At 41.3% G+C, this 144,179-nt stretch overlaps 1 protein-coding gene across 8 annotated transcripts; it reads right to left on the minus strand.

The window, feature by feature from the left end:
- Positions 1–12,864: 12,864 nt before the first annotated feature.
- Positions 12,865–116,565, minus strand: KIF21A (kinesin family member 21A). Of its 8 annotated transcripts, XM_072147112.1 has the most exons (37): positions 116,224–116,564; positions 79,573–79,795; positions 78,223–78,405; positions 76,573–76,722; positions 75,746–75,880; positions 68,949–69,116; positions 66,134–66,249; positions 65,341–65,536; positions 64,951–65,140; positions 62,481–62,544; positions 61,700–61,897; positions 58,780–58,818; positions 55,792–55,873; positions 54,420–54,537; positions 53,925–54,113; positions 53,563–53,762; positions 52,321–52,428; positions 50,771–50,839; positions 50,477–50,679; positions 48,448–48,595; positions 47,326–47,520; positions 46,683–46,784; positions 43,222–43,387; positions 41,502–41,522; positions 37,063–37,123; positions 35,981–36,035; positions 34,646–34,848; positions 32,235–32,348; positions 31,685–31,813; positions 28,580–28,618; positions 26,815–26,951; positions 25,867–26,047; positions 21,175–21,339; positions 20,062–20,179; positions 15,750–15,920; positions 15,458–15,657; positions 12,865–13,372 (listed from the first exon to the last, which is right to left on the minus strand). In XM_072147112.1, the coding sequence occupies exons 1-37, from the start codon at positions 116,265–116,267 to the stop codon at positions 13,279–13,281; spliced, it is 4,974 nt and encodes a 1,657-aa protein (XP_072003213.1). In that variant the 5' UTR covers positions 116,268–116,564; the 3' UTR covers positions 12,865–13,278. The 8 variants fall into 8 exon arrangements, with proteins under 8 accessions (XP_072003213.1, XP_072003218.1, XP_072003214.1 ...); XM_072147117.1 differs by lacking the exon at positions 31,685–31,813 and having other exon boundaries at positions 116,224–116,565; XM_072147113.1 differs by lacking the exon at positions 41,502–41,522.
- Positions 116,566–144,179: the final 27,614 nt, after the last annotated feature.

The following is a 144,179-nucleotide window of genomic DNA, read 5'->3' on the forward strand; positions in this document are numbered from 1 at the left end:
TTGCCTAGCAATGTTTGTGGTACTCCTGGCATTTCTCAATCTTTTTATGAGCATTAGTCAAAGGAGAATGGTGTGATACATACATAGTGGATTTGGTTTTCCCTAGCAACTGATATATATGGTTATGTAGATGACTGTAGATCAATGTATCCGGCTGAATCCCATCCTTTCAAGGCCCGGCTTTATACCCATGTTTTATTCCGAGCCGCAGCTGAGGCTGAAAGTGACTCCTTTATTTGCAGTGGTATATTTGCAGAGCAGCAACCTAAGCCCTTTGACTTTTATCTAGCACCATAAGGTTGAATTCTGGGATACTTTTCTGCTAGCTTTCAAGTGTAGTGTCCTTTCAATAGCAATCCTCTTCTCCCAACCTTCTTTGGCTTTAGTATAGTTCTGCTGCCTTTACATAAAGGAAAATGTGAAAGTTACCTAGCCCCCAGTCTGAGCAACTGCTGAATTCTCTCTTTTTTAAAAACTTTAGTGCTGAATTGGCCTATTTATAGTACATTATTTAGTTAACTTTTTTGCAGAGGTGGAATCTAGTCCCAACCGTTCTTCTGCTTACACTAGAGAGCCTTTTAGATTTCCATATCTCTCGTCGTTAGCCAGCTCTGTATGAATAGCCTATAATATCTAAACACTAGGTTACTGTGTCATGTGACCAGAGGTAAACCACCCATTAGGCGATCTGAAAAATTGCCACAACTGCAACCCCTGCTGGGTGATAGGGGTGGCATCGTGGGCAGCGCTGCTCTAGCCACCTTCGATTACATCACGCTTTTGCTGCAAATCACAGAAAAAATCCAATGAAAAGTGGCCATTAAGCACAATTCTTTTTCCCTGCAGATTGTGAAATCATTCAGGCTCTGCCGCCCCCAGGAGAACATAACTTCCTGTAGGCTAAAGGACCTGCGATGTGATGTCACATGAGGTGCAGGAGAAGGCAGTGTGCACTGGACAGAATATTACAGGGCTGCTAAAAGATGAGTAGGATGGTAATTGAGTGAGGAGAGGGAAGGCCAATAGGGGGTAACTGAATGAGGAGGGGATAAACATGATGGAGCTATCTTAGTGAGGTGGAGAACATGAGAAGAGGTTGAGAAAGGGGGGGGGGGTATATGAGGGGGTAACTGAGTGATGAGGGGAAAGAACTGAATGAAGAGGGGTGAGAAAATGAGTAGTTAACTGAATGAGGAGTGGCTAGCATGAGGGGGTAACTGAGTGAGGAGGGTGGAGAAAATGAGAGACCTAATTGAGTGAGGTTGGATGAGAACATGAAGGGGTAACAGTGAGGAGGGGGAGAATATTAGGGTAAATGAGTGCGGAGCGGGGAGAACTGAATAGGGGGGAGAAAATGAGGGGTTAGCTGAGCAGGGAGGGATTGAGCATGAGGGGGTTACTGAGTGAGGAGGGTGGAGAATAAAGGGAGCTAACTGAGTGAAAAGGGATGAGAACATGAAGGGGTAACTGAGTGAGAAGGGGGAGAACATGAGTGGGGTGGTAACTGAATGAGGAGGGGGAGAACTTGAGGGGAGGCTAACTGAGTTGGGGGGAGAACAAGTGGAAGGGTAACTAAATGAGGAGGGAGGGCAACATGAGAGGGTAACTGATTAAGGAGTGTGGAGGGGGAGGACATGAGGGAGCTGAGTGAGGTGGGATGAGAACATGACGGGTTAACTGAGCAAGAGGGGGGAAACATAAGAGGAAGTTGAGTAGGGGGTAGAACATGAGGGGATAACTGAGTGAGGAGAGGAGAGAACACAGGGGTCATACATAGAAGAGATGCCCCTGCAATCCAAAGGATGTCAGGTATCTCTTTGTCCCAATGGCAGATCTATTGAAATAACTATCCCATACGGTGAACATCGTAAAAGAAAAATATGTCCAAATGTAGGAATCCAAAACCAATTTTGCCACATAAAAATATACAATGAAAATAAATTAAAGGGCCGAACAGATGACATCTCACACAGTTCTATATACAAAAATATGAAAAAGTTATGGATGGCGGAACTATTTTTTTCAGAAGATTTTAATTTTATTTTAAAGAAAATAAATATTTTAAAATGTCAGCAGATAACAAGCATCACACAGCTCCGGAAATGCAGAAATAAAAAAGCTCTAGCTTTTGGAAGGTGAGGGGCAAAAAACAGTAAAGGTATACTGCAGTTGAGGGGTTTCGAGTCATAACAAGTTCTTCCCCATCCATAGTATAAGGAATAGCTTGCCAATCAGTGCTGGTCCTAGTGGTTGAACTGGATCGTGGGAATGAGATCAGTTGTACCCCAATGAATGGAGTGGCAGGTTTAACATGTGTGCTGACACTGCATTCATTGTCTGTCATTGATGGAGAAATCTGAAAACATCGCTTACTGCGATAGAGTTAAGAAGAGCAGCAGGGAGCATGTGCCACTGGCTTCTCTGTCAATTTGCGATACAATGGACCCAATGGCAAATCTTCATATAGACGGCATGGGTGGGCATGCGGGGCCTTTGGCTTGCAAGGGGCCCACATCTGACCATACGAGGGCTGTATATAAAGATCCGCTGTTGCTGTCAGTCTAATAATAAAATCTTTGCTCACCTTCCGGCTTCTTCTCCTCAGCCCTGCTGCTCCGTCTTCTCCTCTCCCGGCCCATCACTATGACGCGGTGGAAGAGGAATAGACAGAGCCCATCTTCTCCGTCTTCTCCTCTCCTGGCCCGTCACTATGATGCCGTGAAAGAGAAATAGACAGAGCCACAAGGAGAAGACAGAGCTGCGGGCTGGGAAGAAAAAGCCGAAGGTAAGTATAGATTTGTTTTTCAGGACTCTGCTGGAGGACGTTTTTTGTAAAGGAGGACTCTGCCGGTGGACATTTCTGTAAAGGGGTCCTTTGCTGGAGGACATTTCTGTACAGGGGGAATCTGCTGGTGATCCCCTAGTGATCTATAGATACCCCAATTGATCAGAGATCAGACAGGCTAGGTTCACCCCTTCACAGCTCTAATAGATCTCGTGATGTCACCGCAAACAGAAATACAAAACGGATTGACCGTTTTTTTTACCTGCGGCATTCATGTAAATATTTCAATAAGGAACAGATGTGAATATAAAGTTCAATGAAAAAAAAAATCGGTTTGAAGCCAAAGCCTTAGTGCTACATTTAGAAAACCTAGCTGCTAACTGCATAGGCACAGTTTTACCAGGGTGTACATACCTTCAGTGTCTACTGTAACTGGGTTGATGTATGATTCGGAAAATTAGACAAAAATGAACTAAATTTGACAAACACAGATTAAGTAATCCCACTTTGTTCAAAAGAAAAAAAAAGTTAGGTCATTAGAAAATGTGAAATCCCAAGTCCATGGAAGAAATCCACATAATAATTAGGAATGCACTGCAAGACTGATCTATCTTTCTGTCCATTACACAACAGCCAACCTCTCCATTAACCATTGAATATCAGTTGCTTAGCAACATCAAATCGTCTTCTGCCATGATCCCACTTATTTCTCTTTTTAATAAGTCCAATCTTCTCGGGATTCTTTCATGTTTACTCTATATATCCCACACATACACATATAAATCAGCAAGGCTTTGGTATATGAGATAACTATCTGAAGATTCCACCATTACAGCACAAGATGTATTATTTATCAGTGAGAAGCAATTTGTAGAGTATTTAATGTGTTTTCATACATGTTATACACTACTAATTATTTCTCAGATATGACAAAAATGGGCTCGTGGTTAGTTACTTACCAGACAATGCTGACATCATCTTCTCAGAAGCATTCTTGGCTGTTTACTTGAAAAACAATGAAATAATTGACACTTGCAGAAAACAACTTTACAATGGCCTTTTTTTTATTTCTCTAAGTGCAAAGCGCCTTCTAGTGGACACATAATAAATTACACTGAAATATATTTGGAAGCCAGCAGTTGTCTACAAAATCATTATTCTATATATTTTATCCAAAGTTTAGTTATATGATCTGAGACTTCTCAGTGAGGTTGAAGCAGAAGTGCAGTTTATAAGAAAGCCCACAGAGCCCGCAGTAGTGAGTCTATGCCCTCTGCAGAGGTCATTTCATTATACATGTAAATCCGGAGGTACAGCAGAAATCACAAACCATGGCTAATAGGGTAAGTACAGAAGACCCCTGGTTGGCTCCTGGATATTCTCCTTCTATCTGGTGGTTTGGAATGACGTTTTTGTGCTTCTGGGGAGGCTAGAGATAGCCTGCCGCTTCTTTGAGGGCACAATGCAAGGCATTAATTCTTTAACACCACTACAAGAGTCACTTATTTTAGGGGCACTATATGGATTACTAATGTTTTTAAAGGTGTCATGCAGGATGAAGGTCATTTTCTACTACGTGGAACACATTACCAGTAAGGCTCAGTTCACACTACCATTCAAACCTCCATTGCTTACCTCCAATAAAAAAATTAAAGAATGGAGGTTTAACGTATCAATTAAAAATCCCATTGACATCAATTTAAATTTTATGTCATCCCTTATGTTCAGTTAGACAGTCATCCATTATGCATGCGTTTTTTTTTTTTTTGGGGGGGGGGGGTTACAGAAAAGATGATGGTGGCTGCAGTAGTTTTTCTCCATTTGAAAAAAAAATACTGGATGACTCCCTGACTGACCAAAACAGATGATTAATGGGATTTTTAATTGACTTGTTAAACCTCTGTTCTTTACTTTTTTTTATTGGAGGTAAAAAACGGAGGTTTGAATGATAGTGTGATAATAAAAATAATAATCTTTATATAGCGCCATCATATTCCATAGCGCTTTACAAATCATAGGGGACATACACTCACCGGCCACTTTATTAGGTACACCTGTCCAACTGCTTGTTAACACTTAATTTCTAATCAGCCAATCACATGGCGGCAACTCAGTGCATTTAGGCATGTAGACATGGTCAAGACAATCTCCTGCAGTTCAAACCGAGCATCAGTATGGGGAAGAAAGGTGATTTGAGTGCCTTTGAACGTGGCATGGTTGTTGGTGCCAGAAGGGCTGGTCTGAGTATTTCAGAAACTGCTGATCTACTGGGATTTTCACGCACAACCATCTCTAGGGTTTACAGAGAATGGTCCGAAGAAGAAAAAACATCCAGTGAGCGGCAGTTCTGTGGGCGGAAATGCCTGGTTGATGCCAGAGGTCAGAGGAGAATGGGCAGACTGGTTCGAGCTGATAGAACGGCAACAGTGACTCAAATCGCCACCCGTTACAACCAAGGTAGGCAGAAGAGCATCTCTGAACGCACAGTACGTCGAACTTTGAGGCAGATGGGCTAGAGCAGCAGGAGACCACACCGGGTGCCACTCCTTTCAGCTAAGAACAGGAAACTGAGGCTACAATTTGCACAAGCTCATCGAAATTGGACAGTAGAAGATTGGAAAAACGTTGCCTGGTCTGATGAGTCTTGATTTCTGCTGCAACATTCGGATGGTAGGGTTAGAATTTGGCGTCAACAACATGAAAGAATGGATCCATCCTGCCTTGTATCAACGGTTCAGGCTGGTGGTGGTGTCATGGTGTGGGGAATATTTTCTTGGCACTCTTTGGGCCCCTTGGTACCAATTGAGCATCGTTGCAACGCCACAGCCTACCTGAGTATTGTTGCTGACCATGTCCATCCCTTTATGACCACAATGTACCCAACATCTGATGGCTACTTTCAGCAGGATAATGCGCCATGTCATAAAGCTGGAATCATCTCAGACTGGTTTCTTGAACATGACAATGAGTTCACTGTACTCAAATGGCCTCCACAGTCACCAGATCTCAATCCAATAGAGCATCTTTGGGATGTGGTGGAACGGGAGATTCGCATCATGAATGTGCAGACGACAAATCTGCGGCAACTGTGTGATACCATCATGTCAATATGGACCAAAATCTCTGAGGAATGCTTCCAGCACCTTGTTGAATCTAGGTCATTTAGAATTGAGGCAGTTCTGAAGACAAAAGGGGGTCCAACCTGTTACTAGTATGGTGTACCTAATAAAGTGGCCGGTGAGTGTATACAAATATAATAATACTTTACACAGTACAAACCGTCATATGGAACAATATAAGTGCAGGCCCTGCTTGCAAGAGTTTGCAGTCTATGAGGATGAGGGGGTGACACAAGAGGTATAAGAGCTTGTATAATGGTCCAGGCATTCTATATAAGGGATAGCACCTATCAAATATTCAACAAACAAATGCGTAAGGCCATATTGGGAACATAGTAAATCTTTATTATATCCAATACACAATTCATATGGATAAAAATCAGTAATCCCCCAGAAGAAGCCACTTTAGGTGGCAAAACACGTGTCGGGGGTTTCTCCTCTACCCGTGGTCTGTATAATATTTTATCTGGTGCTTCCCCCTTATGAGTGTCTTTCTAATATACCATGCTTTTTGTATTTGACAATTATTGTTTAGATTTCATATGGGAATATGCTCTTTAGCACTTTATATGGATGCTGTATAAGGGTTACTCCACAGTAATATGCTGGTTACACCCGGGTATGTGCAATAAGTGTTTTGTCTGTTTGTTGTTTCCTCTGTCGGATTACTGATTTTTATCCATATGAATTGTGTATTGGATATGATAAAGATTTACTATGTTCCCAAAATGGCCTTATGCATTTCTTTGTTGAATGTTTGATAGGTGCTATATGTTTTGTAGAGTTGTGGGTATTCGCCCCCTTTTTCTCCCCAGCTCTATTTTTCTATGTAAGGGAACGGAATAAAATTTTTTAATAAATAATAATAATGCTGCTTAAACCAGTCAGCAGCAGCCATCTTATATGGATTACCATGGTTACCTTGGTATATATCTGGTATTTGCAGACGGGAGGAGAACACAGAATGGGTTAGTAAAGAGAGAATTAATTGTAATTTCATGTAGACAGGGAGTGTGATAGGCTTTCATAAAGAGATAGATTTGAAGACCACATTCGAAACTTTGGAGGATTGATACGAGTCTGATAGTCCTGGGTAGGGCATTCCAGGGAACTGGTGCAGCTCGGAAGAAGCCCTGGAGACGTGAGAGGTTTAAATTAGGTAAAGATCAGTCTAAGATTATTGGCAAATCGAAGAGCAAGGGTTGGGCCGGGATAAGAGAGGAGAGGTAGGTTGTATGTAGTGCAGTATGGTGCTGAGCTTTGTGTACTGAGTGTGATTATTTTAAACTGTATTTGGAAGTAGACGGGCAACCAGTGCAGTGACTGGCCCAAACTGGAGGCATCTGTGTAGCGCTTGGTCTGAAACAAAAGCCTGGCTGCTGCATTAAGAATAGATTGTGCAGGAGAAAGTGTAATGAATGGAAGATCGACTAGTAGTCTAGTTGAGAGTGAATCAGAGAGACAATTAGCATTTAAGAGATTGTAAGAAATGGGCGGATTCTGGAGATGTTTCTGAGATGCATGCAGCAAGAGTGAGCAAGAGATTGAATATGCAGTGCAAAGTCAAAGTCCAGCACAACCCCAAGACAGCAGGCCTGCTGCCTCGGTGCTATAGTGATCCCACAGACCCAGATGGAGTGGTCAGAGTCCCGCACAATCCCAAGACAGCGGGCCTGCTGCCTCGGTGCTATTGTGATCCCATAGACCCAGATGGAGTGGTCAGAGTCCAGCACAATCCCAAGACAGCGGGCCTGCTGCCTTGGCTAATCCCACAGACCCAGATGGAGAGGTCAGGGTTGGGTCAATTAGTGGATTGTGGAAAGAGAAGAAGTTCAGTATTAGAAAATTAAGTTTCAAAAGAGACACGAGTCCAAAGAGGACATGATGTTAGAACTGCATTACTTCAGAACACCAGTGTCTAAAGTAGGGCAGCGTTAGCATAATGTGATATTATGTTCAGAAGTATATGCTTTGGCATCATCAGCATAAAGATGATACTGGAAACCAAATCTGCAGATGATTTCTCTGATAGAGGAAAAAGAAAATAGGACCTAGCACTGAAATCCCAACAGCAAGAGGAAGAGGAGAATGGGGTAGCAATGGGGTAACAAAAGGCACGCTTGAAAAAAGATGAAACGAGCGAGGAGGGGTTGAAAATTTTAGTGAGATGAGAAGTGACTGCTGGGGAGAGAGACTGTACGAGATGTGAGGGGACGGGGTCACTGATGCAGGAAGTGGGGCAAGCAGAGGAAAGGAGCCTGGACACTTCTTCCTCTGAGTGAACAGGGTGAAGAACATGTGGGATGGGGATTAATAGAGTGAGTGGATTAAGAAATTATTTCCTAGTGACTACAAACATTTTTGTCATAAAAGTAGGTGGCCAGATCTTCTGCTCCAAGGCCTGTGACAGTTAGCTTCACCTTAGGTGTTAGTAAGGAGGGAAGAGTATTGAAGAGAGATCGTTGGAGAGAGAGGATATTAGATAAGTAAAGCAGACCCGTTGAGCATGGTAAAGGGCAGAACGGTGGGTTTTGAGCATAAATTTGAAGTGTAGAAAGTCTGCTCTGCACATCAAGTCTGTGTGCCAAGGTTGTCTGTGTCTTTGTTGAAAATTTTGGATAGAGTGTGCGGCCATTTCATTTAGGGCACTCCTGACAGTATGATTAGAATGTTTAGTAGCCAGGTACGGACAGGTGATGGAGGAAATGAGGGACAGTGAAGACTGCGAGGTTCCTGTGAGTATCAATGGCACGTAGTAACATGTACAATGGGTGGATGGATTCTGAGAAGTTGAAAGATTATTGACAGTAAAATAAAGAAGGTTATTGTCTGAAATTGAAAAGGAAGAATTGTTAAAATTAGATATTGAAGAAAGTCGGGAGAACACCAACTCAAGGATGTTTACCTCATTATGAGTGGGAGAACCAGAGTTGTAAATGATCTAAACAGTTAGTTCATGATAAGAGCTGAGAGTCAGGAGGGGAGATGGGAATGTTAATAGGTATGTTAAAGTCTCCCATAATGATGGTTGGAATCTCCCAGGATAGAAAGTGAGGGAGCCAAGATTCCAAGTGGTCAAAAAGGACAGTATACTACAGTCACATGGATAGAGAAAAGGCAGAAAAGTCTAAAGGGTTTGGACCTCAAAATAGGTGAGAGAGGGTGCCGGAGGATTGACCTGGAAAGTGCATCGTGGAGAGAGTAGCATGCCTGCCCCTCCTCCCTGCCTATTCTCAGGAGGCCTTGAATTACTAAGCTTGAACAAAATTCTACTAGGTGTTATTTTCGGGGGATGTCTTACATTTTAGGGGAAACAGGGTACCAGGGGTGGTTCTGTAGGTGGTGACCAAATATTATCATCAGCATTATGTCAATGCTGTCACCCCTAGAAGTAGTATGAGGTGTTGTATACAATGCACAGAAGTTGCTCAGATAGTGCAGTTCATAAAGGATGGCACATCAATGAAAGCTGTGGCAAGAAGGGCAGCTTTGTCTAGAGTGCATCCAGAGCATGGAACAGATAATAGGAGACACACCAGTACATCAGGAGATGTGGATGGGGCTATAGGAGGGCAACAACCCAGCAGTAGAACAGCTACCTTCTTTTTTGTGCATGGAGGAACAGTGCGAAAGTTTTGCAATATTACCTCCATGTGTCTGCTCAAACTGCTTATAGCCAAAAAGAATGCAGGGATATTGGCCAATTCCACATTTGTGCCTTGGACTCTTCAAGGATTAGAACAGACTTCCACTCAGCACATGTGACAGACAAGTCTGGTGACCTTGGAGAACTTTCTGCTGCCTGCAGCATCCTCCAATGTGATAAGCAGTGGGTGAGTAATGGTGACGGGAGGCATTTCTTTAGTGTAAGGCACAGCCGTTCATGTGCTAGCCAGAGGCAATATGACTGCCAGTAGCTACCAAGATCCTCAAACCCAAGACAATATGCAGTGCAATGGGCGCTGGGTGCCACCTCATGCATGACAATTCTAGGGACACATTGGGGCACATTTACTAAGCTCCTTGCACCAGTTTTCTGTAGGACTTTGCACGTTTGCATGTGCAAAGTGCATGCACAGGTATTTAAGATGCAAAGTCCAACAAAAGTATGTCACACTCCCCATGTTAAAGGTGCAGCAAAAGTAAAAGTAAACATGTTGCAACACAGACTGTTCAGGAGTTTACTGATGCTTTAATCCAGGTCTTGGAAAAGATCCCTCAGGAGAACATCGATTACTTTATCAGAAAAAAATCACAGACATTTAGGGAAGTCATACAGGCATGTGGATGCCACACACTACTCAGGCTTTATGTTTTATTGTTCTCAATGCATTATGGAATGTCTTACTTTTACTGAAGTAGGTAATTTGGATATATATGTTCGAGGTCCCAGAACCAGGGTTTACACTATGACTGCACCTTTTAAAAATAGATTTTGAGATACGGTAGTACAGCTAATTTTTTTTTAATATATTATAGAATGAAGCTACCAGATTTTATGTAACCATGGCCACCCACACTGCCATGGGTGGGGTCATTGTCCTAACGTTAAAGGGAACCGTTCTTCACTTTTTCATGAATACAGCTAGGTTACCACAGAGCCCTAGTAGCTGGCATCCTTGTTTTAGCTAATAATTGTTCCCCTCAGATTCCTACATCCGACTTTCTTATTTTACCTGGAATCCAAGGAGGTCTATAGCGAGTCAAGATGGCTGTGGCCTGCTCAGGCTTTCTCTTGATGCAGCAGTAATGTCATGCAACCAGGATGACATCAATACAGGTTCTTTAACCTCTTAACATTACCAAACTATACACCAAGCATATATCTCATGAAATCACAGCAGCCTACATGGAGAAGAGTAGAAGTCCATGCAGGCATGCTGTGATTTGTATGTGGTCAGATATGTGCATGGGTTACAGTTTGCTAATGTTAAGAGGCTTAAGGACCTGTGATGATGTCCCTCTTGTCACATGGCATAAGACCACACCCCTCCCCCAACTCACTCTATAGATCCCTAGATATCAGACAAGTACTGATCTAGAACAATGAGTTTTCAGACCTGCAGATATGGGCAGACTTGCTCACCAATTAACATAACCAACCGGGAGCTGTGCATCTCCTGAAAGGAATCATATGGAAGGCTGTCCTAACAAACCTAAACAGGGGTTTGTCAAAAAGGGAACCAAGTGATGAAATCTGCATTTTTAGTGTGGCAGGCTTCAGACCTTTGTCTAAGCCACTCTGCGGAAAGCCCAGTATCTCAGCATTATTATTAAGATATTCCAAGACATGTTCGGATTTTGACAGAAGCTGAAGAAAACCTTCCATGTAGGTAAATACATTTTAGAATTTACAATCTTCCTGCTTTTTGAAGAGTTGCAATAAAAAAAAGGCCTCAGAGTGTTTCAAGAGCCAGGACGTCAGGTGTAACATGTTGATCTCTGGATGAAAGACTGGGCCTTGCGATTGGAGACCCGGAATTTCATGTAGAATCCAAGGATCTAAAATGGACAGCTCCTTCAGGACTGAAAACCATGAGCAGAAGGGAGCTATTTGGATAATCGTCACCTTTTCTTTTTTGTTTTTCTTTAGGACTCTTGGTAATAGAATCAAAGCATCTAACACTTAGGGACCATACCAAGGATTTAGGAAACAAAAAATCCGAACTTGTCCAGATCCACCTCCGGAGTGCCCCAGATCTTGGTGATCATCAAAAGAATTTTCCTCTTGAGACACCATTCCCAGTGATTTAGATGAACTAGACTCAGGAAATCTACTATTGTGTTCAAGGCCCTTTTTGTGCGCAGCTGATAAGGAGAATGGGCAGGAAGGACTTCTGACAGCTGGCATCTAAAAGGATCCCTAAAAAAAATCTTGGATTTGAAAGGTATGAGAGAATATTATTATATTATTAACTAACCCAATTGACCTAGAATCTGTTGTACTATGAGCAATTGAAGGGACAAAGCACAAATACAGGGACTCTAGGTCTCCCTGTGCTCCACCAGAGAGAGGAACATACTGTATGGGAACCTCATTGAGGCATAATAATCACAAATTCTGGCGCAGTGCTTCAGCAGTGATACATTTACCCCATATGTTGTACAAATCTCAAAAGCAGATAATATGTTTGCAAAAACTGACCTATGAAAAAAAATTCTGACATGAAATCACTTTATGTGTACAGACTACATGTGCTTTTCCTACTATTTAAATTCCTGAATGAGTAATATCCCTTATGATTCACGTGTCAATACGTCAATCACTCTAAAAACTAAACCAAAATTGAACAGTACAGGAAATAAGCTGTATTGAAACTATAGATGAGCAGAGCAAAAATAAAACACAGAGGAGGCAATGAAACCAGAACATACCATAAGTATTTGTGCAAGTGTTTATTCATGCGTTAGTTGAACCAAAATTCACATTTTATAATCTACAAACTCAATATGCACAAATAATTGTTTCATCTATATTAAATTTGCAATTGTCAAATTTACAAAATAAAATTTAGAAAAAACAAAGCAAAATAATATTTTCCAAACATTCACACAGCGTTTAAAATCAAAGCGAACACTGCAGAAGATCTCTTTACAACCAAACTATATACACAGTTCTCTACCAAAATGATGCTCTGAACTCAAATGAGAAACCACTTGTAAAATAGCAGCATTTTAAATTAGAAGCAAAATGATGCGGCCGTAGAAATAAAATTTAGGTATTAAAAATAAAAAACCCTAAGAAATAGAGAATAATTTAGAGCATATCTGTAGGTTCTGATAGTATGACACACGGAAAGAAAACATTGCCTTGCAGCCACAAAAAAGTTACTACTTTGTGAAGAAAGAAATGTGTAACACAGATATTTTACTGCGCAGAAAATCCTGAGCACAAGGGTGTACAGAAAAGCAAAACTTTGGTTACGTGTAGTTTATTGAACAACAAAGCTATGTGAGAGAGACACTTGAAGAGCATCAGCAAGGCCAGATGGAATAAGAGCCATTAGTTAGCCTGTCTCTGCTCTCGGCAGTTTTGTATTTGCCTACAGGAACCCAGTGTATGTGAGGGCAGACACTACAAGAGTACTTCAAGTCAATTCTAAATGCTTTTTTTTATTACTGCAGTTAAATATAGTTGGAGCCATTTTGTATTCAAAGCTTAAACATGTACAATGATCATTCAACTACAGACCAACAAGATTTCTCCGCGTGTGTGTTATGTAGACAACAGCAGATTTAGTAACAAACAGGGCACAACAAAGCTTCCAGTTATGCAGGTCCAGTATGAGTACTATACTATATTAAATGCCCAAAGAGTCTTAACGGTAAACAGTCTGTCACAGTATCCTTTTAAGACGATATTAGATTTCCAGTTCAATTGCTTGCGACATCTTCACTCGTGTCCCCAGCATCCGACGTCTGCCCATCTAGTGAGCCATTAGCCTTCCAAATCCTTACCGTTTGATCACTGCAAAAAGAAACATGCAATAAAATACTTCTTTTCCATCTAAACCAAACATTTACATCTGGTAGGTTGCAGTATCTCAATGTTATTGTACTGGGGTATCATTCACCATGACATACATTTCACACAGCTGGTTGTAGTCATGCAAAAACATTTTCAAGTGTAAAGAAAAAAAATACTAAATCGGTCTTCGAGCAGCTTCAGACTTCTATTGTTGGTATGTGAATTACAGACCGTGTAGAGTTCTGTGTTACTGACCGACAACAGTGCTGGAGGCAAGATACCTTACACCAAGGCAAAATGTGATGCAAGGAGTCCCTGTTTCTCCACAAACAGAACCTCGGACACTGGAACCAAGATTACAATATATGTGCTGTTGTTTAGTGGGGGAAGCAGCAGAAACTTCTTGCATCATATGCCGACATAACAGAAGAAGTCCCATCCCCAGAAGTGTTGTCAGTTCATGACACATGACTCTGCACATGCCCATGGACTATGGCAGCATGAAACTGCATTTAGGCGGTATCTCCCAAACCCAGTAGTACCTTACTCTATGCCAAAAAAATAATTATCCTGCAAATCTAGCTGCACCCTATGAAGTGTATTATCATGTCAGGTACATAAAATAAGAAACAACACACATGGCTATGTAGCTACGACTGCCCCTCTATATATGCTTTTACAGCTGACATGCTAACAAGAGCAAAAACCAATTAGAAGGAAATAAATGCCTGATGGACAGAATTGTGTGGAGACAGAGATCTGAAGAGGGGCACTATTTCTGCTGCAATGCAAATTCCTAAGAGAACAATGACTTCCATAATTCTTAGATAAAACAAATTAAGAAAAACTAAGGATGAGGACTGAGGATTTGCAGACAAATGGTAGATATTCCCCAAATCCAGTTGTGCAAACCTTGTGGTATCACATCCAAGACTGAGGACTGTAATCTTAGTCAAAGGTGCTTAAACCAAGTACTGAATACTTTTATCAATGTAATATTTAAGTTATTTGATTCAATAAATGATCAAAGTTTTCTAACGGTCTGTACTTTGTCATCAAGGAGAATTAAATTTACCAGGATTAGAATGATGAACTAGGGCAAATACTCATGCACCCAGGCACCGTGACTGTGGCAATCTCCTTATATTTGTTATTGATATCCGCCTTCCTTCCAAAATCAACTTTTACAATTATGGTGATAAGACCAAAGAGCTCTGGGGGGAGTTGCCAGAGCCCATCTTTGCTCTGGATTCACGGGATGTTACACTGTGCAAGTAAAACTTCTCCCTCCCACTATGTGCTGAAACTTCCTCTGCTGCAGTTAGATTACATCAGGAAGAGGGAGGGAAGAAGTGAAGAGGTAACAGGGTGAGACATAGTGAAACAGCCTGTGAAGCATATGCAGCATAGAGGGCCCCAGGAGGTATTCAGGCTCATTAGAATGATTTTAAAAGGAGAGTACCACAGTAATGGTGCCTGTATCTATGAGTAAGTGTCCCTGGTTCATCATGCATCATGGCAGATTCCCGTATTGTGCAGAACAAGGGTTTTCTTTTTTTCACACAAGGCAACAACATACAAAATATTAAAGGGGTTGTCCGAGTTTTCAAAAAAAACTATATGTGGCCGGGAGCGGGCTGACTAAAACAATAAAGCTGTACTTACCTCCTGGTGCCCTCCCGTATCCAGCGCTGCTGTCGCTCCGGTCCGGGCGCCATGTAAACAAACATGGCCGCCGGAGCAGCCATGTTTGTTTACATGGCGCCCGGACCAGAGCGACAGCAGCGCTGGATACCGGAGGGCACCGGAGGTAAGTACATCTTTATTATTTTAGGCAGCCTGCTCCCGGCCACATATATTTTATTTTTTTTTTAAACTCGGACAACCCCTTTAATGGATCTTATGTTTATCCAAATGTGCTATGACTTGCTTCAAACTAAATGGCTTGCATTATACAAATCAGGTTTGCCTCATAATAGGAGAAGCAGTGCTGTAGTGCAATTGGATTTGGCTCTGATAATAGCCCAATATCACCATATTTTAATATTGAATTGATAGTCATAAAGGTAAGAAAACAATTCTTACTCTGATGCTGTAAAAATATGAGTCGTGTTTGTGCAGATTGCATTTATAGGACTATCATGTCCCTTAACTTCTCCAATCGGCATGAATGTATCTACATTCCAGAGCTTCAGGATGCCTCCTCGACAGCCACTAAGAACAATCGGCCGGTTGGGCAGCATCCCAAGAGCACATACCCAGTCTTTATGAGCATTTGGAACTTGCTGAAAAAAAGATAATGAGAAAATTAACAAAGTTAAGATTGCAAGTGTATAAGCAACTTGTGTGCCCCCCCCCCCAAAAAAAAAAAACTTACATGAAGAAGGTCTTTTCGGGAGAGGTCCCATTTCTTTATTCCATTGTCTCTTGACCCACTGAAAAGGTAATCCCCAGTGATGACAAGTGCTTCAATACCATCATAATGAGGAGGTTCAAAGCAACGGGTTGGGCTAACAACACCAAGGGCCCCTTCTGTAATATCAAACATCTAAAAAAAATGTATATAAAATATTAGAATCTCAAAGGTTTTACTGTGCCAGCAAATGGTCTAAAGTTTGCATCATTCTACTACCCTTTATGTTCCTACAAGAAAATAAAAAACATTAATTTTCTTTAATAAATGATTTTTTTTTTTTTCTTAAAGGACATCTACCTAGTGTCCTAAATAGGATGCTCGTTACATCTAGGGGATGGGGGGGTGAGAGAGAGACAAAGAGAGATATATGAGAAGGTGTGTCCAAACTTTTGGTCTGCATTATGTGTGTATGAAGGCATATCATCAGCACACACTCAGCGAGCGGCAGACGCCAAAGCTCGAGTGACGGCTGGGCATTCCGCTTGAGGGGCTGTATACTGGGGGCTGCAGGCTGTATACTAGGGACAGGGGGCTGCTGGCTGTACAGTCATGGCCATAAGTTTTGAGAATGACACAAATATTATATTGTCACATGATCTGTTGCCCTCTGGTTGTTATGTGTGTTTGTCAGATGTTTTTATCACATACAGAAATACAAGTGCAGTCATATTATGAGTAACAAAACCTTTTATTGACAGTTAGAATGAGTTACTGCAGCAAGTCAATATTTGCACCCTTCTTCTTCAGGACCTCTGCAATTCTCCCTGGAATGCTCTCAGTCAACTTCTGGACTAAATCCTGACTGATAGCAGTCCATTCTTGCACAATCAATGCTTGCATTTTGGTCACAATTTGTTGGTTTTTGTTTGTCCACCAATCTGATGATTGACCACAAGTTCTCAATGTGATTAAGATCTGGGAAGTTTCCAGGTAGAGTTTTCTGTATTTTCATGACTATAAAAACTGTAGATTTACACTGAAGGCTCAAAACTACGAACAAATGTGGAATTATATACTTAACAAAAAAGTTACAAACAGCTGAAAATATGTCTTATATTCTAGGTTCCTTTCGCTTTGATTACTGCATTTTCACACTCTTGGCATTCTCTTAAAGGGGTATTCCCATCTGGGCATTTACATGTAATTTAATTCATTTGCCACATGTAAACATTTCTTCAATTGGATGTTATTAAAAAAAATGTTCCTGTGTGAAGATAATTTCTCAGAAATGAAGTCATGTTTTGCCTTAGAAACGAGATGGCTTCCCCGGATACGACCACCTCACACTCTGGCTGCGGTGGCCAGACATGCGCTATTGAGTCCTGCCTGACCTCCTGGATTCAGCAATCATTACCACAGTACGCCTGTAGTATATACAGTAACTTCTGGACATTTCATGTACCAAAACCTTTTGTTTCTTTGTGCAATCCCTCCAGCAGAGGTGGCCGTAACCAAGGAGTCAGTCTGGTTTCTCACGGACCATATGACTACATTTATGAGAAATTATCTCAACACAGGTACATATTTTTAATAACATCTAATTGAAGAAACATTTATATATGGCATATTAATGAAACTGAATGTGAATGCCCAGACAAGAATACCCCTTTAATGAGCTTCAAGAGGTAGTCACCTGTAAGGGTTTTCACATCACAGGTGTGCCCTGCCAGGTTTAATAAGTTGGACTTCTTGCCTTATAAATGAGGTTGGGACCATCAGTTGTGTTGTGCATAAGTCAGTTGGATACACAGCTGATAGTCCTACTGAATAGACTGTTAGAATTTGTATTATGGCTAGAAAAAAGCAGTAACGAGTGTCCGTCTTTATTTTAAGAAATAAAGCTTAGTCGCTCTGAAAAACCAACAAGCGCTACAAAAAAAAAACTGGCTCACATGAGGACCACCCCAGGAAAGGAAGACCAAGAGTCACCTCTGCTGCGGAGGATAAGTTTATCCGAGTCACCAGATTCAGAAATTGCAGGTTAACAGCAGCTCAGGTTAGAGACCAGGTCAATGCCACACAGAGTTCTAGCAGCAGACACATCTCTACAACAACTGTTAAGAAGGGACTGTGTGCAGCAGTCTTCATGGTAAAATAGCTGCAAGGAAACCACTGCTAAGGATAGGCAACAAGTAGAAAAGACTTGTTTGGGCTAAAGAACACAAGGAATTGATATAAGACCAGTGGAAATCTGTGCTTTGGTCTGACAAGTCCAAATTTGAGGTCTTTAGTTCCAACCACCGTGTCTTTGTGCAACGCAGAAAAGGTGAACAAATGGACGCTACATGCCTGGTTCCCACCGTGAAGCATGGAGGACGAGGTGTGATGGTGTTGGATGGCTTTGCTGGTGACACTGTTGGAGATTTATTCAAAATTGAAGGTATACTAAACCAGCATGATTATCATGCAGCAGCATGCTTATCCATTTGGTTTGCATTTAGTTGGATCATCATTTATTTTTCAATAGGACAATGACTCCAAACATACAGCCAGGCTGTGTAAGGGCTATTTGACTAAGAAAGAGAGTGATGGGGTGCTAGGCCAAATGACCTGGCCTCCACAGTCTGCAGACCTGAACCCAATCTTAGCAAAAGGTGGCAAGTATATCTGGAAACTCCTTCAAGACTGTCGTTAGACAATTTCAGGGGACTACCTCTTGAAGCTCATCAACAGAATGTGAAGAGTGTGCAAAGCAGTAATCAAAGCAAAAGGTGGCTACTTTTAAGAACTTAGAATATAAGAAATAATTTCAGTATATAATTCCACACGTGTTAATTCATAGTTTTGGTGTGAAACTACAATTTTTATAGTCCTGAAAATACAGAAGACTCTTTGAATGAGAAGAAGGTGCGTCTATATCCCTATGTTGTATACAACCATTGTAAATTTACTTAATATGGTAGCAGATCACACACTGTCATCAGGTCCTACTAAAGAAGGCCAGATAGGTTGCCCACAGATCCCATGATGCCTTGTCTTCTCTCTCACAGTAATTTAGCATTAAAACCATTAAGTTCCCCACAAATAACGCCACTGAACAATGCGCATGCAGGATGTAAATGGTGACCAGCCTGACAGCTTCCATCACATGGAGGAGCAGTGAATATGTAATAAGTGCAAGAAATCATAGGTAAACCAGTTACATGAAGTCTATAGCCTGTGCTGTGTGAGCACTAAGGGTTAATATCTTATCTACACAGAGCTGAAAGTGCTGATGACAAGGTGGAGAGGGGAGCAGCATGAGGTGCAGAGAGTGGGAAAGTTCTGTAGAATCACAGACCGGGATGAAAGGACGAATTGGGAACTGGGGAGATCTTGTACATCCCTAATCTATGCAGGCGACATCTGCTTCCATAGTTCTGAACACATCCAGCTCTGCTACATATACAGAGAGAGCTCTGTCACATGACCTCCTCCTCTGTGAGCAGGGAGCAGCAGACCCTGCCCTCCCAGGAGTACATAGTTTGTTTATACTACGGATTCACAGGACAAGGAGAGGAGGTAGCTATTACAGAACTGAGGTAATCTGACGATATAGCAAAGAAACTGCTTGATATAGGTAAAAAAGATTATAGCAAAAGTTGTTACATTTCAAGAGCTATTGATTTGTGGGGAAAAAAAACCTTTACAGTTACTCTTTAAACAGAAAAATAGTGAATTTTATTTTGTACTGCTTCTCCTATAAGTAGACATGTATACCAAATGGCATAGTTCTCTATTGACGAATGCATAACCCTTTCTGCATTATGTCATTTTTATAGTACAGGCGGTCCCCTACTTATAGCACAGGTGGTCCCCTACTTAAGGACACCCGACTTACAGACGACTATAGTCCCAGACTGCAATGATCAGCTGTTAGGTGTCTATAATGAAGCTTTATTGATAATCCTTGGTCCAATAACATCAAAATATTTTGAAACTACAATTATCACTGGGGCAATAAAAATTTTTGTCTGGATCTACAATTATAAAATATACAGTTTCAACTTACATACAAATTCAACTTAAGTACAAACCTATGGAACCTATTGTTCGTAACCCGGGAACTGCCTGTACGTGTATCAAAGATGATGCAGAACCATAGAGTGTACAGATTGTGATTGCTACATGTTTATAACATGTTACCCTTAGCTAGGACACAATAATTTTGTGAAAGACCTGCCCCCCAGTGAATTGTGCCGGACACTGCAATACATTCTATACACTTTAGTTTTATAGTTCATGTTAATTTATATTTTACCTTGCTATTAAACCAATAAACCGGATTTCTTACCTTAATGTAATGATCTTTTGAGCCTGTAATAATCATATCTTGACCATTGGCAAGCTGGTCTACTGTAAGACACATGACTGGTCCAAGATGTCCAGTTAATTTCCCTGTAGACTGAAACCTTTAAAATAGAAAAATATAAAGAGACAGATCACAATTTTGCTTGGAAAGTACTAATCTTAAAGGCAGTTTACCACTGGTTTTGTCATATACAGCTATTATCAAGGTGTAAGGAAATCTTCCCAGATCTCATACACTCACTGCACAAAGACTCAGAAGGTGCAGGGGCATTACTCTACTTGGTACTTGAAAAAAAAGTAAAACACTCGAAGGCTTGGGCATTACCCTAGGGTTTTCTACTACATAACACTGCTTATAGTTCTATATGCTAAAAACTGGTGGTCGACCCCCTAAATGGCACAATTCGTTCATACGATACAGTACACACTCTTATAGAATATGGAGTTAATGCTGGATTTCTTTTCAACTGCACATATGCAAAAAAAAAAAAAAAAAGGAATTTTTTATGGCCCAGTATCCTGAAACAGCCTCAGATGATTTAAAGTGTGAAGGTACATGAGTAACACTGTGCTCCGCATACTACCACGCATCCATGGGGAGAATTATATGCAGGCCAGGCGATCAGATTATTTGTACACAAAGATTAGTCATCCCATGGGGCAACGCTAATGTTTTTCAACCCAAGTAAGTGACATTCCACTTATATTCGGTTGTCAATCGCAGCAGAATGGAAATGTCATATGCATGCAAATGAGGTTGCAGAAATCGAATTCACATGTACATATAATGGATTGTACATGTTCCAATTTCCGTTGTGTGATAAACACTAAATGGCTTGAAGGAGATTTTGAACCAAAACTCCAACAGACCAAGTAAATTTTACCAATGATATATGAGATTGAAATATACACTACATTTTATTGAGTTTTTTCTATTCTTTACATCTCAATATAAAGTATATATTACTATACTGAATACAGCAGAATTTCCAGTTAGCTTAGTAATGTTCATCGGTACAGCATCTTTATTGTCTTTAGCAGTTTTGCCCTGAGCAGTGTCATGTGTGAATACCAATTCCCTTTCCATGAAACATACCTCTTTAGATCCCACATTCGCACTGCATTTCCAGCGGCTGCATATAGGAAGGTGCCTGTAGGGTTCAGTGCAATTTGATTGATTTGGTTCTCACCAGGAGGGAGCGCCACTGTCCTATTCTGACTTCCTGCACAGGAATCCCAAGCCATCACCTGACCAGAAGATCTGACGACAGAAAAGTATTAGACTTATTAGACCTGTCTGTGTAGTGTGTGTGCTTTTATATGTTAAATCTATACATTTGTTAATCATATACACTCACAGGGCTGTGCACATTGTTTCAGAAAGTAAGTTTGTGAATGATGCTTAATCATTTATTTCCTTTCAATGAATGTGAACAATCTTGTTAACAGTTGCAAACATACAAGTGCACTGTGAGCTTAATATCACAACAAACAGCTGGTCTGGACAACATATTCTGGTAGTTTGTTACAATATATTACATAATGAGAAGTTAGAGTGAAAGATTATATACCGTATATACTCGTGTATAAGCCGAGTTTTTCAGCACAAAAAATGTGCTGAAAAACGTCCCCTCGGCTCATACACGAGTCACAAAATAAGTAAAAAATACTTAAAAAAAATAATAAAAACTTATATACTCACCCTCCGGTGGCCCCGATGTGCAGCGCTGCTCCCCCGATGTCCGCGCGGGTCCTTTTCTGGCTTCCGCGCCCGTCTCCTGTCTTCTGTACATCACACTGGGCGCCGCCATTGCTCTCTCCAGCGCAATGTACAGAAGACGGGCGCGGAAGCCAGAAGAGGACCCGCACGGACATCGGGGAAACAGCGCTGCAGATCGGGGCCACCAGAGGGTGAGTATATAAGTTTTTTTTTTTTTTTTAATGCTGGGCAGTGCTGTATACTACTGGGGGCAGGCTGGGCTGGGCTGTATACTACTGGGGGCAGGCTGGGCTGGGCTGTATACTACTGGGGGCAGGCTGGGCTGGGCTGTATACTACTGGGGGCAGGCTGGGCTGGGCTGTATACTACTGGGGGCAGGCTGGGCTGGGCTGTATACTACTGGGGGCAGGCTGGGCTGGGCTGTATACTACTGGGGGCAGGCTGGGCTGGGCTGTATACTACTGGGGGCAGGCTGGGCTGGGCTGTATACTACTGGGGGCAGGCTGGGCTGGGCTGTATACTACTGGGGGCAGGCTGGGCTGGGCTGTATACTACTGGGGGCAGGCTGGGCTGGGCTGTATAATACTGGAGGCAGGCTGGGCTGGGCTGTATAATACTGGAGGCAGGCTGGGCTGGGCTGTATAATACTGGGGGCAGGCTGGGCAGTGCTGTATACTACTGGGGGCAGGCTTGGCAGTGCTGTATACTACTGGGGCAGGCTGTATACAACTGGGGGCAGGCTGAGGTGGCTGTATACTACTGGGGGCAGGCTGGGATGGCTGTATACTACTGGGGGCAGGCTGGGGTGGCTGTATACTATAGGGGGCTGACTATATACTGAGGGGGGGGGGGTCTGTGACCAATCCATTTCCCACCCTCGGCTTATACTCAAGTCAATAGGTTTTCCCAGTTTTGGTGGTAAAATTCGGGGTCTCGGCTTATACTCGGGTCGGTTTATACTCGAGTATATACGGTAATTGTATGTTTGATACCGGGCGTCCTAATCAGTTTGAAGAGATCCCCCCTTCAGCCAGTCAGCTAAAAGCAGAATGCATAAGGAGCTGCACTTTTGTAAAGTACATGCACCTTCTGCCTCTCAACCTGCACATATTTGAATATTGTAATGAAAGTTTATACATTTTTACAGTTTATTAAAAGAAATATATAATGGGATACATAACAAAACAGCATATTTTTTCACATTTTAGTTATTTGTCTGTTAATCAAAAAAATTTTATTAATAAAATAATATCAAGTTAAAGTCTTATGTGTCATGAAAAAAAAACCAATACCCAAATCGTAACAAGTTTTATTTTGTCACATAAAGAAGAGCATAACAGAACTGCCAAAATTGACCAGGACATTCAGGTACCAATAACCCAAGGTTACAAAAGGGTTAAGGTGAACACCACCACATGAGAAATGGCAGGGTGTCTTAATGCAGAAGTATGTTGTAAACAATCTGCAAATATACTGTATACAATATACTGTGACACACTTGTATTGCAAGCTGGAAAAATTGTTAAAAAATGTAAAGTTTAAAAAATATTTTAAAATACTAAAGATAAAAAATCACCCCCTTTCCCTAAATCACATATAAAAGTAAACAAGTAAAATCATTTTAGGTAAAATGGTATAAATTAGATCATGATCCCATCCTATATGCGTGTCAGAACATGATATTGCAAGGGTTTTTTTATGCAAGGTTTTAAAAAAAAAAAAAAATTGAGGTATTGAGACATAACTAAACTGTATAAATTTCTCCATGATTGTACTGACCCAAAGAATAAAGGAGAGGGTCTTGACAGAACAATCAAACCTGTAAAAAACATTAAAATATGGCGCAACAGTTTTTTTGGTTTTTTTTGGCAATTCCACCACATTTGGAATTTTTTTTCCAGCTTCCCAGTCTATAACACAGAATATTAAAAGGTGCCACTATAAGCCAACCCACTATAAGTCGAATATAAGCCGACCCAAGTATAAGCCGAGGCCCCTAATTTTACCACAAAACCTGGGAGAACCTATTGACTTGAGTATAAGCCGAGGGTGGGAAATGCATTGGTCACAGCCTCCCCAGTATATAGCCTGCCAGCCCCTGTAGTATATAGCCAGCACCTGCCCCCCAGTATATAGCCTGCCAGCCCATATTCCCCAGTATATAGCCAGCCCCCTGCCCCTGTATATAGCCAGCAGTGAGGGAAGCCGGAAAGGTGAGTTTTGATATATTTACATATACTCGACTATAAGCCGTTTTCAGCACATTTTTTCGAGTACAGGCAGTCCCCGGGTTACATACAAGATAGGGTCTGGAGGTTTGTTCTTAAGTTGAATTTGTATGTAAGTCGAAACTGTATATTTTATAATGGAAGTTCTAGACAATTTTTTTTCTTTTGCCCCAGTGACAATTAGAGTTTCAAAATTTTTGGTGTAATTGGACCAAGAATTATCAATAAAGCTTCATTACAGACACCTTACAGCTGATTATTGCAGTCTGGGACCATAGTAAAGCATCCAGAGAGCTTCACCAGAGGTCACATGGGTCAGAGGGGTCCGTCTGTAACTATGGGTTGTCTGTAAGTCGGGTGTCCTTAAGTAGGGGACCGCCTGTATATATGGTAACTTGTCCCACAGATAACAAGTCCAGAACTGCGTTGAGGTCCAAAAAATGCATATATAAACATCTTTGCATGGAAAACTATGAACTTTAACACTCATGGAAGGAGGTTCCTTTTATCACAATGCATGTGTGCTAGTTGGTAGACTCATCAGAGGCACATAGACACACTGCCACTTGTCTATGTATGCCTTAGGATCCAGGCGCCAAAAATCATAAGTGGCATCTCACACGTAACCAGAATGAATAGAAGTAAGAGCTGGGAAACAGCAGTGGCCATGCCTACCTAGCAAGGTAACATGGGCACCACTGCCATTACAATGCCATCCCTGTTTCTTTGATCCAGACCAGAGGAGGAGCCTTGAGAAGTGCTGAGGCTGAGTGTTCTCCCCAGATTCCCAAATCTATCCTCTAGACCCAAACCTCCCCAGTGCACCAGAAAATGTTTTTCAGCCATTACTTTTCAGAATACCTTTTACCTTATATTTCTTGTATTAGGAACAGAAGTCCTAGAGAATGACCGTTTATTATTTTGGTCTTTTTAAGATCCAGGAACAAATCAATCCAGTATGATATAAAGGATACCTTCAACTGCAATTTATGAACATATAAACACAGAGGGGCAGATTTATCAAGCTGTCTGAAAGTCAGAATATTTCTAGTTGCCCATGACAACCAATCGTAGCTCTCCTTTAAAATATTCATGAGCACTAGTATTGTGATTGTTTGCCATGGGCAACTAGAAATATTCTGACTTTCAGACAGCTTGATAAATCTGCCCCAGAGTCTTAAATAATTATCCAGAACTTGATTTATTTGCTTGAGGCCATTGGATTGACGATGATAGGTCAAGGAGAAATTTAGCTTCACATCCAATAGGGTGCAAAGAACCCTCTACAAATGGGAAGCTAACTAGACACCTAGATCCAAAACGATATTTTGTGGCATTGCATGCGAACTGAAGAAATGCTGTGTGAACAGATTGATGAAGTGGTCCCTTTTATAGGAGCAACCCAATACTACTTTTAGCAATACAAGTCCGTTGCAATAATGCACATTGGTCAATAGGCAACTAGGATTTGTAGCAATTTGTACTTTTCTGGTACTTTGCAGATATGAAGAAAATTTTGGTACCTAGAAGTCTGCCAAACTACAACTGAGTTCAGCAGTAAATGCGCCCACTGAATAGATTGTTATAATCATTCTACAGATGAGCTTAATGCTGCCTGTTAAAGTAGAATCCCATGATTTCTAAGATGCTCACACCACCCGGCTTCATATATTTTATTCCACGGCCAATGCATTGGGTTATGTCACAAGATTGGCTTACATGAGATTAGCAATAATTAATAGTAAGTACACCTAAAAATTGGCATGAATGTTTATTGTCAAACAATACTATATGGTGAAAGGAAAGCTACAATCAGTAAGGAACAGGAACTAATACTTACGTAAGTGTGCGTATGCATTTTGCAGAATCTCTGATGTCCCACACCTTAATGTAAGATGTTGACACCGTAAATACTAGACTGGTGTAATTACAGTACTTCACAGACACCACATTATTTGGATGACCTCCAAGGGACATAATTTCCTGCCCAGTGACAAGATTCCATACTTTACAACTACGATCTGAGAATAAGATAAACACAAAATAAAAATATTACTTTTTGTAGCATGAAGTATGAATATGTATCTAACCTTAAAAAACAATCAATCTTGGTGAGCATTGCAGAGACACAGATTGTATTAACATTTATTATGCATGAAGCACTGTGCACCTAATAAATATCCTTAATATCCTGGCCACCCACTCGGTATGTCATTGGTGCAGATTAAACTCTTGGAGCCTGCACCTATCAGTTTTTCTGCTCTTTAGACACTGGATGTAGCTGTGGATGTAGCTGTAGGAACAAGACTACATTGACTTAAAGGGAACCTGTTACTAGGTTTTACCTCACTGAACTACTAGTCCTCTAAAGTGGGGTACAAAAAGTCCTGACTGGCCTGAGTGGGTTGATCCGGGTCAGTAATGCCCAGGGGTGTAACTTGAGGGGGTGCAAAGGTTGCGGTCGCACCCGGGACCAAGAAGTTTAGGGGGTTCTTAGGGTGTCACTTTCCCATATGAGAAGACTATTACTGTAAACTATACATTATAGTCAGGGGCCTGGCACAGACTTTGCACTGGGGCCCATCAGCTTCTAGTTACGCCACTGGTAAAGGCTACTGGGGGTGTGGAGTACCCTTTGCCCCCAGATACTGTACAAAATATGTAGACAAAATGGCAAATAATGTATAAATAATCAGTATTAAGACTAATGATATCAAAACTGGAGTAGAAAATCACACAATATTAGCCATCATCTTGTACTTATATAAGGAGCTATAATTTGACTAACCTTTAGAGCCAGTGAACAGAAGATCATCAGTAGCATCTACACAAAGCACAGCCTTGTTGTGCCCTTCAGCTATCTGCATACACTGTATAAAGGATGATTTGTTGCCTTTGCAGGTAGGGAAGGGGTTAATGACGCCTCTAGAGAGAAGAAGACATTTGTGTTAATGCTGTTCATTAAAAGTATTCTCACAACTTCTGGTGCTCAATATGCAGCGCATGCGGTAATTATGATAGGTTTGTATGCGTGCGTGCACAAAACAGCATTACAGTGATTAGACCCATGAGGTTCATGGCAATTCCTGATCATGCTGTCAGTTATAATTCTTGTTTGGTTAAAATAAAGCAAAGTAGCCAACATTACAATTATAATGCCTTTTGCATTAATAGCCTTTGCGCATATATTAATTAGAATATGAGGAACATGCATATAAATATAACCAGTTCATCTAAAAACTGTGCCCACTAAGTCCTAAAGTGGATGTCGACCTGCTCCATCCATTGCAGCAATTCCAGGAATTGGTGACAAAAAAGTGCACAGCGGCCACAAAGTGTGAACAATGCCTAAGACCTCATACACTGAAACATATTTGTGGACATTGTTTCTATGGCTAGGCCCCCCTCCCCATGTATTTCTATGGGCTCATAAACATGGCTGTGGTTTCCATGGTCCCAAGTGTGCGCAACTGCACAAGACACAAAATTCAGAGAAGGTCCTATTTCTGCATCTCGAGGTGTCTTTTCTTCCACGTGTGAGCAGAACTGAAACACTGTTCAAACATAGGCTACAAACAATGGACCATGTGCCTAATGTTTGCAGGTTGTGATATGCACAAGTACTTGCGCATTAGGCCTGGGACAGTGTTCATATTAAAATCACAGTTTCTTGGGCTAATGCAGTGATGGCAAACCTTTTAGAGACCGAGTGCCCAAAATGCAAACCAGACCCACTGATTTATTGCAAAGTGCCAACACGGCAATTCTAGCATTAAATTATTAAAATCTTCTCGCTCCGTGCTATACCACAGCTTTCAAGGGTCTTGAGGACATCAATATCGTTGATAGAAGGTGGGAAAATTTAGATTGCCACTGGAGCTTCCCTGAACATGAAAAATTGTGGGGCCAAGTGCAGGAGCTTCAAAGGCTCCAATGATAATCTGACCATGTCCTCACCTTCTCTTCCTGCAGTCTCAGGTAGACCAAGATGCTTCACGTTTTGGGCTACCTGGGCCTGCAGGAGGATCCCTCAAGTCCTGTCTGGTGAATTCTGTGCTGAGGCAACATCCTGAGTGCCCACTGAGAGGGCTCAGAGTGCCACCTCTGGCACCCGTGCCATAGGTTCGCCACCACTGGGCTAATCTATTCTGAAATATACTGTATACAACCCTTTTGGATGCTTTATAACAGTATGGTAGGTTTATATAGTAATTCTTCTGGCAGGAATAATGGAGCCATGCTTTATGTTCAGAATATGCTTTCAAAAACAGTTGCGTACTACAACTATTGTACATAAACAAAATATATCCTTTCTAAATTGTTATCTTCACTTAAACCTAAAATCAAATAAAATAATGTCAAAATAAGCAAGCAAAATCATAACACAACTTGAAATAAAGCACTTGTATTAAACCTACTACAAAAGGCACATAACATTTAGGGGACCAAATACAGCTGTGAGTGCAGAATGGGAACAAAAGCATATTCATGCAGAAAATAAAGTAGCGTTATTTACAACAAGTAAAAGAAAAAGTTTACAAAGAAATTTATACCTGTGTACCTCGGACAGAGAGGAATCACTTTCATCAGACCTACAAAGATCAGTAGTAGAGAATGCAGGGGGAAAGAATACAGATATCAGAAGGGTAAGTCTGCTCTAGTGATTGGAGATACAGAGACAAGCCCCTGACCACATGAAACGCAATGATGTGCATTAGTGTACACACACAGTAGTTCCTGATGCATATGTGCATCATTTCTACAAGGATCACTGAAAAAACAAAAAGCTAAACTTTTGGATAAAACTTTTTTTTCTCCACCAATCCACATAAGGTGGATTGTACATGGTCCAAATTTTGTGTGAAAAATCCACTGCCTTTTGTTTTTTTTTATATAATCTGCAGCATGTTACTTTTATCCTGAAGATTTTATATCCATATAGATAAATTATAAAACTCAAAAATAAAATACAAAAATTCATAAAAATTGTGTGCTGAAACATTTGCACATTTTCTATACATTTTCTTATGAAGATTTTTAATACCCTCAAGGACTATCTTAGTCATGTAAATCTAGTCAAGTCTTGTGTATGCCTCTGCACTGAAACACAATGTTTATTTTTTGGGGGGAAGCAGATTTGCAAGCCCACCAATCATGTCATATTAAATATAGACAACATAGAGTAAATATGGTTATTAATTTAGATTAATGCAACGCTAACTAAATCAACGAAAACCATAAAAAAAAAATGTTGGCTTGTTGTGAACATGATAGTAGTGCTGAATCATTGACATATTGCTTAAGTAGCGGATTTTGAGGCCGTTCTCCATATTAAACCCCATTAGAAAAATCCCCCATTATATTGAATAGGAAGCAGAGATGGACACTTCCCGTGCCTTTCGATTCTGTTTCTATTATTATGATTTTCTTTTCCATGTGACAGCAGCCTAAGATGGTCTTCTCGATTGTTACACCTCCTACTATTTGGCCTTGTTTACATTAAACAAATGCACAAAATGTTGGCACAAGAGCACATTTTTTGTCACAACTGAGGCCATTCAGACTGCGACACAAAGCCACACTTTTCAGTGAGTGCTAGATCTCTGTAAAAATGCATTTTAGACAGTTTTTTGGCCCAAGGCCATATTCTGGCACCTATGTGTGATTCAAAGATTCAGAATGAAAGTGTCAATGCACAAAAATCAGAAATAAAGAGAATTCCACAAACTATTTCTGATTGTCCATAAATATAAGACCATTAAATGACATGTTTCTCAGAGTGCTTCTATTATTACACCAAGATATATAATACTGCTTTATCCTTGTGAAAGGATTGTTGAATATTGCCATATATATATGTGCGCTATTTTTAGTAATAAAACTAAAGCTTTCTTCTAAACGTAAGGTAGAAAAAGGATAAGTAGACTGTCCAATATGTGCAGCTGTCTGAAGCTGATAAGCTTCTCAACTAATGGAGTGGATGTAAGAAATGCCCACTAGAGCATGCTCTCCTAGAGCATGGAGAAGTAGAATTATAATCAGTACAGTAGATGTTGGGGTTTTGAAAACACCGACCATTGCAGGACTCTTCTTCAGGTTTAGTGTTTAGGAGATATTAAACACGTTTTAGCTACATCATTTATACATGTTAAAAAAAAAATCAAAACATAAACCTAAATGTTAACCGTAAAAAACATAATTATACAAATAAAGGAGAGATGAATTTTTCAGAAGCCCTAAGTTTAAGTGTACGTTAAAAATAATAAAGTCTCACCATACACAACTAGCAGTCTGCATTTTGTTTTTAGTAGGTTCCCTTCCTGCAGGCTTTATCTATACGTTTAGATATTTAGATGTTCCTGAACTAGTGGCTAAATCCTTGCTGCTATCTCACATACACTGCACACAGAGGACATAATAATATTTTCTATGTAGCTTAACCTCACGAGTAACTGCTTCATTGTGTGCAGCAGTACAAAAGTACCAATCTATGCAGATGTGAATAAGATACATAGCTCCTGGATTTGGCTTATAAACTCCCAAGCTACAGACATGTTTGTAAGTCCTTACTATGGTTTCAAAAGCCTCCAAAAATGCACTTTTATAAGGTGCATATGTACAAAAGGGGCAATAAACATAGAAAATACAGTTTGCCGTAATTTGCGCCTTTCCTTCAATCCTATTTAGCAATTCAAACTGTGACACATATAAAAGACATCTGTATCCCAAGGGCTCTGAAATGCCCTCTATAAGACTTGTATTAAGCTGTAGGTTGGTATACTGGAGATGGTGCAGCAGAACACAAAGAATGTCCACTTCACTAAACTGCTACCTTGTTAGATGGTCACTAGTCTAAAAATCATACACAGGTCACCCCTGTGTGATGGTATTCGACTGCAAGCATGTAATATGAATGCAGAGCCAGAAAAGATGGGGAACAGAGTCTAACTGCTGGACTGAAGGGTAAATTAAGTTGGTGAACAATGGGGCACATTTACTAAGGGCTTTGCAGCAGTTTTCTGAGTGCACTCTGTTGGAGCTTTGCATGGGGCATCAATTTCATGAAGAACGGGCGGCAGAAATCCTGAATCTGGCACCCTCTGCACTATACACAGGTAAACTGCATATAGTGCAGGTTTGCACTAATCTTAGAAAATGTGCCCCAATGTGTTTTTGACTTTAACACTTTTAAGGAACTGGACAACTTCTTTTAATCCAAGCAACAACATATGGATAGAACATGTTACATTTACAAACAAATGTCAGTGATAGTATGTTACTGAGAGAATGAGTTTAGTGGGGGTTTTAATATATGGAACATTTTTCCCCCAAGGAGAACATTTAGAGATACTCTGTAGACACGCAAGATAGAAAAAAAGACTGTTAACAAAACAAATATAAACAACCAGTAAGATACAAGTTCTCACTCTTCTTCTAGACATTAATATTGTAAAATGTGTAAAAGTTTTTGTTTTCTAAACACTGCTCCCAGTCCCTTAGAAGATACTTCTAAGTTGTACTTAGAAGTACAATCGTAGATCGTAAAAAGTATGGCTTAATTCTGCATGTGCTCTGTAAAGTGATAAGATGACAGAGTACAACAATTTGCATTCCATGCAGAAACTTTGAGCCCGCCAATGTATTGTCCTAGGACTTACTTATCCTGCTGACATGTTGCGTTTCCCTGAGAAACTGTGAGGCGGCTAAAAACATTCATTTCATTACGGGTTCGGCTTGTTGGGGAAGAAGGAGGTGAAAGACTAGCCTCTGAAGTTCCCGAGTCTGAGCTACAAGAAAAAGAGAACATGGATTGCTCACTTTAATGGAAGTCAGTAAGGTAAAATGATGTATGCTTTACAAGCCTGCTTTCCAAGCAATTTAGAAGATTCTTCAGTAAGTCTTGTGAATAAAACATGGCAAATCCTGTAGATTGTCCTTCACTAACAAAAAGCAGAGGCTTACACGAGACAATAATATAAAAATGTATTTCAAAGGCAAAGACACAACAACAAGTATTGGCACTTGCTGTAGACAAATCTGACAAATACGGGGTGGTTCAAATGATCTCATTTCTTAAATGTCACGCACCACTGAATGACGGCTATCATGGAAGCAACCCCAGTACACAATGGCTGCATAAAGAACATTAAGGAGAAGAAAATACATCATTATCACATTATACTAAAATATGCCATGAGGCATACGTACAATTTTTGTTCTTTGGATTTACCCAGCTTCTCCCCACTCTTATCATAGGTTTTTCTTCTTGATGATGGAGAAGGTTCGGGAATACGTCTCTCAGGGAATGGAGTTTGCTTGGACCTGAAAATTATAACCACAATTATGACTATATGAATACAGAGAGAATGATTGCAGTAAAAGCAGCATGTCACTTATGAGAGATTACATAATTGAGCAAATACATCTGGATAATTGTTGGAATTCTATTTTCTCATAAAAACAATTATTATATTCGTTACCATCTGAAAGTAACATCCAGACAAAACACTAAGCATTTAAATGCTTGCCAGAACTTGAAGCCATCCTAGCATGTAAAGACTTTTACTGAAGAGATATTTAAAATATTTACACAAGTATAGTGCTATGGAAACTTTGTCATTAGGCTTATTCGTGAAAATCTGATGACAGGTTCCCTTTAACTTCACTTGTGCTCTCAGGAAAACATTTTAAACCCAATAATGCTCCGTGACATCACTTGTGCTCCCAGGAAAACTATTTAAACCCCATAATGCTCCATGGCATCACTTGTGCTCTCAGGAAAACTATTTAAACCCCATAATGCTCCATGACATAAATTGTGCTCTCAGGAAAACTTTTTAAACCCCATAATGCTCCATGAAAAATAGTTGAATAAATATATATCATTAGTCATGAACAAGAGGCATTGCAAGGATTCCCACGGCCTCCTTACAACAGCTTCTGGATATGCCATGTATGGATTCAGGGTTGCATGATGGATCAAATTTTCTATAATTGTGCTTAGAGGTAACACGTGGCTCATTTGTCTAATTATACCTCACTCACTAATAAAAAAGGCAAAAGCAAAATAAAAGTAAAAACTGTACAATTACATTTTTTTCCCTGACACATTAATTTGACTCTTTAGAATAAAAGTTGAGTATGCTAGCTTTGAATAGCTGGAACTTATCAACAGGAGCAGCCTTGTCCTGTGGATGGAGCACTCAGCGCAACTAGGTTACGAGTAAGACGCTTTGCGTCAAAACGTGTTAACCCGTTGATTCTTCCCCGTGTTGTTATGTATTTTTTACACGAATAAAGCAAGCTGTTCGGCAACATCCTTCTTGGATTTCCTCCGTGAAGTGCTGGTCCTTTTTATATTTTATACATTGTTACCAGTAGGCTATGGGTGGATCACTCTCCGTGCACCAGAAGGTGTCCAGAAGTTGCTGTGCCTGAAGGAGATCCCGAAGTGGGGTGAGCTGGCATTTTTTTGTCTACATACATGTGTGTGGATGAATAGTTTTTCTACATTTATAAAGGGTTTTAGACAGTTTTCTAGCTCTACTACGACTAGCTCGACAAGGGGGCGTGGCCTCGTGCCAAAAAAAAGGTCCATTCGCTAGAAATAATGCTGACCCGACAGACTAGTGTCCTAACTAAAGTAAAACCAACTAATAGGAGGTGCAGTCTAGAGTATCTTATACTAGGACAGATTTACCATCCAACATTAGACCCTTTTATAAATCTGGTGCAGAATAAGAATGTCTAGTCTAACTCTGCACGGTCCTTTCTTAGGACACTTTTTATAAATCTGCTGCATTGTCCCCTTGCATTCCAAGACGAACTCACACATTCACATAGACTTCCTGCCCGCAAACAGGCAGATACTGTAAGGTCTTTATCCAGGGGAGGGAGGCACATCAGATCTGACAGTATGTTGTGGCTGAGATGTAGCAGTGCTGAGAATGTAATTGTGTGTAATATGGCTTTCATCATCTCAACTTTGATCTCATCTCTCTTTCTTTCTATGTGTCAGATACTAGTACAATGTTCAAAAGCTAAATGAAAGTGTATATAAACCTGTACCCTGATAATCTAACGACTTTGTCAGCACACAGTATTTCACAGCACTAAAGGGATCACAATGTGTCTGCTTAGCAGCCTAGGGAGTGATAGGAGCTAAAACAGCAATAAAACTGAGTAAGGCCTCATTCACACGACCACTTGGGGCAAGTATATGCAGCTGCAATAGCAGCCCAGCGGCCGTACGATGCCACACATGTGTATATAAACCTGTACCCTGATAATCTAACCACAATGTCAGAACACAGCATCTCACAGCACTAGAGGGATCATAATGTGTCTGCTTAGAGCGTCCCTCCTCACACTCTGGAATTTTACACTGACCAGCATAGGGAATGACAGCACCTAAAACACATGTGTGGCACCATTTCACGCAGTACACGAAGGAAATGTAGAGCGTGCGGCCATGCAGAGCAGCTTTCTTCGAAGAGGGGAGAGCATCGTGCAGATAAATGAAAGCAGTGAATGAATGCATGCTATCATGAAATAGGTAGAAACAGTCAAAAAAAAAAAAAAAAAAGCAGTGTTGGTTAATAAAGCACAGGAACACTTACATGCTACCTATTTTAGAGGAGAAGCCTGAAGAAGGGGGTATGGAGTCTTTCTCCCTAACATTGGTGGAACCTGTCTCAAGGATTATCTCAGTGCTTTGCACTTCAGGAAGAGGAGGAAGAGAAGTAGACATGCCCTCATCAACAGTGTTCTCGGTGTTATCCGCATAAAGCAATTCTTGCTGGGTGGTAGTTCTCCTCCGCGCCTGTTTAGAATAGAAAAATAGAAAAAGAACTGACCAGAAGTTGCAGCATTACAATGAAAGTAATTTTAGCATATATTATTTATATTTTATTTTTCGGATTTCTCTGTGGGGTCTACACATCTTGAAGGGAACTTTTCACCTCCTTCCTTCCCCACAAACCCCCAGCGGTACCTCATTCTGTTCTTTTTATGGTAATTAAATTCCATCTTTCTCTAATGTTTTCTGCTTCAGCATTTTTGTAAAAATCCACTTATTTCTTCTATGTCAATAGAAACATGAAGTCATGGAGACGGGTAGCTCAAACACACAGTCAAGCTTTCCCCTCCTCCACACAGCTTCTCTGCACTGAAACCAGCACTCTTAAAGTGTGACAGTCTCCATTGCTTTAGAATATTTACACATGCGTGGTGTGTGCCTTAGCTTTAATTCCCGAAGCTCCAATGTCCTACTAGGTAGAAGAAGCTCAAACCCAGGCTGCACAGGGAAGTTTCCCATTCACAGAGTGGCTGTGAAGCTGACCGGCCATTGCGGAGGCAGAGAAGTGCAGGGACTGAAATCAAAGGTGCACCGCATATGCGGGAATATTTAAAATCCGGGGTCAATGATGTCAAAGACCACAGGATATATAGGTGAAAGAATCATTTTATTGTGAGGCAGTACACTACTATAGCAATGAAACAAATCCGTTTAATAGTTTTAAGTAGACTATATCTTTAACTGAAAGAAGATACATTAAAAATCATAGTGCATTTCTCTATAAAATGCTGCCAGCAGATAATAAGTCTTGGTGTTTATGGGAAATCCCTTAAAAGCATTCGCTAAATTGGAAAAAAGTAATACACTATGTCATCATCAGTTTAAATGATTGTTCGAGTTCAGATAATTTTAGGGTCAAAGAAGGTAATACCTAAATAAATCAAATTAAACTTTTCTCTAGACTCTTTTCTCTGGAATCTAGAGTCCAAAGTCAATAAGCAGTCCAAAGCATGTGAGCATAGCAAGACATCACTGACTATAGCGAAATACAGGCCAATAATAGGCTCGAGTGGTTGTATGCAGTTCATTTCACAACATTCCCCCATGATGCCCCTCTTCACCATATAGGTAGGATACATAAGACATTTCGTCTCACCTTGCTTTTCGGTTTTCCCTCACCACAAAGTTTCATTAAATCAGATGAAAGAGTGCTAAACAAAATAACAAAAAGCGACATGTGATATAACAGAACCAGTCTTCTATTGAGTAAAAGTAAAATCTTAGCCTAAACTGAAAATTGATTAAACTGTAACAAACAACAATAATATGATTTTCTATTTCTCCTCATTCAATTATATTCACTGAAGAGAAACAGTCCCTTTAGGTTTAAATTCCTCCACCTAAATCTGACCTTTCACATGAGGATAAAGTCTCACAAAAGTACTAATTTTAAGAGACAACCAGAGGGATGAGTAAAACATTATGATTGCTGGAAGAACATGCTTTGAAAAAGCTCTCTGGAAGATGGGGCAGCTATATAGACATTAAAGGGGTATACAAGGAATAAGCATCATTCATGTTCAATTGGGTTATTAAAATATAAGCCAATATGTAATTAGATGTTATTTAAAATTTTACTTCCCTTAGCAGAAAATTGCTGTGGCCATACACTATAATGGAGAATAAAAATGCTACTGGCCCTTTAATTAGTAATGTGACTTTGTCCCTGTGGAGGAGACAGAGGACAGAAGATGGCGACTGGACACATGTCCACATCACATGTCCTGCACCTGTCCGGGCAGGTAATGTGAACATCACCATGTTTGGTTGTAGTCAGTATGGCCAGTGTTGTGGTGAGACGTCATCTAAATGAGATAATGTGCAGTGATGGCAGTTACACACATCATCACTATAGTAACAGAGCAGGACAGTCTGTTACATAATCAGTGGGAGCAGAGCATAAGTGGGAGGAGCTGTTACTGAGAACTGAGGTATCATAGGAGTATCCTGTGTCGTAGTATCCTGTGTCGACAATCTTGGAGATAAGCCTGCCTAATTTAGAAAGCCCATAAAATTTAGTGAATCATAAAAGCAATCTATTTAAGCTCCGTTTTGTGAATAATGACAATGATTTTTGTTTTGTTCATTTACAGCATTATGGGTTTTTGTATCAGAAGTTTATATTCCCAGAATACCCTTCAAGCAAAAACAATATTAAGCATTGATAAAACATTTTACCTTCCTTCTGTTCCAGGGCTTTGCAATGAACCTTCCTCATCACTGCTATTTTCTTGATTTTCTAAAATAAAAAGACAAACATTTTATCATTTTAGAAATATACACTAGCAAACAAAAAGAAACAGAAAAGTCCTTTATTTTACTGCCTTTAAATAATGACCTTGTGTCTGATCTTTTTTATCGTTATTTGCATTTTTGTTTACATTTTTGCATCACTCTTCTGTTCATTGTGTATAAAATATGTGTTAGCTCAGGAAGCCTGTTACATCATGCTTGATCTTAGCAGTCCAGGTAGCTTCCTTGAACCATCTTATACACTCACCGGCCACTTTATTAGGTACACCATGCTAGTAACGGGTTGGACCCCATTTTGCCTTCAAAACTGCCTCAATTCTTCGTGGCATAGATTCAACAAGGTGCAGGAAGCAAGATTTTGGTCCATATTGACATGATGGCATCACACAGTTGCCGCAGATTTGACGGCTGCACATCCATGATGCGAATCTCCCGTTCCACCACATCCCAAAGATGTTCTATTGGATTGAGATCTGATGACTGTGGAGGCCATTTCAGTACAGTGAACTCATTGTCATGTTCAAGAAACCAGTCTGAGATGATTCCAGCTTTATGACATGGCGCATTATCCTGCTGAAAGTAGCCATCAGATGTTGGGTACATTGTGGTCATAAAGGGATGGACATGGTCAGCAACAATACTCAGGTAGGCTGTGGCGTTGCAACGATGCTCAATTGGTACCAAGGGGCCCAAAGAGTGCCAAGAAAATATTCCCCACAGCATGACACCACCACCACCAGCCTGAACCTTTGATACAAGGCAGGATGGATCCATGCTTTCATGTTGTTGACGCCAAATTCTGACCCTACCATCCAAATGTCGCAGCAGAAATCGAGACTCATCAGACCAGGCAATGTTTTTCCAATCTTCTACTGTCCAATTTCGATGAGCTTGTGCAAATTGTAGCCTCAGTTTCCTGTTCTTAGCTGAAAGGAGTGGCACCCGGTGTGGTCTTCTGCTGCTGTAGCCCATCTGCCTCAAAGTTCCACGTACTGTGCGTTCAGAGATGCTCTTCTGCCTACCTTGGTTGTAACGGGTGGCAATTTGAGTCACTGTTACCTTTCTATCAGCTCGAACCAGTCTGCCCATTCTCCTCTGACCTCTGGCATCAACAAGGCATTTCCGCCCACAGAACTGACGCTCACTGGATGTTTTTTCTTTTTCGGACCATTCTCTGTAAACCCTAGAGATGGTTGTGCATGAAAATCCCAGTAGATCAGCAGTTTCTGAAATACTCAGACCAGCCCTTCTGGCACCAACAACCATGCCACGTTCAAAGGCACTCAAATCACCTTTATTCCCCATACTGATGCTCGGTTTGAACTGCAGGAGATTGTCTTGACCATGTCTACATGCCTAAATGCACTGAGTTGCCGCCATGTGATTGGCTGATTAGAAATTAAGTGTTAACGAGCAGTTGGACAGGTGTACCTAATAAAGTGGCCGGTGAGTGTATTTCAGTTAGCCATTAAAAGGTATCACAATCTCAATAAGGTTATTTTAATTGACCTACCAAAAGCAACTGGAATGTTTTTACATATACAATGACCATATTCTAAAGCAAAAACAAGTGCTGTCAATATCTCAAAAAATTTGAATAATTAACCTAAAACACCTGCAATGTCTTCCTGAGTATTTTAAAAGCTCCCTGGTTCAGAAGGCGACACAAACATGTCAAGACTGCTAACTTGACAAGATGTCCAGAATGAAGTCATTAAAACACTCAACAAGGAGGGTAAACTACAAAAGATTATTGCTAAAGAAGCTGCCTGTTCATAGAGTGCTGTATCTAAGCATATTAATGGACAATTGAGTGGAAGGAAAAGTGTGGTTGAAAAGGGTGCATAAGAAACCAAAATAACTGCAACCCTAATAGGATTGTTAACCCCTTACCGACATGTGACGTAGTATTAGGTCACATGCCGGGTGCGGATGCATGGAGAGGGCTCACGGGTCTTTGCTGCATATTGCAGAAAAGGCTTACCGGTAACACCCGAGATCGGTGCCAGCAATAATCGTGGGTGTTTCCCCCGCTGATTCCCGCCTGCGGCTTCAAAAAGATGGCGCCGCCATCTTTCTGAGGATCGTCGCTCCCTGTGATGTCATCGGGAAGCGGCGTTGCTTAGCCATTGTAGCCTCGGGAATAAAATCCCCATATACTGCCATACAGTAGTATGGCAGTATATGGTAGGATCGTACAGACACCCTAGAGTTAAAGTACCCTAGGGAGTCTGAAAAATTTAAAAAAAAATTATAATTAAAAAACCCCAAAATCACCCCCCTTTCCCTAGAACTAATATAAATATAAATAAACAGTAAAAATCATAAACACATTAGGTATCATTGCGTCTGAAAATGCCCGATCTAATAAAATATGATAACGTTTTTTTCACTGCGTTTAACCCCGTAACGGAAAATCGCGGCCAAAGTCTTTTTTGCCATTTAAAAAAAAATAAAAAATTCTATAAAAAGTGATCAAAAGGTCGCACAGTCCTAAAAATGATAACATAGTAATCGTCATCAAAATCCGCAAAAAATGACAACACCCACAGCTCCGTACACCAAAGTATAAAAAAGTTATTAGCGCCAGAAGATGGCAAAATCCCCCAAAAAAATTTTGTACAGGAGGTTTTAATTTTTTTAAATGTATGAAAACATTATAAAACCAATAAAAATTTGGTATCCCCGTAATCCTACCGACCCAAAGAATAAAGTAGACATGTCATTTGGGGCGTACAGTGAAATCCGTAAAATCCAAGCCCACAAGAATAAGGCACAAATGCGTTTTTTTTACCAATTTTACTGCATTTTTTTCCCGCTTCCCAGTACACGGCATGGAATATTAAATTTTGAAGTGTAATTTGTTACGCAGAAAATAAGCCATCACACAGCTCTGTACATGGAAAATTTACAGTTATAGATTTTTGAAGGTGGGGAGGGAAAAATGAAAACGCAAAAACGAAAAAGTTCTGTGGCGTTAAGGGGTTAAGAAAAAGCCATTAAAAAATTGGGGGGAGATTCACAAGGAGTTGACTCATGCTGGAGTCGGTGCTTGAAGATTTCAAGTGTCACACCACAATGCCAAAAGCATATTACCTGGGCCCAGGGGAAAAAGCACTTAACGTTTGATCAGTGGTCCAAAGTGGCGGAATACTGGAGAGGCACGTAATATAAGCTGCTTGAGGTCTAATGTGAAGTTTCCACTAGTGGTGGTTTGGGGACCCATGCCATCTGCTGGTATAGGCCCATTGTGTTTTATCAAGACCAATGTCTGTGTAGCATCTGCCAGGAAATTTTAGAGCACTTCATGTTTCCTCTGCCGACAAACTTATTGGAGATGGAATTTTCATTTTCCAGCAGGACTTGCCACCTCTCCATCAATACTTGGTTTAATAGCCACAGCTTAATTATGAAGCAAATTCGCCTGTAGAAAATCTATGAGCTATTGTCAAGAGGAAGTTGAAAGACGCCATACCTAAAAATGCAGATAAGCTGAAGGCTGCTATCAAAGCAACCATAACACCTCTGCAGTGCTGATCACCACAATGCCACACCGCATTGATGCAATAAGTTCAAATATAACCAAGTATTGAGTGCATTTACTGTATGGCTATCATCAACATGAACATATACAAACACTTCACCTATTTGTAATCACTCTTTATGATATAGGAGTTTTATTTTTTAAATTGAATTACGGAAAAAAAACTTTTTGCTGATATTTACTAATAAGCACTTGCACATTCATTTCATCAGTAGAAAAGATGGTATGGAGAATCAATATCATACTTTTTACATAATGGCTTCCAATGAGCAATAAACCAGTCAAAGAAGAGCTCAAATAGAAATAGAGGAAGAGGAATCTTGCATATAATATTAATATAAATAAGTTAACCACATCTTCCATATATCTTTTTTTCTATAAAAATAGTCTTACCATAATGGCAACAACCCATTTTCTTCATAACTGCTAAACCAAATACATTTTATATGAACTAAGCTAAAGTAAGAAGGACATGAATAAATAAGTCTAAAAGGTAGTTAGAATAAATGTCTTACCAATGTATAAACTAAAAATAAATTAAAAATTAAAGAAGAGATGACCTCAGAACTTGTTATTGATGGTGCTCCTGAATGGTTAGCTTTGATAAGAAGCAATATTATCAGCATTCAGCTGTTAATATCTTGATTAATATGTGGTAAAGGATGAGACTATAAATGTATGGGTGAAAGCTTGTCGTCACAGTAGTACATGCAACATGTGCATATCCTCAGAAGGTCCGTGTGGTCTTCTGGTTAGTGCATATGGATTATTAGTAAGTCATGCATTTGCACAACATATAATAAGCTTAAGTCATACTTACCCAGTGGAATGCTATCTAAGTCTGTGTGTATACAAGCAACAAGGAAACAAAAACCAACACCACAATCAAAACAGGTTCATCTGCCAAAAGAACTAAAACGCCAGTCGTACAAATCTTTTTTTTTTTTTTTTAAACTTAAAAATCACATGAAATAAGGAGGGAAGAAATCAGCAACATTCATCTGAAAGTAGGGTTAGGTTTTTTTGTACAATGCGACACCATCACAACCCATGTAAATTTGCAAATACTGCTCATACATTAAATTTGTTTTTTAGAAATAAAAAACAAATGACATGTAATAAAAACTGAAATAATAATAATGATCGATTATGTTTATATAAAACCCCATAAAAACTGTAGGATAACCAGTGTACAAAACACGAACAAGTAGGGCAAGGTCTACATAGAGCTTCTATTGTTATGCGGTCACATGCAGCATATAAATAGGCTTTAAAATTTGCTGGAAAATCTGTTGTAGGTGCACATTTCACAGATTCCATGCAGAATTGCCCAAGGCTATCATCAGTAACACAATCTGGGCATACTGTTCTGAAAATGTATAGTGTTTCCAATATACTGGACAGATTTTCAATGGTTAATGAAAGGAATTGTTTAAACCTAATTCATCTACTTTTTACGACATTCGATGACCAAAAATGCTAGACTTTAGGAATCTGTTTTACATACAATTCTCAATGGGAAAGAAACATAACAGAAATGTAGAAAGAAATTAAGCAAATACAATCTTAAAGAAAGTTTATAAAGATGCATTTCATGTGATCTGTGAAATAAAAACAGAATAGATGCTGTATAAGGTTTATTAAATATGGTTTTATATATTTTTTTTCACTCAATCTACTAGGAGAAGAAAAAAAAAAAAAGAGAGGACAATGACCCCAAATTAACTACAAGAATCAAATACATTGGGGCACAGATTTATCTAGTGTTTCTTTAATTCAGACAGCTTAGAACTAGACTAGATGTACCATAATGACCAGATTGGTTTACGCTGGTTGATAAATATGACACTTCTTTCTAGGTTTATATCCCCTCTTAAAAGCTGGCATGAATGCCATGCATCATATGATGAAGAGGTGGGCAGAGACAGCGATCACTGTACAGCCCCTCCATCTTCTGAAAGACAGCAGGACACGGACGTCACAGGAAGCTCTGGATTCTGCTGGCCTGCCCACCGCACCCAGGGGCTCCCACCGGCTTTCAGTAAGGTAAAACAGGATTAGTATAATATGCTATAAATAGTATAGTATACTCACCCTCTTAAGCTTTACTAAAGGTAGCCAACCCCTTTAAGCTTGAAATGTTGTGGTTTCACATGCCCAACAGTTTGATCAAATTAAGGTGTATTTAGAAGGGTTCAGAAAGTAAGCCACCAAAGTTTTAACCCATTATAACTTGGTGAATCTGCCCCACTTTACTTGAGGACATATTTTATAGACTATAGTGAAACTTCTGAGTGCAGTATTTCCGGGTCTCTAGCTTACAATAAAAATAATAATGGATAAAATAATTTCTCTGCCCCAAAAAACTTTGTTTTATCATATATAGTTTTTATTCCATAGGACTTCACTTGAAAATGTTAACCTCAGGGGTATCGTTCACAGCATTTATTCAATTAAGCAGTGAATTTCGTTTTTTTCCTTTGATAAACATGCAAAAAGATTAACATGCAAAAAAGCAACTGCTTCAACTATGAACCAACCTTGTAAAGCGTGTCCCAATAGAGCATCAAGTTCAGGATTCAGCTCAGCCTTTTCCTTTAACATATGGAATAAAAGCTGGTTTTGTGTGGCACTTGTAATTTCAATTTGCTTCAGACGCCCTTCTAGAACTTTTATTTGTGCCTCTTTCTGGGCAGTCTGGAGACCCTAGAAGTAAACAATGGAACAGTAAAGCACCAATAATGCAGCTTTTTGGTCACCTTGTGATTTTGCTGAAATTTCATCATATCATCCACAAGTATATTTCCAAAGATCTGAACTTAAACTGGAAAATTATAGTCACATTTGCAGCCGATATACCCTCTATGCTCCCATGGATATTAATCTGTTTTAAAAGATGGTGCCGTTTACCCTGTAAATACACATATACACGGGACAACCAATTTCATACACTAAAATGAAAGGAGATAGTAGAAGACTGTCAGTACAATTATCACCAAAACGTAGGCATCATGCAAGTTTCAAGTAAACGAGAAAGCAATCAGATTACCGTATATATGCTCGAGTATAAGTCGGTTATAAGCCGAGGCACCAAATTTTTCCACCACAAACTGGGGAAACCTATTTACTCAAGCATAATTTCCGGTACCGTGCATGGCGACTGCCAGTACCTTCTGCTCCCGAGACTTGTCCCTGCTTCCCTGAAACCCCCTTCCCCCGTTCCAGTGCTTCCAATGCCCCCATGCACTACTCTACGCTTGCCTGTTGTCACCCCCTGTACCCGTTGACTCACCTCCCCACTTTCATTGTGCAACAACGTCTTACTGGCTCTGCCATGGCTGATCGCTGCCCGACATCCCCTGTGCACCGACAGATTCACGGCCGGGCACCCACGCCTGCTGGCATCCTGCACTCCAGATTACTGCCCCCCACCACCACTCCAGATTGATTGCAGCTCCCTGACTTGGGCCGGCAGCACAGGACACACAGATGATTGTACACAGCTGACGAAGCAGGACACACAGCTGATCGCGCTGCAGTAGTGGGGCATGCAGTGGGTGTTGATCGCAGTGGATCAGACGGCAGTACTAAGCGTGTGGAGTGGGGCACATTGCTGGTTCGTGCCATGGCCCTGCAGCAACGCGGCCGTGACAATGACAGGACATCCGGACACCATCAAAGGCACCAGCAGCGACGCCAGCTCCTGCGACTCATCAGAGGTTTGGACCCATTACTACCACCCTCCTGCAAAACCTCATCTGCATCACCAGGACAATGGACAAGCTTACAAATCTGTGTATTTATGACTGGGACTACAAAAACAGCAGCTTCCTTGCTTTCATTGAAACTTGGCTACATGAAGGGATGAATGACTCCGGAGTAAATATAAAAGGGTATCTGCTAATTAGGTCTGATAGAGATAGGGCTGTCACAAGAAAAGCAAAAGGTGGGGTAATGTTTTACATCTCCGAAAGATGGTGCAACCCCTCACATATCACTGTGAAAAAACATAACCCCTTCTGCAGATGCAAACACTGCATGTAAAATCCTAAGAGAGTGTCATTGAATTACTCAACAAACACCCAAACTTTTGATCCTCCTGGTTGATGACTTTAATAAAGCATCATCCTGGGACACATTGCCTGACTTCCACCAATATGTACATAAAGCAACTAGAGATGAGAGCATCTTAGACCTGGTATTCGCAAATGTTAAAGATGCATATATGATTAGGATACGCCCCCACTAAGTAACTCAGATCCCAATATTATCATTGGGAAACCTAACAACTAGTTAAGAGACTACCCACAATATCCAAGACAATACGTAGATGGTCTGATGAAAAAAATTGATGAACTCAGAGCAAACCTTAGCTTAACCGACAGTATTACTGAATACTTGAAATTTTGCCTGGACTCTGTCTTTCCCGAGGAAGTAATTCACTGCTTCCCAAACAATAAGCCTTGGGTAACCAAGGGTCTCAAGAGCCTACTGAACAAGAAAAAGACTGCTTTCAGATGCAGGGACAGATCGGCCATTAATAGAATACAATCCAAGCTTAAATGTAAAATATGCGTGCAAGACCGACTATGGAAAGAAACTAGAGGCCAAACTGGCCACTGACAACACAAAGGAGATCTGGACAGGAATCAAAAAAAAAATCACTGGAATGAGGGAAAAACTGAAGCAAGGTGACAATTGGATACACTATACTGAGGGTCTTTATTAATTTTTTTAACCGCTTCTCAGATGGGTTCAGCAGACACTAGAATTGCACCCCCACTATCACTTACTAACAAAGCAAAAACCCAGGAAAAATAAGTGCTGGAAGTAACTGTGGATGAAGTATGTCTAACTCTGTCTCCCCTCAAATCTAACAAGGCCAGTGGACCTGTTGGAATTTGCCCCGAACTACTCAAAACATATGCACATAAATTAAGCCACCTACTGACCGACCTCTTCGCCTACAGCAAGAGGAAGTCCCAAAAATCTGAAAACTATCATATGTGAGACCATTACAAAAAAGAAAACACAACAAACTACAGCCATTTCCGGCCAATTCCCCTCACCTCCCACATAAGACCTTTGAAAAAATACTCTTGTTTCACGTGAAGGGGGCTGTGAAAGGCAGGCTTGACCCGTTACAATTTGCTTATAATACCAAAATAAGGGTAGATGACACAGTTGTGTATCTACTTCACAAGAAAAACGGTGGAATCGGCACTCACCAATCTTCTCCTTTTCAATGCTGTTTTATTGATGCATACTTACAAAAACATTTCATAAATGTTATTGATCGAGGTGAGGGGGTGAGGGAGGACGTGGGTAGACTCACAAGACAATCAAACACATGACAGCAAACAGGTCAGATGAAGCGCAGGGAGCGCGAAACAGCTGTCATGTGTTTGATTGTCTTGTGAGTCTACCCACGTCCTCCCTCACCCCCTCACCTCGATCAATAACATTTATGAAATGTTTTTGTAAGTATGCATCAATAAAACAGCATTGAAAAGGAGAAGATTGGTGAGTGCCGATTCCACTGTTTTTCTATATGCACCATTGGGACCTATTCACATTAAGGGAATCAGAGCACCACTGCTCCCTTGATGTCAGATTTGTTATTTGGATTTGGTTATTTGATGTCAACACGATGATTATGAAGTAGTGCCACCCGACTCTAAAGCCTTTTGTGTCTCGTATCTACTTCACAAGACCTACTCGTATCTTGAACAAAAAGGCACTGTTTTAAGAATAACTTACTTTGATTTCTCCAGAGCCTTTAATACCACCGTGTTAATTGTGTAGTATGTGCTTACCATGTTTCCCTAATTCCCTGGCTCAACAGTGTGTACAAAACAATATAAGCCAAGTATATACAGCTTATACTCAAGTATATACGGCATGTTATTTTAGAATCAAATAACATTAAAAATATTACAAATCTGTTTGGGTACTGAGGCATCAAAGGTTCTAAAATGAAAGTAAACAACAAAAATTCTACCTTACTGACAGCCATGGAAAGAAAATGATCAAGGAGGTATCGTGCTTCTGTTAAAGTGCAAGAACTAATAATAGCAGTAACATCCAATGTATCTCCTTCTTCCTGCAAGAGAAGTGCAACAAAATTATATTAACCCCTTAAAAGGCTTAAATGACCAGGGCAAATTTTTGTACATATTGGTTTAAGGGCCATAACGCCTTTTTTTTGCATGCCACATTCAACATTTTTGCAGCATTTGTCTTGGTGACATTTTTAGTTTTCTTGGGTGGTTAAAATGAAGAAAAAAAAAGTCTGAAAAAAAATTTTTTTGTAATGTATAAAAGTATTTTTTTTTTAATTTTCAAAATCACTCAAAAATAACCATTATAAATGAATTCCCTAGTGTGTGTCTATACTATATGCCAGAGACCCTGTCCAAGAAACTACAGCAACATTGAAGGACTGTAGGCTCAGGACCTGCACCGCCTGCCATTAAAAGACAATGGGAGGTCATGGTCGAGTTAAACAAAAATTGAAAACCAGGAATTAAACAGTAATTTATCCTATCTTCTACATCTAAATCATTTCATAGTGAACATATTAAGAGAGTAAAGAAAAAATAGATAAAAATAAAAGGAGCATGGACATAATTATAATAACTTACTTTGGCCTCCTCCATCTGCATAATACTGGCCTGACAGTCCGCTATACTGTCATTAATGTAGTCAATATTTGCACTTAATGACTCAATTTCTTCATTCAGATTATTAAGGCTTTTGTCAACATCACCCGTTTCCTTCATGATCCGATCCCGTTTTCTTGTAACTTTTTCTTTCCTCCTGGTCAGCTCCTCTCGTTGCTGTAACAGATAAAAAAAGCACAGTGAAAATAATAATTCTACACTACTTCGTCCCAGATTCTTTTTTCTCAGAGGGCTTCTACTTTACATACTCAGACTTGTAAGCAGAAGGATACAAGATGAAACTGTGTGGCTTAAACACAAGGGATATATCAAGTACGGAGACAATAGATACTATAAACAGAATTCTGATTTGTACCTAATGCAGAAGCCTTGCCTATTTTTCCAGCTCAAAAAAATGTGCTGACAAAACCTAAAAACTTAGGTCCCCTTCTTTCTTCTGATGCTTGCTGACATCATAGTGTGTACGCCGCCATCGACGGAGCATCGGAAGAAACAAGAGAACCTGCAGGGGGGTGTCGGAAAGGTGATTACAACGGGCTGGTTGGTTATATACTGGGGGGTAGGGGCAGGCTGGCTATAAACTGGGGGGGGGGGCTACTTTTATTTCCATTTTTTTCATAAATACCCTGGGGGTACTTTATGTGGCCCAGGGTACGTCAGTTCTGAGTTATAAAACACTAGTCTTTTGCTGCACCAGATATATTACTGTGATAACTTCTGGTGCAGTGTAAAGCTGTCGAGTTCGACTTTAGACCTACCAGTCTGAACTGTGCATCGCAATGTGCACCGCCTTATTTATTTATTTTTTTTGGTGCATAGATTTGTTTCTGTCTGACCATGCCCCTTTAGTCAGGTTAGTTGTAAAAGTGTTAAAAAAAAAAGTGGATTAATATATCGCCCTTAGTGTGTGCACTGAACAAGGTAGAAGCCATTTACCAGCAATTTTTTCCTCACTTTTTTTTATATACAAAAAAAATCTTTTTTTCTTGTACTGGTTAAAAGTAATCTTTGCTTTTCTCTCAAATTTTGTAATGACATCTTTGTAGAGTACAAGGCTACAGAGTCATTGTTATTATATTTCACCTTCAGTAGCCGATTCATGTCGGATTCCATATTGGAGATGGTCATCCTTTGCATCACAATGTCAGTGATCCTTCGTTCTAGTGACTGCCATTTCTGCCTTGCTGCCTTTGAAGTGTAAGTGTTAGATCCTTTTCTTTGATGTTTTTTTCTGTCAATAAAAGAATGTGATTTATTGAATTAATAACCATTTTCTAATCTATATGCTAAAGTTATATAAAAAAAGCCTATGACTGGCACTATGATATTAAAAAGAAAAACAAGTGTGAAATAAAAAAAATATGAATAAAACAAATACTGGAGAGCTAAGTACACTAAATCTTAATTAAGCCCAACGTATTGTAATTATCCCACGCTGCGCTATTGCTATCCATCCTCCTACTGTTCTCAGCTGGGGATTGTGAACAGTGTCCAATAACTTCTGTACCTACATTAAAAGTGTTATTCTGTAATTAAAAAGAAATACCCAGGATTCCAAAACCAAGGCCATTAGTGAGGAGAATACTTTTACTACCAACTACAACTTTCAGAACACTTCTAAAATTATAATATAATTTGAAGTATTTTTTTCATGACTGACCTAAACAATGCCTTACTAGTAATGAGCTTTATACTTTATTTCTTCACAATTAAAGTGGAACACAAGTGGATGCCTCTTCATCTCCCACTCTCTACAACCTTACTGTGGCTCCCTCCTTTTGAAGGAAATTATCCAGTGCAATACAGAGGTTTTGAGGCGCTATCAGTTACATCCAGATGCTGCACTGCAGAAGACAAATCTGTAAAGCTGAAGCCCAGCAACGTGCTGATTGCAGAGAAAAATCCTTGTACACAGCAGTCCTGGATCACCCGACAGAGGCAGAGAACAGCTTGGGTGCTCCCTATATGCCTAATAATGCATGCCTCTCGCAGCTCGAGCCGGGTAGCAAAAATGGGAACGAAAATGAGGAGGAGGGAAGAAATGCCCCTTGAGCTGCGAAGGCTATGCATTATTATGGGAGCACCTGGGCTTCTCTCCGCCTCCCCCGGGAGCTCCATTTATATCCTCCAGCATATATTTTCCCCTGTAGTATTTCTTTAAACATTATTTCCTTTATTTGGGGTGTGTCCAAACTTCAGCTAGCAAAACTGCAAGGCCCAAAGACCTTGGGTGGAATTATTTCTTTAATAATTGGTTGGGTAGCTTAAGTATTTATCGTCCTGGCTTTCCCTTCTCCCACTAGCCTACCCAGAGCTACACTTCCTTAAAATTAATGTCAATTGTTGTAAAACACTTCTCTTACCACCCATTCCTTTCTTCCTATACATAAGACGGCCAGAAAGGTCTGGAGAGAATCTAGACACTCCTGCCTTTTCGCAGGGCTTCCAGAAGAGACACCTCTGTAGCACAATGACACTCTCCCCCATCTCATTTCCATTCCCGACGCTACTATATAGTCTGATGCGGGAGTCCGGACCATGGGTGACCTCTACAAGAATGGCTTAAACCTCAAGATGAGGTGGCATAGTTGCAAAAATAATCACAATTTCTTGCAGTGCGCAATAAATTTCAATTATTTCAGCGCTTCTGGCATAGAAGCGCTAATACATGTCCCCCGATTTGTTCAAATAAATGGAACATAAGTACAAATATGTAAATATAGGCAAAACACACAATTACAAATAAGCCAAAAAAAAATACATGCGGAAATTCATCTCATGTAAATGAAACCCCTATACCACTATAACTGATCAGTGGGCACCTTTATATTGCCAAAGATGAGCCGTTTTTGCAGGGTATTAAAACTACTGAGCAATGTAAATGATAAAGAGGTTATAGCCCTTCCCTTAACCCAGCTGATTCCACCACGGTGAATGAATTTTTTAAGAATATTTTTTTTTATATTTTTACATTTCAGATTTTACTTAATAAGGTTACTTATTGTATTACAAAAACTGTACAACTTTCAAAAGTGTAAAGCTGAAAACCCATCTCAGGGTTCATAATAGTACCAGTTTCCTAACATTAAGTATGGAAATATAGTTGATATACCTGGTGCCATTGAAAGCAGTAGAAGTTGCAGGTTGTACTCTTGCTATAGGAATTTTAGGCCTATGTTGTCCTGCTGTTCGTGATGAATCATGCTCCTCAATTACATGTTCTGAAACTGGCTCTGGGAGGCTTATTTTCCGACTTACAACCCTCCCAGCCACTCTATCAGACATTGGTTTAACTTGTCGCCGAAGTACCGAAACCTGTTTACATGAAATTGTGGTGATTAAACAAGTGAGCGATCAACAATAAAGACAAATAGTGAGATATATGTAATCTATAAACAGGTTTCACCTCTTCTGTTCTTCGCTTCAATACAACTTCCTGCTGCCTTTTCTGGGCTTCAAGAGTCCTCAACTGACTCTGAAAAATAATACAGGATTAAAATTATTCTTTCAAATATAAGATTTAATGCAATATGATAAACTAAGTGTGCTTGCCCCCTTTGTACCATTCCTTTTTCTTAGATGGGAAACTTAATGACAGGTCATACAGGAGACCAAAAAATAAGAGATCGGCACTACCAGATAAGCGTGTCCACGCATCAATATGCAATACATAACCTAAAAGAACAGATAGATGAGCATAAAGGACCAAGAAATATAGAACACAGAATAGGTTATTCAATAGTTAATGTATAAGACATAAAAAGACATTGATGGCGTGTGTGTATTCAGACCGTGTAGGAGTGGAAACACGCACTCCAACACATGAGCTGTACAAAGAAAACAAACGGCCATCTATTATAGAAATGGAATGGTAGCGATAAAGTACAAAAACGGAGCGACAATCTATAGGTACAAGTATATTGGAGCATGCAGAAATGGAAATCAGTACATAAAACTGCACTAAATGCAATAAGGTGCAAGATACATATACGGTATATACTCGAGTATAAGCCTAGTTTTTCAGCGCAAAAAAAAATGTGCTGAAAACCCAAACTCTGCTTATACTCGAGTAAAAAAAATATATATATATCAAAACTCACCATTCTGGCTTCCCGCGCTGCTGGCTATATACTGGGGCAGTGGGCTGGCTATATACTGGGGCAGGGGGCTGGCTATAAACTCGGGGGATATGGGCTGGCCGGCTATATACTTGGGGGCAGGTGCTGGCTATATACAATGGGGCAGGGTCCGGCAGGCTATATACTGGGGAGGCTGTGACCAATGCATTTCCTACCCTCGGCTTATACTCGAGTCAATAGGTTTTCCCAGGTTTTTGTGGTAAGATTAGGGGTCTCTGCTTATACTCGAGTATATAGGGTACTAAAAATTGTGTATTAAAACCATTATGAGTGAGGGTTCTTATCTTTAGTGGTTTTAATACACATTTTTAGTATGTATATTGTATTTGGTGCACTTTTTCAACAACACCTCTTTTTCTTATTTGATTTGATATATTTTTAAATCACTCCTATGCGATCATATTAATCTTAACCTGTTGTTCAGTAATGTTTATGGCATAATTCTGATGCCTAAACATTGCTCACCTTGTTATTAATGAGGAGGTGGGGGGTTGGAAGTGTTCCTTGTACACTAAAGGCAAGTGAATCTGCCGCATGAAGGGGCTCTGGGAGCAAAACAAATAGCCTATTTGGGCTCATTAGCATAATAAAAAAATAGTACCACTGTCATGGTGCTGAGATCTATGGGAAAGTATCCCTAGTATATCCTGCTTTATTTAAATGGTAGATTTCCTTTAAACACCTTAAAATGATGCTAAGATTTTTGAACATTAGTAGCCCTCAAAAGTTGTGAAGACATGATTCAACATACAATCTATGAGAAGTAACTGGTGGGAGGGAAACCCACTCTAGTGATTGTAATATCTGAAATACACACCTCCCGTTTTCGCTGATCTTTTTTAAGTTGTGCAATTTCACGATTTCTGCGAGCATCTACCATTCTTGCTTTCTCTTGTTCTTCCTTCATTTGTTTCATTAGTCGTACCTGAACATAAATATTAAGACTTACACAGTGATTGCTGTATTATCCCAACTTTTTACAGTAAGAAAATCAAAAGCCAATGACAAATGCATGATATAATATCCTATACCATTACACAAAATGAGGTTGAAACCTAAGAGGCAAGATAAAAGGGCTGTCCCGTGAGTCATCCCTGTGGATGAGTGATAAGTCTCTGACCATTGAGAACACTGGTCACATGACAACAAGGTTCCTATGTCTGTCATTTGAAAGCATTGGTACTTGTGATCTATGGGAGTAAAATAAGTTTGACCCCAGATATTTATTTATCCTTTGCTATTAAAGGGGTATCCCAGAAATAAGCATATTTCATATTCGAAAGGGTCATTACAATATAAGCTAATTTGGAATTAGTTATTTATAGATTATCTGGGAGCAGAGCATAAGCGGGAGGAGCTGTTACTGAGAACAGAAGGATCATGGGCCTTGACGTTGCAGACGGCGGCAATCTTAGAGATAACTGCCTACTTCAGAAAGTCCATAACATTTTGTGAATCATAAAAGCAAGCTATTTAAGCTCCATTTTGTGATTAATGACATTGAGGTTTGTTGTATTCTTTTATTTACGTATAGCATTATGGGTTTTTGTATCAGACGCTCATATTCTCCGAATACCCCTTTAAGCATATTCTCTAAAACAATTACTTATAAATATCCTTGAAGGGGTTTCCTCAGCAAAAACTGATGTGCATAACGTAGAATACATATTGTATGTGGTATCCATCAATGGAATGCAGGAAATGCTTACCGTATTTTTCTGACTATAAGGCGCACCATCAATAAATTCCTGCTAAAACATCTAGGTTCATATATAAAGCTCACCAGATTATAAGGCGCAGCTAATTATAAGGATGAATGACCAGCAGGTGGCAGACCTGTGCACTTTATAGTCCGAAAAATATGGTACATCAAATATAATCTTTCCATAAGTAGGGATGTGGTGGCACAAAGAGGGAATAGTAGACAAGAATTGCACTTTTTTTTTTATTCTATTAATATTCAAAGAATACGTACAAGCTTGGAACAACCCTTCTGAAGTGTTAAGGTACAGTTTCATGAGTACAAATAATTATAATAGCTGTCATTTGTTGATTGTACCTTTGTTTTCTTCATTTCACTAACTTCTTGTTGCAGTTTCTTCATTTGTTTTTCATACTGAGACTGGTTCTTTAACAAGCGGGCATGCTCCTTTTGCGCAGCTTGAAGTTTTTGAAGCTCCTTATTCATGGACTGTAGTTTTTTCTCATACTCGGTCTTAATTTTTTTGGTTTTCTCTTCCGTACATGTTTCCATAGAGCCTAAAAAACATTTTCTACTAATGAATGCTGAAAAGAATGAAAGCACTAGGAACATCAATGCCTTATTACAGAATAAATAAATTAGCAAATTATAAACATATGACAACATTCGGGAAATCCAGACAAAATCACGCAGATAAGGCATGTTTTTTATTTTATTACCCATATTGTGAAGTACACGGTCTCTCTCAAGTTGTGTGTCCCGGATTTTATGTTGCAGAGTCATCAGCTTTTCCTCATACTGTTGTTTTAACGTATGAAGTCTTCTCTGGCTATTTTCCAGTTCATCTATAAGCTTCTGTTTAATGGCGATCTCACAGGTAATGTTCGCCAGATCTGCTTGGTAGTTTTCTTTACATTAAAAAAAGAAAAAATAGATAATTAAGGCCTCTATAATAGACCTGGAACATCTACAAGTTATCATTCAATAACACCAGAAATCACATCAATGTATTCACACTAGCCATTTATTTTCTCAGGCACAACATGGGCTCAACATAAAGATTGGCACATGCAAAGACTGTAATCTGTTCAGGCTATGTAGTGGAAATGCTGCTACCAGATATAGTGTGAACTGGCAACAGCAAATGCTGTATACCTTATATTACAGTACTGTGTTGACTTTTTCCTTCATATGAAAAAAAAAATATGATATACCCTTTTCATCTAGTTCAGAATCAGATTCACTTGAAGTTTCAGCTCCTTCTGCATCTTCTTCATCTTCATCCTCCTCTTCTTCATCCTCCTCATGATCGCTTCCATCACGTCCTTCCTCCTACAAAGAGTTGACATGCATTTACATTATCACTGAGATTAACAGTGTCAAATATACTGTTGGGGATACTAACTGTAATAAATTTATAACATAATATATAAATGGTTTTATATCAGCTGTAGCACATTGCCTGGGATAGCAAATTACTGCTCTTAAAGGGCAGTACTAGAGTATGCACGATTATCTAATGGAAGATATAAACCTGCAGCTCTGGATGTGACAGGAGCATCAGAGATGATATAAAGGCAAATTTATACTCCAGTCAAATCCAGAGCTACAGTCATCTGAGATGATATAACAATAGAATATAGAATATAATATAGAAGTTGAGCTGTGATTGTTTCCTATCCAGGCTCCTTACAGTCTTGCGTTATGTTTTTAAGTGCATTTTGGAAAGTGTGGAGGTGAATATTACTACTCAAATCATAGTCTGTGATGTTACAGGGGGTTACTGTTCAAAATGTCATGATTGTAAATGTGGTGGTACAGATTCCTTTAGCGGACACACATACATTGAGCTTTATAGATTACATTTAATGCAGCACTTGAGTTGTAGGATTGCTAGGGATTTATTTATCTGTTAAACAAAGAGTAATATCTATACCTGCTTTTTAATCCATACTAACACAAGCATATTTCATTATACATTTTGTTCCAGATTTTTTTTTGCATCACTAAACTTGCCTTTCAAGCATAAATAATCTTTCAACAAATTTAGCAAAAATCAGTAGTAGAGTGATTGTATAGGTAAGTAAAAAATAAGTGTTGCATCAGTTTTTTCTACCCTGTTAGATTACATTTAATGCAGCACTTGAGTTGTAGGATTGCCAGGGATTTATTTACCTGTTAAACAAAGAGTAATATCTATACCTGCTTTTTAATCCATACTAACACAAGCATATTTCATTATACATTTTGTTCCAGATTTTTTTTTGCATCACTAAACTTGCCTTTCAAGCATAAATAATCTTTCAACAAATTTAGCAAAAATCAGTAGTAGAGTGATTGTATAGGTAAGTAAAAAATAAGTGTTGCATCAGTTTTTTCTACCCTGTTAGGTTAGACAGAACAGCAGTTTTTCAAAATAAAGGGGTAGAAATCAAGTAAAGTGTGCACCAAAAAAGTGTATTGAATGTTGTGCACCACATTTAGTCTGCGTTTTAGATACCTTTTCCAATCGGTCCAATAAGGAGGTGAGGCGAATCTGAAAAGGAACATGGTATTATTTGTATGTGTAGGATTCTTCATACTTACAGTGTCTAATTCACTTGATTCTTTTTCTGTAAGGCTTCTCTCTTCTGACTTCTCATTATCTGCAATTTCATCTTTTACAACACTGTAGGAATAGAAAACATTTTAAGGAAAATACATCTGCATTGTGCTCCACTTTAGCCATGACAAGGTTCCACATTTTGCATTCCTCTATTTCTGTCCTTGTATTTCTTACAATGTATTTTACCTAACAAACAGGGCCACCGTGTATGTGGTTTCATTACCATTTACACAGACGTCATTATAGTTATTTTGATGCACTGCAGATATTTGCATAGAGATAATGAAATATTTAATTGGAAATCCATGGGGCTTAACAATTGGTAGTGGTTTATTAGGTTTACCTTTAAAGCTATATTAAAAACATATTCCAAATAAAAACTTTTTCTTGGCCCTAATGACCTATCTGAAGGAGTTATGTATTTAAGGGATAGGAGTAAGTAATTTTTGACAAGTATGGAAATAATTAGCTCTTACAGAGGTTCAGGTTAATAAAAGTTGATTTAATTTAGCAAATAATATCTGCACTACAGCAACAATTGTGTAACAAAACACATACATCCAAGCAAACCTTTTATAGGATATACAAACTGTATATTCGTTTAAGAAGCAGGTCAGTTGAATCATATAGAGAGAAAGGTCTGATTTGCCACTATGACAAGAAACCTGCCTTTTTTAAACAAAAGTTTAGGATTTCCTTGTCTAGTGACACATCATAAATGAAAGAATGAAAAGAAATTGTAGACACAATGGAAGTAAAAATGCCATCCTGGAAGGAAGTAAAAGAAAAAAAAAATTGTTAGACCAACAAGGGTGTGTGGATGGCAGGTAGCAGAACTGCTACTGGTAGCAGAAGTGTGGATGTGGAAAAACAGTGGCACATGCATTAAGGGCTGATACTTTTGTATAATAAAAGTAATAGACTGAAAACTAAACCCCTTAAATGCTGACTTTGCAGTAGACATTGTGATTCCCCCCTCCTCCCCCAAAACCACATACGCTGTACCTATTAGAGGTCTTTTTTACATGTTTCACTGATTGCTCTATCCATAGGATTAAAGCTACCATTCTTCTACATAGACAGCATACAGTCAAATTTCTATGCCTCCCAACTGAAGCTGACGTGGCCCCCTCATGAATGAGGGAGTTGAGAGAGAGGCTGGCTTTGTTGTGCATGACTCACTGAAGAGAATTCCTGACAGATGGATGAGTGGGCAAGTCACATACAGGCAGTGTCTCTCTCAACCCCCTCATTCAACTCTCCCTCAGAAATTCCCTTCTGCAGTCATGGTCTCATTAAACTCCCTCAATTCCATCCATCCTCTGGAATTTTGTTCACCGAGTCACACACAGACAAGTTCTCTCTCAACTCCCTCACTCCTGTGGGGGGCCGGGTTGGCAGTGTCAGCATCAGTTAAAAGTTGGGGGTAGCTTAACACTTTGCTGTAGCTCCCCTGTCTCGATCACTGGATTTTTAGTAACAGAGAGCATTAAGAAAAGTATTTTTCCAAGAATGGGGTCTGTGTTTAGGTTATGTGCAAGATTATTTTGTATGTATATTGGAACATGTATATTTCGCAAGTGTAACGCCAGACAAAATTTACTTTGTATCTGTGACAACTATAGTTTCAAAATTTTGGGTTATCGTGGAAAGTTGGGGACTGCCTGAATTGTATTCACTTTTACTATTAATATGTGCAAAGTTTGTTGAAAAGTTACGATAAACTAATTATAATGTTATTCATAACTTGCCACTGATAATAACAAAGACAGGAAAGTCATATCAGCTTTATGCCTTTTCTATTTTAAATTGTACAAACAAGTATTAACCCCCAATATCAGCACCTTATGCATTGCACCATTCATAAGATTCTAGTAATATTTCATGTAAGAATGGTTTTGTAAAGCAATTGAGCAATTAACCTACTCAAAACATAAAATATATTCCACTAGCCAAAGCAAATCCAGCCTTTTTATATGGTGCAAAGTGTTTAAGTATAAAAAAAAAGTATCTATGATTAACACCAATCCACCAGAACCTTAAAATCAAAGTCCTATGCATTTTTCCCTCAAAACCATATATGTGTATGTTGTGGTATTTGGCACTAGGATACAAAAACAAGTGGATAATAACAATGCTCAATCATATTGAGATCTAGGGAATGTGAAAGCTAGCTGAGAATTAAAGATGTTTTCATGTTCATTAAACCTTAAAAGAACCATAAAAAAATTGAAGGATGCATATTCCTGCTGAAATTGGTCTCCGTTTTAGGAGATTGCAGCTACTAGCAAATCTAACTCCTTGTTTCCTTCAACAGATAACTATCACATCAGCGGCCTAATGCAAAACCAACAATTGCTCAGGAGTTGTGGGGACTAGAGAAAAGACTCCAAAACCTAGGGAATCAGTGGAGTTACTCTTTAATAAAGGATGCAGAAGGAGTTCTTCCATCTGCCCAATTGTTTTCTCCTAAAACATAAATTTCAAAAACTGTTCAATTGCTGCCCAATATATCCCACCCCTTGACAAATTCAATGGTCATGAGGAAATCAATTCACTTAATCTGTCGGTGATTTTAAGGTTACAAAGGACTGGTATTATCATTCTATAAAACACATTATGAAATTAAAAGACCTAGATAAATATAATTTGGCTCGGTGTAACTTGCTGCTTGCAAGCAGAACCATTCTGTTGGATTATATAATACACAAAACATAAATTTCTTCACTGGTTACCATTATTTTCTGGTAAAATCCCAAAATAGCTGCTTGGCCACAACCTCTCCCCCACACTAAAGGTTAGGGGTTGTATGTGGCACAAATATGAAATATATTTTTAAACATATATCAAACACTTTGCTCCATAAGACATATCCGCAAGATTGTGGCAGTTCATTGGGTTAAAAACTGTACTAGTTAGGTCTTTCTGAATAATTGGTAAAAAAAAGAGATAAAGGTGAGTATTCCAACCTTCTTTCTTCGTGATTGCTTTCCTGAAGCTGCTGTAGCCTTCAAAAGCAGAAGTACAGTATACGCAGCCAAACCAATGAAGGGCAGACCAGACAAACAATGAAAGTTATAAAATTAAGAATTGTGCATGTACTTGCTACCATCAATATATAGACTGCAATAATCACATATTCCCTACATTGAAGGTGAGAATGTCCTATATAACTTGCTCGTATGTTTAAGAAACAATAATAATATAATATTGTAGGCATGAGTAAAAGTTGGAAGTTTACCTTTACCAAAATCAGTTATATGCATCATTGGACAATGAAAGATTCACTAAAAGGCCAATTTCACATGACCATCTCTGAATTCACATACAGGTTATCTTTGCAGTTTATTTCTATTCACTTAGTTTTACTGTTTAATATGCTGTAACTAAAATTCTGTTCAGTTTGCCATGTTGAATGTCAATTTATGTTGCAGGTTTTTGCCCACAGCTTTCAAAATATGTAATAACCAAGTCACCTGATGTAGCCCGTGGCCCACCAAACTGAAACAAGAAGCAATGGGCAACTGGAGCTTTCTTTGCTTGGGAATTGTGGCGTTCTAAGTATCTTAACTGCAACTGATAGTACTTATCATGTCTGACCGGGAATATGACCAAATAGTAAAGGTGGGAATAATTTGTGATCTTTCCACTTGCAGAAGTATACTATAGGCACAGGTATTTTAGTTTTATTAAGTCTTAATGCTTTCTCCATAGAACAATACATTATAAGGACATATTGATCTGTATAGCACAACAGGCAGGATCATGCACAGCAATAGTAGTATGCAATTGCATACAGCATGTCAATATAGTCTGTTTTGTGCAACACCCTGAAACTTAGGAGTTTATTATAAGTACTACAATGTACAAATGTTATTCACCAAACCCTACCTATCTTCCTAGAACAAAGAACTCAGCTGTAGTTTTCTAAGCAATCCTGCAAAGAAGTCCAATGTCTATGAGTCACAAAGCAGTTCCTATATATGACACAGGCTGTATGACAGTGTCCTCTCAATGGATTGACACTTTCCTACAAAAGCTTATCATTAGATTATTTACCATTTCTATTTTAATGAAGTCTCTTGAAAAAAATTCTCAACAATATGGAAATGATCCATTATCATCTGAAACTCTCCCACATTGTAGCACTTCCAAAGTGTAAAGGGATTTCATTTTGCATTAAAAAAAAAATTATATACTGAAAAAAAGCTATGGGAATATCAAGTATTATTTATGCTTCTATCAATTCTTCTTTTAAAGCCTGTGTTCTTTACATCATTATATTTCTCTATTCCAGTGTTCAAATCAGTGCTGTATTCAGCTCACAAGGGACTGCACACAAACACAGCAAAGACAAAAGTCATATAACTCTGCCGTGAGCAATTTTCTTTTCTGGACAAGATTGCAGGTTTAGATATTATGGAGCCATATAAAATGTAACAAAACCTGCAGCAAGAAAACCAGTACATTTACAGCCCCTGAAAGCAAACAACCAGGGAGACAGGAGACATGCAAATGTGATTCTATTACATCCATATTAGCCTCATTTTCTTAAAACAGCATCAGTGTGGTTGATTTATCTATGTACTTCCCGCCAATGGGAACCGTCTAGCATTGGATGCTAATAAGTGGGAGAATAAAATGGAAACAAGAACTCAATTATAAATCCTTCAATTTCCAAAAAGAGGGACTGGAATGAGATTTAAAACAAGCCGTAATACATAAAGGCATTTTGGGAGGACCATCATCTTAATTAAATTTATCATGATGGTATCTTTTACCATCATGATTTAGGTAAATACAGCAAGGCTGCAGATTCCAGTCATGTGCAGTAGACCTCATGGTTTGGATCAATCTATTGTGGCAAAGTGATTGTTGACACATTGTTGTAAGATGGTCTCTTCTAAGCAGGTTTTCCTACTGTCCTGACAAACCAATATCCTCAGTAATATGAAGATCATAATTCTTTCAGTCTTGACATGAAACAGCCATTGCCTTCCTCCAACGGCGTTTCATTTAAAGTTTACAAAACAATCCCTGTTCCTTATACAAGCAGTATTATTAGCCTGGAGATATTGACTGCCGACTTGGGGCTCACTGTATGTAGGACCACTATATGTTCTATAATAATTGTAGCCAGGTGGAAGCAATAAGACACTTTTGGCAGGATGCAAAGTGATATGTTGCTTGTAGGAAAATGCCATCAAGGGTAAATCTTCTGATATAGGAGGTGCATCCTCTGAAACGACACAAGCTTTGTACGTCTAGCGTCTTGGTGAGCCACAAGGATAGAGGGTGGACTATAGTCTTATACATGGATGGTGATGTAATCTATTGTCAAGTTTCTTGCTGTATTTAAACATTGTAAAGACTATTCATAAATGAGAAGTTGTATAAGCTATGATGCTGTGGTCTGAACAATGTTTCAAAAGTATGCAATGGCCATTGTAGTGGCAAGTTTAACGCCAGGAAAAACTTTGTCAGTAGGGTAATAGAAAACAGGAGGCAGGAGCAGCCACTGCATCCTCAGCCTCCCAGTCATCCAAATAAGGCCTGGGTTACTACAAATTTGCTTTATCAGAATGACATTCACTGGAGAGGGTATGTAGACTTGCCAGCCCCTATTCATCTCCTTTAAGTACATAAAGCTATTCATGTATCATTTATCCAGATCTACATATGTATTTTTGCACTATTACCCATGCACTGTAAATCATGCTCCATCTCTTGAGTTACAAAACAAATTAAATGCAGATGAAACCAAGCACGTGGCTTCATGGTAGAGAAACTCACATAGTGGGGAATGAGGTTGGGTGAAAATGCTAAATGTACAATCATAATAAAATTTAAAAAAAAAACTAAAAGAAAGTAGAAAAATGGTTATAATACCTTTTCTTTTTTTTCTTCTCAATCTTCTTTAATTTTTGTAAATCTTTTTTTGCCATATCAATAATTTCAGTAGTTTCCTTTTCAGCAGGCATCAAGGAGGCAGAGAATGGAGAAGAGAAATAGGAGGCTCTTGATGAAGCCCTGGACAAATTTTTTCGAAGATTTTCATTCACAGCCTCACTTTCTAACAATTTTGCTCTGATAATTTAAGAACGAAAAGTAACAGGATGTCACAAAGCATCTTACATAAAGAAGCCCTAATAACATTTTCAACAGTGGTTCTGCTAATGGTATTATGGTTGCATGTACATTGCATTTTCACATTTATACTATTGAAACCCAACTTAACCAAAAAAAAAAACTCAAATGTTCTTTCAATAACACACAGCTTTACAATGCTTCAGCCTCTGCAACAGTGGTACAACATATAGAATAATGTGAAGATTTATAGTGTGGGTCCTAGATCTTGTAGTAAAAATTGCTTTATTATTAGGACTTTCTAAAACCTGGTAATTTTTTACTTTTAGGTCCTTCCATTTTTAATTTTCCCCAGTTGTAATAACTGAGTTTCAGCAGCAGATGGCAACACTGTGTAAGATAACAAGTGAGTGCCAACATTGTCAATGGTTTGAAATGGACAAAGCAGCTGAGAATATAATACTATAATACTGTAAATTTTCATATTAAAAATACCGTATTAAAAAAATTCTAAGAGATTTCAAAAACTGCCATTTCTGGAGAATATTTGGAGTAATTGGATTATATATCTGAAATGCTTTACCGTAGGTCCTCAATTTCTTTTATGTAATTGTGTATCATGTTACTTATTTCTTCATTACCATCACCTGCAAGTAAAAAGAATAAAAAAAAATGATTACTAATTGATTACTAATTGATGGTGAATTACACAGCCAAAAACTTGGTGTAAGCTTTATGTTTGAACATTACCATTACCCACTAAGAACCTGTTTCAGGTTTTTGTCTTTACTACTAGCAACATACATTTTTTACACTTAGTACTAAAGAAATACCGGTAGGTGCACAATTTAAATTTCCTTTAAGTCTATTTTACATAGCAAATATGCTTCCTTCTCTTTTTAACACCTCATAACAGGATAGCAAATATTGAAGAGCAATAGAACAGTTAAAGGGGTATTCTTGGAATATGATCTTCCGATACAAAAATACATAATTATATAACTATATACAACAAAACTCACTGTAATTAATGACATAACAGAGCTTAAATGCTTTGCTTTTATGATTCATTAAATTTTATGGGCTTTCTAAAGTAGGCATTGTTATCTCCAAGAAGGCTGCCATCTACAACTACAACTCACATGGTCCTTCAGTCCTCAGATCATGACTGGGAGCAGAGCTTAAGAGGGAGGAGCCATTACTAGCAGGCTGCCCTGCCCTGTTACCCCAGTAATGATATTTAAATGCCATTCCTGCACATTACCCCCCCATAACACTGGTCATACTGGATGCACTGCAACCAACCGACTACGGCCAAGGCAAGTGCAGGACATGTGATGTGGACACATGACCAGAGGACATTTTCTGTCTCCTCCACAGGGACAATATCAATGGACTGATTAAAGTGGCCAGTAGCATTTTAATTTTTCATCATTGTGTATGACCACAACATTTTTCTGCTAATACACTATAATAAAGACATACACTATAATAAAGAATTAAAATGCTACTGGCGCTTTAATCAATCCTGTGACTTTGTCCCTGTGGAAAAGACACAGGACAGAAATTGGCCTCTGGTCACATGTCCACATCACTTCCCACATCCTGTATGGCCAGTGTTCAAGTGAGACATCATCTCAGTGAGGCAATGTGCAGTGATGACAGTTGTACACATTATTATTATGGCAACATATCAGGCCAATCTATTTATTCATCACTGAGAGCAGAGCATGAGAGGGAGGAGCCATTACTGAAAACTGAGGTATCATAGGAGTTGTAGTATCCTGTCGGCAATCTTGGAGATAAACCTGCCTACTTTAGAAAGCCCATAAAATTAGGTGAATCATAAAAGCAATCTATTTAAGCTCCATTTTGTGAATAATGACATTGAGTTTTGTTGCATTCATTTACAGCATTATGGGTTTTTGTATCAGAAGTTCATATTCCCAGAATACCCTTTAAGAAAAAACAATATATCTATTTAAGCTCAATTTTGTGATTAATGACACTGAGTTTTGTTTTATTCATTTTAATCATCGCATTATGGGTTTTTGTATCCCAGAAAACTCAGAATACGGACAGTAAATATATAGACTTTATATCTATATCTTTCAAAGTCAAATTTTCTATAAAATATGCACACATAAAACAGTAACGTTGTACAAATTACATTTTCAGGATATTTTCTGGTGGTGAAAAAAGAAGTTCAGAAAAAAAAACATTTGTTTTTCTCAACTGTAAATTTAATTTTAATAAAAATTTTAAAGAATGTTTGTTGAACGCAGTTTTTCCTCCTAAATAAAAGTAGGGTACTAGAACCCAGTGTATTGCGAATGTAATGCTCCTATATTACAATCTGTCTATGACTGGAAGGGCGTGATTGACCATCCAAGATGGTGCCACCCATATGTTTGCACTGAAAGCGCCAGTTACCGGCAGGTGTCTGCTGTGTAACACAGCTGACACCCATCGCATATGAAAAGGCCTCTGTCCGTGAGCCCTCTCCACACACCCCTTTGTGACAGGCAAACTTATACAGGCGGTCCCCTACTTAAGGACACGCGACTTACAGACTACCCATAGTTAAAGACGGACCCCTCTGCCCACTGTGACCTCTGGTAAAGCTTTCTGGATGCTTTACTATAGTCCCAGACTGCAATTATCAGCTGTGAGGTGCCTGTAATAAAGATTTATTGATAATCCTTGGTCCAATTACAGCAAAAAAATTTTGAAACTCCAATTGTCACTGGGGCAAAAAAATTTTTTGTCTGGATCTACCATTATAAAATATACAGTTCCGACTTACATACAAATTTAACTTAAGAACAAACCTACGGACCCTATATTGTATGTAACCCGGGGACTGCCTGTATTAATATTGGGCTGTCGTGAAGGGATTTGGGATAACCAACTATAAGTAGTTAAAGTGACTACAAAAAATACTCCACAGCTATTATGACGAAAGTACCAACTGGAAAAGCATCACTATTCTACAACTATACATCTACAAATAAAATTTGACTATGGGTAAAGAAAAAGAATGAATACTGCACCTGCTCTGGCAAGGACCTGATTGGCCTGGTCACTCATAAGTTGTGTAATTCTGGTTCTTAAGGCATCTACTGTTTCTTGCATTGCCTTAACTCTCATTCGTAGATTGTTATTTTCGGTCTGCAGCATTGCATTCTCATGGAACATGTCGTTGATGCTCTCAACTCCTTCTTCATCAATTATTCTTTTACCCTATCAATTGTAATCCAGAAAAGAGACTATTTTGCAGTGTAATGTCATAGTAAATCATTATTGAACATGCCCGTGGCAGCATGTCTGGCAGTGGATGATCGCCATCCTCAGCAATTGGAATAATAAGGTAAGCAATCACTGAAGAAGGTGAATATCCTCAATAGCGATCATTAGAAACTGAACATGTTTTTTCCACCTACCGTTTTATACTCCATCAGTTCCATCTGAAGTCTTGTTATTTCATTGCGAAGTGCATTTATCTGTTGACTTGTTCGATCCTGGTTAACCATGACTTTATTCTTGATATTGCGAGCTCTATTGGCGTATTTAAGAGTGTTCAGCGTTTCCATAAAATCTCTATCTGAAGGGCTTACACATGCAATCATTACGGTTTGGCTATGAAAAGGAAAAAGACATTAAAGAACAAAAATAATAATAAAGTATTAACTTTTTTTTTTTAAAGCACCATGTGTTGTACAATTGGAAAGGTGGTTACATAGATAGTATAACAATAGTATAATTAGGTCTAACAATAATAGAAAAGACATAAAACCAGATGATTGAACAGCAGAAGTAAAACTCTGCCTAAAACCTCTGAAGCCCCTCTGTTTATTCAAACATATTTTGAAAAACTGCTGCTCCTTGTGCCTACACAGCCTTTCATTGAAGCCAGCATAATTGAGCCTGGTTTCTTGTAATGTACTATTCCATTATCATTGAATCTAGTGCAATGGAAAGTTGTGACCTAAATTGTCCTAAATTGCCCTGACTGTTGCCGTGTAATATTTTTCACACTGGAATACAAAAAAGTGCATATGTAATTGTTGCGTGAGAGGGCAGATGCCCTCGAGAGTGAAAGCCTGCCTTTTTACCAATTGCCAAACATCTGGACAGGCCCAAATAGGAAAGCTACAAACTTTCAAATCCAAATATGTTCTATAAACGAAAACAAAAAGTAATTTTTAAAAGGGAAATTAATTTTTTTTCTCCTACCTGTTACCGCCAAGGGAGTCTTGGAGTAGCCTTGTCAGCTTTGAATCCCTATAAGGCACATGTGTGACTTTTTTACTTTGGTCTCCCAAAGCACTTATCACATTTCCTAGGGCAAGCTTGAAAAAAAAATGTCACTCATATTAGAGGATCTACAGAAACTTAACATACAATACATTTCATTCACATAAACTCTTAGTATACAGCAAGATAAGTTGACACATTTTCTGGCTATTTGTTAGCTTAAAGAGGTAAATATTCTACTAAAATAAAGTGAATTTAGGAAAATGTCAATAATATCTTTGAAATTTAGAAAGATGCTTCTTATTAAATAATATATCATGTAACTTATGATATGCATGTGAGTGGGACAGATTTTTTGCCTCTAAAGCAGTTAAGTCTCCTATTTATTGGCTGGAAGCTATGCGTCAAGAAAATTGGCACTACAAAACTATTCTAATAACCATGTCTGAGAGGAGTAAATACAAAATAAGGAATTTAAAGAAAATTTACCATCATAAACCAGGTACACTGACTCTTATATTTCTATCCATGACCTCCTTCCTTACAAAATCATCTTTTAAAATTATAACGAGAAAGAAGGGCTTGGGGGTGGAGAGTTAACAGAGCCCCTGCATAATGTAGCTACAGAGGCTTCTACACCGCGCAGGAGCACGCCAGTGTTTGAGCGGGCGTAGGGGCGGTGGTTTGAGACTAATATTATACATCCTTTCACTCTCGATACATGCTATGTGCCTTAACCCTTTACTGTAATTCACATGATGGTTATGAAACACTATGATAGTGAACTGGGTTGAGAGATAGATATATATACAGGCAGTCCCCGGGTTACATACAAGATAGGGTCTGTAGGTTTGTTCTTAAGTTGAATTTATATGTAAGTCGGAACTGTATATTTCATCATTGTAATCCCAGCCAGAACTTTTTTGGTCTCTGTGACAATTGGATTTAAAAAATGTTGGGTTGTCATAAGAATCAGGATTAATAATAAGGCTTCATTACAGACGCCTTTGATAACTGTTACAGCTGTTTATTATAGCCTAGGACTAAAGTACAATAAATTACCAATATCCAGTGGTCCGTTTGTAACTAGGGGTCGTATGTAAGTCTAGTGTTCTTAAGTAGGGGACCACCTGTATATATTGTATACCTAAATGCTCAGGCCATGAGAGCGGGGTGCTGGGGATAGATGGGCATCTATCCCCAGCACCCCGCTCTCATGGCCTGAGCATTTAGGTATACAATTTTCTTATCTGTACATGGTTTTGTGCTGATCCTTGAATTGTGTGTCCATCCATCATTGTGTTTCACCCCTCTTTTTGTTGTTATCTTGCATTTGTATGGACTTGTCAAAAGATTTGATTAGCTCACCATTTATAATATTTATTTCTGTACATTGTTGTATACTATATTGTGGCCAGTTGGGGGAGCTGGAGTTCCGGGAACAGTGCACATTATCATGTGTTCAGCACTTTCGAGGATGTCATTAATTTGTGACTTCGTTCTCAATTTTTAAAGGTTTATAAGCATGTTTTGTGGTGTATTTTGTTTCCATTAATAAAGATATTATTTGCTTGATCTATTTTTCATGTCTCTGTTCTTGTGGCAAAGAAAAAGCCATATCCGAGACTGGCCAATGAAGGGAAAAGATTAATATGGGCAAAAAAAACACAGACACAGACACTGGAAGATACTGGAAGATGCCTGAAGCCATCTGTCAAGCCTGGTGAAGGTAATGTGATGGTCTGGGGTTGCTTTGGTGCTGGTAAAGTAGGAGATTCGCCCAAGGTCAAAGGGATTACTCCATTCTGCAACGCCATGCCATACCCTGTGGACAGCGCTTGATTGAAGCAAATTTCATCCTACAACAGGACAATGACCCAAAGCACACCTCCAAATTGGAGGAAGCAGGCAGCTGGTAATTTATATGTAATGGAGTGGCCAGTCCAGTCGCCAGATCTCAACCCCATTGAGATGTTGTTTGACCGTTTGTGACGCAAAAAGTGCCCATCAAGCTATCCAACTTGTAAAAGGGGCTTCTGGAAGCATGGGGTGAAATTTCTCCAGTTTGTCTCAGCAAATTAACAGCTAAGCAGCCAAATTTCCCCACTGTGGGACTAATTTCCCTACTATGGGACTAATAAAGGATTATCTTATCTTATCTTAAAAGTCTGCAATGTCGTTATTGCAGCAAAGGGAGCATTCTCTGTTGAAAGCAAAGTTTAAAGGAGAACATTATTATTTAAAAAAATAAAATTAAAATATTTCAGACCTTGTCAATGTCTGGAATATATTTTCTATTCATTTTGCAACTCATTTGAAAAATAAAACTATGCCTTTTCATGGAAAACACAAAATTGTCTAGGTGACCCCAAACTTTTGAGCGGTGGTGTATGATTGTATAAATCTCTGCAATAGTAACTGACATGTGTGAGAATATTAATATGTATATTTTATTAAGGGGCTTCATTCAAAAGTCTGCTACGGGCCCTACCTCTCCTAGATACCCCCCCTGATATTGTGTATATTTCCAGGTCCAACTACAACACAGCATTTGTCTCATATGTAGTTATAACAGGTATTAACTGTGAAGATGCTAAATGCAGCATAGCCCGATTTATTGATCGACTCATTGATAAATGTAAACTTTTTCTGAATGGACCGCTATTGTCAAAGTAATAAAGCTCACACCGCCCTTTACAGCTGTATCTTTTCTTTTTAACTAAGGATTAAAGCATTCAATAGCAGGGAAGCTAGTTATACAGTACTCTATTGTGAAATAAGACCATAATCTTACTAGACCACAGTTGATAGAAATTCCTTCTTTAGCTCTGTCTCCTGTAGCTCCTGTACGTTTAAGTCGCTCTGAGCCAGCCAGATCAACAAAATGGAACTTGGCAGTAAGGGTTTCAAACTCGTTCATTTGTGAAGACTCTGATGTTATCCTATTATCCAAGTTTTCCTCCTGTAAAAGAAGGGAAAAGAAATACTTAAAGAGAACCGTCATGCAAAATAACCCCCTAATCTAAATAGATTTTCATAAACTGCCATTAGAGAGCATTGCTTCTATCCCTTCATTGTCCCTCTACATGCCTGTAAACCTAAGCAATGAGGTCCTTAAGCTGTATGCAAATGACCTGTGAAATGTCCAATGAGTCATTAGCATATTCAAGCTGTCCAGCTTATTAATGAGTGGGAGGAACGGCCACACCCCCAGTGCATGACTGACAGACTGTATAATGATGTGAGGCTGTATAATGATGTGCTTCCTGGTGCTGGCGCCCCCTGCAGCCTGTGTGTGTATAGGAGAGATACAACAGCTCCAGGCAGCCATGTTATAGCAGAACATGTCAGGTACTTGTGTAGCTGATGTCTGTGTCTCTGTGTATGGGAGGATTCAGCATGTCAGCAGATGCAGCACAGACACTAGCCATGCTTTACTATGCATTACACACAGACATGAGCAGGGGGAGGAGAAGGGAGGGGTAACAGGGGTGACATCACTGCCTCTCACCATGTGACCAGCCTCATTTACATAATAAAGAAAAGATGATTTTACAATGATTAATGTATGAATTGACTAGATAAAGGCTGGGATGGGATCCTTGTGAGCTGCTCCAACAGGTAGAGGTGACAGGACTAGTGACAGAGACCTGATGACAGGTGTCCTTTAAAGGGGTATTCTCGTCTAGGCATTCACATTCAGTTTCACTAATCTTCCATTTATAAACATTTCTTCAATTGGATGTTATTAAAAAAAATGTTCCTGTGTGAAGATAATTTCTCATAAATGTAGTCATTCTGTCCTTTAGAAACGAGATGGCTTCCTCGGATACGACCACGTCACACTCTGGCAGCGGTGGCCAGACATGCGCTATTGAGTCCTGCCTGACCACCAGGATTCAGCAATCATTACCACAGGATGGCTGTGGGTCATGCAGTAAATCCCGGACATTTCATATACAAAACCTTTTGTTTCTTTGTGCAATGCCTCCAGCAGACGTGGCCGTATCCGAAGAAGCTATCTCGTTTCTAAGGGACAAAATGACTACATTTATGAGAAATTATCTTCACACAGGAACATATTTTTTAATAACATCTAATTGAAGAAATGTTTATACATGGCAGATTTATCAAACTGAATGTGAATGCCCAGGCAAGAATACCCCTTTAAGCAACAACTGAAAACAATGACTATTTCATTTACAAATAACCAACTTTAACTTGCCACTTATTATAGTAGTTTAGTTATATATATATAGTTTAGTATAGTAGTTTCTAAAGCCATTCAAGGATCAGATGAACCCGCAAATTTCATCAGGGTGAGCCTTTTTTATGTAATCTGTATGGTTGTATGGCTACCACAGATTCCCAGGAAAGAGGAGTTAGACATGTTGGAATTTAACATGCCAGGTCTTTTTGGTCAAAAGGGAGATACGTTATGACCAGCAGTGTATTAGTGGCTTATCCTGCTCCCTGTTGTGAGCACATACATAGTGAACTTAAAGAGAACAAGTAACTTATATGGTCAGTTGCTGGCCAAGTCACTCGGTATCCAGTCAGGGGGTTGGGGTTATCTTCCCAGCAGTCAAGCAGGCACCAGCCCTCACCATGGCCAGCTTGTGATGTGTTAGGCCGTTCAACACTTGCGAGTGTGCTGCGATAAACTCGCATGACACTCGCAACGCATGCTGCCCGGATCACACGGCCCGAATACTGCAAACCGGGACTGAACTCAGCATGTCAGTTCACTCCCAGTTTGCAGCATTTGGGCCGGGAGATCCGGGCAGCATGCATTGCGAGTGTGATGCGAGTTCATCGCATCACACTGGCAAATGTGGAACGGCCCTTAATCTTTTTATTTCTATGCAGGTGTTTCATTGTGTAGGTGGACTTGTTTTAACATTTTTCTTTGTGATGTAGCAAATCACTATATGATGCAGAGCTCTAGTGCTCTGTCTTTCCCGCCTTGCCCTGCACTTGATCTCTGTACAAGCAGTATCACGAATTCTGTATCCTGATTGGCTGAGTTTGTGCACGTTCACATGTATGCCAATACTGCTTTGGCATCACTGCCCTTAGCTGATGTTACAAACAGGAAGCCCCACCCATTTCAGGAAAAGCTGAGAGGATTTTACAGATATGGCTGATGTATGATGCTGTATTGTTGGAATCGTTGTCAAAGGCTCTCTCCGGCTGTGTAAAACTATTTTTTTGGTCAAGTAACTTTACAGTTACGCTTTAAGGAAAACGGTCTCATTTCTAAAAAGACCATATGGCTACATTTATTTGAAATCATCTTCATACAGGTACATTTTTTTTTAAATAAAAATGCAATTGAGGAAATATATTTTTTCTTTGGGAAAGGAGGGGGTAATAAGTCATTAATTAATTGAAATTTGCTCATTCTGAAACTGGGGGTCAGTGGGAGGTCCAAATCTGTGACCAAGAGCTTCTCCATTTTGAAGGAATATATAGGTATAGGAATAGATAGGTATAGTGGTTAATCATTTCTCTGTACCATTCCCTTGTCTGCTTAGCTTAGAACCAATAGATAATTTGTGAATGTAGTATGTATTAAGTTATGACTGTTGCATGCAAATGAGGTATGGGAGTTAAGTCTTCACCATAGTGGTATATAGCTGGAAAGTTGTTTAGCAGTTACAAATCCAACAAACCAGACTTGAATTACCTTACAATAGATTAGATAAAATTCCCAAATAATAAAAGTTCATAACAATCTTGTGGGCCAATATTTCACTATCCATCAAGATCTTTGTGCTCCCTCTGAAAGCTGGCACAGGGTTGGCACTCACCTGTATAGTGCACCGGTGCCACAATGGAGCATTGCTAACAAGTGTTTATCAATCTTTTCTAAAGCCCTGCATTCATCAAAGGTGGCAATTATTCCAATTAACAGTATAGATAGAGTGAACTTCTGGAATGGAACTTCTCTAAAGTCTCAGCTTTGTAGCAAATTACAAAATGATCTCTATAAGATTTTTATAGTCTGAATCCAAGGAAACTGAAAAAACCAACTTGCATCATAATCCATGATTAAAATACACATATTAAGTATTTTAACTGGATAAAAACATATCTTTTATAGGATACATTTATTGAGAAAACTGTACAAAATAAAGGAGACTCTAATGCCCAGTTGGGTCAGCTCTGATACTAAATAAGATGCAGCTAAGTATTGAGAAATGCAGGTGCTGTAAGGTATTCCATAAAATATGTGCCCGCAAGGGTTGTAGAAGAGGCTATAAATGCTGCACTTATGTGTGTGTATGTATGTATGTATGTATGTATGTATGTTGCCAAAGCTGACAAGCTGCTGCCATAGATGCTGGGTGTGTGTAGACGAGCAGAATCCATGTAAAAAAATGTCATTTAGAACAGACTGTTTATGCAATGGCTCACATAGGCATGACGGGCAGCGTGTCACTCTACAGCAAAAGCAGGAATAAATGCCTAACATAAGACCTCCACACTATAATATTATCTATATTTAGCTCCCAAACAGAACCTTAATGAATTGCTAAAAGCAGCATGGTTCCACCCATAACAGTCCTAGTGTCACATTCACCAGATAACCACAAACCAAGGCAGTCATTGCCGGTTGTTGATAGCATGGTAGGCAAAGTGGGCAATTGCACAGGGGAGAACCTCTTCTTTCAAATGAATCTTGAAATTTGTTTCTAGGTGCCATGGATCTAGAGATATTCAGGTTTAAAGTGAGAATATCAGGTGCCATTTTTATATATAAAAATCACTCCCGACGGCAGTTTAACAGGTAATACCTCTGTTTTCCTGAAACTTAGAAACACAAATTTAGATTCATATAAAAGAGGAGACTCTATTCTTCCATAGAAAAAAAGAAGTGTCCCATAGCCAGAGAAAAAGCCCTCTGAAGTGTCTCCCCTCCATATTCTTAGCCATCAGACTGCAGGGAGAATTTGCTGCACACAGGAGCTGCTGCACCTCACAGATAATGGAAATATTCACTTTATATGTTATTACGTTTACGTATTATGTTATTTTGAGAAGGGATAATATCAAATAATGTTCATGTTTTTAACCCTTCTCTATGCAGAACTTTCTAAGAACACACTTTCTTTCTTATTGCCTTTTTTTCGCAAAAAAAAAAAAGAAAACTGATAGGATGAACATTTGATCCTCTTCGCCTAATGATCCTACATATTTACATTGCAACCCAGAACATGTCCATAAAGTTATATTTAACACTAAAAACACACCAGAATGAAGTTTTTATTTCACACCATCCTCCATTACTTACACCTATGTTATGACGTTCTCACTCAAATTCTTATGAAGCGCGGAGGGTTCTGTTATTGTGCGGATAATACATTGGCGCACATCTAAACGTGACTTATTATCTCATTAGCTTGGTTTATGGATATATAGTTATTATTTGGGTTACCATTTTTAAGGAAGCATACAATGATAGATCTGTGTGACGCTCAGTGCACTTTTCTGCAAAAATTGTTTGTTGTCTCCTGTGGATTTAACATTCCCTGTGCTGCATATTTTGGTGAATATATTGGTGTGGGGTATGTATGAACTCCTCACATCTTACTGTTTTAGAAAAATATATTTTCTTTATACAAATATCTGGATTTGTAAATATTTTAGAGGAAATTTTGAATGTTAATTGCCAAATGCATCGCCTGGTTGTCTGCTTTCAAAATTATATAGGTTTTATGGTGCCTTTACTTTTTATTCTGTTTTATTTCTATATTTTGCAGGTTGTGACTGTCTTAAAATTTCTAGCTGAAAAGCAGAAATCTAGTCATTACAGTTTTAGTGATATTATGTGGATTTATTTATGTGAAAATATCAATATGGGACATTTGTGAACTGTACACATGTGCATCTATTACATTTAGGAGATGTGAAGGTAAATATTTTCTGTTTGGAGAACATTTTTTGCCAAAGTCAAATTTTAAGTATTTTTTATAAAATGTTTCAGTTTGAATCAAAATTGCATGAAGGCTCCTATGTCTATAAACTCTTTAATGCAATTTTGAAAATGGGGCAAGTGTCTGCTTTCAGAAAATATATGGTTTGTTTGGTTTACTTTAATTCTTTTTGCTGTAATTTCGATTTTATTTTTAAAAATCAAATTTGTAAAAATTGCTCTGGTCAATAACGCGACAAAATATCCAGAAATGCCGGGCGGTGAAAGGGTTAATACCCCTTGGTTAAATTCCCGGGTGAAGATGCTTATCATCTATGTCCTGTCTATATATCCATCTGTCTAGTTATCTATCTCCTATAACAGTGATGGCGAACCTTTTAGACACAGAGTGCCCAAACTAGAATCAAAACCTACTTTTATGTTGCAAACTGCCAAGATGACAATTTAAGCAATAACCTATTGATCCCAACTGTATCATAAGTCTTAATCGTATTGGCGTTCTGAGGACACCAATACAGTAGAAAGAAAATTTGGATTGTAGCTTCCTTCCAGGGTCCCCTGAAGAGGAAGAAACTTTGAGTCATTTCTAGCAAATTGAGTGCTGGGGTGAAAGCCTGGGTGCCCACAGAAAGGGCTCTGAGTGCCACCTCTGGCACCCGTGCCATAGGTTCGCCACCACTGTCCTATAATCTGACCATTTATATATCTTGCTTTTCTCTATTTATTAATCAATCTTCTACTGTATTTATCTCTCATATCCATCTACTGTATATATAATCTACTTTATATTTATGCATCTAGAAATCTCTATCATCTTTCATATTTATCTTCTTTCATAATAATTATAAATAATAATTCATTTATATAGCGGACACAGATTATGCAGCGCCGCACTGAGCTTGCCAGATCAGACCCTGTCCCCAAGGGGCTCACAATCTATTCAACCTATCAGTAATTTCTTGGAGTGTGGGAGGAAACCCACACAAACACAGAGAGAACATACAAAATCTTTGCAGATGTTGACCAGTGCTGCAAGGCTGTAGTGCTAACCACTGAGCCACTGTGCTGCCCATCAAGCACCCTATAACCTATCTCCAATAAAATTCTCCCATATTACAGATTGTTTCACCATACTAAAGTGATCCTCTTGCTGACTGTGACTGGTCATAAAATAGTTTTATTTTGGGGCCCCACTTTTAGTTTTGTCCAGGGCCCCACTTTGTCTAGAACCGGCCCTGTCTATGACAGCTAGGTCAGAACAGTCATGAAAGCTCGCACCTTGTCAAAACAACCATTCTGCTTCTCTTAATGCAATAATGAATTCCCTCTCAAAGTGTGTCAAATGGGAAAAACGTAGATGAGTGCTTGGTTGAGGCATGTCTAGCAGTCAACAATCTCTCATTAAGATGTACACTTCCCAAAATAGAAGATAAGAACCTTATTTGTAGGGCAGCGGAAGGTGTCTAATTAGACCACGCCTATAATCATATACATATCTTTTTGCCACATTCCCAAATGTCTTTCTGGAGTAGTTCGTTTTTACAAAATGAAAAGTGTACAGTTTTGTTAGAAAACATGCGGTATACGACTACCCTGAGGTGAACAGGTTTGCTTAGAAAAAAAAACATGTATTAATGTATTTTGGCTCATACCGTATCCAGTTTTAGACAAACTCGGGTTTGACATAGATGGATTGTGAATATGGCATGTGAACGAGAACTCTGCACATTCATTTGCGTACTGGCAGTAGTTCTAGATAAGGCACCCAACTTCAAACACTGCATCATCTGCGGAAACATAAAAATCACATCAAACCGTGTTATTAGCATAGAATAAGTAATCTGATTTGTAAAGAATGTAAAAATATCACTGAAAAAAATCAAAAAGTTATAACAGAAATGTTCTCTACAAATCCTGGATTTTCTGCACAGGATTATGTAATGGAGAATCCTCCACTCATCTGCTGCCACACCCTATTTATTGCTGCAGTAAGGGGATGGAATCTGTGCTATGAAGCTGCCCTATACATCATTCGCCTTCATTGATTTACAACATAGACTGGAGGTATGTTAGGCTAGAATCAGGATTTGTGCTAATACATTATAAAGATTTATAGTGCATTTCAATGTCAAGTATAAAGACAAAATCAAACTGTACAAAAGCTTTCTCTCAAGGGTAAAACTACCCCTTGCATACAGACATTTAGTGTCTTATGTGTCTAACATGGAAATTTTAATACATGAAATAGATTGTCTGTATTAAGAAATCAGCAGAGAGTATTTTAGATACCATTGTTCCCCATAACAAGGCTTTAATATTACAGTGATAATGTTAATTCACATTACTATGTACATTAGCAATAGTGGCAATTAGAAGATTGATAGTGAAAATATAAACAATGGAAAAAAACGCAAAGCAGAACAATATAAAAAAAAAAAAAAAAAAAAAACAGTTCCTGGAAAACACATATAGTACACACCTCTACTTCGGAGGCCACATTACGGGTGGTTACTCCAACTGTATAAATTCCTCCATTTGAATCTTCATGAATTTTTATGTTAGACTTTTTGTTTCTGGCATCAATGTCCCGTGTCGTGTCAAACAAATCAAGTACCTCTTCATTGTAAAGCTAAGGAAAATTATATAAATTACCAACAAATTAAAAACAAATGTAAAAATAGCATTTTATGCTACAAATAAGGTGTAGAAATATGCTAAATAGTTTCATCAGCAGTCAACAGGTTCAATAACATTAAAGGGGTATTCCCACAAAGACAAGATTCTTAAATATACTCAGGATGGCAAAATAACCCATTCTCTAATTCAATATTATTAACAAAAATAGCATTTCACAGTACTACATTGAAGTACACGTAAAGTGGTGTGTATGACAAGAAAATTTGTCACACATATAAACACCACACATATAGAGTGAGACAATCCTGTCACTACACTCTCTTTGTTTCCAGTACATCTAATTTCATGTTCCAATACACAAACATTGCAAGACTCCAAACAAAAGAAGGTACCAGCACTCCAAGAGATTTTGAAGTTAAAAAAATCCTTTTTATTGTAATCCAGGTAAAAACTTGAACATGGCATAGTTCATAGGTGAGTGGACCTATGACAATGACTAAGCTCTAAATGAGTGAAACGCGTTATAGCCTGATGGTCCACTCACCTATGTACCGTGCCATGTTCAAGTTTTTACCTGGATTACAATAAAAAGGATTTTTTTAACTTCAAAATCTCCTGGAGCGCTGGTACCTTCTTTTGTTTGGAGCCTTGTGCCCGAAGTCCGTGGGGTTGTATGCCGTTCTGTGCGCTCTAGTAAAAACCGACTGGGGAGGGGAGCTGAAAAAATGCATTACTGTTGACAAAAATTGCAAGGTTACAGCTCTCTCACCCATGTTCAGTGACCGCACTGCAACGCACATTTCGGAGATTACCAGGAAGCAATGTGAAAAATCAGATGTACTGAACACACAGAGAGAGTGGTGAGGAGATTGTCTTACTCTATACGTGTGGTGTGAAATCCTGTTATGTAGAACTTGCTGCAACTTTGTTAATGTGCCCCATAGTATCAGGGAGACATTGAAGTACACACAAAGGGCTGTGCGCCAGTTTTCTGTCGGACTTTGCACGTTCTTTCTAGTGCAAACTGCTAAAGTGTCTGCACCACATTTGTGTTGCAGACGACCCTTTTGTGGCGCAGCTGCACTAATCTTCATGCAAAACAAATTAGGGGGCATTACAATTCTCAGTCGGACCGTGCGCCAGATTTAACATGCAAAGTCTGACAGAATTGTTTCACAAGTCTAATGTTAAATGTACACCAAATGCACTTTGTCGGAGCAATGCAGGGGGCGCCATAAATCCAGAATCTGGCACACCCTGCATTCTACACAGTCAGGCTGCATGTAGTTTACACTGTTGTTCGTAAATGAGCCTCTATTTGTTATGACGACTTACCTCCCAGCTGGATATTGTTGTATAGGAATCTTGATATATTTTATTTGTCTACACATTTTAGATACTATAATAAAGACACATTATTTTTTGTTATGTATTTATGACTATTCAATGCTGGTCCAATTTATCTTTTAAGTGTTTGAGTTATAAAACAAACCTCCAAGAATTGCGCGTTCACTTTAAAATCCGGTGGTGGAAGACCCTGTTCCAGTGCAGCTTGTTTCCTTGCCTCTATCCGTCTGAAAAGATGTCTAACAGCTCGAGGGATGATACCTTGCTCTTCATCAGTTATATTTACGTCAAACCCAGTTCCCATTGTGTATGTTTTACCAGATCCTGTCTACATATTAAACAAAATGTATGTTAGCAGTGAACTGAACGGTATAACAATATAGACTATAGAAATGTATTGTATATTTTCACAAAATGGTAATTATTAATAATACCAGGGACAGCACGTAGGAAATTTAAAAGAGGATATCATGTGCAGGGGCGGTCTTTTTAAAATACACTGAAGAATGAATTTTGGAATGAATGAAAATATAATGTAGAAATGGGGATAAAAGACAATTCTTTATTAGCTTCCATTAGTTTAACACATTTAAGCTAATCTTAATTACATACAGCTGGCTTTATATTATGAAAATGCATGCATTATACAAAAACATTTCAGAACCATCAAGGCATAGGCTAAAGAAAACATTAGTTGGTGCGAGGTAGGTTGCCGGCACAAAGACCTCAGCAGCAGATCCTATTTCTCCAGGATAAAGGTTTTTTGTAATACTGTGACTTATTAAAATTAAGATACTTTCAAAATGCTTATGTTCACAAAAAGACAGGGAAAAGTGCAATAACCACTGCAGGTAAGTGGTGCAGCAGTATGCAGGCCAAAAGTTTTCCCTTTCTTTGCAATGTACTAGACACATGTTAATTGCTAAAGTATATGATGTGACCCTTCTCCAGTTCTGTCAAATACTGTCAGATTTATACACAATATTTACCGTAAATACTAAGGCAAAAGTTTTCTGAATACTTGGGTGGCAAAATCTCAGAAGAACATTAGAATAGAATAACTTTATTATCCAAAAAGGGGAGATTGGTAGTATCACAATAAAACGACATGCATTAATACGCTTTAAAAAAGACAGACACATAATCCACACACAAATAAACTGATAAAATTAGTAAATATTTAAAAAGTGCAGTAATCCCAATTAAAAAAAAAAAATCTATCACTCGTTAGTTCCCCTCCCCTTGTGTTGGCTAGTCATATCACAGAAGGGATAAAAGAGGATTTAAGCGTATTGGTCCCACATTTTAGCTGGAGGAACCCATCACTAAAGGTGCTCCGCTGTCTAGTATGCAAGGGATTGGATTTGTTGTTTAAAATTTTATCCAGTTTTGTTACAGAAAGTCTGCATATTCCTGGTTGCTGTTGATATTTCATATAAAGCAACACATATAGAGCAACACATATAAACTCTTATAACAAAGTTAGCATTCTTACTTGGCCATAGGCAAAGACTGTGGCATTGTATCCTTCGAAGCAGCCTTCAATAAGTTTCTCTGTACACTGCAGGTAGATTTCATCTTGTCTTGAATCAATGTCAAAAACATAGTCAAATGTGAATGCCTTATCTTTTCCTAGAAAAACTTGGGGTTCACCTGGAGTCACAGAAGTGCAAATATGACAGCCTTCAATTTTTTCTTTGGCAAGTTGAGGGCGAATTCTGAAAACAAATTGAAAAAAAATTAAAAACCAGTTCAAGCAGAGGTTTTAATAGAGCATATTATATTACTGGAACATTTTGTAGCATTTGCACAGATGACCGTGACCAGTTTGTTTCCAGTATTCTGGAAATGAATAAAAACTATTCAGGGAAAACCTGGCATGCATGCGAGACAGACAAAATTACTATTTTACCATTACGTCAGTTAAAACCAGCAGCATATTACAGACATGACACTGCTAAACATAACAAATCTACCTCTCTATCAGGCCTTCAAAACTGCAGTCAACAATAATCCAGCCAGCCTGCTATATCAAAAAATTAAGACATCTGGCTTTTAAAATGAAATGAACGACAAAAAAATAAATGATGACACAGTATAACTATTAGGAGATTGACTTCACAATAAATTTATATCCAGAATAATAATACAGTTGGCCCACTACTTAAGAACACCCGACTAACAGACGACCCCTAGTTACAAACGGCCCTCTAGATGTTGATAATTTACTGTATTTTAGCCATCTTATATTAATTTTTGCTCCTAAAGAGGCACTAGGTCTTATTTTCAGGGGGATGTCTTATTTTCACATGAACAAGAATTTACATTTATCATTGAACAACTCCTCCAACATCCTTATGACTCTCCAAACTCTGAATTTCATGCTGTATTTCTTGTGACTCCATTTCTATTAGAATCATTGGTCCCAGTCTCTCATGTTTAGTAAAAGCACTTTCCATAAATGACCCTTCTTATCCTGGAAGCTGCTGGTATCACATTTGCAGCACAACAGTCAGTAATGTAATTCCATGTCACAACCTTCTGCAGCATCTAGAAGATTTACTAATACTAATGTACGGCATGGGGGGGGGGGGGGCTGCGGCTAGGTCTTATTTTCAGGGGAGGCCTTATATTTCTAAGCCTGAACAAAATTGTACTAGGTCTTATTTTCGGAGGATGTCTTATTTTAGGGCTTTATTGTTAATTCTGGTTCTTATGACAACCCACATTTTTTCAAATCCAATTGTCACAGAGACCAAAAAGATTTTGACTGGGGTTACAATTATGAAGTATACAGATCCGACTTACATACAAATTCAACTTAATAACAATCCTACAGAACCTATCCTGTACGTAACGTGGGGGACTGCCTGTAATTCCTTTATAATTACCGTATATACTCGAGTATAAGCCGACACGAGTATAAGCCGAGACCCCTAATTTTACCACAAAATACTGGGAAAACCTATTGACTTGAGTATAAGCCGAGGGTGGGAAATGCATTGGTCACAGCCTCCCCAGTATATAGCCAGCCAGACCCTGCCACAGTGTATATAGCCAGCCAGCCCCTGCCCCAGTGTATATAGCCTGCCAGCCCCTGCCCCAGTGTATATAGCCTGCCAGCCCCTGCCCCAGTGTATATAGCCTGCCAGCCCCTGCCCCAGTGTATATAGCCTGCCATCCCCTGCCCCAGTGTATATAGCCTGCCAGCCCCTGCCCCAGTGTATATAGCCTGCCAGCCCCTGCCCCAGTGTATATAGCCTGCCAGCCCCTGCCCCAGTGTATATAGCCTGCCAGCCCCTGCCCCAGTGTATATAGCCTGCCAGCCCCTGCCCCAGTGTATATAGCCTGCCAGCCCCTGCCCCAGTGTATATAGCCTGCCAGCCCCTGCCCCAGTGTATATAGCCTGCCAGCCCCTGCCCCAGTGTATATAGCCTGCCACAGTGTATATAGCCTGCCACAGTGTATATAGCATGCCAGCCCCTGCCCCAGTGTATATAGCCTGCCAGCCCCTGCCCCAGTGTATATAGCCTGCCAGCCCCTGCCCCAGTGTATATAGCCTGCCAGCCCCTGCCCCAGTGTATATAGCCTGCCGCCACTGCCGGACAGATCGCACAGAAGATATACAGGGGTCGCCGGAAAGGTGAGTTTAGATATATTTATTTTTTTGACTTGAGTATAAGTTTGGGTTTTTCAGCACATTTTTTGTGCTGAAAAACTAGGCTTATACTCGAGTATATAAGGTAGTTTATAAGTATATCTAACTTTATACAGGCAGTCCCCGGGTTTGTTCTTAAGTTGAGTTTGTATGCAAGTCAGAAACGTATACTTTATTATTGTAACCCCAGTCAAAATTTTTTTGATCTCTGTGACAATTGGATTTTAAAAATGTTGGATTGTCATAAGAACCAGGATTAACACTAAAGCTTCATTACAGACACCTGTGATAACTGTTATAGCTGTCTATTGTAGCTTAGCACTTAAATATAGTAAATTACCAAAATCCAGAGGTCTCTTTGTAACTAGGGGTCGTATGTAAGTCAGGTGTTCTTAAGTAGGGGACCGCCTGCACTGGCTTGAATGCCATACTTACATCTTTACACAAGTAAACACATGAAGCCACAAATGCCATATTTTGTATAAACTTTTGGGGCCTTTTTTTTAGCAGTCATTAGTCAAATATGTTATAATTTCTACTACAAGCCGTAAAATGCAAATGAAAACAGCATTGTCATTGGCCTCCAAGAGGTCTTTAATGAATACAATCAAAAGAATATTTACCATGTAGAAATTCCAGGTTATGTTGTATTTCTGGCTTGGTAACATAAGAGATTGCTTACTGTATTTGATATAATTGCTTTAAATAATAGGTAGAGTTTTAGTAAAAGTGGTAGGTTTTTTAAAAATGAAGCTTTTAAATATAGGGCAAGGAGGCTGTATAATAAAGTGCTACCAGTAAGTAAATGCCTAATATGCAGACAAACCTGTTGGGGCTCATACAAATGTTAAAAAAACAGAACTTTGTAAAGTTGTGAGAAATAGGAAACACTATTAAATGAATTGTAACACAAATACAGATAATGAGTAAAAGTCAGGAGGTCGGCCAATGGGTGTAGGCTGCCATTTCCTGACATGCATTTCATAGACATACATTTGTGTAAATAAGATTTCCTCTGGTGAGTGATGCACATACCAGGATCACAAGTATTTTCATCACATATACTTTATGAGGTTTGGGATTGTTAGAACAGAACTAATTAGACATCAATTTAAAGAGAAGACAGAAAAATGAAGGCTGAATTAAAATATGGCTAATGGTTGCACATTGGACTCCGAACTACAGACAGGAGGCACGAGTGAGACTTCATTTGAAGTATTACATTAATGCTCACATGATATAATCATATAACTTCTTCCATGGCCTCAGGCACTGCTAGAGAGACTGTAGATTTATATATTTGTGTGTTTACGTGTGCAGAGAACAAGGTCATGGTTAAGGCAGTCCTGTACCACATTATGTTATAGACAGCTTCACTACAGACCAGATATTTAATAAATGGAGTGATATCAAATAGCCGACCACTTATACAGATCAAAATACTGCCATGCGAAACTGGCCTACGGTTTCCATTAACAAAACACTGCGATCAAAGCCTTTCACACATGCCAATGCAAACTCCACAGCCTAATCGTAATGGAAAACGGTTTACAGCAGGCAATGTGCAGGTGAAGTGCAGACAATAATTGTGGAGACCCTGGAGAAGATAATAATAATAATACCAGAGACCCCAGAGCAGACAACGATAAACCTGGAGCAGGGCTGTGGACCTGTTAAACCAACCTCCGATGCCAACTCCAACTTCTCAATTTCCAGAACTACGAATCCACCTCCACAGTCCTGTTTTCCTGGTCATTCTAACAGTTTCTAAGTTAATGTGGGCATTTCTTCCTAGTGCCTTAATCTATAGCAAAGGAGCTTTAACTCCTAAACGAGTACATAAAGTGTACCACTGCAGCCTGTGAAGCCATGATTTGTGCTCTACACCCTGCTGTCAGAGTCCAATGAGCAATTCCTTAACTGATGTAGCTAAAGGAAGCAGAGGACCCTGGAGTAGCAAGTTATGGTGAGCTGTACTGTACTTTTCCTGGTGCAGTTTTGTTTGCGTCAAAATGCCGCCACATACAATCGGAGAGTTGGACGACACAGAGCAGAGTGGCAGGTGGAGGAGAGAAGAAGCTGCAGTGCAGGGAAGAGAAAAGGAGCCAGGAAAGGAAAGGATTTATTCATTTTTTGTCTTCAATGGTCTCCAGTGTCAGTAGTTTTATGCTCTGGGATCTCCATTATGTGGAGTATCACAATGTGGCCCTTGGAACGATAAATGTTGCTCTGGCCTAAATCCTTAGAATAAATCAGACATTTAAAGGAAATATTGACATTTTTTATAATTTATTATATGCTTGTGGAGCCACTCCATTTTAACACATCGACTCCATAAAATAAATACACTCCTTTCTTTTCCTGCTTTTTCTCTCCTCCATGTGCTGCTCTGCGTCCCACACTGGTTGTATTGTCTGGCATCAGAACCTGGAGGTCCTCTCCTGCTCTTGGAGCTGCTCTCCTCTTGGTCCTGACCCCAGTATATTCAACCAGCGCCAGAAGTCAGGACACAGAGCAGAGCAGGAGGAGAGCACTGGGGAGTTGTGAGGACTTCTCAGCTGAACTCATTGGACTGCAACTGTCAGTAGGTTGAGGGCCACAATGGGGCTTGACAGGCTGCATCTGGCATGTCAAGTGGGTTGTGCATACTCTTCTAGGCTAGTAGCAGAGATATGTGCTGCACTATATGTACATCTGCATTAGTGAAGCTCCTTTGCTACAGATCAGAGGATTAAGGCATTGGGAAGGAATGCCTGTACTTTGACTCAACAGCCCAAGTTTCCTGGTCACTCTAGATGTCGGTAGACCAATTTGGTGGAGGTGGAGTTGAAAACGATACCAGGGAAATTAAAGTCAGAGTTGTAAGTTTGGCTTACCGACTTCACAGCCCTGATAGCAAAATAATATATGTATTTTTCTCATGTATTCCTGAAATACATGGGTTGGGATCTGTATAACATAAATGACAAATACATTGACTAATGCATTTCAAAGCGGCAGTCATACAGTAAATGCAGGCACAAAAGAAAAACCTTAAAAAGCTGCACACTCCATGCAATGCAAGCCTTCAAAACATGGACAGAAAATACAATGAAAATATCCACCATCATAAAACAATTTAGACAAAACTGATACATTTTGCTTTCATCTTTTTTAAAGGAGTCAAAATGAAAAGTGGCTAAACATTCCACAAAGCAGGGCTTTACAGGAAACTATCGGCAGTTTTTATACTGCACTGAGCTTTATGTTCCCTAAGCCACACACGTACACAAGGTTGTAGAATCCCATCAGGAACTTCATCAAATTGTCCTCTTCACATGTCTCTGACCAAAAATAAAAAAAATCCTTAAAATATAAATACTGGATATAATTAATCATTTTACAGAAATCACATTACAATAGAATTGGTGATTTCTGCTTTAATCTCTACATTTCAAATAAAGTGTTCCCTTATTGTCATCGTATTGTTTAATTACAATGGATGGAATGTGGAGATGGAAGTAATATGTTACTCAGTAAATGGCTGTGTATAGAGCAGAAGAATATACAGTGTTTATAGTTTCTTGTATTAAATTCTCCTTTCAATACAACAAAAAAATCTGACCTGCAAAGAAGAGAAAAGGCTAATAAGATTACCCAAATGATCCCTTTATTATTGAATAAACCTTGGTGAGTCACCCTTGTTGGCTTCCTTCCTTCCACCTCAGTTCTACAGCAGACAGATCATGGCTATCTGCTACATTTGCAATAATGCAATTGTGCTGGCAATGAATGAAGCCGTGTCAGATTTCAGCAGCCTCTGGGCAGCTTCTACTCTGTCACTGGTATCACAACTTCCTTTTTTTTTTGTTTGAATACCCGTATGTTAGAACTTGTTACATGCATTTTGATGTAGGCAATGTATTGTAGAGGAAGGCTGGCAAACATTACAGTAGTGCAGACAAATAATCTATTAGTACCAAATCATATCAAGAAAATATACAAATGTTACAAATTTACACTTGCATCCAAAATATACTATTGCAACATTTGTCAAAAGGTGTGGGGACACTTTATCTGCATTAATGCATAATGTGGGGGTAGCTAAGTGACTTCTACAAAGTTTTATGTCAACTCAGCACAAATTCCTCAAAGATTTATCTGACCATCATCATAAGGCTGGCTGCCCAGGAATGAAATCATTCAGAAGAAACTTGCAAAAAATCCCCCGCTACATAATTAAAAACATTGTCAAAGTTGCACTGTTTTCCAAAAACTATTAAAAAAAACCCTTGTTTAATGCAGGTGCAAGTTTACTATAGTTGTAGCATGAAATAAAAAGATAAAGAAAGTGCAGTTTACCCCAAAATGGAACAAAAAGGAAGCAAAATTTGTAAAAAAAATTATAAAATTATAGTTAGAATTAATTGTATAACTTTAATATATCAAGCCACATGCTCCTAAAAAATGAAAGGTTATTAGAATGTTTAAAATTACACACACAACCGTTTAACCACTCAAAAAACACACCAAAAAAAATGGCACAGAAATCTAAATAAAATCTATAACATGTTAGGAGGAGCCTAAATGTTTATTAGATCGAGTTCTGAACTATCACAGAATGCCTCTGCATACACAAAAAAAGCCAATAGCTTCTAGTATCTGCAGTAGTTGTGCACTCTTTTCCTAGTTTCCCTTCATGTTTTGCAGGTTTTATTTTTAGTTTATGACCTGTAACCCTGGTAGAATAGCATAAAAGGCACTCCGCTTTAATGGCAACGTGGAGATCCCTAGTAACAAAGTTCAAGCTGTACAAAACAAATATTCAACTTCCAAGAGTATGAGGCATTGTTATTAGAAAGCTAAAAGAGCTCTACAGAATACAGCAACAGTACAGTGTACAGCCTGGTGTTGTATGTATACAAAACATAGTTTATGAATAACAGATAGGCAAGGAACTAATAGGGAATTGATTCTTATTTATATTTTTGGACCTTAACAGAGAAAACTTGAATATTGTGATAGGAAGGTTCTATTGTGTAAGAAGTTCTTTTAAAAAAAACACCATTGTTGGAAGAAGACCAGTCATCTCTTCTGACATGTCCCCAAGCAAATACTTGTTTTGCTCACAACAAACCGTAATTCTGGATCACCACTGGCTAGTTCGCAGCAGCTACCTGCAGTATTCTCAGTGTGTCCCGAGCTTAAAGCTTGCCTTGGTTAACAAAGTTAAGTATTATTTCAATAGCTGCAATACATACTGCGTTTAACTTTTCTAATAACTGGGCTGACAGTTGGTTTACACCCTTGTACAGGTAGCCAGACTTTTCTGCAACAACTACGCAAAGTTGCTGCCCCATAATCCAAGTGTAGGGAAGGGCTGTCCAAGAAAGGTCAGAGTATGCAGGGGTCAAGCAGAAAGTAGTCCAGGAAAGTGCAAGGAATACTAAGAACCATAGGTCAGGCATCTTTTATTGGGGGAGAATGTCTTTTATTACCATGGTTCTGCATGCAATGGCAAGGGACAAATTTGGACTAGGTGCACCGGACCTCTTAGGTTACATGAACACAACAGTTTTCATCTGTGTGCTATATTTTTTTATTTTTAGGATGGTACATTGACACCAGGGCTGTGGAATCAGAATAAAATGGACCAACTCCTAAAATATATAATAAAGTGTTAAAATTAGTGCAAAGCAGTATGTACCAAACATTTCATAAAAGTTTGGGGAAATTATGGAATGTCTGTTGTATTCCTGAGCTGTAAGGGTGTAAGCGTTAGGTTGATATGAATGTGGATACATTTTTGCTCATGCTCAATAATGAAGCTCCTCCCTCACAGATCACAGTAAACGGGCACAAAAAATGGTTGCACTCATCTAGTGATGCTAGAATGACCAGAAAAAAAAAAGTGGGGATTGACCAAGTGTATGTTCTCTTTGTATTAAAGGGAACCTGTCACCTGGAGACCCATTTTTAGCACTCCCCCAGTCCCCACAGAGCATAGCACATACACTGCCAAAGTGTTTTTGTATAAAAAATTGGTTTTACAGAAAAAAAGATATATTATATTGTACATTTCATTAGCATCTGCTGTGTGACTAGGCAGTTGCCTTTTGGGAGGAGCTGGAAAGGAGCAGTGCCCCCCCCACCCTTGGGGAACAGCTTCTCCATGTGACCTTTTCAAATATGTGAAAACACCCATCACTGGGCTTAGCGACGCCCCCTGCTCCTCTACAGCCAATCCCGAGTGAGGGGAGTTATTCATACATTTGAAAAGGTCACATGTTTCCCAAGGGTGGGGGGGGGGGGACTGCTCCTTTCCAGCTCCTCCCAAAAGGCAACTGCCTAGTCACACAGCAGATGCTAATGAGAGGTACAATATAACACATCTTTTTATCTGTAAAACCTATTTTTATACAAAAACACTTTGGCAGTGTATGTACTATGCTCTGTGGGGACTGGAGGAGTGCTAAAAATGGGTCTCCTGGTGACAGGTTCCCTTTAAGCTTTATGTTTAAATTTGCTTTTCCTCTGAATTCACGTTCACGACTCCACAACCCTGATTGACACATTAATCTAAATGGACCCATGCACACAAACATGTTTTTCATATATCCGTAGGCAGCTATAAAATTCAGAGCAGGTCTTAATGTTTATTCTTAGGTCTGTTTTTACATTCATGTATTGTATCACACGACTGAAGTAGAAAATATATGATACAATAGAGTCTGCAAGTACTGTGTAGTAGCAGGCTGGCAGAGCAATGATCCAACAGCCATCTGCGCACAAAGAGGCCAGTGCTATATGGACAAACTTCTCTTTCACACGGTTAAAGTGTGAGTTAGTCATTTTATTTCTAAACAGACTATGACCAGAGCTCACTACATACATAAAAAAGACAAGACAGGGAGGGCAAAGAAAGGAAACTTTTCTAGCAATCATGTTTTGTTTTGTATTGTTCGTTTGTTTTTTTGTTTTGTTTTTTTAAGACAATTGAATTCAAGCAAGTTCCCTTTTTTATCATCTTCATCTCATTTATGTAATGGTTACCTGGAACCTGAAATATCATTGGTTAAAGGACGGTAGGACAAGGGAATCTTTTCAGATGGACTTCTAATACTAGCCTGAATGGAAACTTAACTGTAGGCATATGCAAACAGCTGAAATGTACTCTTGTCTATACACTTGGTGGGAGAGATTTATCATATGCTGGCTTTGGCATTTGATAAAGTCCCCCCACCCGAATGATGGATACTTCTAGAGGCTTAGATCTCATTTAGTATGTCCCAACCATGCTAAACTGGCAAAATTATGGTAGGTGCGACCTAGAGTAGTTTTGACCAAAAAAAACTCAAAAATTCAGCAGTGAACATTTGTGTGCGGGCATGGGGCAGGAAAGCCCTGTGTAGCCCACTAGGGCAGTGGCTGCACCCCTTCACGGCTTCTCCATGGCTACATGGCATGGAGTTGGGGTAGTCGTAGAATTATTCGCAATTTCTTGCAGTGCACTGATAACTCTCCACCGGTTAGTCTTTCACAACAGTCTTCTGGTGGCTTATGTAGTTTTGTGCTTTTAGTCACAAAATTTGTTAAACCTTATGTGTCTATTAATAATACACATGCACATATTATACACATATATGTGTGTACAATATACATATATCATATTTCACACACACAAAAATAAAAGGAGAAGCATAACTTGTACTGGTAGTTGCATTCCTATAATTATACAATAGGGAAGTGCAGGACTGTGAAGTGATGCGAGTTACTTGGCTACTACGACTAAAGTAGTACTTAGATTTAATAGCAATAACCCCTTTGATTATGAAACAACAGCACAGCGACTTTTTTAAGTTTGATTTTGGATTGCAATATTGTAGTTTACCGTAGTTTAAGGTTTCCTTTATAACCATTCAATAATCTTCACTAATTTATTAGTTATTTATTATTAAAACCCCTACATGCAGGGCTGTGGAGTCAGATTAGACTATTTTGGTCAAGATAAAATGTACCAACGTAAATTCCACGAATGTAAAATATGATTCCTTATTAATTATAACTTGAGATGAAAGAGCACTAAAATGATGAGCGAGACAAACTTTTCCTGATGCTCAAGTGCTCGTCTCGAATAACGAGCCCCATTGAAGTCAATGGGAGACTCGAGCATTTTTCAAGGGGACCAAGGATCTGCACAGGGAAGCTTGGCCAAGCACCTGGGAACCTCAGAAAAGGATGGAAACACCACGGAAATGGACAGGAAACAGCAGGGGCAGCATGCATGGATGCCTCTGACGCTGCTTAATCGCACCATTATGCCAAAAGTATGGGCAACAGCATGGCAATGACAAAGTGACCGAATGAGGCTAGATAGCATCTAAAACATCCAATAATTGACCCTGACACTATAGGGGACTATGCAGAGGCAGCGGCGGCAGGCTAGAGAGTGTCTTGGCAACATACCCCAAATGGACTCAGGCTTAAAACCAATGGGTGGCAGAGAGGAACCAAAGGAGGTGAGCAAGAAGCGCTCAAATAATATCGGTAAATGATAAAAGTTTGCCAGTATATTTTGTGGATTACACAGCAGGGTGGTGACAAAGTTAACAAGTTTGATGAGGAAGCCATGAAAACAACCCAAAATTCTGCCTGACACAGCTCGTTTGATAAGGGGACCATGTATGGAGGCAGTGAACTAGTAGTAGATTAAAGGTGCTGCAGTTAAAACTATGTTAGTTGGATCTTGGGATGGAGCTGGCGCTCCGCTGCCAGGCGAGCTTTCGCCAATCCAAGCCCCTGTCTCTAGGCTACTCCCCAAACAGCACTTCTAAGAACCTTTTGTATAAGATCAAGTGTAGTAGCGTTCTTATAAGTTTGGGTTCTGGCGGGTGAGGGGAATGTAAACAGATGCGCAAGAAGCGCTGAAATAATATTGGTAAATGATAAAAGTTTGCCAGTATATTTTGTGGATTACACAGCAGGGTGGCGACAAAGTTAACATGGAAGCCATGAAAACAATCCAAAATTCTGCCTGACACAGCTCGTTTGATAAGGGGACCATGTATGGAGGCAGCTATATGGACTACTTTTGGAGGCAGCTATGGCGATGACGTGTGGAGGTAGCAATGGAGACAACGTGTGAAGGCAGCTAAAAAGACAATTTAATTTGGATAGTGCCTGTATGTGGCAGTCCAAAAAAGTTTTCAAACCAGAGGAGCAGGTAGCTGGTCCTCCAGAAAAATTACATAGATTGAGTGCCTGTATGTGGCACTCCCAAAAATTGTTTAAAACAGAGGACAGGGTAGTTGGCCCTCCAGAAAAATTAAATACATAGAGTACTGAAGCCAGAGCCAGTTGGCCCTGGCAAAAAAATAGCCAGTTTCCTCTGCTTTAGTGTACAAAGAGGAGGAGGAGGACAATGAGGAGGATGAGTGCATACATTATTCAGGTTCAGCTTCTTTCACCTGCTGGAGAATGGAAATGCGGAGAAATCCAGGCTTTATTCATCTTGATAAGCGTCAGCCTGTCAGCGCTGTCAGTCGACAGGCGTGTACGCTTATCGGTGATGATGCCACCAGCTGCACTGAAAACCCGCTCGGACAACACGCTAGCGGCAGGGCAGGCAAGAACCTCCAAGGCGTACAGCGCCAGTTCATGCCACATGTCCAACTTTGAAACCCAGTAGTTGTAGGGAGCTGTGTGATCATTTAGGACGATGGTATGGTCAGCTACATACTCCCTCACCATCTTTCTGTAAAGATCAGCCCTACTCTGCCGAGACTGGGACAGGTGACAGTGTCTTGCTGGGGTGACATAAAACTGGCAAAGGCCCTGTAAAGCGTACCCCTGCCAGTGCTGGACAAGCTGCCTGGTCGCCTACTCTCCCTCGCTACTTGTCCCGCAGAAGTACGCCCTCTGCCGCTAGCGCTGTCAGAAGGGAAATACTGTTTCAGCTTGTGCACCAGGGCCTGCTGGTATTCATGCATTCTCACACTCCTTTCCTCTCCAGGGATGAGAGTGTAAAGATTTTGCTTGTACCGTGGGTCCAGGAGAGTGAATACCCAGTAATCGGTGCTGGAATAAATTCTTTGAACGCGAGAGTCACGGGATAGGCAGCTTAGCATGAAATCTGAATTCACTCCCCTCACTGGCCTGACTGTCCATTTCCTCCTCCTCCAACTCCTCTTCTTCTGCCCATACACGCTGAACAGTGAAGGACTGAACACTGGTCCCCTCTTCTGTCTCGCCAACATTCTCCTCCTCATCCTCCTCCACCTCCTCCGATATGCGCTGAGAAACAGACCTAAGGGTGCTTTGGCTATCAACAAGGGAATCTTCTTCCCCCGTCTCTTGTGACGAGCGCAAAGCTTCCGACTTCATGCTGACCAGAGAGTTTTTCGACAGGCCAAGCAGCGGGATGGTGAGGCTGATGATGGTGACCATCTGTGTTGACTCCTCAAAGTTACTCAGCACCTGACAGATATCAGACATCCACGTCCACTCCTCATTGTAGACTTGAGGAAGCTGACTGACCTGACTACCAGTTCTGGTGGAAGTTGACATCTGGCAGTCTACAATCGCTCTGCGCTGCTGGTAAACTCTGGATAACATGGTTAGTGTTGAATTCCACCTCGTGGGCACGTCGCACAACAGTCGGTGAGCGGGCAGTTGGAGGCGGCGCTGCGCTGCCCTGAGAGTGGCAGCATCTGTGCTCGACTTCCTGAAATGCGCACAGATGCGGCGCACCTTCGTGAGCAAATCAGACAGATTGGGGTATGTCTTGAGGAAACGCTGAACTATGAGATTTAACACATGGGCCAGGCATGGCACATGTGTCAGTCTGCCGAGTTGCAGAGCTGCCACCAGGTTACGGCCGTTGTCACACACAACCATGCCTGGCTTCAGGTTCAGCGGTGCCAGCCACAGATCAGTCTGCGCCGTGATGCCCTGTAATAACTCTTGGGCGGTTTGCCTTTTATCGCCTAGGCTCAGCAGTTTGAGCAACGCCTGCTGTCGCTTAGCGATGGCAGTGCTGCTGTGCCTAGAGCTACCGACTGATGGCGCCATGCCCACGGATGGTAATTCAGAGGAGGAGGTGGAGGAGGGGTGGGAGGAGGAGGAGGCATAGTAGGACTTTGAGACCTGGACCGAGGTAGGCCCCGCAATCCTCGGCGTCGGCAGTATATGACCAGCCCCAGGGTCAGACTCGGTCCCAGCCTCCACCAAGTTAACCCAATGTGCCGTCAGCGATATATAGTGGCCCTGCCCGGCAGCACTCGTCCACGTGTCCATGGTCAGGTGGACCTTGTCAGAAACGGCGTTGGTCAGGGCACGGAGGATGTTCTCTGACACGTGCTTGTGCAGGGCTGGGACGGCAGACCGGGAAAAGTAGTGGCGGCTGGGGACCGAATACCGAGGGGCGGCTGGGGACCGAATACCGAGGGGCGGCCGCCGCCATGAGGTTTCGAAAGGCCTTGGTCTCTACCAGCCTATAGGGCAGCATCTCCAGGCTAAGCAACTTGGAGATGTGGACGTTGAGGGCTTGGGCGTGTGGGTGGGTTGCGCTATACCTCCTTTTGCGCTCCAGCGTCTGGGGTATGGAGAGCTGAACGCTGGTGGATGCTGTGGAGGATCGTGGAGGCGAAGATGGGGTTTTCGCACGGGAGGTGTTTGGGCCGGGGTCCTGGGCAGGGGGCTGACTAGCAGATGACACAGGGGAAGGAGCAGTGGTGTGCCCAGCCGGAGGTGAACGGGCTTGGTGCCATTTAGTGGGGTGTTTAGCATTCAGATGCCTGCGCATACTGGTGGTAGTTAAGCTAGTAGTGGTGGAACCCCTGCTGATCCTGGTTTGGCAAAGGTTGCACACCACAGTCCGTCGGTCATCCGGTGTTTCTTTAAAGAACCTCCAGACTTCTGAAAATCTAGCCCTCGCCACGGGAGCTTGACTACGGGCAACATTTGGTGCTGATGCACCAGCTCTGGCCCTGCCTCTGCGTCTGGCCCCACCACTGCCTCTTCCAACCTGTTCTGCTATAGGACTCGCCTCCGTCTCAGAAGCACTGTGTTCACCCGGCCTATCAACCCAGCTTGGGTCTGTCACCTCATCATCCTCCGATCCCTCAGTCTGCTCCCCCCTCGGACTTCCTGCCCTGACAACAACTTCACCACTGTCTGACAACCGTGTCTCCTCATCGTCCGACACCTCTTTACACACTTCTTCCACTACGTGAATAATGTCATCATCACCCACAGACTGCGACTGGTGGAAAACCTGGGCATCGGAAAATAGCTCAGCAGCAGCAGGACAAGTGGTTTGTGACTGTGGGAAGGGTCCAGAAAACAGTTCCTTAGAGTATGCCGGTTCAAATGCCAAATTTTGGTGGGAGGGGGCAGACTGGGGGGAAGGAGGCTGAGGTGGAGGAGTGCCGATTTCGGTGACATGGGTGGACTGCATGGAAGACTGACTGGTGGACAAATGGCTAGAAGCATTGTCCGCAATCCACGACATCACCTCTTCGCACTGTTCTGGCCTCAACAGTGCTCTACCACGAGTCCCAGTAACTTGAGACATGATGAACCTAGAGAGTGTACCTCTGCGGCGTTCCCCTGCTCCCCCATCAGCAGGTGGTGTCTCACCCCGCCCAGGACCACGGCCTCTGACCCCTGCAGTAGTTGGACGCCCACGTCCACGCCCTCGTCCTCTACCCCTAGCCCTCGGGTTAAACATTTTCCAAATTAAAGTGTAAACTTGAAAAAAAAAAAATTTTGTGTTTATTTTTTTTCAGTTTTTTATTTTTTTTAACAAAACAATGCTATCCTATTGCTATGGCTAGTTTCTAACCTACACTGACAGCACACAACTGGATTTTGTGCTTTGCAAGATGAGTTTGAGCTATAAATCGAAATAAAGGTAAAAAAAATCAGCAGACTCTGCCTAATTCTAATCAAAGCCCTAATAAATTGTCCCACTTCGGTGTTTGAGGTGGATATGCGTGTCACTAAGAGCTAAACACAACGGTCGCAGGTCTCCCAGCAAATTCCTCACAATATGGTACTAGCTGCACTACTAGTGCCAGCAAGCCCAGCCACAAGCAAATAAAAAAAAAAAAAGTATAACGTTATTGTAGCCCTAAGAAGGGCTGTTGGGTGCTTGTAGAATCACTCCTGCCTAACACTAATCTAATAGAACACCCTAACGCTTTCCCTGACCAGCAGCAGCTCTCTCCCTAGCGGCATCCAGACACAGAATGATCCGTGCAGCGCAGGCAGGGGCTAGTCTATCCCAGGGTCACCTGATCTGGCCAGCCAACCACTGCTATCGACGTGTAAGGGTACCACGTCATGCTGGGTGGAGTGCAGAGTCTCCTGGCTTGTGATTGGCTCGGTTTCTGGCCGCCAAAAAGCAAAACGGCGGGAGATGCCATTCTCTCAAGCGGGCGAAGTATTCGTCCGAGCAACGAGCAGTTTCGAGTACGCTAATGCTCGAACGAGCATCAAGCTCGGACGAGTATGTTCGCTCATCTCTAATTATAACTAATAATTCTAATAAATAAAAAAATGGGGATCAAAATTAAAGAACAATTTATAAGCACTTTTTTTTCAGAAATAATGTCCCCTGTTTTCCGGAGTATAAAGACTTTACCCCAAACACACACACACACACATATATATATATATATATATATATATACGGAATGAAAGTCCAGGCAATGCTGCTTTTTTCTTTTTTCTAATATATATATATATATATTTATATTATATAATATATATATATATATATATATATATATATATATATATATATATATATATATATATATATATATATATATTAGTAACAACTCTCAACTCCCTATATTTAATAAATCCACTCATCCCATCTGTTCTTAATCCCCTCTGTGACACTATACATTGATCAACATTTAACCCCTTAACGACCTGGCCCTTTTTAGTTTTTTTATACTTCCATTTTTCACTCCCCACCTTCAAAGAACTATAACATTTTTTATTTTTCCACGTAAAGAGCTCTATTATGGCTTGTTTTCTGCGTAACAAATTGCACTTCATAGTGATGGTATTTAATTTTCCATGTCGTGTACTGGGAAGCGGGGGAAAAATCCAAATACAGGCAGTCCCCGGGTTACATACAAGATAGGGTCTGTAGGTTTGTTCTTAAGTTGAGTTTGTATGTAAGTCGGAACTGTATATTTTATCATTGTAATCCCAGCCAGAACTTTTTGGTCTCTGTGACAATTGGATTTAAAAAATGTTGGGTTGTCATAAGAATCAATATTACCGTATTTTCCGGGCCATTAGGCGCACCGGAATATAAGGCGCAACGGTCCGATGCGCCTTATATATGTAATAATTCCATATATAAGGCGCATCGGACTATAAGGCGCAGGGTCGGGGGCGTGGCGGAGGTCCAGGGGCGGAGCGGAGACCCGACGGGACGCGACGCCGAGAAGAGACGCGGAACGCGGGGAAGGTGAGCGGGGAAGGTGAGGGGGAGGTGGAGAATGGAATACTTACATAGGTCCCCGCTACCGGAGACAGCAGATCTCCAGCGGGAACTGCAGACTACGCGGCAGAAGTTGTTCATGCCGCGTGGTCTGCAGTTCCCGCTGGAGATCTGTAAGTAGGGTCCGCTGCCCTCATATAGGGCGCACCGGACTATAAGGCGCACTTTGGATTTCCAAGGAAATCCAAGGCTTTTAAGTGCGCCTTATAGTCCGGAAAATACGGTAACACTAAAGCTTCATTATAGACACATTTGATAACTGTTACATCTGATCATTGTATCCTAGGACTAAAGCACAATAAATTACCAATATCCAGAGGCCCGTTTGTAACTAGGGGTCGTATGTAAGTCGAGTGTTCTTAAGTAGGGGACCTCCTGTACAGTGAAAATGGTGAAAAAAAGCATTTGCACAGTTTTCTTGTGGGCTTGGATTTTACGTCTTTCACTGTGCGCCCAAAGTGACATGTCTACTTTATTCTTTGGGTCGGTGTGATCACGAAGATACCAAATTTGTATAGGTTTTATAATGTTTTCATACATTTACAAAAATTAACGACAAAATCAATTATATTTTGATAGATTGGGCATTTTCGGACGCGGCGATACCTAATGTGTTTATGATTTTTACTGTTTATTAATATTTATATCAATTCTAGGGAAAGGGGGTGATTTGAATTTTTAGGGTTTTTTATTTTTATATTTACTATTTTTCAGACTCCCTAGGGTCCTTTAACCCTAGGTTGTCTGATCGATTCTAACATATACTGCCATACTACAGTATGGCAGTACATGGGGATTTTCCTCCCTATTCATTACAATGTGCTTAATACGAGTCAGCCTCGAGTCTTCGGAAGCCCCAAAGATGTCATGGCGACTGATCGCCGCTTTCAGATGACGTCACGGGCGGCCCCATGCGGCACCATCTTTTTTTTAAGCCAGCAGCGATCGGGGCTGTTACCAGTAAGTCTTGGCTGCAATATGCTTCTTATCTCCTCCATGTGCTGCTCTTCATCCCACATTGGGTGCATTGACAGGCATCAGGACCCAGAGAAGAGCTGTGCCAGGAAAGGTAGAGGACCCAGAAGCAGTACAACACAGCTTGAAAGTACTTACCACTCCCACGTCCTCTCCTGTTCCTGGGCCCACTCTGCTCTGGGTCCTGACGCCAGCACATTCAACCAGTATCAGCTGTCAGGACACACAGTGAGGACTTCTCAGATGCACTCATTGGACTGTGACAGAAGACTAAGGGTTGCAATGGGGCTTGACAGGCCATATATATATATATATATATATATATATATATATATATATATATATATATATATATATATATATATAGAGTTAATACAAGTTAATCAATGAGCCATTTGTACTTCAAGAGGAAGACCATTTGTCCCAGAAAAACAAGCTCTTATACAGCTGCATTTACAGAAAAATAAAAAGCTTGGTTTTTGGCAAGTGACACTGAAAAAATGCTTTAGTCACTGAGGGCCAAAACAAGAAACTAAACAATTAAGATTCTGTATGGTTTATTAAAATGCATCGAGGGAGCTCAATATTATTTATCACTTTTATTGTGAAACAGTAATAGAGCTGGCTGTACGAAAAGAACCAACAGGAGTATTGTACGTAGCCTCAGTTGAGAACACAGGAAAGTTATTAATTTGCTGGAAGGACAGCAATATAATGTATATTAGGCAATTGCACATTCCAAACTTGTTCTAAGTCTTAGTACGGTTTATGAATGTGCAATTAAGAAATAAGTCTTATAATATCTCAAAGGTCTGAAGTTTCACTTTGTGTTTACCCAACAACAAACAAGTTGTGTTATCAAGTTGAGCTATCAATAACATCAACACAAAGGGGTATACCCACGTAGACAAATTTCTTAAATATAATCAGGTTTAAATAAATAAGATTCTCTAATTCAATGTTATTAACAAAAATACACCATTTTACAGATAATTACAACCGGTGTCTCAGTCTTGGTGTGCACAATTTTGATTGCCCCTAGACACGACCCAGTATCTTCTGAGTTTAGGGTCAGGTATACATCTTGCTCTTCTGTCCTACGCTGCACTGAGCTGCTCTCAGCCTCTAGCCTCCACCCTTGCATTTCAGGACGAGCTCACATGGACTTCTTGCTGGCGGCCAGTGAGGAGAGTAAAGATAAATAAGTACAGCAAGGGGTAAAAATGATCTATATTGGGTAAATATCAATAGTTGATAATAGTTTGAGAATATTTTTCATGGGCAAACCCCTATAGGGAGAAAGCAGGACATCGGACATCACAGGAAGTCCATAGGCCTGCTGCTCAAAGTTCATGTGACTTTCCAGACACCTAAAATTTACAAAAACTTTACCAGGATGAGTAATTTATGGGTGACCTTATGAGGGTCCTGTAGTGACCCTGATAACATTTTGTGATAATGGCCAACCCCTTTCATTTCGAGATTACAGGTATTTAAAATTAAATTTCCAATGCATAGACAGAAGAAGAGTGAAGAAATCAGTTTTTTTTGGCAATGCATAGACAGAGCATATGTCCTCCTGCAGTCACAGGATGTGCAGAGTTCAGCTCTATTTTAAAGCAACATATCTTGGGCTTCTAGGGACTTTAGGAAGAGTGAGAAGGTCGAGAGAGGGAGCAATATGCCACTGCTCAAATTGTTGTGGTGGCATTTTGCAGTAAATAAGTGGGTTTTTGGTTGCAGTTTGGGCACGTTGTCTCAATAAGGTTCGGCATCCTTACCTAGTCTTACTTATAATTTTTTTTTCTTAGTTTACACCACATGAGAAAAAAAAAAAATCTACAGACTTAAAAAAAAAAAATTAGGAAAAATACAGTCACAAAGGAGAAATTAAAAACTCCTTTAACCCGTAGGGTATAAGTACTTGCTCTCTCCTCTCTACAAAGATTACTAACTTTATAACAACACTAAACTTGTAACATTTTGTATATTTTGTATAAAATGATGATCACAGGAATTACAAAGCCAGGCGTCATCATAACACTAACTGCCTTTGGTAGATCATTTTCTACAGGGAATGGACTTGCAAGAAGTTTTCAGAAAATCAGCAATGATTACAGAATAACTTCCGAAAATGTGTAAGAATGTGTTCTTTACTAAACAAGCCTATCTGGTTTGTCAGTCATTGCTCTGTAATTATACGTAAAATTGAAGCACGGCAATGGGTTGATAATAGCTTTAGGGTGGTGTGAGCAAGATTAATAACAGACATTCTTCAGGTATTACCGCATCTATCTTGTCAAACTCAAAAGGCCAAGGTATAGCAAAACTAGGCTGAAGCAGAGAGCTGTGCACCTATTTACTAGGATACACGTGTAACACAATCCAAGACATTGCCTCAACACTGGAAGATAGAAAGATAATCCCATCCCACATAGTCTAACAAGTCTCTTTCACAAAAGGAAACTATTAATAGCTGTTTATATGGAATAAGTATCACAACTGGGTGTGTTACATCTACATCCTCTGTGATGGATGCTTTCAGGTTAGGGTAATATGGAGACTTGTTGCAGAGAGCTGTAAGCAATCTTCTGGACTACAGAGGTCACTTCATAATTTTAACCCCTTCGTAACTGCCACATGGCAGTGCACATACCCTGTGCAAATAGCACATGTATAGATACAATGACAGTTGTCCACTTCTAGAGGCTAAATCTTCTAGATCCTGGCACCCAGAAATGTGATTCTCCTCTTTAATACAACACAAGAACTATAGGTCTAGGTGCTATGGTTTAGAACAGTGGTCCCCAAACTACGGCCCGCGGGCCACATGCGGCCCGCGGACCGTTTTTATCCGGCCCCCGCCGCATCCAGCGCCAGCGGCTCCTGCTGAGGCCCGCGGCAGTCGGGCAGGAGCCTCCGTCCGTCTGGACAGGAAGCTCCTGCCCGTCACTGAATAGTGCTCGACGCGGCCGATGCGGCCGCTCGAGCACTATTATTGCAGGTGGAGCGATGTGGCCGGAAGACAACCCCGGCGCACATCGCTCCTTGAACCTGGATGTGCGGCCGCGTGATGACGTCATCACGCGGCCGCGCACCCCTTCCCGGCCGACAGCAGCCCGAAGAAAGAAGACTCGGGAGCCGCTGCCAGAGGTGAGTATAGGATTTTTTTTTTGGACCAGCAGCAAATATATTTTGGCGACCGGGGGGGCCCTGGTATGAAAAAAATAATTAATTGTGGGGGCATTAAATAAAATGATTAATGGTATAGGGAATAATTAATGATGGGGGGCAGTATAGGGAATAATTAATGATGGGGGGCAGTATAGGGAATAATTAATGATGGGGGGCAGTATAGGGAATAATTAATGATGGAGGGGCAGTATAGGGAATAATTAATGATGGAGGGGCAGTATAGGGAATAATTAATGATGAAGGGGCAGTATAGGGAATAATTAATGATGGAGGGGCAGTATAGGGAATAATTAATGATGAAGGGGCAGTATAGGGAATAATTAATGATGAAGGGGCAGTATAGGGAATAATTAATGATGGGGGGCAGTATAGGGAATAATTAATGATGGGGGGGCAGTATAGGGAATAATTAATGATGGAGGAGCAGTATAGGGAATAATTAATGATGGAGGGGCAGTATAGGGAATAATTCATGATGGAGGAGCAGTATAGGGAATAATTAATGATGGAGGGGCAGTATAGGGAATAATTCATGGTGGAGGGGCAGTATAGGGAATAATTAATGATGGAGGGGCAGTATAGGGAATAATTCATGGTGGAGGGGCAGTATAGGGAATAATTAATGATGGAGGGGCAGTATAGGGAATAATTCATGGTGGAGGGGCAGTATAGGGAATAATTCATGATGGAGGAGCAGTATAGGGAATAATTAATGATGGAGGGGCAGTATAGGGAATAATTAATGATGGAGGGGCAGTATAGGGAATAATTCATGGTGGAGGGGCAGTATAGGGAATAATTCATGATGGAGGAGCAGTATAGGAAATAATGGTGGAGGTGCAGTATAGGGAATAATTAATGATGGGGGGCAGTATAGGGAATAATTAATGATGGGGGGCAGTATAGGGAATAATGGTGATGGGGCAGTATAGGGAATAATTAATGGTGGAGGGGCAGTATAGGGAATAATTAATAATGGAGGAGCAGTATAGGAAATAATCAATGATGAAGGAGCAGTATAGGAAATAATCAATGATGAAGGAGCAGTATAGGAAATAATCAATGATGAAGGAGCAGTATAGGATATGTGCAGTGTACAGAGGAATTTCTTATTTTTTTTTTTTTTTTTAACTTTAGTCCGGCCCTTCAACGGTCAGAGGGACCGTGAACGGCCCCCTATGTAAAAAGTTTGGGGACCCCTGGTTTAGAAGATATAATCATTTTAAAGGAGCTTTCCCACCAAGGAAGTTAGGCCCCAGCTTGCTGATCTGTGATGAGACCCCCACAAATCACGAGTACGGGGGGAAGGGGGGTCCACAAATTAACAAAGAAAGCATAGTTTTCACATTTGTACTCATGTGTCTGATAATTGTATAAAGAAAAACATTTAATAAAACTTGCATAAAGAAAAACATGTACGCCCGGAAAAAATACAAAGTGAAAATTGTTATTCTATGTTACGTAACATAAACAAATTGTCATTCAATAGACTACCAATTAATTCAAAGTTGAAATGTGAGGCACGCACCCAGAGAGAGTAAAACTATATAATGATTCAGTCTGCAAAGAACACATCAGACCTTTATCTCCAGTCCATAAATTATCGTCAGAATGATGCAGTCAGGCAGTTTAGTATGATGTGCGTGGTTGGAAGTGGTACAAGTAGTAGACTGCCACAGATGGAGGGCAGGTACACACCAAACTAGAGATCCATGACAGGAACAATAAGTGCAACATACAATATTCTGTGCAGCTCAGAAATCATGGTAAGACTTTTCAGATCTGACATTTCTGGAGGTCTATGTATACAAGGAGACTGGCATCTAAATTGTCTCTTTGGTTACATGTCATCTTTTGTTTGGGGATCAAACATTGCATGTTTACATGTCACATCATCATAAGCATCAGTGATTATTTTATTTAATCACACAACTGACATTGTATCCATTCCGTCAGATACTTGACCTATTAACACCCAGCTCTTGCTCCAATTATCTGCTCATGTAAATGAGCCTCTCTATACCCAAAATACTAGAAAGACGCACTTTAACAAAAAAGATTCCACGTAGGTAGAGATTTACAGTAGGGGAAATAAGTATTTGATCCCATGCCGATTTTGCAAGTTTTCCTACCTACAAAGAATGGAGTGGTACATTTTTATTGTAGGAACACTTCAACTGAGACAATGGGGCACATTTACTTACCCGGTCCAGTCGCGATCCAGCGGCGGGTTCTCCGACGCCGATTCGGGTTCTGCCGGGATTCACTAAGGTCCGTGCGCCGATATTCACCAGGTTTCGCTGCTGCGCCGAGGTCTGCCGAAGTTCACCTGCTTTTTTCTGGTGTATGTGAGTGCTTGATCTTGCGACACAAATGGCTTTTTAAATTCAGCGTTTTTTCCGAATCCTTCGGGTTGTTTTCCGGTGGCCACGCCCCCCGATTTCTGTCGTGTGAAAGTCGGCGCGATTGCGCCAAAAATCGATCGCGTGCGCCACAATCCCGTGAAATACAGCGCAAAGCGGAAATATTCGGGGAAAACCCGACGGATTTGCGGCTGCGGACCCTTAGTAAATGTGCCCCAGTATGTAAAAAATCCCCCCAAAAAAATCACATTGTATGATTTTTTAATTATTAATTAGCAGTTTATTGCATGAAATAATTTTTTGATCCCATAGAAAAAAAATAAAGTTATATTTGGTATAGAAACTATTTATAGATGTCAGCCACTGCCTGTATTTCTTGACCAAGTTTGCACACACTGCAGCACAGATTTTGGCCTCCATACAGATCTTCTCCAGATCTTTCAGGTTTCAAAGTGGTCGCCAGGCAACACTGCATTGGGTTCAGGTCTGGAGAATGGCTAGACCAGGACCTTGAAATGCTTCATAAGGAGCCTCTCCTTAGTTATCCTGCCTGTGTGTTTTGGGTCATTGTCATACTAGAAGACCAAAGGACGACCCATCTTCAATGCTCTTACTGAGAGACGGAGGTTTTTGTCCAAAATTTTGCAATACATAACCCCATCCATCCTTCCTTCAATACAGTGCAGTCATCCTGTCTCCTTTGCAGACAACCACCCCAAAAGGATGAAGTTTCCACCCCCAAGCATCACGTTTATGACAGTGTTCTTACGGTTGTTTTTCCCATCCTTTGTCTTCCTCCAAACCCTGCAAGTGGAGTTGATACTAAAAAGTTCTATTTTGGTCTCATCTGACCACATGACCTTCTCCCATGCCTGTTCTGGATCATCCAGGTGGTCAGTGGATAACGTCAATTGGGCCTGGACATGTGCTGGCATCCGCAGGGGTACCTTGCAAGCCCTGAATGATTTTAATCCATAATGAAGTAGTGTGTTACGAACGGTAATCTTTGAATAATCTTTCTGTCTCTCACAGCTGAAGTGTACATACCACTGCAATAAAAATTACTCACCTCTCCATTCTTTGTAGGTGGGAAAACTTGGAAAATCAGCCTGAGGGGTCAAATACTTATTTCCCCTACTGTATTAGTAGTGTTCTGAGAGCAGAACTGTTCTAGTTGCCCAAGGCATCCAATCAGATCTCAGCTTTTATTTTCCCACAGCGGCTTATAAAATTAAAGCTGAGCTCCGACTGGTTTCCTAGTAAGACACCTCTTCTAAATGTCCCCCATAGTGTACAGGTGTTCTCTTAGCAGTCCATTACCCAGGTTTACAGGCTGTCAGATAAATGCATACATTTACAAACTGTCTGTAATGTTACTTCCCATGCATATAAAACTGTGAAATACTTCTGCAAGTGACAATATAGCAATCAGTCTGTGAGCAGAAGTAAAGAGACACTTCCTGTGCTAGAAATGTATGTAGAAACCTACTTTAGAAGGAACTGTAAAAATTGAGCAACAAAAGGTGTATTAGTATACCCTTCCTGCCCAGCAGTAAAGATTATCCACGTAAACACATTAAAGGGACATAAATTATGTAATACTTGGATATAGGGATTACTCTTCAGTAACCATTTACTAAACAATGAAAACTAATTGAACTCACATATTCTTATTGTTATGCAGAGAAACAAAGGAGGGATGTTTTAAAGTGGTTGTCCGGTGACAAGTGAGCCCATATGCATAGTATAGGGGCTAAATTATTGTTCATGCACGGATGACAAGAACCAGGATCCATTGCGCCCCCAATGAATAAATCAGCCAGTAGGACATGAACCAGCTGCTCTATTTATCTCTATAGCGCCAAAGGAGATAGCTAAGCGCCATACCTAACCATATCCTTCAACATCATAGAGCTGAATAGAGCAGGTGGCGCATGCATGACTGATCTATTTATCTGGTTCTACAACAGGGGTATGATGAAGCAATTTAGCCCCTAGTGCAGTGGTGGCGAACCTATGGCACGGGTGCCAGAGGCGGCACTCAGAGCCCTTTCTGTGGGCACTTGGGCCATCGTCCCAGCACACCAGACAGAACTCAAAGAATCTTCCTGCAGTTGCAAGCCACTTAAAATATGCGGCTTTCAGGCATATTTTGATACTTGCTTCTCTTCTTAGAACTGTAGGAAGAGGGAGAATGAGTAGACAGGACAAAATTATCTATGGAGGACCTCCTGCTGGCCCCACCATTCTCTGTGTACAGAGAGACACTGGAAAGAAGCTAAAATTATGCAAATTCCCCCTCCTTTCCATTGTGTTGCTGTCCTCAGGAGGCCAATCTGATTGAAAGTTGTTGAAGAACAGGGAGCAATAAGTTACTGCTTTTAATTTTTGGTTGGCACCTCACGATAAATAAGGGGGGGTTTGGGTTGCAGTTTGGGCACTCGGTGGCTAAAAGGATCGCCATCACTGCCCTAGTGGTTGTCACCAGACATCCCCTTTAAGCTACCAGACCATGCAGCCTTCTTCAAGGCTCCATGGATTTTGGGTGCCCCAATGCTGACCAAAAGTCATTTCAGATCATTTAGAATCCAACAGAGCTGAAACAGCATAAACGGATATTACCTACTGCCGCATTACAAGAACAGCAGCTAACAATTCAAGGTGAACAGAAGGTCTTTTATTCACCACAGACTTTTCTTATCAGTAAGAAAAAAAAGACACTTTTTTCCCACTGTTTAACCCCTTAATGACGCAGGGTTTTTTTGCTCATTTCTCGCTCTCCACCTTCAAAAATCCTTAACTTTTTCATTTTTACGTGTACAGAGCTGTGTGAGGGCTTATTTTGTGTGTAACATCACAGGAAAGTAAAATGTGTTATTTATTATAACAAGCCAAGTACTGGGAAGCAGGAAAAAAGGCACATTCTTGTGGGCTAGGTTTTTACGACTTTCACTCTGCGCTCCAAATAACATGTCTGCTTTATTCTTTGGTTTGGTACGATCATGATGATACCAAATTTATATAGGTTTTATTGCGTTTTAATACATTTTCAAAAGTTAAACGAATGTGTACGCCATGTTTTTAGTGCCGGTGCCAAAGAAGGGGTTGAGCACCGATTGCGGGTGATAGCAATGGGTCTTTGCTGCAATATGCAGCAAAGCCCATCTCTGTATAAAGAGGGCTCAGCCCGTTTGGCTTTTCTAGAAGTGTCTTTCTTCATTACTATAAGGGTAAGAAGATGCGAAAATGTTAACACAGCTGCTTACACTTAAAGCAATGAAAAAAAAAAACGTTTCCAGAGTAGCCAAACTCATTGTAACATTTAAAAACACATCCGTTCTGACGCATCCAAACGCCACATATGAACACAGACTAAATGTTCTATGACACATCGGCAAGAATCTTCAGCTGCAGCAATGTCAATCAGATTTCAAAAAATTTCCCACACATTCTGCAGTAAAAAAAATAATAAATTGAAATCTGACAGTACAAAGTGACCGGTCAATTTATGCTGCAGATGGCTGAAATTTTAATTTGCTGAGAAATATGTTGTTCTGCCAGAACACAAACCACCAGTCTTTGCTGGATGTTCCATCCATTTTTTTCATTCTTATTCATGTCCATTGTGCCATTTACAGAGACTTCATAATAAGAGAGAACCAAACATGTTACTGTTCTCTGCGATATACACACTCATACATACACTGCAGAAGAAGGACTATTTAGAACAAAACACATCATGACTGATTCATTATTATATAAGCCTAGAAAAATAATAATGAATGAAACATTTTTGCATTAAAGGAAATCTACCATCAAAATCAGGCTTGATAAACCAATACACTCACTGATAGATAAGCTACCGTGACTGATCATCTGCATCTATTTGTTACTCATGGCCGCCTTTGTTACCTGAGCTTTACAGGCTGTTACATTGAGCAGTAGGGTCTCCCCCAACTATCTGAGATAACAGAGGGAGAGGGGAAGTATGGACACATCACTTCTCTCTTTTATCTATTGTGGATGGGAGTAAACTTACGCCTCACGCATGGTCATGCGAGGTGATGTCACGCGAGAAGCGTGAATAATTAACAACCGGAGCACTAGGCGCAATAACGTTTTTTTTTTACAGCGTTCCCTGTGTGTAAACATTAAAGAAGACTGTGCGGGGATCATGGAGAATACAGCTATAGGTGTATAGATATGTGTAGCTTAATTTTACTAAAATAAAATGGTAAATTTCCATTAAAGGTTGTTACACTGTCTCCGTATACCCCTCTGTCTGCTGTAATCTCATTGCAGCAGAAGAAGTGTCAGTGCACAGTGGGAAGGCAGGGGGTTGCTCCTTCACAGTGTAACAAACTGCCATTAGAGAGCATTGCCTCTATCCCTTTATTGTCCCTCTACATGCCTGTAAACCCAAGCAATGAGGTCCTAAAGCTGTATGCAAATGACCTGTGAAATGTCCAATGAAGCATTAGCATATTCAAGCTGTCCACTCTATTCATGAGTGGGAGGCACAGCCGCACCCCCAGTGCATGACGGACAGCCTGTGTAATGATGTGAGGCTGTATAATGATGTGCTTCCTGGTGCTGGTGGCCACGCCCCCTGCAGCCTGTGTGTGTGTAGGAGAGATACAACAGCTCCAGGCAGCAGCCATGTTACAGCAGAACTTGTCAGATTCATGTGTAGCTGATGTCTGTGTCAATCACCTGTATATTAGGAGGATGCAGCATGTCAGCAGATGCAGCACACATACTAGCCATGCTTTACTATACATTACACACAGACATGAGTAGGGGGAGGAGAGGGGAGGGGTAACAGGGGTGACATCACTGCCTCTGACCATGTGACCAGCCTCATTTGCATAATAAAGAAGAGATGATTTTACAATGAATAATGTATGAAATAACTATATAAAGGCTGGGATGGGATCCTTGTGAGCTGCTCCAACAGGTAGAGGTGACAGGACTAGTGACACAGACCTGATGACAGGTGTCCTTTAAATAATCGAGTGCTGCGGCTTCCAATTCATTATTGAACAATTAGGACACTTTATATGCTTTCTACTTTTCAAAAGTAGAGTCTACAATGTATCTGCTTTAACAGAGAATAGGGAGATTAAGATTGTTCACATTGGGATCATTGATCTCTATGGGATAACACAACATCTGTGCTAATGGAAGCCTCAAGTCATAGTTGCCAGAGGTAGAAAAACCTACAGCTACATTATAATTGTATTCCCCCTCACTGGATATATTTTGCAGCTCACATGTGCACAGGCATTAATTAATCCTAGCCATATAGTCAACATCCTGATAAAAGACAAAATAAATGGAACTGCTTATGACAACACACATAAGTATACAGCAAGGCTGTCTATAATGACAGCCTCTGGAGGAGTCTACAAGGTAGTTTATTAAAACTATTTGCTCTGATTTTTGCAAAATGTGACAGCTTCGCCTCACTTTTGAAAAACCTAGAATACAATATATATTTTTTAGTTTTCACACTTTTTGGTTAAGTATATAATTCCACATGTGTTAATTCATAGTTTTAATGCCTTCAGTGTGAATCTACAATTTTTATAGTCTGTACTGTACATGTTTAGTTTTTCGATCCCATTTGCATTTCGTGAGATATTCAACCATCTCCACCTTTTTGCTACACCCTGTATATATTTTAAAAAAAGAGGAGGTGACTCTCACTTAGGGGTGGCTGTAGAAGGCAAAGATAACATCACAGGATAACTGAAAATCTCAAGATAACTTCACATTACAAAGATCTGCACATAGAAATGTCAAGCTTGTTGCTCCACAGTAAAATTGATGCTTCTATCGCCTATAAGTGGAAGCAGTCATTTACAGATGTCAGACTATATAATTTCTCATTATTTGGTGAAACAGGTGGAACAATTCACAGTAAGATGCCCTCCTACTTCTCCAACATGCATGCACACGACTATGATCTAAAGAGCTTTGCACAGATGAGTGTCAAGAAATACTAGTGCACACCCATCTTCAGATTTTTGATGGAGATGAACTCTTGTATTAAGAATGACAAGGAGCCTGTCATGGCACGTTGATGCCTGGGTGTTAGAATGTGACTGCACACAAAATTGATTACAAAAAAAACCTACTTCAATAACGTCTCATCTCATTCATGGCTTTATTTCAGATGTTGCCAAGCATCATAACAATCCCACAAGTTTGACTGACAAAAAGGCATGTATTGCATCGTGGGTGTATGCCTTATGTGATGTGGTTTTCAGGAACCAAAGACCAAAAGAGGAGTAAGCCACAATTGCACGCTACATAAATAGGGGGTTACTGATTAACTATGGCAAAGAAAATAATGATTTGACACTGGATACCAATCTGGTCCCTGCCTTCATTTCCTAACCTTCTGGAAAAAAGCTGACAAATGTGCATTTGTTTCTACAAGCCATATTTCTATGCTAGACAGCTAGAATGTGTATTGACATTGTGGCATGTGCATACTTAAAAAGTCTATATTTTTTGGAACTGTGGCACCTAGAAACAAAGTTCTGGTGTCAGTTAACGGAGACGATTAAGTATCACGCGATGATGTGTTTCTAGATGCCCCAGAACCGGAAAGATCCCCTGTTAGAGATGCAATCAGAAATAATAATTTAAAAAAAAATAGAGTGTATTTTTTTTAAATTTAACCCCTTAAGGACGCAGCCATTTTACAGCTTAAGGCTCAGCCCGATTTTTTGGAATCTGACTTGCTTCGCTTTATATGGTTATAACTTTTGAACACTGTTACTTATCAAAACGATTCTGAGATTGTTTTTTCCCCACATGTTGTACTTCATTTTAGTGGTAAATTTTGGCAGATAAGTTTTGCGTTTATTTACAAAAAAAAGAAAATATGATAAATTTTTTGAAAAATTTGCCATTTTCGAAATTCTAAATCATTGCGTTTTCAGGCAGATAGATTTACCAGCTAAATAAGTTGCTGAATAACATTTCCCATTTGTCTACTTTACATTTTCATAATTTCTGAAATATCTGGATAATTTATTTTGACGTCACGCGGCTTACAAATAGAATAGCGCTTTTCCGGATTTTCAGAATTGACTATTTTGGGGATAAATACAGTTTTGAATGAAATTTTACATATTTAGCATCAAAACCCCCTATATAATCTACCCATTTTCAAATCTGCACCCCTCAAGCTATCAGAAACAGCTTTTACGAAGATTGTTAACCCCTTGAGATCTTCATAGTAATTGAATCAAAATGGAGGTGAAATTTAGAATGGTCAAATTGTTCCCTTATACGTTCATTTAGCACCAAAATTTACACATTTCCAAAATATAAAAAGAGAAAACCCACCATACAATTTGTTCTGCAATGTCTCCTGAGTACAAAGACCCCCCACATGTGGCCGTTACTTGTTTTATGGGGGCACAGCGAGGCGCAGAAGGGAAGGAGCACCCTGCAGCTGCCAGGATTTTAGTTTCCTCATTGGCCCCTTTTGAAGGCTATAAAATTTTCGCTTTTTCGTTATTGGGGCATGTGACGGCATTTTTTTTGCGGGATGAGATGCTTTTTCCATTGTTACCATTTTGGGGTTGGTATCACCTATTGTTGAAAATTTAGGAACTTTTTTTGAGGGCAGGAGTAGAAAAGCATCAATTCTGTACTGGATTTTTGACTCTTTTTTTTTTGGTGTTCACCGTATAGCCTAATAATCCTGTTATCTTTATTCTATGGGTTGATACGATTACGGGGATACCAGACATGAATATATTTTCTTACGTTTTACTAAATTTGTCAAACAAAACCCTAATGTGGGGAAAAATCTATAATTTTTGTATTGCCATCTTCCAAGTGGCATAACTTTGTTACGTTTTTGGCTACGGAGCTGGTTGATGGCTTGTTTTTTGCGGGACATGTTGTACTTTGCACCAGTATCATGTCTGAGTACATATGGTTTTTTGGTCGCATTTTATATCATTTTTTGTGGGATTGAAAAGGTAAAAATCATAATTTTTGGAGGGTTTATACCAGTTTTTTTTTACGGCGTTTATCGTGGGGGTTCAATAATGATTTACTTTTATTCTACGGGTTGTTACGGACGCGGTGATACTATATATGTGGGGTTTGTGTTATGATTTAGACTTTTTTTTTGAGTTATATGTCTCTTTATATGTTTTGGGGGTTTGGGGCATTTTTAGTGATTTATGACTTTATTTTTTTATTGAATAACTTTTTTTTTTACTTTTTCACTTTTATACCATGGGACATGAAGAAGCAATCATCTGATTGCTTCTTCATGATAATATTCTGCAATACTCATGTATTGCAGAGTATTATCAGTGTCAGCCTATGCACTTGCATAGGCTGGCACTTTGCCAGTAAGATGACGTCACAGACGCCATCTTACTGGCAATTCTTGCTAGTAACTCTGGGGTCCAGATCGGACCCCAGAGTTACTATAGCAACGATCGGCGCCCCCCGAAAACGGTTCGGGGGGGGCGATCGTGGGGGAAAGACCCCCCAGATACTTGTTAGATGCCGCGGTCGCGCTGACCGCGGCATCTAACGGGTTAAGCACCCGCGATCGGAGACAACTCCGATCGCGGGTGTTACACTGGGGTGCCGGCTATTAGTTACAGCCGGCACCCCGTGTTTCCGGATGCCGGTTCGGCTCTGATCCAGAGCCGAGCCGGCATAAGCGCCGTGGCGGATATATCCGCCACTGAGCGCTAAGTCACTGCGCTCCGTGGCGGATATATCCGCCGCGGAGCGTGAAGGGGTTAATTAAAAATATGTAATTAAATGGTCCTATAAAGTTTAAAGCACACCTGCCACAAGGAATGCCATTTTTAGCAGGTGACAGGTTCCAATAGCCTATGCTATGCTGATTTTAGATATGCCCTTGTCAGCATTCTGAATCATCTCAGTGCTTTATAAAATTTACTACACATTACCTGGCACACCTGTCATGTCAATCCCCAGGGGTGGGGGTTTGGTTGGCAGCTACAGCAGCCTCTGTGTCTGTCTCCACTCCTGCACACTGATCCAGCTCCCTCCCCACTTCCTGTCATGTGCATTGAGAAGGCAGTAGAGAGGGGGATGGTGTACAGTAGAGGAAGAATGCATGAGGTGAATGAGCATAGGCAAACAGAAGCTACAGTGCCCCCACATTGACTCAGCTAATATGAAATAAAGTTTGATAAAGTACTGCAATTATTCAGAATTCTGCCAAAGGCATTTTTAAAATCAGCATAGTCTATATCTCCAACTACAAACTACATTTCTGGTGACCGGTTTGCTTTACAGAAAATCTACCATCGAGATTTACCAGGCACACTTACTCATCGATCCAGGCACCTAGTAAGCTTCAAGTAGGCTCCTGTCCCTAAGAGCCAAAAAGTTGATGTGGACACTGGGTGAATAAAGCACCTTAACTTTTGCCACAGAAATCCCTGGAGTGCTACAGTTATTTAGAAATATATATATTATATATATACGAAGACCTGTATATAGACGTGACTTCATTTTGGATAAGAAATTGGCTTTGTGGTGCATTTCACTGTAATCAGTCACATGTTATTTAAAAAGAATAAAAGGCATAGGCCTTTTATAAGTAGTTGATATCAGTGGTGGGGAACCCATGGCACGGGTGCCGTTGGCCCCATGATTCTCTGTGTACAGAGGCACACTCCAAAGACGCTAAAATGCTGAAAATTTTCCATCTTTCTACTATGTTGCTGTCCTCAGGAGGCCAATATGATTCAAAGTTGTTGAACAGGGAGCAATAAATTACTGCTTTAATCTTTGGTTGGCACCTCTCGATAAATGAGGGGGGTTTTGGCTTGCAGTTTGGCCACTTGTCCTCTAAAAGGTTCGCCTTCACTGTCCTAGCTGGTCTCTTTCTGAGCATATGAGTGAAGATCCCAGGGATCCTGCTGAGGGTGCGGTCACACGTCGCGTTTAACGCATGCGTTTAAAAACGCATTGCAATAGCTGGAGAGTGATTTGCCTAATTAAACAGCTGCTAACACCTGTGTTTACAAAACGCAACCGTTAACGCATTGTTAACGCATGCGTTAACATCGCGGTTAACGCATGCTGTTGTTAACGCATTGTTAACGCATGCGTTAACATCGCGGTTAACGCATGCGTTTTGTAAACACAAGTGTTAAGAGGTGTTTACTTAGGCAAATCACTCTCCAGCTATTCCAATGCGTTTTTTAACGCATGCGGTAAACGCGACGTGTGACCGCACCCTGAGAGGGAGAACACATGCCTGGTTAAACCATTTTATGATGTCCAACTTCTCCACTCTTCACACAGTGACTTGTGCAATTCAGCACTGGATTTTTGGCTCTTTATGCAACGGTCATAGAATTTCACTTGTGGGTAAGCAGTAAAGGCTAAAGATACACATATGACCAAGATCAGACAAGTTGACATTAAGTTAGGCTACCCCTAGTTCTTTGCAGACATGTTCCCTGTTAAGAACTGTTTAAGCCAAGAGAGAATTATTTTCCCGAAGATTACAATAAGGGGCAGTACAAGAAAAGGAGTGTCTCCTCAGCAAGAGGTGCTAAATATCATCCAAAATAATCCGGTCTATGATCAAAACTATTTTTAGGAACCAAATTTAGGAAATTATTTGAGTACATTACACTACGATGGGGCATTAGAGTTCTGCCATTAAAGAATATCACTTCTGGCACAAATACTGCCTCTGGACAGTGGGAAAATGTTGCAGATGTAGAAAAATCCAAATCTAAATGTAAACATATCATCCCACAGCAATAAACACAACACTGTTAGTGTCAAAATAAAAAGCCTGTGGAGCCAACCACACCTTCATAAGAAACCACAAAGGCTCCTTTCCAAAAAATTGCTCAATACAAGAGCGAAAAGGTGATAGGACACATGAAAGTGGATCCTACATCCATAGAGCATTCTTTGCCCCTTGCAATCTTATGGGGGACAGAAGCAGAGTGGAATACCACATGCAAAGTCTACTATGTTTTTCCATCACGGAAGAGCACAATTTAAAAAAAAGGCAGTGGTGTGAACTGGACCTAAAATGTACTGCTTCTTAGGACAAAATAGGTGATCTCTATAGCAAAACAAATTGCAAGTCCATAGCATAATCTGTCATTTATTTAAATTCTTGCTCATCTTAGTTTTAGGCATCTAGTAGGTGGTGCTGTTTAGTGATTAACAACACTCTGAACACACATCCATCTGTGGAACACTGCCAATCATTGACAAGACCACACCCACTGGACACCTAGGCATGGAGAGAGCACTGCGAATGGTCTCTGGGCTTACTCCTTGTTTATCTGCTAAAGCACACAGCTGATCTATTTGGGTGCTGGGTATTGTTGTATACCTACAACAATCAAATATTGAGGATCTATTCTATGGATACGCTATGAATATATTTTAGCCCAAAAAAACCTATACTGACAATTAGACAACAAGTGAAGTAGTACGCCTGTCCTGAAATGGCTAAGTAACTATTTTTCACAGCATAGTAAGCAAATATTCCATCTTCAGTTCGTACACAGCCTGTGGCTGACCAGAAATAAAGACAACGATCCGAAATAACAAAGCTGCAAAATATTATTGTCACATAGAAAAGAAATCCAAGGCCCTGCATCCTCCCCTAGTACTTGCTCATCAATATTTCAATGTCATCTGCAGTGACAATGCATTTCGCCATGAGAGAGCAACTGTCTGTTCTCTGAGAATGCATGAATAATTGAATTTGTAGATTGTAGATGCCCAGTATATGTGACCAACCTCTACACAGTATACACAAAACGTATTGTACCTCAATGCCATAAATAGATCTCAGTAGTAAAATCAGACTTTGCATACTTGGAGATACAAGGATCGTAATACAAGGCCTTTGACATTGCCTAAAAGCATGTAACTAGCAGGAATTGCAACTATTTACTGGAAGCAGACACACGTGTCCTTCCCTAGGGAGATCTCCCTGTACGAATCCGTCATATAAGGTAGAGCTGGAGAAAATTTAAAATTGTGAATACAGCTGTATATATGCTACTTCAGTGCGGTCTACTTCAGCAGTTTTCTTGTGTACTGGTTGTAAGCCACAGGAAACAGATCAGGAAACACAATGCCAAGCAGTACAGAAAGTGCTATGTATGACATGATCAATCTTCTACCATTACTGCAAAAAGTAGCCATACTCATAAGTGGACACATTCATGCCATAGCTGGAGCATGAGCAGATTTATTACATTTCAAGACATTTTACAGGAAACAGATAACACATGACATGAATTAGGGGTCAGTACTCATCAACAAAAGTAGCCGTGCCCCAACAATGCAATCTGGTGTCAGGAGACACATTGCCGATATGACATTGCTGTGAGGGGGCAAAACACAATAGAGATTTTGGGGTCCTGGCTGTCAAATCCCACACATATCTTTGCCATAGCTTACTATCGAAAACATTCTGAGGCAGATTAATTCATAATGTAAGATGAAAGTGCACACATAGAGATTGTAAATATGGCCATTTCATCCATAGGGATTTGTGTGTATAGAATATCTACCATTCTATATAGACCACAGCCTATAATGAATTTATCACAGTGTCAAAGGCTGCATGATCAATCTGGCACCAAACACATGTCTGAAAAGTTACAGCATTTCTATACATGCATAGAACATGTATAGTATATGGACAATCTATGTGGACTGCTGTCACCTGCTCATGGTATGCAGCGTACAGGCACCTCCACAGCACGGATTGCCCTAAGGCAGCACAGCATGAAGGAGGCAAGAACTAAATTACAAGAAATGATTCCATTGACCCACACATTAGAAGAAATGGATTCATGTTGCAGGTATCACAACAACCTGCAGTGTGTGGTTCTTGCATATGCCAGAGGCTAGTAAACAGTAGTGCCAGGCTGACATGGCATTTTCCCTACCAATTACACTGCCCTTCACTTTACAAAGTATACCGCCCTACATAGGACACAAGGATTGCACGCAGCATGTCACATCATGGGGCCACCAGCAGTATCACTGCCCAATACCCCCTACAGCCAGTGATGGGGCAGTGCCCAGCTCTGGGGAAGGCCCAGGACAGTGTGGCACCGTGCATCTCCTCTGCATTGTTTACCCCATCCCCTGACAACACAATAGCACAGCCAGCAGCACATGAATGAGCTCTGCCTGAACCTGCACACGTAGCAGGACAGGTGCAGGGTGACAGAGGTCACAGGGCTGCAGCCTCTGCCCCTGCTGGGCCCCGACAGGTGCAGCTGTGTGCATGGGGCAGCAACCCCCAACATGGAGACACGCCAGGCCTGCTCAGGTGGAGGGAGAGCCGGGCAGCAGGGACACTGCGTCTTGGTACAGGGAGAGGTCACAGGTCAGGCGACACATACACCCAGCCCCCAAACACACACGTACCGGAGAGCGACCCGCACCGAGCTTTCATCCTGCGAGGCCGACATGACGCCCAGTGTCCCAGCTACGTGCTGCACTGCTAGCTCACGGCTCCGGCTTGTCACCTCCAGCGGCTGCCATCTAAGGCCACCTCACAGAGCCCCGGGACATCGTCAGTGTGATGAGAGCCGGGAGAAGGAGGCGGAGCTACCGGGGGGAGAGGACAGGAGAGCTCACACACACACAACAACGCCCCCTACTGCTGGCGCACTGCGAACCGCCCCATCACGTCACCAGCCCAGCGTCACCTCACACTGGTGACTACAAGTGCTGACCCAATGGTCACAGCCTGGTACAGCGCTGCCAGTCTCATCTGAGTGTGCCAGCTTTATGACGTCACACGATACAATAGCCCTGTGTGACGTACTAGTTACCAATCACTAATGTGCCCCCCTCGGTGCCGCCCCCTTTTCCCAGCGCCTCCAGCTGTGGCTGTACCACCTGGCGGCACCCTGCTGAGGAGGAGGATGCGCCTCTTACCCTGCTGCCACCACATGAGCCATTGTTCTTACAATGGTGACAACATGTTGTAGTATAACTACAGAGATAGAAACTCCTGAAATCCCAAACCGCAGCAGTGTATAATGTAAGAGATTGCAGCAGCCGCCCCCACTATCAGTGTGATGTAGTATATAGGGTGATCAGGAGCAGAATAACAGAATATAATACGTCCTCTGTTTCTGCGGCTGACTATATGACGTCATTCTAGCGATGTCACACTTATCATTTATAATCTGCTCTGATATGTGTGATTAGTTTAAAATACCATAACAACACAAATAGAACCAAACTATATCCTGAATGTTTATTTTACAGTATATGTGCTGCAGACCAATAATATATACTAACAGTTAATGCAAAATAGTGTGAGTTCAGTGGCCTAACTAGGAGAGACAGGGACACCTAGCAGGCTACTGCATGGGGCCCCCCTTGCCACTTCCCAAAATATACATATTAGTATACTCACACATGCGAGTTACAATCACATATAAATACACTCATGTGCACACACAGTATATACACTCACCGGCCACTTTATTAGGTACACCATGCTAGTAACGGGTTGGACCCCCTTTTTCCTTCAGAACTGCCTCAATTCTTCGTGGCATAGATTCAACAAGGTGCTGGAAGCATTCCTCAGAGATTTTGGTCCATATTGACATGATGGCATCACACAGTTGCCGCAGATTTGTCGGCTGCACATCCATGATGCGAATCTCCCGTTCCACCACATCCCAAAGATGCTCTATTGGATTGAGATCTGGTGACTGTGGAGGCCATTTGAGCACAGTGAACTCATTGTCATGTTCAAGAAACCAGTCTGAGATGATTCCAGCTTTATGACATGGCGCATTATCCTGCTGAAAGTAGCCATCAGATGTTGGGTACATTGTGGTCATAAAGGGATGGACATGGCCAGCAACAATGCTCAGGTAGGCTGTGGCATTGCAACGATGCTCAATTGGTACCAAGGGGCCCAAAGAGTGCCAAGAAAATATTCCCCACACCATGGCACCACCACCACCAGCCTGAACCGTTGATACAAGGCAAGATGGATCCATGCTTTCATGTTGTTGACGCCAAATTATGACCCTACCATCCGAATGTCGCAGCAGAAATCGAGACTCATCAGACCAGGCAACATTTTTCCAATCTTCTACTGTCCAATTTCGATGAGCTTGTGCAAATTGTAGCCTCAGTTTCCTGTTCTTAGCTGAAAAGAGTGGCACCCGGTGTGGTCTTCTGCTGCTGTAGCCCATCTGCCTCAAAGTTTGACGTACTGTGTGTTCAGAGATGCTCTTCTGCCTACCTTGGTTGTAACGGGTGCCGATTTGAGTCACTGTTGCCTTTCTATCAGCTCAAACCTGTCTGCCCATTCTCCTCTGACCTCTGGCATCAACAAGGCATTTCCGCCCACAGAACTGCCGCTCACTGGATGTTTTTTCTTTTTCGGACCATTCTCTGTAAACCCTAGAGATGGTTGTGCGTGAAAATCCCAGTAGATCAGCAGTTTCTGAAATACTCAGACCAGCCCTTCTGGCACCAACAACCATGCCACGTTCAAAGGCACTCAAATCACCTTTCTTCCCCATACTGATGCTCGGTTTGAACTGGAGGAGATTGTCTGGACCATGTCTACATGCCTAAATGCACTGAGGGTGCGGTCACACGTTGCGTTTCCTGCATGCGCTTAAAAACGCATTGCTACAGCTGAAGGGAGATTTGCCTAATTAAACAGCTGTTAACGCTTGCATTTACAAAACGCAAGTGTTAACGCATTGTTAACGCATGCGTTAACATCGCGGTTAACGCATGCGGTTGTTAACGCATCGGTAACGCATTTTGTAAACACAAATGTTAAGAGCTGTTTAATTAGGCAAATCACTCTTCAGCTATTCCAATGTGTTTTTAAACACATGCGTTAAACGCGACGTGTGACCGCACCCTGAGTTGCCGCCATGTGATTGGCTGATTAGAAATTAAGTGTTAACGAGCAGTTGGATAGGTGTACCTAATAAAGTGGCCGGTGAGTGTACACACACATACAATGCCATATGCAACATCCTCACATGCAGTGTATACAGACACCTTATACACATCACAGTATATGTTATATACATATTATGCTGGACATGTGTAGTACAATATAGATATATTGGTGCACATTAGAGATGAGCGAACACACTCGTCCGAGCTTGATGATCGATCGAGCATTAGCGTACTCGCAACTGCTCGTTGCTCGGATGAATATTTCGCCAGCTCGAGAAAATGGAATCTCCCGCCGTTTTGATTTTTGGCAGCCAGAAACAGAGCCAATCACAAGCCAGGAGACTCTGCACTCCACCCAGCATGACGTGGTACACTTACACGTCGATAGCAGTGGTTGGCTGGCCTGATCAGGTGACCCTGGAATAGACTAGCCCCTGCCCGCGCTGCTCGCATCATTCACTGGGAGAGGGTCAGGGATAGGGATAGCATTAGGGTGTTCTATTAGATTAGTGTTAGGCAGGAGTGATTCTACAAGAACCCAACAGCCCTTGTTAGGGCTAGAATATTTTTTTTTCTTTGCTTGTGGCTGGGCTTGCTGGCACTAGTAGTGCAGCTAGTACCATATTGTGACAAATTTGCAGGGAGACTTGCGAACGTTATATTTAGCTCTTAGTGACACACATATCCATCTCAAACACCTAAGTGGGACAATTTATTAGGGGTTTGATTGAATTAGGCACAGTCTGCCGATTTTTTATTTTTTTTTCAAAACTTAAAGTGACAGGAACGCCACAAAATCCAGTTGTGTGCTGTCAGTGTAGGTTAGAAACTAGGCATACAAGAACCCAACCGTCTTTCTTAGGGCTACAATAGCGTTATATATATATTTTGTTGATTTGCTTGTGCCTGGCCTTGCTGGCACTAGTAGTGCAGCTAGTACCATATTGTGACGAATTTGCAGGGAGACTTGCGAACGCTATATTTAGCTCTTAGTGACACACATATCCATCTCAAACACCTAAGTGGGACAATTTATTAGGGGTTTGATTGAATTAGGCATAGAATTAGGTCTGCCGATTTTTTTATTTTTTTTTTTCAAAACTTAAAGTGACACACCAATTCCAGTTGTGTGCTGTCAGTGTAGGTTAGCAACTAGCCATAGCAATCATCATTATCTTTTGTGGTTGCTGTGTGATTTCATCTGATTGTTTTGTTAAAAAAAACCATACAAAAAAACACACACAAAAAAATTTTACAGTTTACACTTTCATTTTGAAAATGTTGAACCCGAGGGCTAGGGGTAGGGGACGAGGGCATGGGCGTCCAACTACTGCAGGGGTCAGAGGCCGTGGTCCTGAGTAGAGCACTGTTGAGGCCAGAACAGTGCGAACAGGTGATGTTGTGGATTGCGGACAATGCTTCTATCCATTTGTCCACCAGTCAGTCTTCTACGCAGTCCACCCATGTCACCGACACAGCTCGTTTACTAAGGGGACGATGTATGGAGGCAGCTACATGGACGACGTGTGGAGGCAGCTATAAAGACGACGTGTGGAGGCTGCTATGGAGACAATTAAATTTGGATAGTGCCTGTATGTGGCAGTCCAAAAAAGTTTTCAAACCAGAGGAGCAGGTAGGTGGTCCTCCAGAAAAATTAAATAGATTGAGTGCCTGTATGTGGCACTCCCAAAAATTGTTTAAAACAGAGGACCGGGTAGGTGGCTCTCCAGAAAAATTAAATACATAGAGTACTATAGCTAGAGCCAGTTGGCCCTGGCAAAAAATAGCCAGTTTCCTCTGCTTTAGTGTACAAAGAGGAGGAGAAGGAGGAAAATGAGGAGGAGGAGTGCATACATTATTCAGGTTGAGCTTCTTTCACCTGGTGGAGAATGGAAATCCTGAGAAATCCAGACTTTATTCATCTTGATAAGCATCAGCCTCTCAGCGCTGTCAGTCGACAGGTGTGTACGCTTATCGATGATGATGCCACCAGCTGCACTGAAAACCCGCTCAGACAACACGCTAGCGGCAGGGCAGGCAAGAACCTCCAAGGCGTACAGTTCGTGACACATGTCCAGCTTTGAAACCCAGTAGTTGTAGGGAGCTGTGTGATCATTTAGGACGATGGTATGGTCAGCTACGTACTCCCTCACCATATTTCTGTAAAGATCAGCCCTACTCTGCCGAGACTGGGGACAGGTGACAGTGTCTTGCTAGGGTGATATAAAACTGGCAAAGGCCTTGTAAAGCGTACTCCTGCCAGTGCTGGACAAGCTGCCTGCTCGCCTACTCTCCCTCGCTACTTGTCCCGCAGAAGTACGCCCTCTGCTGCTAGCGCTGTCAGAAGGGAAATACTATTTCAGCTTGTGCACCAGGGCCTTCTCACACTCCTTTCCTCTCCAAGGATGAGAGTGTAAAGATTTTGCTTGTACCGTGGGTCCAGGAGAGTGAATACCCAGTAATCAGTCCTGGAATAAATTCTTTGAACGCGAGGGTCATGCGATAGGCAGCCTAGCATGAAATCTGCCATATGCGCCAGAGTCCCAACTCGCAAGAATTCACTCCCCTCACTGGCCTGACTGTCCATTTCCTCCTCCTCCAACTCTTCCAACTCATCTTCTTCTGCCCATAAACACTGAACAGTGAAGGACTGAGCAATGCTCCCCTCTTCTGTCTCGCCAACATTCTCCTCCTCATCCTCCTCCATCTCCTCCGATATGCGCTGAGAAACAGACCTGAGGGTGCTTTGGCTATCAACAAGGGAATCTTCTTCCCCCATCTCTTGTGACGAGCACAAAGCTTCTGACTTCATGCTGACCAGAGAGTTTTTCAACAGGCCAAGCAGCGGGATGGTAAGGCTGATGATGGCGGCATCGCCACTGACCATCTGTGTTGACTTCTCCAAGTTACTCAGCATCTGACAGATATCAGACATCCACGTCCACTCTTCATTGTAGACTTGAGGAAGCTGACTGACCTGACTACCAGTTCTGGTGGAAGTTGACATCTGGCAGTCTACAATCGCTCTGCGCTGCTGGTAAACTCTGGATAACATGGTTAATGTTGAATTCCACCTCGTGGGTACGTCGCACAACAGTCAATGAGCGGGCAGTTGGAGGCGGCGCTGCGCTGCCCTGAGAGTGGCAGCATCTGTGCTGGACTTCCTGAAATGCGCATAGTAGGCCTGAGAGACCTGGCCCGAGGTAGGCCCCGCAGTCCTCGGCGTCGGCAGTATATGACCAGCCCCAGGGTCAGACTCGGTCCCAGCCTCCACCAAGTTAACCCAATGTGCCATCAGCGATATATAGTGGCCCTTCCCAGCAGCACTCGTCCACGCGTCCGTGGTCAGGTGGACCTTGTCAGAAACGGCGTTGGTCAGGGCACAGATGATGTTGTCTGACACGTGCTGGTGCAGGGCTGGGACGGCACATCTGGAAAAGTAGTGGCGGCTGGGGACCGAATACCGAGGGGTGGCCGCCGCCATGAGGTTGCGAAAAGCCTCGGTCTCTACCAGCCTACAGGGCAGCATCTCCAGGCTCAGTAATTTGTGGTGAGATGTGGACGTTGAGGGCTTGGGCGTGTGGGTGAGTTGCACTGTATTTCCTCTTGCGCTCCAGCATCTGGGGTATAGAGAGCTGGACGCTGCGCATGGAGACATTGGTGGATGCTGTGGAGGATCGTGGAGGCGAAGGTGTGGTTTTCGCATGGGAGGTGTTTGGGCCGGGGTCCTGGGCAGGGGGCTGACTAGCAGAGGCAGCAGATGACACAGGGGAAGGAGCAGTGGTGTGCCCGGCCGGAGGTGAACGGCCTTGGTTCCATTGAGTGGGGTGTTTAGCATTCATATGCCTGCGCATACTGGTGGTGGTTAAGCTGGTAGTGGTGGAACCCCTGCTGATCCTGGTGTGGCACAGGTTGCACACCACAGTCCGTCGGTCATCCGGTGTTTCTTTAAAGAACCTCCAGACTTCCGAAAATCTAGCCCTCGCCACGGGAGCTTCACTACGTGAAACATTTGGGGCTGATGCACCAGCTCTGGCCCTGCCTCTCAGTCTGACCCCACCACTGCCTCTTCCAACCTGTTCTCGTTGAGGACTCGCCACTGTGTCAGGAGCACTGTGTTCACCCAGCCTATCAACCCAGCTTGGCTCTGTCACCTCATCTTCCTCCGATCCCTCAGTCTGCTCCCCCCTCGGACTTCCTGCCCTGACAATAACCACTGTCTGACAACCGTGTCTCCTCATCGTCCGACACCTCTTTACCCACTTCTTTAACTACGTCAACAATGTTATCATCACCCACAGACTGCGACCGGTGGAAAACCTGGGCATCGGGAAAGAGCTCAGCAGCAACCGGACAAGTGGTTTGTGACTCTGGGAAGGGTCCAGAAAACAGTTCCTCCGAGTATGCCGGTTCAAATGGCAAATTTTCCTGGGAGGGGGCAGACTGGGGGGAAGGAGGCTGAGGTGGAGGAGCTGGAGGAGTGCTGATTTAGTCTCTTTCCCGATGCCCAAGTTTTCCACCGGTCGCAGTCTGTGGGTGATGATAACATTGTTGACGTAGTTAAAGAAGTGGGTAAAGAGGTGTCGGACGATGAGGAGACACGGTTGTCAGACAGTGGTTATTGTCAGGGCAGGAAGTCCGAGGGGGGAGCAGACTGAGGGATCGGAGGAAGATGAGGTGACAGAGCCAAGCTGGGTTGATAGGCTGGGTGAACACAGTGCTTCTGACACAGTGGCGAGTCCTCAACGAGAACAGGTTGGAAGAGGCAGTGGTGGGGTCAGACTGAGAGGCAGGGCCAGAGCTGGTGCATCAGCCCCAAATGTTTCACGTAGTGAAGCTCCCGTGGCGAGGGCTAGATTTTCGGAAGTCTGGAGGTTCTTTAAAGAAACACCGGATGACCGACGGACTGTGGTGTGCAACCTGTGCCACACCAGGATCAGCAGGGGTTCCACCACTACCAGCTTAACCACCACCAGTATGCGCAGGCATATGAATGCTAAACACCCCACTCAATGGAACCAAGGCCGTTCACCTCCGGCCGGGCAAACCACTGCTCCTTCCCCTGTGTCATCTGCTGCCTCTGCTAGTCAGCCCCCTGCCCAGGACCCCGGCCCAAACACATCCCGTGCGAAAACCACACCTTCGCCTCCACGATCCTCCACAGCATCCACCAATGTCTCCATGCGCAGCGTCCAGCTCTCTATACCCCAGATGCTGGAGCGCAAGAGGAAATACAGTGCAACTCACCCACACGCCCAAGCCCTCAACGTCCACATCTCACCACAAATTACTGAGCCTGGAGATGCTGCCCTATAGGCTGGTAGAGACCGAGGCTTTTCGCAACCTCATGGCGGCGGCCACCCCTCGGTATTCGGTCCCCAGCCGCCACTACTTTTCCAGATGTGCCGTCCCAGCCCTGCACCAGCACGTGTCAGACAACATCATCTGTGCCCTGACCAACACCGTTTCTGACAAGGTCCACCTGACCACGGACGCGTGGACGAGTGCTGCTGGGAAGGGCCACTATATATCGCTGATGGCACATTGGGTTAACTTGGTGGAGGCTGGGACCGAGTCTGACCCTGGGGCTGGTCATATACTGCCGACGCCGAGGACTGCGGGGCCTACCTCGGGCCAGGTCTCTCAGGCCTACTATGCGCATTTCAGGAAGTCCAGCACAGATGCTGCCACTCTCAGGGCAGCGCAGCGCCGCCTCCAACTGCCCGCTCATTGACTGTTGTGCGACGTGCCCACGAGGTGGAATTCAACATTAACCATGTTATCCAGAGTTTACCAGCAGCGCAGAGCGATTGTAGACTGCCAGATGTCAACTTCCACCAGAACTGGTAGTCAGGTCAGTCAGCTTCCTCAAGTCTACAATGAGGAGTGGACGTGGATGTCTGATATCTGTCAGATGCTGAGTAACTTGGAGAAGTCAACACAGATGGTCAGTGGCGATGCCGCCATCATCAGCCTTACCATCCCGCTGCTTGGCCTGTTGAAAAACTCTCTGGTCAGCATGAAGTCAGAAGCTTTGTGCTCGTCACAAGAGATGGGGGAAGAAGATTCCCTTGTTGATAGCCAAAGCACCCTCAGGTCTGTTTCTCAGCGCATATCGGAGGAGATGGAGGAGGAAGAGGAGGAGAATGTTGGCGAGACAGAAGAGGGGAGCATTGCTCAGTCCTTCACTGTTCAGCGTTTATGGGCAGAAGAAGAGGAGTTGGAAGAGTTGGAGGAGGAGGAAATGGACAGTCAGGCCAGTGAGGGGAGTGAATTCTTGCGAGTTGGGACTCTGGCGCATATGGCAGATTTCATGCTAGGCTGCCTATCGCGTGACCCTCGCGTTCAAAGAATTTATTCCAGGACTGATTACTGGGTATTCACTCTCCTGGACCCACGGTACAAGCAAAATCTTTACACTCTCATCCTTGGAGAGGAAAGGAGTGTGAGAAGGCCCTGGTGCACAAGCTGAAATAGTATTTCCCTTCTGACAGCGCTAGCAGCAGAGGGCGTACTTCTGCGGGACAAGTAGCGAGGGAGAGTAGGCGAGCAGGCAGCTTGTCCAGCACTGGCAGGAGTACGCTTTACAAGGCCTTTGCCCGTTTTATATCACCCTAGCAAGACACTGTCACCTGTCCCCAGTCTCGGCAGAGTAGGGCTGATCTTTACAGAAATATGGTGAGGGAGTACGTAGCTGACCATACCATCGTCCTAAATGATCACACAGCTCCCTACAACTACTGGGTTTCAAAGCTGGACATGTGTCACGAACTGTACGCCTTGGAGGTTCTTGCCTGCCCTGCCGCTAGCGTGTTGTCTGAGCGGGTTTTCAGTGCAGCTGGTGGCATCATCATCGATAAGCGTACACACCTGTCGACTGACAGCACTGAGAGGCTGATGCTTATCAAGATGAATAAAGTCTGGATTTCTCAGGATTTCCATTCTCCACCAGGTGAAAGAAGCTCAACCTGAATAATGTATGCACTCCTCCTCCTCATTTTCCTCCTTCTCCTCCTCTTTGTACACTAAAGCAGAGGAAACTGGCTATTTTTTGCCAGGGCCAACTGGCTCTAGCTATAGTACTCTATGTATTTAATTTTTCTGGAGAGCCACCTACCCGGTCCTCTGTTTTAAAAATTTTTGGGAGTGCCACATACAGGCACTCAATCTATTAAATTTTTCTGGAGGACCACCTACCTGCCCCTCTGGTTTGAAAACTTTTTTGGACTGCCACATACAGGCACTATCCAAATTTAATTGTCTCCATAGCAGCCTCCACACGTCGTCTTTATAGCTGCCTCCACACGTCGTCCATGTAGCTGCCTCCATACATCGTCCCCTTAGTAAACGAGCTGTGTCAGGCATTATTCTGGGTTGTTTTCATGGCTTCAAACTTGTTAACTTTGTCGCCACCCTGCTGTGTTATCCACAAAATATACTGGCAAACTTTTATCATTTACCGATATTATTTCAGCGCTTCTTGCGCATCTGTTTACATTCCCCTCACCTGCCATAAACAAAGAACAGTACTACACTTGATCTTTTACAAAAGGTTCTTAGAAGTGCTGTTTGTAGCCCCCGCCTGCTTTGAAAATTATAATTTTTTCAAAGTAAACGCTTCTGGCCCCCAGGCCCATTTTGGGTGGGGAGGAGCTGAGAGGCAGGGGCTTGGACAGGAGAAAGCTCGCCTGGCAGCGGCCCGCCAGCTCCATCCCAAGATCCAACTAACATAGTTTTAACTGCAGCACCTTTAATCTACTACTACTTTACTGCCTCCATACATCGTTCCCTTATCAAACGAGCTGTGTCAGGCAGAATTTTTGGGTGTTTCACCAGATACATAATGGAACTCGGCCCATCTGCCTCTTCCATGCTGGAGACCTGAAGTTGCAATCATAGCAGCGCAATATGGATGCCCCATGCTGTCGCTCTTAATCATGGAACCATTTCCGAAAAACAATTAAAAATAGAAACACTATGCTATTCCATTATTCCTAGATGAAATATTCAAACGACTCCGCCTGCTTTGAAAATTATAATTTTTTCAAAGTAAACGCTTCTGGCCCCCAAGCCCATTTTGGGTGGGGAGGAGCCGAGAGACAGGGGTTTGGACAGGCGAAAGCTCGCTTGGCAGCGGGCCGCCAGCTCATCCCAAGATTAGGCAGCCTCAGAGGCATCCATGCATACTGCCTCTGCTCTTTCCTGTCCATTTCGCCTCCACGATCCTCCACAGCGTCCACCAATGTCTCCATGCGCAACTTTCAACTGTCTATACCCCAGACGCTGGAGCACGAGAGGAAATACAGGACATCATCCCCTTATCAAACGAGCTGTGTCAGGCTCATTTTTCGGGTGTTTCACCAGATACGTTATGGAACTTGGTCACTATGTTGCCACCATGCTGTGTTATCGACAAAATATACCGTCAACCTTTTGGTCACATAGGAAACCATTTCAGCGCTTCTTGTTCACCTCCTTTGGTTCATCTCTGCCGCCTTAACCAGGCAAAATACTGATACATACAGTGCTACACGTTATCCTCACCAAAAGGAATTTTTTAAATTGGTTTGAAGTCTGAGTCCATTTGGGGTATGTCGCCATGCCACTCTCTAGCCTGCCGCTGCTGCCGCTGCCTCTGCATGCCGTCTTCTATTGTGTCAGGGTCAATTATTGGATGTTTTAGATGCTATCTAGCCTCATTCGGTCACTCTGTCATCGCCATGCTGTTGCCCATAATTTTGGCATAATGGTGTGATTAAGCAGCCTCAGAGGCATCCATGCATGCTGCCCCTGCTGTTTCCTGTCCATTTCCGTGGTGTTTCCATCATTTTCTGAGGTTTCCAGGTGTTTGGCCAAGCTTCCCTGTGCAGACCCTTGGTCCCCTTGAAAAATGCTCTAGTCTCCCATTGACTTCAATGGGGTTCGTTATTCGAGACGAGCACTCGAGCATCGGGAAAGGTTCGTCTCGAATAATGAGCACCCAAGCATTTTAGTGCTCGCTCATCTCTAGGCACATCCTCCATTCTTTATTGTGTCAGGACAGATGATGGGGCCCCATAGCGGCTGCTATGGCTGCTACTGCTGTAGTTACACCCCTGTGTGAGTTTATAGAGAATTGGTGTGTAAGGCCTTGTTCACTCAATGGATTATGCTCTCCCATTGAAATCTTACAAGAAAACAAAAGAGATCCTTTAGACAGAAAATAGTGCTTTTTTGGTTAAAATCTAATTATCAAACAGACAATTCATGGAAAATAAATCGTGTTGGGTCATTAGTATGAGTGCGCCATCTAGCACACTGCATCCTCACTGTATATCAGTATCCAGCACACTGCATCCCCACTGTATATCAGTATCCAGCACACTGCATCCCCACTGTATATCAGTATCCAGCACACTGTATCCCCACTCTATATCAGTATCCAGCACACTGCATCCTCACTGTATATCAGTATCCAGCACACTGTATCCCCACTGTATATCAGTATCCAGCACACTGTATCCCCACTCTATATGAGTATCCAGCACACTGTATCCCCACTGTATATTAGTATCCAGCACACTGCATCCCCACTGTATATCAGTATCCAGCACACTGTATCCCCACTGTATATTAGTATCCAGCACACTGCATCCCCACTGTATATCAGTATCCAGCACACTGTATCCCCACTGTATATTAGTATCCAGCACACTGCATCCCCACTGTATATCAGTATCCAGCACACTGTATCCCCACTGTATATCAGTATCCAGCACACTGTATCCCCACTGTATATCAGTATCCAGCACACTGTATCCCCACTGTATATCAGTATCCAGCACACTGCATCCCCATTGTATATTAGTATCCAGCACACTGTATCCCCACTGTATATCAGTATCCAGCACACTGCATCCCCACTGTATATCAGTATCCAGCACACTGCATCCCCACTGTATATCAGTATCTAGCACACTGCATTCCCCCCTCACCACAACATTTACACTACACTGTAAACTGACCACAGCATTTACACTACACTGTGAACTGACCACAACTTTTACACTACACTGTGGACTGAAAACAGCATTTACACTACACTGTGGACCGACCACAACATTTACAGTGCACTGAGGAATGACCACAGCATTTACACTACACTGTGAACTGACCACTGCATTTACACTACACTGTAGGCTGATCAGAACATTTATACTACACTGTGGACTGGCCACAGCATTTACACTACACTGTGGACCGTCCACAGCATTTGCACTACACTGTGGACCGACCACAGCATTTACACTACACTGTAGGCTGATCAGAACATTTATACTACACTGTGGACTGGCCACAGCATTTACACTACACTGTGGACCGTCCACAGCATTTGCACTACACTGTGGACCGACCACAGCATTTACACTACACTGTAGACTGATCAGAACATTTATACTACACTGTGGACTGGCCACAGCCTTTACACTACACTGTGGACCGTCCACAGCATTTGCACTACACTGTGGACCGACCACAGCATTTACACTACACTGTGGACCGACCACAGCATTTACACTACACTGTGGACTGACCACAACATTTACACTGCACAGTGGATTGACCACAACATTTACACTACATTGTGGACTGACCAAGACATGTACACTACACTGTGGACTGACCTCCACAGCATTTGCACTACACTGTGGACCGACCACAGCATTTACACTACACTGTAGACTGATCAGAACATTTATACTACACTGTGGACTGGCCACAGCCTTTACACTACACTGTGGACCGTCCACAGCATTTGCACTACACTGTGGACCGACCACAGCATTTACACTACACTGTGGACCGACCACAGCATTTACACTACACTGTGGACTGACCACAACATTTACACTGCACAGTGGATTGACCACAACATTTACACTACATTGTGGACTGACCAAGACATGTACACTACACTGTGGACTGACCTCAACATTTACTGTGTGTAGTGTCCGTCCAATGAGAATATCTGTAATACTTATACCATAACTATAAACCTGCCAAGACTGTAGTAAACACATAAATATATTCCAGCAATTAATATACCAAACACATAGATACCAATGACTGCGCCACACATATTAATATTTACCAGCAATAAATAAACAGCACATATTAATAGCCTGCACTTATAAATATAGACCAAAAATGTATTTACTATACACATCAATAAAGTGGTGGCCAAAAGTATTGGCACCTCTGCAATTCTGTCAGATAATACTCGTTTTCTTCCAGAAAATGATTGCAATCCCAAATTATTTTATATTAATATCTTCATTTATTTTGCTTGCAATGAAAAACACAAAAGAGAATTTAAAAAAAGTAAAATCATTGATCATTTTATACAAAACTCCAAAAATGGGCCGGACAAAAGTATTGGCACCCTCAGCCTTTTTGAAGTGTGTTCTGGGTCATTGCCCTGCTGGAAGACCCATGACCTCTGAGGGAGACCCAGCTTTCTCACACTGGGCCCTACATTATGCTGCAAAATGTGTTGGTAGTCTTCAAACTTCTTAATGCCATAATGCCAATGATGAAGCAGTCCAGTGTCAGAGGCAGCAAAACAGCCCCAAAACATCAGGGAACCTCCGCCACGTTAGACTGTAGGGACCGTGTTCTTTTCTTTGAAGGCCTCTTTTTTTCCTGTAAACTCTATGCTGATGCCTTTTCCCAAAAAGCTCTACTTTTGTCTCATCTGACCAGAGAACATTCTCCCAAAATGTTTTAGGCTTTTTCAGGTAAGTTTTGGAAAATTCCAGGCTGGCTTTTTTATGTTTCTGTGGGGTCTTCCTGGGTACCCTACCGTACAGTCCCTTTTCATTCAGATGCCAACGGATAGTATGGGTTGACACTGTTGTACCCTCGGACAATCTTGCGTTGAAATCTCTTTTCAATTTTTCTTTTCCATCCACATCTAGGGAGGTTAGCCACAGTGCCATGGGCTTTAAACTTCTTGATGACACTGCACACGTTAGACACAGGAACATTCAGGTCTTTGGAGATGGACTTGTAGCCTTGAGATTGCTCATGCTTCCTCACAATTTTGATTCTAAAGTCCTCAGACAGTTTTTTGGTCGTCTTTCTTTTCTCCATTCTCAATGTGGAACACACAAGGACACAGGACGGAGGTTGAGTCATCTTTAATCCATTTCAACTGGCTGCAAGTGTGATTTAGTTACTGCCACCACCTGTTAGGTGCCACAGGTAAGTTACAGGTACTGTTAATTTCACAAATTAGAGAAGCATCTCATGATTTTTCAGTGCCAATACTTTTGTCCACCCCCTTTTTATGATTGGTGTGGAATTATATCCAATTTGGCTTTTTGACAATTCTTTTTGTGGTTTTCTATTGAAGAAAAATTAAATGAAGATAATAATACCAAAGAATTTCTGATTGTAATAATTCTTTGGAAAAAACTGAGTATTATCTGACAGAATTGCAGGGGTGCCAATACTTTTGGCCACCATTGTAAATACCAGTATTACATATAATGCACATCTGGGCTGCACTCCAGCACAGACATCCCTTACTGTGAGGCTACCGCAGTATTCTTCTACATCCGTGTTGACCTGGTCCATCCTGCTCTTCTTCCTGTAGTCTCCTCATTGTTGCCAATCAGGTAGAGAACATCATGGAAACTTCTCCAGACTTATCTCTGCGGTTTTTGCTACCCGGGTGACTGTGGCCTCTGGAGAACATCTCCACACTCTGTCCCTAAAAAAATCACAGTCAATATAATGTCCCCTAGATAACAGTGCCCCCTGTATATATAGATAAAAAAACTGTTACCCATCAATATATTATAATTTATACTACCATATAATTTCCCCCTCATTAATCTGCTAGCCCCAGTATATAGGTAGCCCATGCCCTCAGTATATAGCCAGCCAATATATATTCATCCATCCCCATTGTATATAGCTAGCCAGTCCCCTGCCCCCAGTATATATCCAGACAGCCCCCCAGTAGTATATAACCAGCCTGCCACCCTGTAGTATATAGCCAGCCTGCCCCCCTTGTAGTATATAGCCAGCCAGCCCCATAGTATATAGCCAGCCTGCCCCCCTGTGGTATATAGAAAGCCTGCCCCCTGTAGTATTTAGACAGCCTGCCCCCTGTAGTATATAGCCAGCCTGCCCCATTGCAGTATATAGCAAGCTTGCCCCCTGTGGTATATAGCCAGTCTGCCCCCCACTGTAGTATATAGGCAGCCCCCCTGTAGTCTATAGCCAGCCTGCCCCCCTGTAGGATATAGAAAGCCTGCCCTCTGTAGTATTTAGCCAGCCTGCCCCCTCCTGTAGTATATAGCCAGCCTGCCCCTGTAGTATATAGCCAGCCTGCCCCATTGCAGTATATAGCAAGCTTCCCCGCTGTAGTATATAGCCAGCCCCCCTGTAGTATATAGACAGCCTGCCCCCCTGTAGGATATAGTCCTATAGTCCTATAGTATGTACACAACATTGATACTAATTTATCGATTAAATGAATGATGGATGTAATGAATAATCACAGCAGACACACAAATAAAAATACACTGGCTTGTGTGAAATCCCAACAATACTTTAATTAACAGTTAACCCCTTGGCGCTCCACAGAGTCAGCTAGTGGGAATGATGTCCCCTTCTAGCTCTCCTCTTCCTTAATCTTCCAGTGATCTGCAAGAACCCCCAAGAAGGCGCCATAGGATTTATGCTGGAGAAGTGCCTGGGACTTCTGAGGGAGAACTGCCTATGACTTCTAGGGGAGAAGTGTCTGTGGCTTCCACTGACCCCCACATGGGTACCCCCAGATAATCATACCCCTCAGGTCCCAGACTTTTTGGGTCAACCTGGAATTAAATTTGACATGGCAGGACTCAGAGCTGTGGACTTTTTCAAGTATTTTTTTGATGAGGAGCTATTGAATTTAATTGTAGTCTAGACAAGTCTGTGCACAGCCCCACAGATGGACCCCTGTCACTGCCGCAGAGATGAAGATGTATTGGGACAAACTATATCTTATGGGGCTTGTAAATAAGCCATCAATCAGGGACTACCGGAGCACAGACAGATAGGTCTCTAAGTCGCTGCTTGGGCAAAAAATTAGAAGGCACGAGAGCACTACACTATGCAGCAACTTTGTTTAGTGTGTTAAGAGAGAGGTCCTTGCATTAACAACAATACACCAGCACCCCAGTCCCAGTCCGAGGTACCAGTACAGAAATTCACAAACCTGTCTGCATACTGGATAGTTTATCTAATCTGACATGTTTGTTAGGATAACCCTGTATACTTGTACAAATGTTTTTTTTGCATACCTTGTGCTTGTAATCATATGTCTTTGGCACAGTTACTTACATTAATACTTTACATTAATACTTAATACATTAATATAGTACTTATACCGACATTTTATATTTACAAAGTGCCGTTTAATGCTGTACAATTTCCTTGTCAAAATGGTATTACCGTATATATTCATGTAGCCGCCAAGTTTTTAAGCACAAAAAATGTGCTGAAAATCCTCAACTCGGCTTATACACGAGTCAATATACACGAGTCCAGTGTAAAAAACAAACTTATATACTCACCCTCCGGCGGCCCCGATACACAGCGCTGCTCCCCCAATGTCAGCGCGGGTCCTCTTCTGTCTTCTGTCTTCTTCTGTCTTCTTTCTTCATTAACATCCTGCTGGGCGCCGCCATGTTTTTCTCCTGGCTGGCGCATAGTATGACGTCAGCAGCGGCCGTGTCATACTATGTGCCTGCCGGCCGAGAAGAACATGGCCGCGCCCTGCAGGATGTTACCCAAGACAGAAGAAGACAGAAAATGGGCGCGGAAGACAGAAGAGGAGCCGCGCTGACATCGGGGGAGTAGCGCTGCACATTGGGGCCACCGGAGGGTGAGTATATAAGTTTATTTATTTTATTTAGTGCTGCACTGGCTGTATACTACACGGGGCAGGCTGGGCTCGCAGTATACTACACAGGGCAGGCTGAGCTCGCTGTATACTACACGGGGCAGGCTGGGCTCGCTGTATACTACACGCGGCAGGCTGGGCTCGCTGTATACTACACGCGGCAGGCTGGGCTGGCTGTATACTACTGGAGGCAGGCTGGGCTGGCTGTATACTACACGGACAGGCTGGGCTGGCTGTATACTACCGGGGGCAGGCTGTGCTGGCTGTATACTACTGGGGGCAGGCTTGGCTGGCTGTATACTACTGGGGTCAGGCTGGGCTGGCTGTATACTACTAGGGGCAGGCTGGCTGTATACTACTGGGGACTTGCTGGCTATATACTACTGGGGCTTGCTGGCTATATACTGGGGGGGTCTGTGATCAATTAATTTCCCACCCTCGGCTTATACTCGAGTCAATAGGTTTTCCCAGTTTTGGTGGTAAAATTAGGGGTCTTGGCTTATACTCGGGTCGGCTTATACTTGAGTATATACGGTACTTGTGGGGGTTTATAAAACTTAAACGTGAAACAAATTATGGAAGTATAAAAAAGACAAATGGCCAAAGGTTTCTACAGACTTTTTGTCTAGAAAGAAGAACATTTGAAACTTTGAAAATAGATATTTTTTTCATAATTTTTCAAAATTATTGAATTTTACCCCACCAAAAAGAAATTAATCAGAGAAATTATACTACTAACATAAACTACAATGCCTCCCAAGAAAACAATCTCAAAATCACAGGGATATGTTAAAGTGTTGAAAAGTTATTACCACAGGAAGAGACACTGTCAATTTTTTAAAAAAGGACCAACCTTAACGTACAAGCAGGCTATGTCCTGAAGTGGTTAAAGAGGATCTATCAGGGCAATTTGGGCCAATAAACCACCCACGGGTCCTTATGGACTGATGGGTTAGTGTCCCAAATTGCACTTTACCGAGTGCCTCCATGGCCACAATGAAAAATAAAATTATATACTTATCTAGAGATCGCATCGGACTCATCTTGTGTGCTCCCTGCACCGTCACAGTTCTTCAGTGAAGTTGGAGCGTTACACCCTGGCTTCATTGCACAAACAGCGCAACTACAGCGCATGCGCAGTGAGGCTGTGCTGCAGTAGGCCAGCTTAATTGAAGAACTGCTCAGGCATACACAGCAATGGACCGAAGTAAGTATAAAGTTTTTTATTTTAATAGCGCCACAAGGACCTGTGGTTGGTTTAGTGTCTCAATTTGCCCTGACAGATCCTCTTTAAGATGCCACAACACTTTCTATCTAAAAAGTTACTGTAAAAAAGGATGTGTCAAAAAGTACAGAATGCTAACTGACAAGCCTCATTAGATTGACTATGCCCATAATCAAGTTGCTCTTTGTTTTTAAATTTTTCTTTTTTTTCTAAATTTTTAACATAATTTTCTAAGTAAATAGTGCAGATAAACTAATAAAGATAATAATAAACTTTGTGATATATTATATTAAAGAAAATGTTTCTTTTTCCAATGCCTTTCTTTCTTATTTAAAGTGTAACTGTAAAGTTACTTAACAAAAGATAGTTTTAGCACAGAGAGAGCCTTTGACAACAATTCCAACAATACATGTATCATGCTTCTGGCTTGTATAATGCTTCTGGCTTCTTTCTGTCCTGAGATATATGGCTAATAGGTATGAGGTTATCTTTAAAATACTCTCAGCGCTGGGAGCAGGAGGTCTGTTAGGGTGGGGGATGGGGGAGTGCATAAAATCCTGCAATGCCTAGAGGCGCTCAGGCGTCGTCAGCCTGAGCACTTCCAGCTCATTTACATATTTCTGGACAACCAATCTGTCATTAGTATCCTCTGATAATCCTGGGTTTTCTAGCACCAACGAGATCGGGAGCCAAGAAACAAGAAATTGGCCCAACACTTCATAATGGTGTTTGGTATTGTTGGATTTGTTAATTCATGCTGGGAGACCCATGGAAGAACATAGGGCATAATTAAGAAATATGTTGCCTACCTTGATCCAGATGCAGCCATGCCCCTTTCACATGACAAAAGGGGTAGAATAGGTGGCTATTCAATTTTGCTTGTCTGCATAGGGCACCAGAATGCCTTGTCCTGTCCCACTAGGTAAGACCAAGCTCGAGAAGTGTCTATTCCACCAGCAAAGCAAAGGTCTCCAGATGGATCCTTCTAAACTGTCTGCAGTTCTGCAGTAGCCTCATCCAGAAGGTCTACGTGCTATCCAGAGGTTTCTGGGTTTTGCGAAGTATTACCGGCAGTTTATCCCACATTTCTCTACCCTGGTGTCTCCCATCGTGATGCTCATCAAGAAGGACGCCAATCTCCGCCTCTGGTCCTCAACAGCTGAAGAGGCCTTCTCAAGGTTAAAGTAAAGGAGTGGGTGGATTCACTGCATATGACCAGGAATACGATTAAGAACATGTCTCATATCATCTCCCAGATCTTTGTTGTACATCGGGTACATATGACGCCAAAACGGCTAAATTATTTTTGGAAAACGGATGAAGGAAAGTGCCCAAGGTGCAGCCTGATAGACGCTGATCTTGTACATATGCTGTGGAGATGCCCAAAGCTACACCGCTATTGGACAAGTGTACTTGATAGTTTGCAAGTAGTATTCAACTGTAGTATTCCTTCGAATTGGTATTCGTGGCGCATCGAGTTGCATTCCATCTATATTAAAAGGCCTCTTTTTGGCAAGATTGGGAATCCTGCACCATTGGAAAGATACAGAGGCACCTAGGGTGAAGGCTTGGGCAGATAGAGTGGACACTCTCTTCTATGCAGAGAAACAGGACAGAGTGTGAAAGTGGTGCAAAAAGAGATAGTATGAGGGATTTGTGGCTTAATCGACTCAGAGAATAATAATGCTTATAGCACTTATTGTTTGACTAATGGTTTATATAGCTCCAACTTATAAATTCCATCCTGAACGAGGCTATACGTCTCTTTTGCGGTCTTGGTTAGTTGTCAGCCGCCAGGGGTGGGAGGGGTGGGAGGGGTGGGGCTTAAACTGGTACAATGATAAATGTTTTGATGTATTGGAAATGCTAATGTAATGATACTGTTCATGAAGGTATATGTACCTATATTGTATTTTGTATTGAATTCTTTTTATAAAATAAAAAAATTTAAAAAAAAAGGTTAAAGTCTGCCTTTGCTTCGGCTCCTGTTCTCACTAGGGCTGACACAGAGAAGCCCTTTCATCTAGAGGTGGATGCATCCTCCGTAGATGCTAGGGCCCAGAAAAGGCCTAAGGGCCGAACTCTCACCTGCAGCTTCTTTTGCAAAACTTTTTCTCTCGCAAAGAGAAATTATTCTATCGGAGATAGAGAACTTCTGGCCATCAAGCTTGCCCTGGAAGAATGGCGATACCGTTTGGAGGGAGCTCGCCATCCGGTCTGCGTGTATACGGACCATAAGAATCTCCTGTATCTCCAGACAGTCCAAGGCAGATGCTCTCTCTCATGCCTCTGATGTAAGTGGGGATGAACCAGCTCCTCGACATATCATCCTTCTTGAATGGCTGGTTGTGGCCGCTTCAGTGGACCTCTGGCAGCTCCCAAGAAGCAAGACTTATGTCCTTCGGAATAAGATTTTGGACATTGCTCTTGTGTGCCTGGGCATCCTCGGGTGCAGTGCTCTGTAGTCCTCATTTCCCGTTACTATTGGTGGCCGGATCTGGTCCAAGACGTATGGGATTTTGTGGGTTCCTGCACCTCCTGTGCTCGTAATAATGTGGTTGCCGATACCCAGCTGCCCATGGACTCAAGTTGCCATGGACTTTGTCACAGACCTTCCATTTTCCTCTGGGAATACCTTCATCTGATCTGGGTGGTAACCGACCGATTCTCAATGACAATCAATTTCCTGTTGCCAGTCTAATGGACAGGTAGAGAGAGTTAACCAAACTCTGGGCTGTTACCTTCGTCATTTTGTCTCTGCCCTTCACGACGACTGGTCCAGCTCTTTCTCTGTCCGTTCCCTCAGATGTTCCTGCGGTGGAAGAGTTGGTACAGGACCTCAGGTCTATCTGAGAACAGACTCATCAGTCTCTACTTCGAGCGTCTGCCCGCACCAAAACCCAGGCTGATAAGAAACGCAGGCCTCTTCCAGGTGTTGCTTTCGTCTAGATATGTTCGGCTGAAAATCCCCAGCTATAAGCTTGGACCACGTTCACTGAACTCCTTCAACGTTTCTCTCTTGAAGCAAATCATCCTGAACCGCTTCTCTCGAGGCAAGGACATTCTAAGAAGAGGGGGAGACCGAATGGGGGGGGTAATGTCACGGGGGTCACGGGTGCTCCCGCGATCCATATCAAGGGTCGAGGCCTCTCCCACACCCCTCTGTGTTTTCGCTGGCGCAGTGCTATTTTCGTATCACCATCTTTTTGGAGACATAACTCCTATATTTTTTGGTTGACAGAGCTGGTTAAGGGCTCTGTTGAGTTGTCCTTTTCAGTGGTACCATTTTGGCGCACATAACTTTTTTTGATCACTTTTTGGAACATTTTTGTGAAGGGATTTTATGAAAAATGTACATTTTTTTTACAAAAGTTTGTCAGGTTTAGTCTTTACCGCGCTCACTGAGTAGGTCCAATAATGGTTCTAATATATTGTTCGGATTGTTACGAACACAGCGATACTAAATATGTGGGGTTTTTCATGATTTTGTGTATTTTTTACTTTTTTTTACTTTAATGTTCGTGTTTAGGGGACTTTCACTTTATTTAATTAATTATTTTTTTATTAAAAAGTGTTTTACGTGACGTGAACAAGCGATGCTCTGATTGCTTGTTCAAGCTATCATTCATGTAACACAGTGTAATACAGATGCTAGGAGGCAGGACCCCGGCTCCGGGAGAAGATTGCACAGCCCCGGATCACTGGTAGACCCCGGAGCTGCTATCCGAACAGGGGGGGGGGGTCCAAATCAGTACAAATGGCTCTTACATGCTGCAGTCATGCGTGACAGCGGTGTAAGGGGTTAACACCCGTGATCTATGACGGGTGTTGGTTATAATATACAGCCAAGGGAAGTCCCTGGTGCCCGTGATGTAGTACTATATTCAATGTAAGGGGTTAATGAAGTGTATCAAAGGGGGTTTTCTCACAAAACAAGCTAGGTCCTATCCACAGCATAGGTCCAAACTTGTTGATTGGTGGGGGTATCAGCACAGTGCTCTGCAATCTTTGTTAGCTCTATAGAGATGAATGGGGAAGCATGAGCATGCACGGCTGTCTGCTCCGCTCATCTCAGGCAGCAACAAGGGGTTTAACAGAGGTACTTTGGACCCCATCAGAGTCCCATTCTCTTGATCTGTAGGGGTGTCATCACTGAGAAATCAGTAAGTTAGACCCTATCCTGTGTTTTGTGGGAAACCACCTTTAATTAAAAGTTACAAAACTGTACAATGGTCACCTGTACATTTCTTATATGCAATAAAAAATTGCTTTGACGGTTTGGTTTAATAAATATTTTATTCACAGTATCTCTTTTGTCCATTAAAAATGGTGTTTTGGGGAGAGCCATAAGAGAATTTGTCTATAGTTAGCAGCCCTATGTGTTCAAATTAGCAGGTGAAAATCACAGAGCTCATGTTATCTAACATATCTGCATAGAAACATGTTCTGATCACTAGATTTAAAATCTTCATAATGAGGGCTGATAAGTCACCTTGTGTCAGCACAGGTAATTCTCAAATATGAACTACAGAAAAAAATCACTTACTAAATTTATCACACTATATGACTAAAAATGTTGAGAGCACTTACAGCTTCCTGTAGCAGCTGATAAAGTGGTGTCCTTGTGTGTAGTTTTCTTTAAGCAATTGTGTGTTGAGTAGCTAATCTTGATCACCATTAGAGATAAGGAGGTTAACTATTCTGTAAGTACACAGAGGTGCTGTAAAGTATTAAAAACCAACATCAAAGATTTTGAATGGAAACCTCTTCCAGCAATTGGATCAAGACCGCCATCCGGGGGAATAAGTGGGAACCCAGCACGGGCCGTTCAGCCCCCAGGGCCCCCTTGTTAATCTCCATCCCTTGCTCATCTTTCTAAGTGCGTGCGAGGACCCTTAGTAAGTAAGCCCCTATGACTTGAAGGCTAATGTGGTGCTGCTGTGGGGTCACTGATCTGGCTACTGTGCAAGGACACTGTAACTTGGGGCTACTGTGGGAGGGACACTATGAGTTGCCTACTGTGTTAGGGTGATTTGGCTACTGTGGGAGGGAAACTATGACCTGGGGTGACTGGGGTATACTGACTTGGCTGTGGGGTTGCTGTGATTTGGCTGTCTGGGAACACTTTAAAGGGAACATGTCACCAGGGACCTCATTTTCACTAAAGACAGGCTACAGACGCTTATTACACCTGCAGTGGAAATATGCCTTTCTGCCTTTTCTAAGCATCTGAATTATTATATAATTGTGTGTTGTAGCTTACCTTGCACTTACCTTGCACCCTAACAAAATTCTTGGGTAGTCGCAGGGGCTGGATTTTGGTTTGGATGCATTTCAAAAAACATGTGGCTTGTCTGTGTTACTCACTCCTCGGAGCTTGGCTCCAACCTTTGTGCTCCTGTACAGCTCCACCTCCTGCTCCTTCTCAGAGGTCAAAGCCTAATCAGCATGACATCAGTGGGGGAGGTACAAGCTGTACAGGAGCACAAAGATGGAGGCAGCCTGCAGCTCAGACAAGTCACATGTTGTTTTTTGAAATGCATTCAAACCAAAGTCCAGCCCCTGTGACTACCCCAGGATGTTGTCAGGGTGCAAGGTAAGTTATAACACACAATTATATTTTAATGCAAATGCTTAGAAAAGGCAGAGAGCCATTTTTGCACTGCAGGTGTCTTTATTGAAAATGAGGTCCCTGTGGACAACATTATGGACCCGCTGGATCACCGCAGACGATGGCGTAAACCGACACCTGGGAGTGGAGTCTAAGTGGAACTCTGTCTTCACCAGAGCCCGCTGCAAAGCGGGTTGGAATTGCTGCAGCATGGTAGCACCAGGTCGCTCCACAGGCACAACTTTGTCCACGGTGGCAGTCAAAGCAAGGTGCAGAATCCTGAGGCAGAGACGAAGTCGTGGACATGCAGGAGGTCAGGACAGGCAGAACAAGAGCAGAGTCAGGAACAGAATTGAGGTCACAATGGGAAATCACAATAAACGCAGTGGGCATAGAGAACAAGCTTTCTCTAATGCACAAGGAACGAAGATCCGGCAAGGGACACATGAAGGGGGTGGTTATTTAACACAATTGGCAGCCAGCCAGTGCCAAATAGCGAAGCACTGACCCTTTAAATATCACAGAGCCTGCGCGCGTTGCGGAGATGCCACTGGAACCCAGAGAGGTAAGTGAGGCAGAGAGGCACACTGAGGCATATGGGTGCTCCTGCGACATGAGACAGGGGCACCCGTGACACGTTCGGCAATGGCTCCTGAGTACCCTAACATCATGCATCTGGTAGGTAACATAGTGTCACAATCATACAAGATCATTAGAAATTGGATACTATCTAGCTGGGACAAGAACCATCTACATCTGTATCAAAAGGTACAGATTTCTGTCAGAATAAGAACAGATCTTCTCTGGTGGTGTAAAAAGGTAAACATTCGAAAAGGAGTTTTCATATCCATATCTAGCCTCAACCACACATACAGATGAAAGTCTCCAGGGTTGGAGCAATTTTGGCAGGAAAGAACCTACAGGGGGCTTGGTCCTACAGAGACAGCAGTCTTGGAGTCTCTCAGACAATCTACCAACATATTGGAAAACTCTCATGTCCGGGTACAAAGTCAGGGGGGAACAAAGTCCCGGGATCTCTGTTGACTTTCCAGGGAGATTTTCAGGTGGGCCAAATGAAATTTGCTGTCCCTGTCAGCAGTATACTTGAAAGGCTCAGAGAACTCAAAAGACTATTTAAATCACACCCATCTAGACCCAAATGAATGGGCTTTTAATCCAGATGTCTTTCAGACAGAGAGGTGGGGGATGCCTCAGCTGGATTTATTTACTACGGGGAAGAATAACAAGATATCAATTTTATTTTCCCTAGTCACTTGGCAGGTGTGGATGCATTTTTACACAGCTGGAATGTAAAGCTGGCTTATTCGTTTCCCCAATCTCCATTATAGCGAGGAACTGCATCAGGACCCAACATAATTAATCACGATCACACCTTTATGGAGACCAAGGAAGAGATGGTTCTCTGAAGCTGGCACTAGAAGATTCAGTATACCTACCTCTCCCCCCAGAACTTCTCTGTCAAGGCCCAGTTATTTACCAAGAAGTGCAGAGTCTAAATCTAGTGGCATGGATCCTGAAAGGGTTTTCCTAAAATCAAAGGGGTTATCAGAAGAAGTCATAAACAACATTGTGGCCAGCAGAAAACCGGCCACAAATTTTATACAGTTTTATACAGTTTTGTTCTAGGGGCAGGAACAGACCTCCACATCAACATAAGCCAAATATCGCCAAAATCTTAGATTTTTTACAATCAGGTCTGACAAAAGGTCTAAAACCAAACACCTTAAAAGTGCAGATTTTAGCCTTAACTTGAACCGGTCACCATATTTTCACATATACAGCCAGTGACAGGCTCCTATAGAGCCCTATTAACTGACAGACACTTTTCTTTTAGTTAAAAATTTTTCACTTATATCCACATAAATCATCTTTTATCTTATATTACCTGGCTTAAGAGGGGGGCATGTCCTGCTCATCCGGCTCCTCCCATCTATTGCCTCCTTACTGTTCACAGTTCATGCCATGTGACCAGAATGACATCCTCTCAGGTACTTTAGCCTCTTAATAATAGCAAACTGTACTCCATGTATGTGCTTCCATGTAAACACATACATGGTGTACAGTTTGCTATTCTTAGAAGGCTCCGAGACCTGCAATGACATCACTGGTCACATAACATGAATGTAACAAAAGGCACCATGTAAAAAAATGGACAGAATATTTCCCATTTGTTCATTGAGCTTTATATGTCTGCAGTTGAATATTAGCAGACAGTCCCTATGTACAAGGAGACAGGGCAGTGATTTGAAGAGACACAAAGCTGTTAGTCACTGTCAGAGAGAAGACACCAGACATGAGTCACAAAGGCTAATTTGCATATCAGAAAACCATCTGTAATTAAGGTACAGTGCCCCACTGGCACATAATTTTCCGTGATATGGGGAGGACTTGTAACCCTTTATCAGCAGGCATTGTTACTCAGGGTGGTCAAAATATGGTGTCAGGTCCTCTCTAAGTATTTTTTTTTATTTGTCGCTGGCCAAACATCCTTTCATTACAAGAATCAATGAAGGTTGTTCAAGATTTAGGCCTACAGTTAGGAGTTCAGTCCCTCCTTGGTATCTAGCTTTGGAGACATTAACAAACCCACCGTTTGAATCTATAAAAGAAATAGATATTAGACACCTCCTCCGTGTCTACGAAGCCTTTGGAAGGTTTACCAGTGTGCTACCAGGACTTCTCTGACGTCTTCTCTAAAAAGCACGCTGAGACTTTGCCACCGCATCGACCCTACGATTGCCCTATTGAGTTATTGCCGGGTACTTCTCCTCCCCGAGGTCGGGTGTATCCACTCTCCGTTCCTGAGACCACAGCCATGTCGGAGTATATCCAGGAGAACTTGCAAAGAGGTTTCATACGGAAGTCCTCCTCCCCTGCGGGCGCAGGATTCTTCTTTGTTACCAAGAAGGATGGCTGGACCTTCGCGGGGCCTACAATTTCATTCGTATCCGCAAGGGAGACGAATGGAAGACAGCACCCAAAGACACCCGAGATGGTCATTTCGAGTACCTTGTGATGCCATTTGGACTGTGCAATGCTCCAGCTGTCTTCCAAGAGTTTGTAAACGACATCTTCAGAGACCTTCTGTATACTTGTGTAGTGGTCTACCTAGATGACATCTTGGTGTTCTCCCCAGATCTAAAGACCCATCAGTCTCACGTACAGCAAGTCCTTGCCCGCCTTCGGGCTAATCGTCTCTACGCCAAGCTCGAGAAGTGTCTCTTCCATCAACGGAGTTTACCTTTTCTTGGCTACATCATCTCCGACAAAGGTCTCCAGATGGATCCTAGCAATTTATCTGCCGTTCTGCAGTGGCCACGTCCAGAGGGCCTTCATGCTATCCAGAGGTTCCTGGGGTTCGCAAACTACTACAAACAGTTTATTCCACATTTTTATACTCTAGTCGCTCCCATTGTGGCACTCACCAGGAAAGGCGCTAATCCACGCCTTTGGCCTTCTGCAGCTGAAGAGGCCTTTGCAAAGTTGAAGTCCGCGTTTGCCACAGCTCCGGTTCTCTCTAGACCCGATACGGAGAAGCCTTTTATCCTGGAGGTGGACGCATCTTCTGTCGGTGCAGGGGCTGTGCTTACCCAGAAGGGGCCGAACACTCACCTGTGGCTTCTTTTCCAAAACTT

The sequence above is a fragment of the Engystomops pustulosus genome, chromosome 4 (genome assembly GCF_040894005.1).
Source record: "Engystomops pustulosus chromosome 4, aEngPut4.maternal, whole genome shotgun sequence".
Classification (NCBI taxonomy): Eukaryota; Metazoa; Chordata; class Amphibia; order Anura; family Leptodactylidae; genus Engystomops; species Engystomops pustulosus.

What these genes read in the sequence shown, in the direction of transcription:
- KIF21A (XM_072147112.1), bottom strand. Translation starts at nt 116,267, where the DNA reads ATGTCGGCCTCGCAGGATGAAAGCTCGGTGCGGGTCGCTCTCCG. An exon ending in AGCCCTGGAACAGAAGGAAG is followed by an intron (nt 36,036 to 37,062) that starts GTAAAATGTTTT and finishes TATTTTGTTTAG; the next exon opens with CACTCTTTCATCTGATTTAA. An exon ending in AGGGAAAACCGAAAAGCAAG is followed by an intron (nt 34,849 to 35,980) that starts GTGAGACGAAAT and finishes TATTCTAAACAG; the next exon opens with GCGCGGAGGAGAACTACCAC.